The sequence below is a fragment of the Pelodiscus sinensis genome, chromosome 5, assembly GCF_052426305.1.
Source record: "Pelodiscus sinensis isolate ZL-2025 chromosome 5, ASM5242630v1, whole genome shotgun sequence".
NCBI classification, from domain to species: Eukaryota; Metazoa; Chordata; order Testudines; family Trionychidae; genus Pelodiscus; species Pelodiscus sinensis.
The window spans coordinates 134,200,370-134,331,847 of NC_143056.1; the positions used below are offsets into that span (position 1 = coordinate 134,200,370).

Genomic DNA, 131,478 nt, shown 5'->3' on the forward strand with positions numbered 1-131,478 from the left:
ATCTCTAATATATTTCCAATATATCTCTAGGTCTGAGTATATATTTATACGTAAAGATAAATGTACACATCTATAGGATAGTTAATATCAATGTGTATAGTTGTATATATAAATAAACATAAAGACACATCTACAGCATAATTATTATTTATGTGAGTAACAGATCGTATATTTCTTATATTTCTCTATGGCTACGTCTACACTGCAGGGGTACCGGAGTATCCCAAAATAGCTATCCGGCATCTTCACAGCAAGCCCGTTATTTCGAAATAGAACGGGCTCACTGTTCCGACGTCCCTGTAAATCTCGTTCCACGAGAAGTAAGGGACGTTTTGGAAGAGCGCTCTATTTCGAAATAAGTCCTGTGTAGACAGCGCCAAATTTCAAAATAAGCTATTTTGAAATGGACTGGGAATAACCTATGCAATTTGTGTAGCTCAAATTGCTTAGCTTATTTTGAGTTGGGGTGCAGTGTAGATGCATCCTACGTGTGCAGATATGTAGTACATGTACAGGATGTATCTAAACTATGCAGGTAGCTCTGTCTCATGTATAATATAGAGCTATACGTAGATATAAGCGCCAGAGAGGCAGCTGTGTTAGTCGGTTTCAGCAAAAACAACAAGGAGTTGGATGGTTTAAAAACTAACACATTTATGAGGGTATTGGGGCATATGCTTTTGGGAGCTTTCAGCGTCACTTCCTCAGATGCTGAAGAGAAAAAGAAACAAGGGAAGAGGGGGAAAAGATACAGGGAAGGCAGAGTGACCCCAGAGCTAACCAAACATGCCTTGCAGTGGCTCATCTCCAGCAGGGGGAGAAGGTGCGAGGACGTGAGTGGGAAATTCCCTAGTGCATTGCAAGAACCGCTCCCTGGGTGTGTTTAGACCTTGGCTCGGGGTGTCCAATTTGCATATGCTATATGTGTCGCTATTTAGATATATATAGAGACACATGTACATATGTGTAGAGCCCGGCACGGAGACACATATTTGTATCGGCAGCCGCAAAACTGAGCTGCAGATATAAAGCAGATATCTGCACAAGTGCGGAGTTCTAGACTCAACATTTGTATCCGCAGCCGTACCTGCAAAAATGAGCCGCGGATATCCGCATCCACATCTGCGCATGCAGCTACTCGCAGATATAAAGCGGATATCCACGGATGTGCAGGGCTCTACATAAGTTTAGGAAATATACCAGCCATGTCTTTATCTTTATATATAAACATATGCATAATATGTGTATTATATATATATGTATTGTATATAAATACATACACTCATACATATATAGCAAATTTGCTATAGGTGTTTTTTAATATATATATATATATCCTCTGTGTTTATCTTTATATATGTACATAGCTACACTCTCTCTTATATATAGTAGCTATACTATATATGTTTTATGTATGTATACTCGCACATCACAAATATACTATATAGCTATGTATTCATACAAACAGCATGTCAAAATATACTCAATACACACATGCACACACACACACACACACACACACATATGCACACACAGCCAGGTTCCCAGCTGGTACAAATGATAGTGCCATTGATTTAACACCACTCACAACTTCTGTCAGCTGCGGATTGACCCAGGATCCGGCTGTTGTCTATGTTTTTGTGGCCTGTGTGTGCGCTTTCAGTCGTGTACCTACCTACGCAATCTCCATGCCATTCCCAGCCCTGCCTTCCGAAAAAGAAAAAAAAAAGAACAAACCAAACTTAGATTTTTTGATCTTTTTTAAACAAAACAAAAAAAAACGAAACAAAACAAAAGCAAACAAAAAAGCCGTTAAAAAGGACTAAAACAAAAAACGGGGGAGAAAAATTCCTACCAAGTTGTCGATGTCCCTCGACTTCCATTTTGGGTATTGAGCTGTGTATTGTTTCAGTGTGGGCGTTTTCCTGTATTCTGTGGTGTGTTTGCTAAGAAACAAACAAATAACATCTCCATTTTTCTTTCCTTCCTCCCTTTCCTGTTTCCACTTCCGTTCTCTTCCTCTGCCCCTTTTCAGTCTGTGTGGCATTCAAACATTTTTTAAAAGGATGAACTTAAAAACCAACCACACTAACATTTCTCCCTTGTCGCTGCTTGAAGACATGTAAAAAACCAGCCAAAATAAATTAGTTTTCCACTCACTGCATGACCTGGGATCCTGTCTGGATTTATGGCTCCTCTGTTCTCCTGTTCCCCCTCTCTGAGTTGCTCCGTTTGGGATCTATCTTGTTCTCCTCTCCCTCTCTGGACCTGAGAGGAACCAATTTTTTGTTCTGGATCCGTGTTGTGAGTTGGCTTTGGTTGGATAAGTAGCAACACATCACACACATACAGTGAGCTGGGTGTATACAATAGTGAGCCCATGGGGAACCGATTCTGTGGGTGCCACATGGATTTGCACGCTCACACACAGGACCTGATTTCCTCCAGCAGGGGGCACCACACACACACACACACACACACACACACACACACACACACCTGTTCGTGCTCAGAAAGATACAACCCCCAACAAATGAAATCACCACCCACTCCTGTGAAGCCGGGGAATCTGCTATTATTCCTAATGAACCTGCTCCATACCATTGTGTGTGGGCGTCCGCATGCTCTTCAGTTCCCTGCTGGATTAAGAACATATCATCCGTCTTCTCTGTCCCCCCAGCTCTGCCAGGCCCCCAATAGTCCCCCCAAAACCAGCATCCGTGTCTCTGAGGATCCACAAACTGTACAAGCTCCCATCCTCGGTCAGGTTTTCTAGGCCTTGTCTCATTTTCGTTGCTCTCCTCCGGACTCTCCGATTCGTTCCGTCTGTCCGCAAGTGTGGCCCCCAGAACTGGACACAGGACTACAGCTAAGGCCAGTGCGGAACGGGACTGTCACCTCCTATGTCTTCCCTATGGCACCCCTGTTCCTACACCCCAGAATGAGCTTGGGAGTTCACCTTCTTTGCAACCGCATCACGGCACGGACGCATAGCCAGTCTGTCTCGCCCGGATCCTTTCCAGCCGTCCGGTCCCCACGTGCGAGCCGTGCATTCGACTTTTCCTTCCGAAGGGGAGAACTTGGCACGGGTCTTTAGCCCGTTTCCCGCTGTCGGCCTCAGGCCCGTTCTCCAATTCGCCAAGGGTGTTTTGAGTTCAAATCCTGTACCCCAAAGGGCCTGCGATTCCTCCCAGCTCAGGCCAGCTGCAAACGGAACCGCAGGCCTTCTGTGTCATTGGCCGAGGCATTCACAAAAGGGTTAGATGGACCACAACCGGACCAGGACTCACCCCTGCCGGAGACGCCCTCCCCTGAACACCAGCGGATCTATGTGCGGCCCTGGATTTAACAAAGCAGCCAGCCTCGCTTCCCAGCTCCCTTGACGTCCTTGGAAATGGGATAAAACACAGCAGAAGGGCTTAACGCTCTCCTCGTGGCATTAACCCACAACCGGCTTGGCTTGTGTGCATGCAGGTGCCGACCCAGCCCACTAGCCACTCAGGGCGGGAACGGGACGATACACTGGTCCTGTGCCCCCGAATCCATCCCTGCACCCTTTGAGAGGCCAACCTGCCGACTCGCATGCGCCCTGGGCTGAAAACAATGGCTGCTTTGTGTACGTCTGAGCTGGCGTCGGTCCGTCGGGGTCCACGGGATGGAGTCCTGTTGCAAACGAGAACAAGCAGCACCACTAAGTGACTTCCGATGGAAGCGCGGGCGTAACGTTAAGGGCATTCGTTGCCCCTTCAGCGACCAGGGGTAAGTCAGTTTCAGCCGGTGCGTCAATTTCAGCAGGATCCCAAGCCCCCTTCATTATAGGCACACCTTTCCCCCCGCCCCTCCCCCCTCACCTCCTCTGGGTTTATTCTGCCATTAGCTCTTTCCATCCCTTCTACTGTGTGTAAATATCAGCCGGGTCATTTCCTTCTGCCTGCTGAATTGCTTTTCTCCCTCTGAATGCGCTGTTCCCCCCACCTGGTTCGCTTCTGATCAGTTTTAATGTGTTTGTTTGAAGCCTTTTCCCCCCCCACTTTCATTTGAAAGCAAATTAATTGTCCGATTCTTCTGGTTTTCAATGTCTGTCCTATTGTGCTTCGTTAAAGCCAGCGGCTAATTGCTAAACCTTCCCCTACGTAAGCAGGCTATCTGCTCTGTCAGCTTCCAAAGCACAGGAAAGAAAACTTTGCCCGGATACCCCCAGTAAAGCACAATGGTGATGTTTCATTTCATTAGATGCTAAAGGTTCAACGGGAGTTATCCCGTCTGTCACAACCCAAAGAATCCCTCCCTCCCCCGGTGATTCCCGCATTACCTTGAGACTGAGCAAGAGGTTAGCTCATGGAGACATATCCAATGTCAAGCTAAGTGGTGCCAAACTGTGCATCTTTGATAATACTGCCTCTGAGCCTTGAAAGCCCATGAGATCGGCTTTAAAACACACCAAATGTTAAGCGAGCCACCCTCCATTTTTTTAACATTGTATTTTAGAGCTTTTCTTTCCGTTCCCCATCCGCTAAGCCCGTGGGTTTTTTAAAACCCCGTTTGACAGCTGAAATTCCTCCATCACACCACACCGGGGCTGCAGAGCAAGGGCCGGCTCCCGTGGGAGTTGCAATGAAAATCGCCCGAGTTGACCATGAAAACGTCGTCTTTGGGGTTTGGTCTGAAGTTGTCTAGTTTCACTTCTCAGCCACTGGGACTCCTGCCTCCGGGCTAGAGCTTCGGAGATCGTGTACAATGCAATGGAGCCCGCTCTGTGGCTTAAAAATATCAAGTTAAACGTCTCTCTCCCTGTACAAGGGTGAAAATTCACCACCGGCGAGGTTTAGACTTCAGAATTGACCATACTGGGGAGAGATTACAGCTACCCCTTCTTAAAAGGTGGGGGGCTGGAGTTGATGACCCTTCAAGGTCCCTTCCAGTTCTATGAGATAGGCATATCTCTTCAGGGGAGAGAGATATCTCAGTGGTTTGAGCATTGGCCTGCTAAACCCAGGTTGTGAGTTCAATCCTTGCGGAGGCCATTTAGGGATTTGGGGCAAAAAATTGTCAGGGATGGTACTTGGTCCTGCTGTGAAGGCAGGGGGCTGGACTCGATGACCTTTCAAGGTCCCTTCTAGTTCTAGGAGATAGCCCATCAGCAAAATTGAATCTTGGTCATCCAGTCCCCTGCCCTCCTGGCAGGAGCAAGTACCACTAGATCATCCCTGATAGATGTCTGTCTAGATCAGGAGTTAGGACCAAAGGACTAAACAATTTGTCTCAGTAAGAATAAATATTTGGAGGCTGAAACATTGGTGTGAAATTACACTAAAAAGAAAAAAAAGTCATTGTTCCTATCAAAGAAATGATTACTGCCTAGGATTTGATAAGAGCACACGGTTTGTCTCCGCAAGAATGAATATTTATCAGGTGAAATCTATGCTAAAAAAACCCAAAGCAGGAAAGATCAAAGATATTTTCTTCTCCTGAAGAAGGTTTAGGACTTAATCCCTGGCTTGATCAGAATTGTAATATTTTTCCTCTGCAAAACTTTTGTCTTATGGGTTTGAAAAAAATGCTTGCATGTTTTACTGGAAAAAAAAATACAACTAAAACATAAAAAAATGACAAAAAAAAAGAACAAAAAACCCACCAACCCTGGTTTGAAATTGTGGTGTGTAACCTTTATTCTCTGCCTTGTGTTCTGCTCTCATCTGGAACAAGAAAAACACAACAAAAACAAAGCAAAAACCATGAATGAATGAAACAAAAAGAAATTTAACGTCTGTGTGGGTTGAAAAAAAAAAGAGACTGAAAAAGCACCTGCTGTCTCGGCCTGTTTTTTCTTCGGTTCCCGTAGTTTCTGTGACTTTTGGGTTTTGTTCTCAGCTCCCTTCAGCTTCCTCTCTGCGGCGTTGTCGGACGGGCTGCCTCTCTGAACAACTTCCTCTTGGGCTCTCGACAGCTGGCCGGCGCTCCTCAACTCTGCCGCCGACTCTCTCCAGCCCTGGCTGGCTCTCCACGGCGCTCAATGGCTCTCGGGCCTTTCTCTTCCTCCACGTGGCCCGGTCCTCTCCCCTCTTCCTCTCCCATTCGGGCCAGGTGTGCGGACCCCGCCACGCCGATTCCAGCCTTCCTGGGCCGGGCACCTGGGAGGGCGGAACCAGATGGGATCAGGGACGTGCCTTTGCACTCGCTAGGCATTGGGGAGCAGGGGAGGGAGGTGGGGTTATCTCAGATGGCTCCCGAAAGCAACCCTCAGACCCCTCTGGCAGTGGCTCCAGGCAAGGTGGCTGGGGGTCTCCATGTGCCACTGCCCACAGGCACCGCCCCTGCAGCTCCCATTGGTTGCAGTTCCCAGCCAATGGGAGCTGCAGCATTGGTGCGTGCGGCAGGGGCAGCGCAAAGAGACACTCCCCCCCAGGGGCCGCAGGCTGTGCCGAGTGGGCCGAGTGGGCCGAGCAGGAGGCAGCTGCAGCCCCACTGTGCCGCTGGCGGTGGCCTGTGTCAATCGGCCGGGGCGGCAGGTGGGGCAAGGACACTGTGCAGGGCAGGCGAGCGGGGGAGGAACCCAGCCCTGAACATTAGTGTAGCTGGGCCCTGAATTCCTGGAGCTCAGGCCCATATAACTCGCCAGCCCGGCCAAGGAACGGCTCCCCTCCAGCAACATCTGCAGCGCGACCAGCGGCCCCGCAGCGCCCGTCTCTGCCCCTGCTCCCCTCTCCGCTGCCGCCCTCAGCTCGCCTGCGCCTCTCGTACACGGGGTGGTCCTCAGGGGTGCACCGGGCGGTGGATCGGGACACCTGGGTTCTCCAAGAAGGGAGGGGGGGTCGGGTGATTTCGAGGGGGGGCTGGGAACCCAGACTCCTCTCCCCAGCTGTGGGAGAGGTAAGTCCTGTGTGGCGGGTGCTTGGAGCTCTTCCAGGGACTGGCCTCCGCCTCCCCCGCGCATCATTCCCACCCTCCACTTGTGCTGTCGCTGCACTGCCTGTCGGGCCCCCTGGGGCAAGGCCAGACCTCTCGGCTGCAGCCACCTCCCTGCTCCATCGCGCGGCGGAAAGGGGGAACTGGGACCAGACAGAGCAACGCGCCTTGAGAGGGAGAGAGCCCAGACACGCAGGCCCTGAGCCCCCCCAGAAGGGGGCAGCACGGCTCAGACACAGCAGGACACGCACTCTCCCTGCCAACCGAACTGGGCGGCGCTAGGGGGCGCTGTGGGGCAGGGAGCAGGGCAGGGGGCGCTGTGCAGCAGGGGGCGCTCTCCCCTGGCAGGCAGGACTGGCTCTGGCACTAGGGGGCACTGTGGGGCAGGGAGCAGGGGGGCAGGGGGCCCAGCAGGGGGCGCTCTCCCCTGGCAGGCAGGGCTGGCTCTGGCACTAGGGGGCGCTTTGGGGCAGGGAGCGGGGCAGGGCCCAGCAGGGGGCGCTCTCCCCTGGCAGGCAGGGCTGGCTCTGGCACTAGGGGGCGCTTTGGGGCAGGGAGCGGGGCAGGGCCCAGCAGGGGGAAGCACGGCCCAGCACTGGGCATTCACGGTTTGCATCCTGCTGATACCCAGGGCCCAGGCAGAGGAGACGGTTTGCAGCCCAGCAGCGGAGTGGCCTGTGTCTAAGCCGATTGGTGGCTAATCACACAGGGCTGGATAAACCCCGCTCGTTACAGACTAATCTCGTTAGAACAATCCCCTTGGGGTCAGGGTGACATATGCTCAGCCAGCCACGCCTGGGCGCACATCTGGCAGGGGTTGCATTAGCCTGTTTCTGCCTGGGAAGCTCTCTCGTCACCCGCAGCAGCCTGCTCCCCCACGCGCCCCCCAGCCACAGCCTGAGCCCCTAACAGTCACCCCACCTTGCTCCCCTGCTGGCATCACTTGCAGCTGCCTCTGGGGTGGAGCAACTAGAACAGCCCTGCCTGGCCAGGAGAGTGCCCCCTGCTGCGCCCTGCCCCACAGCGCCCCCTAGTGCTGTACTGTGGCACTGGGCCAGCCCTGCCTGCTGGGGAGAGCGCCCCCTGCTGGGCCCTGCCCCTCTCTCTGCCCCCATAGTGCCCCCTAGTGCTGTACTGTGGCACTGGGCCAGCCCTGCCTGCTGGGGAGAGTGCCCCCTGCTGGGCCCTGCCCCCTCTCTGCCCCCATAGTGCCCCCTAGTGCTGTACTGTGGCACTGGGCCAGCCCTGCCTGCTGGGGAGAGTGCCCCCTGCTGGGCCCTGCCCCCTCTCTGCCCCCATAGTGCCCCCTAGTGCTGTACTGTGGCACTGGGCCAGCCCTGCCTGCTGGGGAGAGTGCCCCCTGCTGGGCCCTGCCCCTCTCTCTGCCCCCATAGTGCCCCCTAGTGCTGTACTGTGGCACTGGGCCAGCCCTGCCTGCCGGGGAGAGCGCCCCCTGCTGGGCCCTTGCAGCACAGACCAAAGCCCAGGTCTCTACCACCCTGTCCGCCAAAGCTCTGCCAGTGCTTCTCAGTTCTGACCCTCAGCCCTCTGCTCTCCCAGCCCTGGGCTCCCCGCACCCCCGCCCCAGCCGGGGCAGGCCTCCCCCTCCCCCGAACAGCTGCTCCTAGCTCATGTAAACCAGGCCGAGCAGTGACGTTCCCGCCCCGTCCCTCCGGGGTAGGCCGAGCCCGCAGCCTCACTATTTCCTCCGTGAGCCAGCGTCCAGCTCCTCTGCCAAAGCCAACAGCCTGGCGCAGACACTCACAGGCTGCTCCCAGCTGGGAGCTTGCCCAAAGTGCACGGTGAGGGGCGCTAGCCAGGGCAGGGTGGACCCAGGCCTCAGTCTGCACCCCCTCCCCACCCCCAGGCACCGGCCCCTGCCCTGTCGCACGCAAGCCCGGCAGGGCTGCAGTGAGGCGAACATCTGGCATGGGGCGACGGGCGCCAGTAGGGGGTGACGGTGCCCCATGGCCGAGCCAGGCTGGCAGAGACCCAGAGGATGCTGAGTCGCCCGCCCCCCCTCGCTTCCTTTGGGTGACTGGTGCACAGGCCACACAGGGCCCAGATGAGTCAGCATGCTGCAGCGGCAGGAAAGGCAGCGCGTGCTGGGCTGCTGGCCACGGGTGGCGTGCGGCAGCCACGGGAGGACACGCGCCGGCTCACGGGGCCCGGCCTGGCCAGAGGCCACAGGAGGGTGCCGGCCGGGAACGAGCAAAGCTGCGGGACCTGCCCCGGGAGGGAAACTGAAGCCCCAGGGCGGGGTGAGGCCGGAGAGGAGACGCGAGGCGGGACCGGAGAGCCGGCGCCCACCAGGGCCAAGCAGGCACCGGGCGATGCCACGCAGGCCAGCCACCACGGGCTCGCTCGGCAGCCGGGGCGCCCTCGCCGCGCGCTGCAGGGGCAGGGCCCAGCCCACCCGCTGTCCCTCCCGGAATCGCCCCCTCGGCCTAACCCGGCCCTCCCCTGCTGGCACCCGCGCCGCTCCCGGGAGCAGCCGCCAGCCCCGAGCGCCGACTGCAGCTCCCCTGGGCCAGGAACTGCAGCCTATGGGAGCTTGGGGGCGGGGCCTGTGAGCAGCGGCACATGGGGCTACCCTGCCCCCTCCCATTTCCAACCCCCTGCCCCAGCCTAGGCCCTGCACCCCACACCCAAACCCCCTCCCCCTCTGCACCCAAATCCCCTCCCCCTCCACACCCTCAAACTCCCTCCCCCTCTGCACCCAAACCCCCTCCCCCCACACCCTCAAACTCCCTCCCCCTCTGCACCCAAATCCCCTCCCCCTCCACACCCTCAAACTCCCTCCCCCTCTGCACCCAAACCCCCTCCCCCACACACACCCAAACTGCTTCCCCCCACGCAACTCCCCCTCCCCCCACACTCCTCAAACTCCCTACCCCTCTTCCCCCTGCACCTGAACTCCTTCCCCCTCACGCACCCAAACTGCCTCCCCCCACACACACCCAACCCCTCCCCCTCTGCCTCCCCCCACACCCAAACTCCCTCCCCCCCACCCTCATCCCCAAAACTCCCTCCCCCTCTGCACCCAAATCCCCTCCCCCCCCACACGCACCCAAACCCCTCCACCCCCACATCCCCAAACTCCCTCCCCCCCACACTCCCCCCTCCCCAAACTCCCTCCCCCCCACACACCCAAACTCCCTCCCCCTCCACATCCAAACTCCTTCCCACTCCACACCCAAACTCCCCCCGCCCTTCACACCCGCATGGGCACACGCGGGCAGGGCTCGACACCGTTGCAGGAACGTGGGCAACACAGGAGGGGAACAAAACCCTCGTCGCCCGGCCCTGCCCCATGGACACTGCCCTGGATCTGGGGCCAGGAACCGTCTGGGCCCTCGCAGCCTGTTCCCCACCGGGGCGGGGTTAGACATGAGGGGCCCGCGATGCCCTGGGGGGTGGGAGCCAGGACTCCTGGGGTGTCTCCCCGGCTCCGGCAGGGCAGTGGGGCGAGGGGTAGGAGGTCAGGGGGTCTGTGCTGCACCTGGCCCAAGGGGGCGCCCGAGCTGGGCAGTTTTTTCTAGTGCAAGGACCCGGCGGGGTGGGGGGGTCATGCTGGCTTCCCTTCCCGGCTCCCAGGGTGCCTCCCAAATCCAGCTGTTCCTGCAAGAGGCTGCCAGATGTTCTCCCTTCCGGTCCCACCTCGGCTCTGTCACTCAGAGCGCTTCTGTAACTACGGAACCCGCCCCCGGCCGAGGGGTTTCGCCGCGCCCGTCCCGCGCCAGCCCAGCCCTCCTGCTCTAACCACTAGGCCCCTCTCTCTGCCCAGAGCCAGGCCTGAGTCCAGCCCTCCTGCTCTAACCACTAGGCCCCTCTCTCTGCCCAGAGCCAGGCCTGAGTCCAGCCCTCCTGCTCTAACCACTAGGCCCCTCTCTCTGCCCAGAGCCAGGCCAGAGCCCAGCCCTCCTGCTCTAACCTCTAGGCCCCTCTCTCTGCCCAGAGCCAGGCATGAGTCCAGCTCCTGCTCTAACCACTGGGCCCCTCTCTCTGCCCAGAGCCAGGCCTGAGTCCAGCCCTCCGGCTCTAACCACTAGGCCCCTCTCTCTGCCCAGAGCCAGGCCTGAGTCCAGCCCTCCTGCTCTAACCACTAGGCCCCCTCTCTGCCCAGAGCCAGGCCTGAGTCCAGCCCTCCTGCTCTAACCACTAGACCCCACTCCCCACCCAGTCTTAGGGTCAGATCCCAGCCCCCCTGGCTCCCAGCAGCCCCTGCTCTGACTGCGAGACCCCAGACACCTCCCGTGTTGGGGAGAGGACCCAGGAGTCCTGCCCCCACCCATTATTGCTGGCGTGCGTATGGAAACGCCCGGCGCTACAGCGCCCGTTGCTGCCCCGGCACAGTCACGCTGGGCAAAGCAGCTGAACGGTTGCCACACCGTGGAGTGTGCGCCGGCTTCCCCATCGCGCCCGAGACACCAGACACAGCAAGTCAGGGCCACAGACACCTCCTCCACTGCCCTGGGCATGGAACCCAGGCGTCCCGGCTCCCAGCCCCCTGCTCTAACCACTAGGCTCCACTCCCCTCCCAGAGCAGGGACAGGACCCAGGAATCCTGGCTCCCAGCCCTCCTGCTCTAACCACTAGCCTCCACTCCCCTCTCAAAGCCAGGGACGGGTCCCAGGAATCCTGGCTCCCAGCCCCCTGCTCTAACCACTAGCCTCCACTCCCCTCTCAAAGCCAGGGACGGGTCCCAGGAATCCTGGCTCCCAGCCCCTGCTCTAACCACTAGCCTCCACTCCCCTCCCAAAGCAGGGACAGGACCCAGGAATCCTGGCTCCCAGCCCCCTGCTCTAACCACTAGCCTCCACTCCCCTCTCAAAGCAGGGACAGGACCCAGGAATCCTGGCTCCCAGCCCTCCTGCTCTAACCACTAGGCTCCACTCCCCTCTCAAAGCAGGGACAGGACCCAGGAGTCCTGGCTCCCAGCCCCCTGCTCTAACCACTAGGCTCCACTCCCCTCTCAAAGCAGGGACAGGACCCAGGAGTCCTGGCTCCCAGCCCCCTGCTCTAACCATTAGGCTCCACTCCCCTCTCAAAGCAGGGACAGGACCCAGGAGGACAGAGGGTCCCAGGGAAGCTGGCTGAAGTGACTCACTTCTGGGTGCAGTGCAGGAAATGGGACGGCCAATCCCTGAACCAGGGCTTACTCCACTATTTATATTCCCCAAGCCAGCACAAAGCAGCTTCCGTGTTACGTTACGGGTCAAGCCGCAGTCAAACCACACCGGGCCACCGCCCCCCACCCCCGCCAAACACAGCGCCCATCCTGGAGCACCGGGCGCGGCTCCTGCCAGCTCCCCCCGAGCCGACCCGCGCAGGCGGGCAGCCAGCCCGGCCACTGACCACAGAGGGGCTTGGAGAGCCAAGGGAGCGCAGGCTAGTGGGAAGATCAGACACCGCCAGACCTGGGGGCCAGGCTTAAGGCAGAGATGCTGGCCTGGCGCAGCCCAAAAGGCTTTTGGAGAACTGTCTGCCTCCCAAGCACGCTGGCAACTGGCCGGTGTCGGCAGCAATGGGCCCTGAATCGGGGCTCCGGGAGCAGCCAGGCGCACAGGCCCCGAGCAACCGCCTGCCTCTCCAGCCAGACCCGCGGGCGTTTCAATCGACCGCAGGGAGCCGCCCGCCGGCCTTTCTTAGGGGCCGCCCTTCCAGCTGGGGAGCCCTTTCCGGCCACATGGTAATCAGATACCTAAGAGTGCAATGAGAACATCTCACCCCGCCCGTGCTTTTAACCACTAGACTCTACTCCCCAGAGCGTTGGCTCACAGCCCTAAGCACTAGGCCACACCCCCTTCCCCAAGCTGGGGGAGAGAAACTAGGACTCCAACCCATCATGGCCCCCTCCCCGAACTGGGGCGAGAACCCAGGAGTCCTGGCGCCCAGCCTCTCTGCTCTAACCACTAGCCCCCACTGCCCTCCCAGAACTGGGGGTAGAACTCAGGAGTCCTGGCGCCCAGCCTCTCTGCTCTAACCACTAGCCCCTACTGCCCTCCCAGAACTGGGGGTAGAACTCAGGAGTCCTGGCTCCCAGCCCCTGTTTCTCTAACCGCTATTTTACCTACCAGCTCTGTGCTCGTGGGGAGCCAGGGAGTGACAATCATGGACCCCCATCCCCCCTTCCCCAGGCCTCTGCTAGCATGGATGACAAAGCAAGGAAAAGGCCGGGGAAGACCCACCTAAACTCCACCAGACAAGGGTGATAGAATTAAGGAAACACCCCAGCCTCAGCTGCATGGAAGATGGAGCAGAGAGACCTCTCCATTAGCACGCAGAATAGAGACCAGCTCTTCCAAAGCAGGAACCGCACCGAACTCTGGGAGCAGAGCAGTGCCTGATGGGAAATCTGCTCCAACAAACCCAGGCCTGCTCACCCCCAAATTAGTCACTCTCAGACCAATTCTAGTAACGATCCTACTGCCGTCCAAAATACCGACACTGCCCCGTGGCATCGTGAGCGCGGCACGTCCCCCATAGCCGGGTGTGATCCGTCTCTACTGCCTCGCCTCTGCTTGCCCAGAAACAAATCCAGCGTCTCCTCGAACCATTGTCCTGTCCCTACAAAAACTCCGCCCCTTGCTCCAGAAAAACTGCCCTGACATCTGGATGCAAACCCTGCCTCAGTTTCCTTCATCTCCTGTCTGATCGTGCTGGGGGCTCTGCTCTGCTTGTCTCCTCCCTTGTCTCCTGCCCCCGCTCCCATCACCATCTGGGAACCCCGCTCAGTGCAAGCTCCACGCAGTGATGAGGTCTCTCTCTCTCTCTCTCCTTCCCCCCAACTCCTCTCTAAGCCTAGCCTCCTGACCCTGCCCTAGGTAAACTGGTCTATGCTTGGCTAGCCCTAACATCTGTAACCGGTTTCAGTTTAGATTTACTATTCGATTCAATATTGTCACTGGTTTGTGTGTTTGGCTCCCTAGCTATGGCTATTCACCAGCCAGAAATAAATCACTTTCATTATTAAGCTGGTCGCGTCTCTCTCTTTCGCTCGTTCTTCCTCAGGGGGTGTTTTGGCTTCCCCATTCGCTCTGCAACAAGGCTTCTTGTCCCCAAGCGAAAGATCCCTGGAGGGCCCAAAGTCCTGTGGGGTTTGCTCATCGTGTGGTATCCCAGGGAATGATTGTGGTGTGGGAGTGGGGATGGGGGTGTTGAACCTGGGGGTGTATGAGGAGGCAGCTTCACTTGCTGTTAAACAGCCCACGGAGTCCAAAGGCCCACGAGGGAGCAGTGTGGCGTTGCTGTGAACCCAGCCTGCTGAGTCCAGGGACATGGGAGGGGTCAGCGTGTGGGTGCCGAGTCCCCAGTCCTCCCAGACGGGCTGTTAGTGGGGTGAGCGTCCGGGTGTTGCTAAGGTGGGAAGACCCCGTCCTGAGGACCCTACTTCCTACAGGGGCGCTCCAGTGGGAGGGGAATTGGAGCAGGGAGAATTCAGCTCCATAGGAGAGCACAAGCAGCACACGGATAGAATTGTGAACCCCCCCCCCAGCCCCCTAAGAGTAACCCTAAGAAATGAGCATTCCCCAGAGTATTGGGTAAATCGGGTAACAGCTAGCCCACTGCCCTCGTAGAGCCGGGGGTAGAACCCAGGAGTCCTGGCTCCCTCCCCACCACCCAGCTCTGAGTGCAAGTCCGGCAGCACCCTTGGGTGCCCAGTCCCCAGGGAGCTGCGTAGCCCAGGGCGGACATGGCTGGGGGTGGGACAGCGCTCGGGGAAAGCAGCAGCGTGGGGCGCATGTTCGTACAGCACCGTACACACGCCCCCAAACCCAACCCTGCGGGAGCACGTGGACGGCTGCCGGGCGCTGGCCGGCCCCAAGCCAAGTCTGGAGCAGCCTCTGCTCACGAAGGTGCGAGGAAGCCGCAGGCTGGGCTCCGCACGAAAGGCCCGAAGTCAGCGGTGGGCAACCCAGGCGAGCGAGCGGCCCTGCAGCGTCTCCGGAGCCACACGATGGAAATCCGGGGGCGGGCATGGCCCGCAGGCCACGGCCGGCCCATTGGGGATCCACTGGTGGGTGGTCCACACGTCCCGCTCTGCCCCGTCCCCCCGCACCTCTCACGCACTTCCCCCCCTTGACTCAGCTGCTTGGTGGCATTCACACTCTGGGCGCAGGGGGAGGGTGGCAGGAAACGCCTGCGCTAGGCCTGGAAGGGTCTCACGCCCTGCCGGCCACCCTCCCGGAGCAGGAACCACTAGGCAGAGCTGCCTGGAGCTGTACCTGCTGCCAAGGCAGAAACAGACCCGCAGGGCCACCACGCTGCTTTCGGCTGGTGGCAAGCGCCGTGGGCGAAGTACAAGGTGGGAATGTGGTTCCCCTTGAGAGCGCACCGTGATGTCCTGTACCAAAGAAAGCGGCCCTGCGCTGGGTGTGTTGAGAGAGGGGGTGGCCAGCGCCGGGCCAGCTGTGCTAGGGAGCAACCGGGGACGGACGTAAAGGCAGCGCGAGATTCCTGCCCACCCCCCTCGCGACATGGCTGACGGGTCGATGGGCGGCTCCAAAAGACAAGCGGACGCCCATCCGTTGGGACAAGAGAGGAACAAGGTGCGGAGACAAGCCCTCGCCAACCGGTGTCGCGTGAAGCAGGATGGTGTGAAATTCCCAGATTCCAACGCGGGAAAACTGTTCTCACGAGGGACCACTCTGCCGTGGGTTTGTGGGTGTGTGTGTCTACGTAAGCACAAGCGAGCTGCGTTCCTACGGTATTCGAGGCGGGGAATTGATGACTCCCGCTGTCAGTCCGAGGTACGTTCCAAAACACTTGGACTGAGAGTGAAACAACTTAAAAGTGCAGCTGACTCCCACTTGCGCAAAGGGGGGTGCGCGACTTAAGAGCAGGGAATGGGGGGACTTAGAACGCAGCCGTTCCTACGAGCATCAACGCCATTAGCATGGAACCAACGCATGCCGGGGCGACGTAGCGCGGGAACTCCCTGTATACCGATCCCGTGTGCTTCTTACCAGCATAACAGGAGCAGCGGGGTCCGAGCGCTATCAGGCTGCGGCAGCCCAGTGCGCGAGAGGCGTAGGGAGGGGCAGAGATGGGGTGCACGGCAGCAGAGGGACCTCCGTGGGTTTTTAAAGGCAGTTCCAGCTCAGAAAACCGGAATGGCCCTATTCAGGAGACGGCTTTTAGCAAATCTTTAAAAATAGATCTGCGGGGGGAAGTGGTAGGGTTCAACTTGCGTTTTCAAGAGAGGCACCAAAAATACCCTGCCCGGCAAGAAATAGCAGTGAAAACAGCTGGCCCAGCAACTCGCCTTGAAACTCAACTTCTCTGTTTTTTGGTGGTGGTTGTTCTACGAGCCTGTCGTTTCCATAGGGCTTGCAAGGGACGGCATGTTTTGCAGTAAACAGAGACGCGGTGCTCACAGCTTTGGAAACTGGACAAAACGCCCTAGGAACCAAACATCCAGGGAGACCAAATCGACAGGAGCAGTCACCGCTTGGCAGAGCGTCAAGCAGCTGAAAAGAGCATCCTAGGTCTGCCTGACTGTGACTTATCTAAGTGCCAGCTCCGTCTACACTACGCTCTCCGATCCACCCACTGGTGGCCTATTTAGTGGACTCCCGGGGCCGTACCCCTGCTTGGCCGGCTCTCCGAAAGACGTTCTTTGCAGGCAAAGTTGTCTCTGCCCCTCCATGGCTGGGGGTTACTGTTTCCTCCTCCCCAAGTGACACTTTCGCCCCTGTGGTTTCCGGAGGTGACCCTCACACGCTGGTGACCGCACAGGCGGACTCTCCAGCCCAACCACAAAACAGGTGACGGATGCGGGTCTCGGGCTAGAATAACAGACACGGGAGTTCAAGCTAATCAGGCCACAAGAAAAGTCCACGAAGCCAGGAGTGAAAGGAAGCAATTTCCCCTTGCGACGGGGGGAGCGGTGTCGGAGCGAACGCCGGGGAGCTGTCGGGGGCCTCGGAGATCAGGGAAGATCCTCCTCTGAATCTTTCTTCTTCACCTTTCCTCTCCTTGCCCCTGTTCATATCTTCCTGCCCACTCCTTTTAAAAACTTAAGAACGGCCAGACTGGGTCAGCCCCTCCCCTTAGTCTCCTCTTTTCTAAGCTGAAACGTCCCAGTCTTTTTAATCTCTCTTCATTTCTGTGTCCTTATAGAATCACAGGACATTAGGACTGGCAGGGACCTCGAGAGTCATCAAGTCCAGTCCCCTGTCCTGACGGCAGGACCCAGCACCGTCTAGACCATCCCTGGCAGGTGTCTGGCCAGCCTGCTCTTACATATCTCCAGGGATGGGGATTCCACAACCCCCCTAGGCAATTTATTCCAGTGTTTAGCCACCCTGACAGGCAGGAAGTTTTTCCTAATGTCCAACCTGAACGGCCTTTGCTGCAGTTTAAGCCCATTGCTGCTTGTCCTGTCCTCAGAGGCCAAGGAAAACAATTTTTCCCCTCCCCCTTGGACCAGCCTGGCGTGTGCCGGCTGGAGGGCATCCCAGGTCCAGGAATTGTTCACCGTGGCCTGTTCCGGTGAGGAGCCGGCAGGCCAGGCAGCAGGCCCGGCGCTTGGCCTTCCGTAGAGATTCCCTTTCCTCTGGCCGAGGCAGAGCTCGCGTGGGGGTGGGGGACGGGCCGGCTTTCTTCCCGGCAGCCCCTGAGTTCGGAGCAGGACGCGACGGGGCAGCTCGTGGCTGGCTGCAGCGGGGGGACGCGGTAACCGGCTTGCTGGCCAGGGCCCGAAAGCGACAATCACAGCTAAACATGAACCTGCCCGTTGAGGCGAAAGGGGCTCGCTCTCTGTTGCGTAGCAGGCTGGCGGGCTTACCCCCGGGGCTCCTGGCTCGGCCCTTCAGGGCAGGGGCCTGGGGATGTGGGGGAAGGGGCTGGGAGTGGGGGGGGATGCCGGAGGGGCACATGGGGCGCCGTTTCAGACGCTCCGGCGGGGGCTCAGCAGGTCTGAGAAACAGCAGGCACGTCTGACGCTGCTGCTTCCCGGCGTGCAAACCCGGAGCAGACGTGCTGGCTGGGAGCGAGGGTCACTGCACGTTCGCCCCCGTGGGGACGCCGAGGGATTTCGCCAGCACATGACGGGGAGGTGCCAGGCCGAGTGGCTCATTAAGCATCACTTACGCTCACGGTGGATCCCGGAACAGGCCTTAACGAACTTTTTCTTAGTCGAACTAGACTCTGGGTGGGAGCGATGGACGTGCGACTTGCCCGGGTGACTCCAAACACCAGCGTTCACGGCGAGAACTGATTTCCCTTCTCTTGGAAGAAGCTAAGAGACCCTGGACACCTCTGGACTGCCTTACTATGTATTTGAGACGTGCACCTGTCTGCCCCTCTGCCTGCAAGTCCATTTGTTCAAGAACGCCTGAACGGGGAGAGCTAGGACCACCCAATTTGGCAGGCAGCTTCCTCTTCTCCTGACTTCAAGCAAGGGCAGAGTGTGGTTGTGCCAGGACAAAGGGATGTGCCTAGAATGTGGTCGTTTCTCATAAAGTGGAAAGGGAGGGGTGTGGCAGGAGGGAAAGTGATACTGTAGAATGACCACTGGGGGGCAGCGAGGGGCCAGAGAAGGGGAGGGGCCAGCTGTCTCTCCATTGGGCTGGCAGAGGTGGAGAAAGGGACAGCGTTTTTCAGAAAGTTTGCTTGTGTCTGTCTGTCCCGCCACCGGTAGACGTGCTCCTCTCCCCTGGTTGCACCTGCTGCAGCAGCCACGGAGAGGCGCTTCTCACCTACCCCCTAGCAATGGCTTACAGGAAGACAAACAAACCTTATTTCCGGACCCGCGTGACGCCGGGTAAATCGTCGCACGGACTCACACGAATGGGAGTGCTCTAACGGAGCCAAGGGCCTTCTCCTGACCTGGAAGCAACCAGAGACGGGACTCAAGCCAGCCCGAGCTGAGAACGCTTCCAGGACTTGGTGTTGAATTCCTTCAACCAGAACAGCCCTTAGGGCTGGCTGACTCCGTCCCGCCGGCTACGTTCACAGTCCCTGCCGCTGGATCCAAGTTCTGCCTTTCCACTCGGTAGTGCTGGGGCACTCTCCACCCCCCTACCTCAACGTCAGCCGTACGCCGCTGGTGCGCGGCCGACCCATCTGGGCAGGGCATGGAAGTGCACTCTTCGGCTAACGAGCTGGGTTTTTGAGAAGTGCTCGTTAGGCTAATCCGGGTGGGCCACAAAGGCAGAGCAACCAATGTTAGTACAAATCCTAGAATCATAGGACTGGAAGGGACCTCGAGAGGTCATCGAGTCCAGCCCCCCGCCCTCAAGGCAGGACCAAGCTCCGTCTACACCATCCCTGACAGATGTCTATCTAACCTGTTCTTAAATATCTCCAGAGAGGGAGATTCCACCACCTCCCTTGGCAATTTATTCCAATATTTGACCACCCTGACAGTTAGGAATTTTTTCCTAATGTCCAATCTAAACCTCCCCTGCTGCATGGCGGAGTCACCCTACCCATGACAAGCACATTCCTGCTGTCTGTGCAAAGGAAAACCCGACAGGCAGGGTGTCGATGTGTTTGGATGTATTTGTAGTTGAAAGCTTTTCTTGGTGGAGCCATCATCCATTGGGAAACAGGCAAACCCAGTTCACGTCACTTTGGAAAAAATGAACCAACACAAAAATGCAGCTGCTCAAAACTTGTAGCAGCTGCTAAGACAGGCAGCTTGGTGAACTTCCACGCCAACGGGGAAGAAGCAGCCTTTGCAACCGCCGCATGTGTGCTCAGGACAGTTCCCAGCACCGTGGAAGTGAACCAGCCAGATACCGACCACAGAAACCTGTTAAGAAATGGACGAGGTTGAGATAGGGCAACTGCCTCCCAGCAGAACTGTCTGCGGCCATATTACCGCGCAGGATTTCGCAAACGTTTTCAGCTGCAGAGTCCTGACCATTGGGGCGCTCTTAAAATAGCAAGAGTTTTAATTCACTAGGTACCCAAAGAAAGAGAGGACATTTTGGAATCCTATTCTGATTTCTTGTACATTTCTTAGAGTTTCTTTTCTTCCCCCAAGAAAACGATCCAAAAACGAGTCACAAACTAACAGGGTCACACAACTGTCCTTAATATTTTCTCACAGAATCTCTAAACCCATCACCAGCCTGCGTTAGATGACACATCGGTGGAGAACGTGACGCGAGACGTAATCGAAGGTTTGCTGCTCTCTGAATTCACCATGGAATGACTGCCCGAGGTCTCTGTCAGTTTTCGCCGCGATGGGGCAAATGTCACATTAGGAATCAAAGCAGGGGTGGGCAAAGTCCAACAGAAAGACGCCCCCGGGGCATTAGGGGGCTGTTTATACTCACTTTACGGCCCATCGTCACCCCGCGAGCTCAGGGCACGTGCGAGGGAGCTGCGTGTCGGACTTTACTAGTTTTGCGTGTCGCTTCAGCAGGGCGAGCCGGGGACGCAGCCAGGCAGCTGTACCTGGCGTTCGCTGCACATTTCGAGGAAGCCTCGGGCGACCAATCAAGGGGAATTCCAGGGTCTGCATTCGGAACGCCAGGGTTCGCCCCAGTTTGTGCAAAATCGATTGTTACAGTCCCGGCTGAGCTTAAGAATTTGTCTGATCTCTTACGAGAGCAGGCTGGGCCCTAGGAAAGGAGGGGGGGACTGGCTCTGGGCCCTTCTGGGACTGGCTCTAGGCCTCCTCCCCCCAATTCCCAGGCCTCCCCCCGCCCCAATTCCCAAGGCAGACAACCTGATGCAAATGCGTTTGCAGAGAATCAAGAGCTGACCCAGAATCCTCGGATTGCACATTCAGCAGGCCAAGCAAGTCAAAGAGATGCTGACGTTTAAGGGCACTAGCAAAGGGCAACCCAAATGAGGAGGGGTTTGGAACCGCTCTAGGAAGAGAGATGAAAAAGACTTGGACTTTTCAGCTCGGAAAAGAGGAGACTAAGGGGGGATAAGACAGAGGTCTATGCAATCACGAGTGGTGTGGAGAAAGCGTATAAGGAAAAGTGATGTACTGGTTCCCATAACACAAGAACTAGGAGTCACCAAAAAAAAAAAAAATAGGTAGCAGGTTTAAAATAAACAAAAGGAAGTTTTTCTTCACGCAGCGCTGAGTCAACCTGTGGAACTCCTCGCCAGAGGATGTGGTGAAGGCCAGGACTTTAACAGGGTTGAAAAAAAGAGCTAGATAGATTCATGGAGGTGAGGCCCTCTCCCCTCCCCGCACCGCTAACAGGGCTGATCAAAGCCCAGCAGGAAGCAGGAACCGGCCAACCCCAGCTGGACCGACCCCTGGGAAGGGGGGCGCAGAAACACTGGAGCCCCGGGACGTCAGTCACAGCCCGGGGCCGGCGGGCCAGACGGGCCTGGGGCAAGGGAAGAAAGCACGGTGCATTGTAGGCGCCCTTGCAGCTCGCAGGCCGACGGCGAACGCGGCTCGGCAGGGCTGAGACTGGCTGAGCGCTCGCTGCTTTTCATTCCACTCCTCCGATCTCCCGCAGCCCTGTCCCGAAGGGCCCGGGACACCCCCATCCTCCTGCCCCACCCCGCCTCTGCCTGCCCCTGCTCCACTCTGTCCCTGCCCTGGCTCCCAGCCCCTCCCTGCTCTAACCAATAGCCCCCACCGCCCTCCCAGAGCCAGGGAGAGACCCCAGGAGCCCTGGCTCCCAGCACCTCCCTGCTCTAACCACTAGCCCCCACCGCCCTCCCAGAGCCAGGGAGAGACCCCAGGAGCCCTGGCTCCCAGCACCTCCCTGCTCTAACCACTAGCCCCCACCGCCCTCCCCCGCCCCCCCAGAGCCAGGGAGAGACCCCAGGAGCCCTGGCTCCCAGCCCCTCCCTGGCTCTAACCACTAGCCCCCACTGCCCTCCCAGAGCCAGGGAGAGACCCCAGGAGCCCTGGCTCCCAGCCCCCTGCTCTCTCAGCGAGGGGGGGATGACAGATGGCGGAGGGGAACGGAGGCGGTGTTCAGGGCCGCAGGCGCCTGTTTATTTTGGGAGCAGTAGCCCAGCAGGGCGCAGAGACGGGAACACATTTGGAGCAAAGGCCAAGCCGTGCAAACAAACACCGAGATCCGGCTCTGGGGAGGGCGGAGGTTCACAGTGCAGGGGCCGGCAGCCGGCTGGCATGGTGCAAGGCTGCGGTTGGCAACCGTCGGAGCTTGGCTCCGGAAGATGCCCCGTGGGCCAGGGCGGGATTGGCCATGGCCCAGTCACTGCTCCCCTGCCAGGACCACAGCCCGGCGCTGCAAGGGACAGGCCTGTCCCCGTGCCAGCCAGTCCAGTCCCGGGGCCAAATCAAAGCCAGCGCCCCTAGAGGGGACAGGCCCCCGGCCCCCTCCAGAAATAACCTTTTCTCCAGTTCCAAGGGACCTTTTAGTGCTTTAATTAACACAGACGTTACCAGACGCTGCTGGGTGCATCCGTGTTCAATATGCAGTTGGCTTTAGGCCCTTTATCATAATTAGCATAATAATAAAATAATAATAATAATAATAATTAATAATACACGATTGGAGAAATTAATGCTGGAATCGCTATTAATGCACGAAGAAAGCCCAGGGCTGGACCTGTCCGGGCAGGCTGGGATCTGGAGTCAGCCCCTCCAGGCTGGTGCAGGGCAGGGTAAAACCCAGGTCCGGATCCTGCTGGATTGCACAGTCAGCCAGACACCGGGCTGGGATCAAAACCTGGATCTGGATCCAGGTCAGACGTTCACCTGGGCTAGCTGCAAAACCCGGATCTGAAGAGGACCCGGCTCTAGACAATCCAGATCTCAGCGTGTGGTGGGAGGATAGACATAAAACCCGGATCTGGATTCCTCGAGTGGGAGCTTGACACTGAGCATCTGTGGTAACACTGGGGGTTGGAAGTAAAATCCGGCTCTGGATCCTTAGCTGTAATGCATTTGGGTGGAGGCAAAAGCCAGATCCAGATTCTCTGAGCAGGCTAATGCTGTTGTGTTGGTGTCTGGGGTATGCGCGACTGATGCCGAACCTGCATCCGGATTTCTATTGACCCGGATCCACTGCACTAATGCACCTAGGTGGGTGCAAAACCTGGATCCGGATTTCTATTGACCCGGATCCACTGCACTAATGCATCTGGGTGGGTGCAAAACCTGGGTCCGGATTTCTATTGACCCGGATCCACTGCACTAATGCATCTGGGTGGGTGCAAAACCTGGATCCGGATTTCTATTGACCCGGATCCACTGCACTAATGCACCTGGGTGGGTGCAAAACCTGCATCTGGATTTCTATTGACCCGGATCCACTGCACTAATGCATCTGGGTGGGTGCAAAACCTGGATCCGGATTTCTATTGACCCGGATCCACTGCACTAATGCACTTGAGGGGATGCAAAACCTGCATCCGGATTATTCACATATGACAGGGATCTGGAGTCTGATCCACTGAGCGATACAGGGGAGGATTGAACCTGGAGCTGGATCCTATAGGAGCAAGCTGGCTCTGGGTGGGTCTGGCTCCGGGGTGGATGGAAAATCCGGGACCCAGATTTCTTGAATAGGATCTGGGTCCCGCTGTCTGACTCTCCTCTGAGATGACATAGGGCTGGAGAGGAACTCTGGGTCCCCATTCCTTAACCACAGAGCTGGTTCCTCCCCAGGTGTGCACGGGGAGCATTAGATGGTAGCAGAGAGTCCAATGCACAAGGATGGTAACAAAATCCGGATCTGGATCCATTTGCAAGTGGAGAGGGATTGTCTGCTGGAATGCACGTGGGGTGGAAGCAAAACCTGGACTCCAGGAGCGAAACGCGGATACGGATCCCAACCTAACTAAATCCACCACGTGCTGGAATGAGCCAAGACCTGGACTGGCACATTCCCCTGAACTGAGGGACACAACTTGGAAGCAAGACCCAGATCCGGATTCCAACTCCACGGAGCCTGATTCCCTGGAAGGGTGCAGGTAAGATCCAAGCAAAGGAGGGAGGACCCGGAGTCCCACATCCCTTGCTCTGTCCCTCCTGGGCTGGAGCCAAAACCCGGATCTGGATTCAGTGCTCCACCACACCCAGCTCTGGATCCCTCTGTCCGGAACTGGATTTATTGCAGGGCTGGAACCAAAACCCGGCTGCCCAGACCGCCGCTCGGATCCGGCTCCAGCTCTGGCTCCTGCCCGCCCTACTTCCCTGCCTCTCTCTGGGCGTCCACCTCCTGGATCCAGGCCACGGTGCGGGCGCGGCACTCCTCCCAGGTGTAGAGGGGCTGGTAGCCGAAGTGGCGCTGGGCCTTGTCCGTCTGCACCGTGAAGGTGGTGCTGGCCACGGCCAGGGTGTAGGGGTTGAGCAGGGGGGCGTAGGAGCAGAAGGGCTGGAGGAGGCGGCGGAGGAGAACGTTCACCAGGGCCAGGCAGCGCAGGAGCCAGTAGGGCACGACGGGCCGGGAGCCCAGGAGCCGGAAGCCGCAGGAGCCCAGGATCTCCATGTTAAAGTCCTCGTAGCTCTTGTAGGGGGAGGCGTCGTAGCAGAAGTAGATCTGGCCCCCGATGGCCGCCGGGGCCGCCTGCATCCGCCGCGCCACCAGCACGTGCATCCAGGCCACGTTGCCTGCGGGGAGACGGGGATCGAACTCCTGGCCCTGGTCTCGCCACCCACCCCCCGGGGACAAGCCTCCCGGCCAGGACGCAGATCCTGCCTGTGAGTGCAGCCGCTCCATGGTGACATCGCTCACACACACGCACGCACACAGACAGCCCCGATCCCCTCCAGTAGGGGGCAGTGCCACGCGCACACACACACACACACACACACACAGACAGCCCCGATCCCCTCCAGTAGGGGGCAGTGCCACGCACACACACACACACACACACACACACACACACACACAGACAGCCCCGATCCCCTCCAGTAGGGGGCAGCGCCACGCGCGCGCACACACGCACACACACACACACACACACACACACACACACACACACACACACACACACACACACACACACACTCCAGCCTACAGACCAAGCTCCATTTTTTCACTCTCCCTAGAGAGAGACACACAAACTACACTGTGCCTGATGGGGAGAGGGGACTATTCACAGAGCTGTGTCTGGCGGGGAGAGGGGTTCTGGGTTGGCAGGGGCTGTAGTGTGGGAATGAGGGGCACCGGCAGGGCTGTGGGGGGCAGGGCTGAGCTGGCAGAGCTGGGGGCAGGAGAGGGGGTGGCAGTGAGGGGCAGGGCTGGGGGCGGGAGCGAGGGGCGGTGGCAGGGCTGGGAGTGGGAGCCAGGAGCGAGGGGCAGGGCTGGGGGCAGGAGCGAGGGGCAGTGGCAGGGCTGGGGGCAGGAGCGAGGGGCTGGGGGCAGGAGCGAGGGGCAGTGGCAGGGCTGGGGGCAGGAGCGAGGGGCTGGGGGCGGGAGCGAGGGGCTGGGGGTGGGAGCGAGGGGCGGGAGCCAGGGGCTGGGGGCAGGAGCGAGGGGCTGGGGGCAGGAGCGAGGGGCTGGGGGCAGGGCTGGGGGCAGGAGCGAGGGGCTGGGGGCAGGAGCGAGGGGCTGGGGGCGGGAGCGAGGGGCGGGAGCCAGGGGCGGGGGGCGGGAGCCAGGGGCGGGGGGCGGGAGCCAGGGGCGGGGGCGGGACCGAGGGGCAGTGGCAGGGCTGGGGGCAGGAGCGAGGGGCGCCGTGCTGTCACTCACCCACGTAGACCCGGCCGTGCTCGGTGCTGACAGGGATGGCCCGGAGCAGCCTGCGTCCCGTCTGCAGCCCTTTCTCGTAGAATTCCTTCATCAGCGGATGCTTCTCCCCATAGATGCCCGTGGGGCGCAGGGCGCAGGTCACCAGGCACCGGCCGCCCCCCAGCTGTGGGCAGACACGGGGGTGAGCTCCCGGGTGCCTGGGTCCCAACCCCTCGCGCCCTGGAACCTGGGTGTTGTGCGTGATGCCGGCCCGGGCGCCTGGGTCCCGTTTCCTCCCTCCTGCGGGGTTGTGGGGAAGGGGCTGCAGAGCTCCCTCGAATGCCCATGTCCCATTGTCCACCCCAGGGGCAGGCCCGGGGCTGGGAGCTACTTACAGGCGTCCCATTGGCCTCGATCACCATGTGCTCAGCCCGCGCCTTGCTCAGGGGGTACGGCTGCTCGTGCAGGGCGTCATAGGCCGAGTCCTCGTTCCCCCTGCAACGGGTGAGAGGTGGGCGCTAAGGGGCAGGGCCACTTTTTCCCTTCCCATCTCCTCACCAGGATCCCACCGCCTCCACCATCTCTCTGCGCTGAGCGCCCAGGATCCCACCGCCTCCACCATCTCTCTGCGCTGAGCGCCCAGGATCCCACCGCCTCCACCATCTCTCTGCGCTGAGCGCCCAGGATCCCACCGCCTCCACCATCTCTCTGCGCTGAGCGCCCAGGATCCCACCGCCTCCACCATCTCTCTGCGCTGAGCGCCCAGGATCCCACCGCCTCCACCATCTCTCTGCGCTGAGCGCCCAGGATCCCACCGCCTCCACCATCTCTCTGCGCTGATCGCCCAGGATCCCACCGCCTCCACCATCTCTCTGCGTTGAGCGCCCAGGATCCCACCGCCTCTCTGCGCTGAGCGCCCTGGATCCCACCGCCTCCACCATCTCTCTGCGCTGAGCGCCCTGGCAATGCCTGCCTTCCACTGAGTGCCTCCCTCTCTGCTGAGAATCCCACCTCTCCCCCATCCCTCTGCTCTGAACTCTGGCAATCCCTGCCTTCCACTAAGCCCCTCCCTTTCTGTGGTGATCCCACCGCCCCCACCATCGCTCTGCTCTGAGCTTGGGCAATCTCCACTCCTTCCCCTGAAACCCTTCTCCCTCTGCAAGGATCCCACCACCTCATTGTCAGCTTCCCAGCCTCTCCCTGTCACCCAGCCGGCCCCAAGCAATGGAGGGATATTGAAGGAACCCCCAACCAGCGCTGAATCAAACCTCCCCCCCCCCACACACAATCTGGAGGGGGCCATGCTCACACAAGGAAGGAAAACCATACCAAATCCCCGCTGCTTGTCCTGTCGAAAGTGGCAGGAAACGAAAAGGGGACCCAGGCACTGGGGATGGCAGGCAGATGTCGTGCGGGGAGGGGGGGGCGGGGGGGGTTGGGGACAGGAACCCAGACGTCCAAGCCAGCCACAAAGGATGTCACGGCTGGAAAAGCGGCCACTGCCAGCAGAGTGTTTGTTTTGTGCGGTGGTTGCTGTGGGGACAGGGTGGGAAACCTGAGGGAACCCCTGGGTGGGGCGGCCGACAGCTGAGGTTGGGTGGCAGCCAGAGACCGCAGGCAGGGAGGGGTGAGGAATGAGGGAGGTTAACTCCTAGGAGGCCTGGGTTCTCTCCCCAGCTCTGGCAGGGCAGGGGAGCCTAGTGGTTAGGAGCCCGGTACCTGTAGAAGGGATCCCCCTTGGTGTTGGGCCCCACAACCTCCATGCTGCTGGTGTAGATGAGATACTGGACCCGGTGCTCAATGCAGGCGTCAATCACATTCCTGGTCCCTAGAGGCAGGGTCGGGGGGAGCGGGAAACATGGGGTCAGTCTCCTAGCCGGGCGCCCCCACCCCTGCTGGGGTGAGAGCCTTCTCCTCCGCACCCCCACCCCGCCCCAGGGTCCGGAGCGGCCGGGAGCCGGAGCTCCAGGTTCTACCCCAGCTCCGTGCCTCAGTTTCCCCTCTGTCACTAAACGATCCAGCTGGGGAATCGTTCTCTGTTCCTGCGGCGCAGCAGATGCTGGGGCCGGGAGCCAGGCCGAGGCTGCCAGGACCCCGGGTTCACTAGCCTCCCCCACCCCCCGGTGCCATGACTTAGGCCTGGTACCCAGCTGCCAGAGCCGTCACCTGCCGCCGCTTCCCTCTCAGCGGCGAAGGGTTTTTCCGAAGCTCGGGGCTTTCCCAGCAGAAACCTGGGAGCCAGCCAGGCGACCCGAGCCGAGAGCGGAGACGCCCGCTCGGGGGGGGAGGGACACAAATCCTGCAGCCCCAGGCGGAGCCCCCAGGGGGTGCTCGCCTTCAGGATGCTTCCTGCACCGCAGCGCCCCCTAGTGCAGCGCTGTGCCCCACACCCAGCCACTTTCCCTACCGTGCACGTTCACCTCCGTGATCTTCTCGGGCGGGACCCTGCCCCACACATCCACCAAGCTGGCTGTGTGGATCACCACGTCGGCCCCCTCCACTGCGGCCCCCACGTCCGTGGGGCTGCTGACGTCCCCTTGGATCAACGTCACTGCCACCTTCTCTGAAACAGAGACACAGGGCTGGAACCGTGGGGGCTGGGAGCCAGGACTCCTGGGCTCTCTCCCGGCCCTGGGAGGGGAGTGCGGGCTAGTGGTTAGAGCAGGGGGCTGGGAGCCAGGACTCCTGGGCTCTCTCCCGGCCCTGGGAGGGGAGTGCGGGCTAGTGGTTAGAGCAGGGGGCTGGGAGCCAGGACTCCTGGGCTCTCTCCCGGCCCTGGGAGGGGAGTGCGGGCTAGTGGTTAGAGCAGAAGAGGGCTGGGAGGCAGGACTCCCGGGTTCTTTCCCTGGCCCTGGGAGGGGAGTGGGGGCTAGTGGTTAGAGCAGGGGGGTGGGAGCCAGGACTCCTGGGTTCTCTCCCTGGCACTGGGGGGGCCGTGGGCCCAGATCTTTTACTGCTTTTTTGTCTCCTGCCTCCCCCCCCCCGTCCTTTTCCTGCCAGATGCGCCAGGATTCCCAGCCCCCCCCCCTTCCTACCACCTGACCCCTCTTCCCTCCCTGTGTCTGAGTCCCTGCTGCCTTCCAGCTATTTCCTGGCCCTGGGCAGGAGGAAACTTTTCCTCGGGCCCTGAACCACATTTTCCGACACAAGCCAGCAGCTGGGGGTGCGGGAATTGGCCCCGGGGTGTGTCCCCTCCAGCCCCAGGGCCGGGCCGGCTCGGGGGGGGGGGGGGGGGAGGAGATAGGAGCCAAGGCCCAGCTGAAAGGTGATTTGTCAACTATCGCTATTTGGAAAACACTCGATTCCCCGTTTGCTTGGCTCTGCTCAGGAATCCGATGGAAACTCTCCAGGCAGCTAAACCAGAGCCCTGAGTTATGGACCCCGGGCGCCAGCAAGGAACGTTCGTTCACAGCCCTGCCGGTGCCCCCCACTCCTGCCCCCAGGCCGGCCCCCAGCCCTGCCCCCAGGCCTGCCGGTGCCCCCCACTCCTGCCCCCAGGCCTGCTGGTGCCCCTCACTCCTGCCCCCAGCCCTGCCCCCAGCCCTGCCGGTGCCCCCCACTCCTGCCCCCAGGCCTGCCGGTGCCCCTCACTCCTGCCCCCAGCCCTGCCGGTGCCCCCCACTCCCGCCCCCAGCCCCATCTGCACAGCAGGCTTTGCTGGTGTGGTTCAGGCTGCCTGTCTGGCCGGGAGGGAGGAGCAGATTCCAGCGCCAGGTCACTGCTGGGTTAGGCGGCGGGGGGCAGTGCCCAAGGGGAACAAGCCCAGAGCCTGGCCCGAGACCACAAGGATCAGGGCCCAGCAGGCACAAGGGCCAATTACTGCTGCTCCTGCCTCCAGCTCACTGACGAGGCTCGGGAGCCGTTTCTGCTCAGCCAGGCCAGGCACGAGCCAAGAACTCGCCACACAGCATGAGTGCAGCTGGAAAACAGACACTGTAACCACTACACCCCACTGCCCTCCCAGAGCCCCGGAGTCCTGGCTCCCGGCCCCCCTGTGCTAACCACTACACCCCACTGCCCTCCCAGAGCCCCAGAGAGCCCCGGAGTCCTGGCTCCCAGCCCCCCTGTGCTAACCACTACACCCCACTGCCCTCCCAGAGCCCCAGAGAGCCCCGGAGTCCTGGCTCCCAGCCCCCCTGCTCTAACCACTACACCCCACTGCCCTCCCAGAGCCCCAGAGAGAACCCAGGCCAGGCCTCCCAGGGTCGAGCGGCGTGAGCACTGGCACTGAGAGGCAGGGCACCTGGTTCATTCCCTCCCTGGTGACTAAGAGGCGCCTCCCCACCCACGCGTCCCTCACGCGCACACAGCACACACAGCACCACAATTGGTTTGTCTTCACCCCCCGCGCCGGCAGCTAGAGTTACAGCCCCCCCCAGCCCTCTGATCTCTCTGGGAGGGATGCCTCCCCCATCGCCAGCTGCAACCCCAGCCCTCCACAGGAGCCCTGCTGGGATGAGAAAGCATGTGATTTCCTTCAGCTCGTGTGTCTGCGTGCGTGCGTGTGTGCATCCGCGTGTGTGCGTACGTGTGTGTGTCCACGTGTGTGCGGGGGGTGCCTGTGTGCGTGCATCCACGTATGTGCATGCGTGTGTATGTCCACGTGTGTGTGTGGGTGTGTGTCTGCATGCGTGCGTGTGTGCATCCGCGTGTGTGTGTACGTGTGTGTGTCCACGTGTGTGCGGGGGGTGCCTGTGTGCGTGCATCCACGTATGTGCGTGCGTGTGTATGTCCACGTGTGTGGGTGTGTGTCTGCATGCGTGCATGTGTGCATCCGCGTGTGTGTGCGTATGTGTGTGTGTCCACGTGTGTGCGGGGGTGCCTGTGTGCATGCGTCCACGTATGTGCGTGCGTGTGTATGTCCACGTGTGTGTGTGGGTGTGTGCCTGCATGCGTGCGTGTGTGCATCCGCGTGTGTGTACGTGTGTGTCCACGTGTGTGCGGGGGGTGCCTGTGTGCGTGCATCCACGTATGCGCGTGCGTATGTCCACATGTGTGCGTGGGTGTGTGTCTGCATGCGTGCGTGCGTGCATCCGCGTGTGTCCATGTGTGTGGGGGGGTGTCTGCGTACGTGCGTGTGTGTGTCCATGTGTGTGGGGGTCTGCGTGCGTGTGTGCGTCCAAGTCTGTGTGTGTGTGTCCACATGTGTGTGGGGTCTGCGTGGGTGAGTGCATCCACGTGTGTGAGTCCACGAGTGTGGGGAAGGGGAGGCTGAGCCTGGCCCTGCCTGGAGAACGAAGGCCTGAGCGAGGAGCAGCAGAGGTTGAAGTCGGGGGACTCGCCAGGGCGCGGGAGCAAGACCCACATGATGCCTTAAAGCTGGTAGCTCTGGGCAAAGTCGGGGCCAGGGGTGCAATAAACCCAGCATTGTGGGGGAAAGGCAGGCCAGGGTCCCTGCCGGCGCTGCCCGGGTGCACTGGGACTGCAGCATGGACAAGTCTCAGACAAGTCTGAGTTGGATTCGCTGGGTAGAGCTTATGGGGCAAAGCAGGGGGGTCGGAGCCCAGACACTTTGTCTCAGAGGCAGGGAGGCTGCAGGGACCCCCCGAAGGAAGAGTGGTTCCCCTTTGGGGTCTGGCCCACTTACAAGGTCCCGCCAAGCGGCTATTTAAAAACTGGGGTATAGCTCTGGGACAGATGGTGGCAGTAGTGGGATCCTCAATGCCTCCGGAGCATTGGCAAGAAGTGACGTGCAGCAGTAAAAACAGCAGCAGGAGAAAGGTGTCTAAGTCCTGCTCTCCCCCTGCAGAACGGGGGGCGGGCTGGGGGCGCAGGGAGTTGGAAAAGCAAGGAGGGAGGTGGGAGAGGTCCCAGCTGATTGTTCCAGTTTAAGGGGAGGGTGAAGAGGGCACAGATGCCAGAGAGAAGTCCTGTGCTGGGACTCTGCTCAGCCCAGCTCTGCGCTCTCACACCCTCCTTGGTCCCCGCGTGATAACGACAGACGACCGGATGGCCGCTGTTGATACAGGCGACGTTCCACATGGCCTGGCTGCGTCCGTCTGGATTGGCGTGGTACAAGGGGCTCCCCCGGCAGCAGAATATCTCCAGGCGCAGGAGTTGGCGGGAGGATTCGTGTAGCCCGGCCGGGTGGGAGCGACTCTCCCAGCCCCATCCCACGGGCGTAAACCGCAGCTGGGCAGGAAGCCGTGGGAGATGATGGGGTAGCAGGCCGGGTCAGGCACCCAAAAACAGGATTTGAGTCATTCCAAACTGGGTATGGTCCAAGATCCCTTGGACGGGGGCTGCCTGCGTCAGCCACCATCCCTGGTGCAGCCGTCGTAGGAAAACAGGACACAGGTGGGCAAAATGCTGGATGAAATGGCTCGCCCGGAACAGAGGGGATCGCTCATCGGCTGCCCAAAGGGGGAGGGCACAAGGAGCAAACTCTGCGGTAGAACGTTGGGAGGAAAGCCGTCGCCCGGCCAGTGCCTAGGGGCGGATCCCACCGCTGACACTGCGGATCCCACCGCTGACACCACCGCTCAGCTCCTCCTGGGCGCAGGCTCCCCTGTGCCCCAGTGGGGTCAGAGAGCAAAGGGGAGAGAGCGGTTCCGGGATGGAGGCAGCGGCAAGGAGCTGGGACAAAGGCCCAGGTGTGGAGCTATTTGCCACACCGGCGGCTCAGATCCTTAGGCACTCACAGGACGGCTTGGGAGGGAGCAGCGTTCCCAACTTGGATGCCCTCCTTGGCGAGGACAGCGTCCCGCTGAGCCGGCCGGGAGCTGGAGCCACGGCTCAGAGGGGTAGCACGAACAGCTGGGCTATAGGGAACAGAGGCCACAGGGCCTCCCGGAACGCGGACACGTCAGCCAGGGCACTGTCCAGCCAGCTTCGCACGGGAGACGTGACTCACTCCGGCCTGGCCTGGCTGGATCTGGGCGTGGGGAAGGCAGGTTTGCCGCAGCTGAGGGGGAAGCCCCAGGGGAGGGGAGAGCGGCAGAAAGGTCACAGCAGGCCCCAGAGTGTCCTGCACAGAGGGTGGAATACACAGCCCTGCACACACACAACCCTGCAGGGCACCTGCTAGCCAGGGATAGGGCTGAGTTAAGGCCAACTTTGCAACCTCTCCCCCGCCCCAATACTCAAGAGTCGCGCCCTCCCCCTCCCAGTCTAGAGGGGCAGAGAAAGGACGGAGCAGGGAGCTGCTGCAGTATCTTCCGGAAGCCCATGCCTGCCTCAGTTTCCCTCGTGTCCGTGGGGGCCTGCAGCCCTGCGGGAGGGGCCCCTGCACCTCACCTGTCCCCAGCTGTCCCAAGGCTGGATCCAGCTGCAGATCGAAGACGCGCACTTGGGCCACGTTGGGCGACCGTTCCACCAGCATCCGCACCAGGTGGGAACCCAGGAACCCGCAGCCGCCCGTCACCAGATAGACCTGCCGGGCCTGGCCCAGCTCCATGGGGTCCTGTGGGAGAAGGGAGACAGAGCAGGGTCAGGCGGGGGGTGGAGCTCGCAGGGCGGGGACAGCACGCCGGGCCGGATTGTGCTTCGTTACTTTCACAGCGAGGACACGGGACCTGCCGCCACAACGGTTTTGTATTGGCAGCTGTACAAAGGCAACGTGGCCAAAGCAGAAAAATCCGCCAGCCAGGACCCCGTGGGACTAAAAAAACTCCCCACAAAATTATTTCTACCACCAGGACTCTCATCCGGGATGTAGCTTGAGAAAGGCCCTGGGGGTTTAAAACTCCGTTAGCGGCACAATTGTATGTGGGTTGCACTTGTTCAAGGAATTGCTTTGCTTTGTTTTTATGAGCGGTTATGCTGAATAAACTATATAATAAATACATTGCATTGTATCTGCTCGAATATTTTACAGAGTTTGTCGGTGTGTTCAAGGACTCCTGCTAAGCAGTGCGAGCTAGGAACACCCAACTCGGTAGGCAGCTTCCTGTTAGCACAATTTACAGCAACGTACGAGTTTGGCTGTGCCAAGGAAAGAGGGATGTGCCTGCAACGGGATAGCTTCTCGTCAAACCGAACGGAAAAGAGATCGCATCCCCAGAGCAAGTACAGTCATCACAAGTGACACGGAACTGAGCACTGGTTCAAAGAGCGTGGACCCAGATGAACCAGAAAAATAAGCGACAACAATTCTGTGCTGTTTTAGAGACCAACAGAAATGCACAGTGTCATGAGCTTTTGTGGGCAAACCCCACTTCCTCAGAGGATCTGGTTGTTTTTAAAGTTACAGACTAACAACGCTACCCCTCTGACACCAGAAAAACAGGCTGAATCTGGAAAAGAATTGCTGTTCAATAAACCACAAAGAAAATAGATAAAACAGACATGTTTGGAGCGGCGCTCTGTTTCGGCCTAGCGCCATCAGCGCTTAAGGTTTGAAAAGGAGAAGACAATGTCACTGGAAACTAAATTGATTCTATTAAAACACAACGAAAGATAAAGAGTTTATAGGGATGAAGAAAAAAATACAACAGAATTCCCATTTTTTTTAAAAAAATCACTAACAACTAAATGGACAAAGCTTAACAATCCTTTTTTTTAAATCTGAAATAAAAATGATCATAAAAATGACACTGTGTTTTGGGGAAATACAGTAATTTCTATAAAGCGTGTACACTTCCCTTTGATTTAAAATATAATTTGAGTTAAAGACCCGAACAATGCAGGGTACCTCTGCTAGTAATTTTATAGATTGAAATAAAAATACCAGTGTTATTTCACCATGCTGAAAACCTGTGTTATTTTACCAGGATATCTCTGTGAAAGTACTGTTCTACGTTCTCACAAGGGAGACTATGACATGATTTTACACCATAAACAAGGGAAATTATCCTTCTTTGCACATGGAGGAATGAAAAACATTTGTTTACTGTTGTTAGGGAATACAATGTTTATCCAGCCAATAAATAACATCTATTTACAAGTGTTTATTCCATTTTCAGTTTTGCTCGGAAGCAATGAGTTCCTGTATAGTATTGCCGGTCTATAAAACTACAAGCAGGTTCCTGAAACTGATGGAGGGAAGCTAAAACAAATGTATCCTTCTCAAAACACACTTGACCCAAGATCACCGGTAAAGTCGAATCACATGACGCACGCGGCGTGCACAAAGCACAAACTAGTACGTGCATGAACACACACCATTGTCTAGCGTGCACAGCTCAAAAGAAGAATGAAAACTGGCCAGCAAGACAAATGAAATCGGGAGCAAAGGCCGAGCGTGCCGGACTGTAGAGCACAGATCGTCGCTACTCCCAGCCAATGCTGGACGCGCGCCAGGCCACCCTAGGGCGAGTCCCTTATAAGCTGGGCAGGGTGGCTTGACGGCATTGCCAGCCATGGCCTCATTGTTTCCTGATGTTATCGGCAGAGAGACGATTTCGTTCCTTGAATAAGCTCTCAAAGCAGCAGCCGAATTTTCCCAGGCGCAGCCGGTCAACCAAGCGCTGCCTTGGGACCTGAGAACAGACGTCCTTGTCGAAATGCTCAAGTGCAATTATTGGGTTTTATCTCAGCCCTGGCCGCTCGTCAATAACGAGCCAATCAGAGCCAGGGAAGCGCGTCTGCGGAGCCAGAGGGGTATAGATCGGTCAGACCTCCACCCGGGCGACTATTTGGAGAGAATCTTCTGTTTTCCCCGCGGTCCCTTTCTTGAGGACATTGGAATGGAGCTGGGTTTTGCATTTCAGAGGCCCCATAAGCCAAGGCGGCGCTCGCTTACGCCACGCTCTGGCCCCGTCAGCAGCACCGCTTGCAAATCAATCAGCCCCTCGCTCCCTGGGAGATGCAGGGCTCCCTCGAGACGGACCCACGCACTGAGATCCCAGACGGCCGCTCTCCCCGCCCCCCAGTGGCCTGGCCCACAAGGCCGCACCTACGCCCAGTCTGAATGACCCCGCTCTGGTAAATGCGGACTCCCAGGTGGTCATTAACGGCTTGGCTACGGATGCCTGGTCCCACCCCAGCATTGTGGCTTCTGGGAGAGCGGAGAGCAATTTCCCCTCTGAAATAAAGCAAGACAAAAGGAAGTCTGTGTCCTTGGGCGGCTTTTTTAGCCACCAGGAAGAAACGCTGCCTTAGAATGGACAGCGGCTCAACCCAGGCCTCCCGTCACAATGAACAATAGGCGAGAGCAAATCGCACAGCCTGCTGCCGCGGGACGACTCGCCCTCGCGCAGGGCCGGACGGAGGCAGGGGCGAGCCGGGCAGTGCCCAGGGCGCCAACCGATGGGGGCACCTGATGGCAGCTGTAAGGGGTGCACAGCGTCCCCGACCCGCCCGCATCCCCGCAGCACCAGCCAGCAACGCCCTTCCCCCCACGGCCGCGGGACCCTACACGGCCCAGCGCACGCGCCAGGAGCGACAGCCGGGCCGGACTGGGCCGCGCTTGCGCCATGCGCCCTAGGGGCGGGCCCCAGGCTACGCGCCAGCGGCTGTAGCTGGGCCGTGCATGCGCCGTGCGCCTGGGGGCAGCCCGGGGTGCCAGAATACCTCAGGCCAGCGCTGCCAGCAGTGCGGAGACCGAGTCACAGACACTGGAACGGGGAGGGACCTCGAGGGTCATCAAGTCCAGTCCCCTGCCCTCACGGCAGGACCCAGCACCGTCTAGACCACCCTGGCAGGCCTGTGTCCAGCCTGCTCTGAAATATCTCCAGGGATGGGGATTCCACAACCTCCTTCGGTGACTTATCCCAGTGTTTGACCACCCTGACAGGCGGGAAGTTTTTCCTAATGTCCAACCTAAACCTCCCTTGCTGCACTTTAAGCCTCTTGCTTCTCGTCCTGTCCTCAGAGGCCAAGGGGAACAATTTTTCTCCCTCCTCCTTGTGACTCCCTTTTAAATACTTAAAAACAGCTCTCATGTCCCACCTCAGTCTTCTCCTTTCCAAACTAAACAAGCCCAGTTCCTTCAGCCTCCCTTCATAGCTCACGTTTTCTAGAACTTTCACCATTCTTGTCGCTCTTCTCTGGACCCTCTCCAATTTCTCCACATCTTCCTTGAAATGTGGTGCTCAAAACTGGACACAAAACTCCAACTAAGGCCTTATCAGTGCGGCCACCTCTGGGGTGGGGCAGCTGGGGAACAGCTGCACATAACGCTGCCCAGGATGGCTCAGCTAGCACTGGGGCGCAGCTACGCAGGGGAACGGCCCACATGGCTCCTTTCTCAGCCTCCCCATGGGTAAGAGGGAGCATTTCCTGCCTTAAGTAGCTGGGCTATTTTAAAGGGCAGGTGGGGGCTGATGTTGGCATGTCCCTTTGCTTTTCTGTGAGCTTCCCTTTCTGGGTTTCTGGTTCACTTTTGTTGGGGGCGCTGTGCTGCAAAGACAGGTATCCAGCAGGGGGCGCTCTCCCCTGGCAGGAGGGCTAGCCCGGTGCCCCAGGGCAGCACTAGGGGGCGCTGTGGGGCAGAGAGCAGGGCAGGCCCAGTAGGGGGCGCTCTCCCCTAGCAGGCAGGGCTGGCCCGGTGCCCTAGGGCGATACTAGGGGGCGCTGTGGAGCAGGGAGCAGAGCAGGGCCCAGCAGGGGGCGCTCTCCCGTAGCAGGCAGGGCTGGCCCGGTGCACCAGGGCGATACTAGGGGGCGCTGTGGGGCAGGGAGCAGAGCAGGGCCCAGCAGGGGGCGCTCTCCCCTAGCAGGCAGGGCTGGCCCGGTGCCCTAGGGCGATACTAGGGGGCGCTGTGGGGCAGGGAGCAGGGCAGGCCCAGTAGGGGGCGCTCTCCCCTAGCAGGCAGGGCTGGCCCGGTGCCCTAGGGCGATACTAGGGGGCGCTGTGGAGCAGGGAGCAGAGCAGGGCCCAGCAGGGGGCGCTCTCCCCTAGCAGGCAGGGCTGGCCTTGCTGTGGCATCTCTCAGAGACACATTAGTGCTGTATTAGCACCTTAACTCTCGGGGGTTCCGTGGTACCAAGCACTGCCCAGCCCCACGATAGGAACCAGTCCCCATCCAGAAAGGCTCGCAGCCCAACCAAAGCCAGGAACATTCTCCCCCTTTTACCAGTGGGGAAACTGAGGCTCATGGCTCACCCAGGACTTGGGCAAAGTCTCAGGAATTCTGTGGCAGAGCCCTGGAGTCCTGACCTGCGCTGTCAGGCCAGCTTGGTTCCCATCTAACTTTCCCAGGCCTTATCGAGGGATCGCCTCCTGCTTCCCTGACACAGGATAAATGATACAACCCCTCTTCCCGTCTCTTTCCAAGCAGCCCAACTAGCCAAGGTCTGTGCTCAGGAAATGACTGAATGCTTCATGACAGTCAACTTTCCCTCCAGGGCAGGGGAGAGATCCCAGGAGTCCTGGCTCCCAATTTCCCCTGCTGTAACCACTAGGCCCCACTGCCCTCTCCTACCCAGGACCGGGGTAGAACCTAGCTGTCCTGGCTCCCAGCTCCCTCTCCTCCCCAACCCGCTAACCTAACATGGTGTGGGAAGGCATGTCACAACTACTGTGACAATGCGTTCCCTGTGTGTCAATAATTGCTGAGGTGTGGGGTGCGGGTTGGCAGATCACCAGACTGGCACAGAGTTCAGGCCACTGACCAGGCGAGAGCCACCCCCTCCGGCATTTCAAACCTCACAGCATGCCCCTGGGGCTGCGAGTCGAGACAGAACGGCACCAGCAGGGCTGAGAATGGACGGGTGGAATCTGGCCCTGATAGGCCCATCGGCCCGGTATCCCGTCTAGAGGTGGCTCATGCGTCCCCCTCCCCCCGTACAGCCCAGATCAGCGGCGACACCAAACCAGCAGCTGCACCGCGCCAGGCCCATGCCCCCGAAACAAGGCGGGCGCCCGTCAGGTGTGGGTGCTTGTCAGGTGACCCTGAGACAGGGAGCACGATGCTCCCCAGCCCTGCTTCGGAGGCCGCCCGCACGCAGGGCAGGTCGGCTGGGCGTGGGAACAGGCAGAACACACGGGTCTGGTCCTGCGAGGCCTCTGTTGTCGGGAAAATCACAGCTCAGCTCCCAGGCCAAGCAGCTCCCTGCAGCACAGCGCCCCCCTAGGGGACTGGGCCAGCCCTGCCTGCCAGGGGAGAGCGCCCCCTGCTGGGCTCTGCCCCACTTCCTGCCCCACAGCGCCCCCTAGCACCGCCCTGGGGAACTGGGCCAGCCCTGCCTGCCAGGGGAGAGCGCCCCCTGCTGGGCTCTGCCCCACTTCCTGCCCCACAGCGCCCCTAGCGTCACCCTAGGGGACTGGGCCAGCCCTGCCTGCCAGGGGAGAGCACCCCCTGCTGGGCTCTGCCCCACTTCCTGCCCCACAGCGCCCCCTAGCACCACCCTGGGGAACTGGGCCAGCCCTGCCTGCCAGGGGAGAGCGCCCCCTGCTGGGCTCTGCCCCACTTCCTGCCCCACAGCGCCCCCTAGCGCCACCCTGGGGAACTGGGCCAGCCCTGCCTGCCAGGGGAGAGCGCCCCCTGCTGAGCCCTGCCCTGCTCCCTGCCCCACAGCGCCCCCTAGTGCTGCCCTGGGGCATTGGGCCAGCCCTGCCTGCCAGGGGAGAGCGCCCCCTGCTGGGGCCTGCCCTGCTCCCTGCCCCACAGCGCCCTCTAGCGCCTCCCTGGGGCACTGGGCCAGCCCTGCCTGCCAGGGGAGAGCACCCCCTGCTGGGGCCTGCCCTGCTCCCTGCCCCACAGCGCCCCCTAGTGCCACCCTGGGGCATTGGGCCAGCCATGACCACGATGCACTTATTGCCCCTGGTTAGCTCCCCACCCACAGTAGCTGATTTCCTAGGCTGGTGCCTCCTCGTGCTCCCTCCCCCTTCAGAGGCGAGTGTCCAAGGTGAAGCAGAGATAAGATGCGTGGGTCAGGCCTGGCCGTGAGATTAGAACCGGCTCTGCCCTTGACCCAAGGCCACCGCCCACTGCCATGTATGGCTGTCAGTCCTCCGGGAGAGAGAGAAAAACACCTCTGGCTTTGGGCACCCCTGCTCTAACCACTAGATCCCACGCCCCTTGCAGAGCTGGGACAGAACCCAGGAGTCCTGGCTCCCTACCCCGTCAGCCCCCCCCCCCCCCCCCCCCCCCCACCAACCCACTGGACCTCACTCCACTCCCAGCACTGGGGAGAGAACCCAGGAGTCCTGGCTCCCACCCTCCTTCATTCAGACCCATGGGCCCAGCGGGTGCCCCACACCCATGTGCTGCCTGATCCCGGCAGAGGGATGCCCTGAAGCATGGGTGTGACCCCTCCCAGACCCAAGCCCAGCCTGGCTGGCAGGCGATGCTACCTCCGACTGTGCCGGTCCCTCCAGGGCGAGACGCTGCCCAATTCTGGGGGTCCCAGCCCCAGCGCAGGGGCCGGCCCAGGGCAAGATGGGTCTGGTGGGGGTGGCTGGGAGGGGGCAGGCTGCGGTGGAAGGGCAGGAAGGGGTTAACAGCAGGGATGGGAATGGAAAAACTTCTCCCGTGCTGAATCCGCTCCAGCTCCTGCACCCCAGAACCACGGGGGCCCAGCTGGGACCAGCCCCCGGGTCCTGGCCCCCTGCTCCCCCCAGCCCCCCCTCCCCTCCTGGAGCTCAGACCTCCTGAGTCCTGGCTCAGCCACCCCACCCGCCCCCCTCTCCCCCTGGAGCCCAGGCCGGACCCAGGAGTCCTGCTCCCGCCGCAGCTCCAACCCACCTGCCCCCCTCCCCTCTCGGAGCTCAGGCCGGACCCAGGAGTCCTGGAAGCGCCTGGCCGGGTGCCCCGCTGCAAGCCCAGGGGTCCCGCCGTGGCGCGGGAGGGGCCCGGGGATCCGCGTTACCTGCTCGGCCCGGGGCGGCTGCCCTCCGCTGTGTCCTGCCTCCTGCGCCATCCTCCGGGTCTGAGCCGCTCCATGCCCTCGCAGCGCCTGACAGCCCCGGCCCCGCCCCGGCCCCGCCCCCCGGGGTCCTAGTGCCCCGGCAGACCATGGGGTCCCGGGTTCTCGCCCGGCTGGGGGGGCCGGGGGGGGACTGAGCGCCAGGACTCCTGGGCCCTCCCCCCAGCTCCGGGAAGGGAGATGGGGCGGGGACGCCTCAGTTGGCTTGGCCCGTCTCCCTGGCCTCTGACGGCCCTGGAGCTGAGCCAGCCTTCCCCGGCTGGGACAGGTGGGGGCAAAGGGACCTCAGGCTGGGGGGGACCTGCTTCCCCCCTCCCCCGCGCACCCCTCCCCACCGCCTGGGGCTGGAGTCGAACCCACCCCCTCCAGCAGGGCAGGTCCCCAGTGCCCCATTCCCCCCCCCCCCCCCGCAGAAAGGCCCCTTGCACCTTGTCTGCTCCCTGACCCAAGCCATGTGGGGCGCGCAGGCTGGGGGGGGGGCGCCACCTAGGAGCCTGGGATCGCCCCCCCCCCCCTCCACCTGCTTCAGCTACGTAACAGGCCGGGTCTTTTCCGCTAGGCAGACCCACTTCCCTGTTCCCAGCACCTCGCCGGCCCGGGGGGGGGGGGCTGCTCCCCCCTCCTGCCCGCGACAGCCTGTGGGAATGCACCGAGCGCCCCCTGGCGGCCACGGGGAAGCAGCCCAGCCCCACGGGCTTGGAAAGCATTGGGGGGGGGGGGGCGGGGGGAAGCAAGAGCCCGCTGCCCTGCAAGAACTGGGACAAGAACCAGAGTCCTGGCTCTCTCTCCCCCCCCCCCCGCTGTAACAGACTCACAGCCCCCCCCCCCCAACTCCCCATCCCAGCCAGGGCTTCGTGAGGCCGGGACTGAAACACCCCTAGGGATGGAGACACCCCCCCCCAGGGAACCCAGCCCAGCGCTTCCCCACCCCCTAGGGAAAGTTGGTCCTAATCTCCCCCCCACACCTCCCCCACTGCGACGTTGCTCCTCCTGCCCCCCTGAGAACAGCCTCTCTGGACCCCCTGCAGGGAGCTGGAGGCTGCTCTCGGATCCCCCCTCGCTCTGCTCTGCCGCAGCCTGAACAAGCCCCAATCCCGCAGCCTCACCTCGTAGGTCAAGTGCTCCAGCCCCTGCATCACTTCGGGCGCCCGCCGCAGGCCCCTCTCCAAGGCGCCCACGTCCTTTGTGCAGCGGGGGGCCCGGACCCGGACCCAACACCCCAGCTGTGGTCGCGCCGGAGCCGAAGAAAGGGGAATCATCACTTCTCTAGCTCTGCTTCCCACTCCCCCCCCTCCCCTCCCCGTGCAGGGAAAAGGAGGCTCTTCAGCGCTGGGTGCACTCATTTCAGGGGGGTTCACCCCCCCAATGCCCCCCAGCGCCACCGACACAGGGGTCTCTGAGCAGCTGCGGGTGGAGTCTTACCTCACCCGCCGGCACTGCTCCCCCACCGGAGGTGACGCAAGGAGAGTGTGACCAGACCCCCGGGTTCCTCTTTCACACCGACACTTTCACTTGCAAACAGCCCAGCTCCCCCACCCGCCCCAGCTCTGAGCCAGAGGCCCCTGTCCTGCTCCCCCCCCCAGGCAGCCAGCCCCCCATTCTTGGATCACCCCCCTAAAGGGGAAAGGCCCTGCGGCCCTGCTCAGAGCCAGTGCTGCCCTGCGCAGAAAGGACCCATAGCCCATTCCCCACTTCCAAGTCAGCCGGTTCCCCACCCAGTTGCCACTCACCTCTAGAAAGGCCCCAGCCCCATTCCGGCCCCCGAGCCAGCCAGGCCCCTGCTGCAGGGCTGGATCAGAGCTGGCACTCCGCAGAGCAGGTGTGGCCAGTCATTTTTGACCAGAGGTCCCTTCAGAAAAGGATGAAGTGGCCCCCGGCTGCCCTGGAAAGGGTGGGGCCTCGGCCAAGACACTTCTCCACACAAAGACCCCGACTGGGCTGGGGGTGGGGGAGCATGCAAAGTCTCTGCCTCCCCCACCCCAGGAAAAACAACCAGCTGTTCAGAATAGCTGGCAGTTCCCTCTAGGTGCCCCTGGCAGCAGGAGGCGGCTTTGCGTACTCCCGCCTGCTGCCCCCAGGTCAACACATGAGGTCTCATTCTCTGCCCCTGCCCTGCAAGGGAGCACCAGCTTAGAGTCACCCGCCCGCTGAGCAGCAGCCAAGGGCTGAGCCCCTTGCAGGGCGGGAGACTTTGCGTCCCTCCCCCCCAGGCCAATTAGGGCTTGGGGAGCACGACAAGTCTCCTCCACCATGCCAGGAGCAGCACCCATTGCAGGGCGGGGGGGGGGGGGGAGACGGAGGAGACTTTGCACTCCTCCCACAGGACCTGACTGGCCTGGGGCCCAGGGGAGCAGCCGGATCAACTTGCCTGGAACACTGGATCAGGTCCACCCTGCCCTAGCGGGAAAACGCCCCAGTCCCCACCTGAGCCAGCCAGACCGGAGTTGAGATTGGAAACCAGCCAAGCCCACAGGCTGCGTCTGTGTCTCTCGCAGATGGCAGTGGGAGAGAGAAACGTGAAAACGTAAGTCACACAACCACGGTAAGACCAAATATAAATAACCCGGTTGGGTGTCTGTATTTTTTTTTTTTTTTTACAATAAAAGTTTAATGACATTTATAAAAATGTGCTATCTGGCACCAAGTATTGAATCCACAACGTATTAACATATGTACAGTAGGAAACCAAGGAGAGCAAATTAAAGAGAGGGGCAGGTGGGCATCTCTTGGTGAAGATGGGGACAGGGAAACGTGTCTGTTTTCTTTTCCCTCTGCGCCAAACACGCCAACCTCGGAACCAGCTGCTGGACAAGAAAGGTAGCTCGGCTCCCCCAGCTGGAGAGATCTTTGACAACATGCACAAAGAGGGAGAACTGGAGGGTGTTTTTTGACCTCCCCTTGAGTTCCAGGAGTCGGTTCTGAGGGGAGCTGGCCAACATGGATTCGTGGGGTGATCTTTTCTCCCACTGGCGTTTCTGACCTGGTTTCTCTCGGCTCAGAAACACGTTTGACAGATTGTTGGAATTTGCTTTGCACCCAGGTCTGGTTTTGGCTATTCTCTGTGCCCCACTTCTGGGGTTACTTTCATGAAAGCAACGGTTCGGTGAGATGGGAGAAGAGAGATTCTGAACCGTCCCCCAACCAAGAAATCCAAACACCCAAAGAAGGGACAGAAATCTTAGAGGAAAGCTGCCCGGTGAAGAGACCTACTTAATGTGAATGCAAGGCTGCCCAGTTCAAACAAGCAGACGTCTGTCTGGTGCATTAGGATGTGGACAAGACACAGGTCTGGATGACTCCTAAATCAAAGTCCATCAGAGGAGCTAGAATTGCTTTCCATTCAAGGGAGCGTCTGGGGGCTTTGGGGAAGTTTGTGGCTTTGGAATTAGTTCAAGAAGAGGCGCTGACTAAACAAACCAATCAGATGGGCCTGGTGATTCATGCCTGGCGAAAGTCGGAATGGGAGCTACAAGGACAGATATTCCCCATAGCAAGTGGGTTTGAAATGGATTTTCTCCCTCCTGGAGCAAAAGGCAAAGCTGTGATGTTTCACACACCTAATCCTCATCAGTGTGACGACCCAACCAGGGGAACGTGAAAACCGGACTCCTATTTACCACTGAAGCTCCGTCTCCTAGTCTGCTTTGGAAAGATGCAGGGAATGAGGAGATCCAACAAGAAACAGGAGCTGTGGCCACACCCACCAAAGTCAATGGAGTTAGGGAGCTGACAGGCTCTGAGCCGGTCTCTTTAAATCCCACTGAGTCTAAGGGACCATGCGATCTTTGGAAAGTTGGAGAGACTAGCTTAAAAGCCCTGAGGAGTATGCGTATTCCAGAGGGTGGGGCTGAAATCTTGCTTCCTGAGCTGATAGGAGGGGCTCTTCCACCCCCCCGCACGTGTGGAGCTGAAATGGCAAACACATTGCACCGACACGAAAAGCCAGAAGTGAGCCCAGCGATCCAAATCAACGCTGAGAAAATGAGGCAAGTCACCAACAAATCGCAGAAAGAAGTGATTAAAAAAAACAAGGAACTGGATGGTGTGAAATCAGTAAACCAGCTTCAACTTGGGGGAATTCAAAGCTGTATGGCAGGTGCCAGAGAGATTGCTTTCTGGCTTAGAGTCCCATCAGAAGAGACAGGATTTCATTGCAGCTCGAGTGCAATTTTTAAAAACAGGCCTAGTCTCCTATGCGCCTAACCCCAAGGGAAAGACATCTTCAAGACAATCTTGGGGGAGGAGGTGGAGTTAAGCGCTGTATTAAAGCTGAATTAAAAAATACACACTGGAAACTGCACTGCTTCTGCTGAGTGGGTTAAGAGGGTTGAGTCTATAGCCCGTGGCTGGTGTGTTCTATATAGCGAGCACAGGCGGAATGGCAGGTTTTGGGGTCTTTGTGTGCTTAGGGTGGATTTGGACAAGAAACACAGAGTCACGATTCAGCGAGAAATAAAGGGGTCACAATGTGTACGGGAAGGGGCAGATTCTGCTCCAGTGCTAAATCCAAAGTGAGCCTGTTGATGCCAGTGTGAATCTGCAATCAGTTCCACCGACCCCAGCAGTGTGCAAGCGTGGAGTGACTAACGGCATCTCTCCAGGCTCCGACCGGTGTAAGGGGAGCAGGATTTGGCCAGCGCCTGCAGAATTCAGCGGAGCCACTTTGGATTTTCCCCAAGATTCTCCCAATACTCATCTCAGATGAGCCCTTCCCCTAAAGAAGGCACAGGGGCAGCCCTGCCAAACTGAGCACTGTGATTTTGCAGCACAGCGATGGACGGGTAGAGGCAAAGCAGTTTCCAATCCGAGCCAGGAAGGTTTCCAACTGCCTCTCTCACAAGATGCTGAGGCCTGCTGATGTCATCGGGAGAAAGGTTTGAGCTAAAGACAAAGCTTTGTAAGCAGTCTGGAGGGAAGAGGAGCCTCGATTCTTCAGTCACTGCTATTTCTGGGATGCCCACTCTGACACTTTCGGGAAACACTCACCATCTGCCCCTTGGGCACCAGCTAGTCGTGTGCGACCAAGCCAGCCACCCCGGAAGTCACTAGCCACTTTGGAAAAGCAGATACTTCACTGGCAAAGGAGAACAGCGCAAAGGGTTACAATTTGGCTGAGCTCTGGCTTTACACCTTGCAGTCCCGGATAGGAGGGGCAATGCACTGACATCTCGCTCGGCCCTGTGGATGACAGAAGAGAATTTGCGGATACATGGATAACCTGAACCTTGAAAGGGTGAATGCAAAACTAAAATGAGAAGAGAGTTTGGGGGTGGAACTGTAGGGGCGGATAATCCAAACCTCGGAAAGGCAGATGCAACAATTTACACTTTGAGACAAAAGGGCCCAAAGCTCACCAACATGAACAGAAATGTAACTGCGATGGGAACACAGTCTCAATCACAGCACAGAGTTGAAGGCAAAACAGCTCATAGACAGTCCCGCCACTGACAAACTCCACCAGCGAAAGCAGTCACCTTTCGAAAACAAAGCCACAAGCCCAACTAGCGGCAGTTGGGACTTGCAAATGACACCACAAAAGCTGGGGCAAGATTGGCTCCCTATCCACAAGCCAGATTTCTGTTTTCCCATCTTTCAGAACCGACTCCCATATGAAAAAAGCAACTCAACAAACTGTATTTTCTCCAGTGCCCATCCATACAGGGCTTTCTGTTTTCATCCCAGGGATAATAAAGCAAACTTTGCATTGAAGGAAATTATAAACTGGGGCGAGGCGGAAAAGAGAACTGGTATTTACAACCCTTTTTTTTTCTTTGAAGTAGGAAGGGGAAAATAATAAAAAGAATATTTACATACCAATAACTTTTGTGTGTTTCTACAAGAAACAGCCAGTCCATCTGGAATATATACACAACTTTCTTCTCCTAAAGAAAAATTAACAGGGGTTTTGATTCTGGTCTCGGCTTACACTAGAGATACGCTCTGCCCGAGCGACACCGGGGTGAGCGAGAGGAGAATCCAGCCCCTTTATTATTATCGGTGTTTTTATTTTTTAATATGGAGGGGTGGGGGGCACACACTGATTGGCAGCAGGATACGGAGATGAAGTGCTCTGATTGCTTTTGTTAGATTGATGAGGGGGCTGGGTATTGTTTTGTTCTGTCCACAAGAAAAGATTTCTCTCCCCCAAGAGGGGACAGAAATACCAGGGCTTTAATGCTAAAGGGGTGTGGGAATTTGCCAGGCACTGCAATCAAAGGGTGGAGGCTGTGTTCACAGTGGAGTGAATCAGGTGTGACACCTGTTGCGGGAGAACAGAGCAGTAAAAACCCAACCATGCTAAACAGATGCTCCTCCTGCGTAGAGGGCGCTCGGGAGCTATCTAGGGCAGGTGTGTGGGGAGGGATGGGGAGAGCAGCAAGAACAGATGCAGGGCATGAGGCTGCTTCAGGCCGGAAGCCTTGGACTCTGCCGCCTTAGGGTGATCAGATACATTGCTGGCCCTTTCAGCTGTCTGCCTACTATGGTCACACCAAAGGCGAGACGCGGCACTTCCCTTCCCGACACTGAGTGCTGACAGGCGGCCATCAAGCCGGAGAGGCCCTGGAGGCAGGGACCTGAATTGCTCTTCAGAGGCAGGGAACAAACGCAAAGAGGAACTCCCCACTGCTGGACAGAGGGCCGCTCTGTTCCCAGCATGCACTCTGCTCTGCTGCACCCAATGCATCCTGGGGATTTGGGTCACGTGGCCTGGTCCTAAGCAGGGAGTCGTGGATGGGGCAGGAGCGAGTCTTGCCTGGGCAAAGCTGCTTCAAACTCAGCTCATGGCAAAGTGCCACTAACACTGGCTCTAGAGGGGGCTCACTAAAGGCACCCTGAATCCGGACCTGGCTTCCCCCGGGGGGGCGGATCCCGGCGGAGCCCGACTGGCCGCAGGCCCCATGGAGCTGGGCAGGGAAGACAAGAAACACGGCGCTCAGTTCAGGGTGCCGCGGCAGCTCTCCGTGCCGCATAGGCAGGGAATCTTGTTCTCCTCGATGGGGAACTTGTAGTCGTAGGTGATCTCCTCGTTGACGCCGATGGGCTGCTTGGAATAGATGACAATCTTCTTCTGCGCCTCGATGGTGATCACTTTGGCGTAACAGTTGGGCTGTGGGGCACAGGGAGCGGGGTGAGCGACAGCCAGGTTCCCCAAGCTCCACCCCCAGGGCCCTCGAGCTCTGCCATAGGTGCACAGGGGATGGCAGGGAGGGACCCAGGAGACTGGGGACCAATCCCAGCTCTGCCACTGGCTCCCTGCGTGAACAGTCGCTGCATCTCGCCGGGCCTGGGCTTCCCCAGCCGTAAAGTGGGGCCAAGCCGAGGCCCCTCCTTGTGCCCACAGGTCCCCTGAAGGGAGAAGCCAGCAGCCCCGCCCCCTGTGAGCCCCTGCGGGGAGAAGCCAGCAGCCCCATCCCCTGAAAGCCCCTGGGTGCCCCTGTGGAGAGACACCTGCTGCCCCGCCCCCTCCGAGCCCCTGTGGGGAGATGCCAGCAGCCCCGCCCCCTCACCGTGCAGCAGTGGTTGATGAAGCGGGCCAGGTTGCCGCATTTGGTGGCGTCGATGATGGTGTCGTGGTCGACGCGGAACAGGTAGCTGCTGCCGATGCCCTCCTGCACATAGCGCTTCTCCCGCATGTCAGCTACCACCTGCAGGCAGGGGAGAGGCGTGAGGCCACCAAGGAGCAGGCCACGCACTGCCTTGCAACCTGCCACTGCGCCCATAGGAATGGGGGAACAGCGCACACCAACGGGCTCCTCTGGCGGAGAACAGCCTCGTAACACTGCACACGGGTGGCCGACCGAGTGCTGAGTAAGGATGTTGACTAACGAGTAATTTACTAGTCAAGCAGTCAGTGGAATTTCCATCTAGTCGATAGGCACTTCCGCATTCCGGCTTTGAAATGTACACGAGCCGCCGCTGGGCCCCCGCTGGGCCTCTTGTACATTGCAAAGCAGGAATGCAGAACTCCATGTGCGCCTGGGCCCAGCGGGAAGTCCACCTGACTCCAGGCTCCGCTAGGGTGCTTACCCTTTGAAATGCATTTCAAAACAGAAGCACCCGCATGGAGCCCGGGGTGAGCCGGGGATTCAGAGTCCCCTGCTGACCCCAGGCTCCACGCTGCGCGGCCTCTTTGAAATGCCACAGGGAGCCTGGGGTCAGCTAAGGAGTCCCCAGCTGACCCCAGGCTCCACGCTGCGCTGCAGCTTTGAAATGCCACAGGAAGCCTGGGGTCAGCTAAGGAGTCCCCAGCTGACCCCAGGCTCCACGCTGCGCTGCAGCTTTGAAATGCCACAGGGAGCCTGGGGTCAGCTAAGGAGTCCCCAGCTGACCCCAGGCTCCACGCTGCGCTGCAGCTTTGAAATGCCACAGGAAGCCTGGGGTCAGCTAAGGAGTCCCCAGCTGACCCCAGGCTCCACGCTGCGCTGCAGCTTTGAAATGCCACAGGGAGCCTGGGGTCAGCTAAGGAGTCCCCAGCTGACCCCAGGCTCCACGCTGCGCTGCCGCTTTGAAATGCCACAGGGAGCCCAGGGTCAGCTAAGCAGTCCCCAGCTGATCCCGGGCTCTGTATGGCGGCACCGCGGTGTTTCAAAAGGGCAGTGCCACGCAGAGCCCGGGATCAGCTGTGCAGCGCTGCCACTTTGAAGTACCCTCTCTTCTCACCCCTTTGCTGCCTCTATCTGATAGAGACAGCAAAGGGGCGAGGGGGAGAGGAAATCGACTATTCGACTCGACTACCCGATAAACATTTCCTTATCGAATAGTCAACTAGTTCCGTAACATTCTTAGCGCTGAGATGCAGCCTGCCCTAGGGAGTGTCGGGGAACAGACACTCGTCGCGCACGCACGCACACGCTCCCAGCCAGGCACTCAAGGGGCAGTGCCCCCGCTGTGCCCCAGACTCACCTGCCGGATGTTCTGCCCCACATACTCAATCACCATCTCATCAGCGGCAATGGGCTCCATGGCAAACAGGCCCCACTCGTGGATACGGCTCCGGCCAAAGCGCAGCTTCTTCTTACGGAACTGGAGCCAGGGGAACGGAGGTTACAGCACTGCGGGGACTGGACCACCCTGGTCTCAGCAAGGAGCCGTGTCCCTGCACTGAGCCCCCGCCCCGCCCCCTGCAGCACAGCGCCCCCTGCTGGGCCCCCGCCCCGCCCCCTGCAGCGCAGCGCCCCCTGCTGGGCCCCCCCCGCCCCGCCAGCGCGCCCCGCCCCCCCCCTGCAGCACAGCGCCCCCTGCTGGGCCCTCGCCCCGCTCCCTGCAGCACAGCGCCCCCTGCTGGGCCCTCGCCCCGCCCCCTGCAGCACAGCGCCCCCTGCTGAGCCCCCGCCCGCTCCCTGCAGCACAGCGCCCCCTGCTGGGCCCTCGCCCCGCTCCCTGCAGCACAGCGCCCCCTGCTGGGCCCCCGCCCCGCTCCCTGCAGCACAGCGCCCCCTGCCGGGCCCCCGCCCCGCTCCCTGCAGCACAGCGCCCCCTGCCGGGCCCCCGCCCTGCTCCCTGCAGCACAGCGCCCCCTGCCGGGCCCCCGCCCTGCTCCCTGCAGCACAGCGCCCCCTGCCGGGCCCCCGCCCCGCTCCCTGCAGCACAGCGCCCCCTGCCGGGCCCCCGCCCCGCTCCCTGCAGCGCTGCACCCCCCTGCCGGGCCCCCGCCCCGCTCCCTGCAGCACAGCGCCCCCTGCTGGGCCCCCGCCCCGCCCCCTGCAGCACAGCGCCCCCTGCTGGGCCCCCGCCCCGCCCCCTGCAGCACAGCGCCCCCTGCTGGGCCCCCGCCCCGCCCCCTGCAGCACAGCGCCCCCTGCTGGGCCCCCGCCCCGCCCCCTGCAGCACAGCGCCCCCTGCTGGGCCCCCGCCCCGCCCCCTGCAGCACAGCGCCCCCTGCTGGGCCCCCGCCCCGCTCCCTGCAGCACAGCGCCCCCTGCTGGGCCCCCGCCCCGCTCCCTGCAGCACAGCGCCCCCTGCTGAGCCCCCGCCCTGCTCCCTGCAGCACAGCGCCCCCTGCTGAGCCCCCGCCCCGCTCCCTGCAGCACAGCGCCCCCTGCTGGGCCCCCGCCCCGCCCCTTGCAGCACAGCGCCCCCTGGTGCACTGAGGCCAGTGCCCTGCAGGATCTTCTCTGCCCTGATCCTACCCCACAGGCCCCAGCAAGGATCCACGGAACTGGGCACCTACCTTCAGCTGATTGAGCTTCAGCAGGTCGCTGTCCAGGATAGCAGAGGAGCCAATGGCACTGAGCAAGCGCCGCTGCTCCGATCTCCGCTCGGAGAGGATGCGGTTGGTGCCCTGGGAAATGGAGGGAGAGGGGCTTTTAGAGCATCTGTACCTCAGAAAGGATCACATCTCCTACCACTGTAATGCTCCCACCCACATCTCCACTCCCTCCATGGGACTAAGCCATCAGGAACGATTCTGCCCTGGGTGGGGATGGGCGACATGGGCCCGGCTGGGGTGTCTCCAGCTCTGGCAGGGACAATCCTGCGCCCGTGGGCCCAGCGAGCACGGCCCGGCTGGGGTGTCTCCAGCTCTGGCAGGGACAATCCTGCGCCCGTGGGCCCAGCGAGCAGGGCCCGGCTGGGGTGTCTCCAGCTCTGGCAGGGACAATCCTGCGCCCGTGGGCCCAGCGAGCAGGGCCCGGCTGGGGTGTCTCCAGCTCTGGCAGGGACAATCCTGCGCCCCTGGGCCCAGCGAGCAGGGCCCGGCTGGAGTGTCTCCAGCTCTGCCAGGGACAATCCTGCGCCCCTGGACCCAGTGAGCATGGCCCGGCTGGGGTGTCTCCAGCTCTGCCAGGGACAATCCTGCGCCCGTGGGCCCAGCGAGCAGGGCCCGGCTGGGGTGTCTCCAGCTCTGCCAGGGACAATCCTGCGCCCGTGGGCCCAGCGAGCAGGGCCTGGCTGGGGTGTCTCCAGCTCTGCCATGGACAATCCTGCGCCCGTGGGCCCAGCGAGCAGGGCCCGGCTGGGGTGTCTCCAGCTCTGGTAGGGACAATCCTGCGCCCGTGGGCCCAGCGAGCATGGCCCGGCTGGGGTGTCTCCAGCTCTGGCAGGGACAATCCTGCACCCCTGGACCCAGCGAGCACGGCCCGGCTGGGGTGTCTCCAGCTCTGGCAGGAACAATCCTGCGCCCGTGGGCCCAGCGAGCAGGGCCCGGCTGGGGTGTCTCCAGCTCTGCTAAGGGCTCAGGCCTCCGGGGCCGCTGTGCTACCTGCGTGTCCACCACCTCCAGCGCCTGTGCCGTCACAGGGCACACGTCGAGGTATTTGTCCTTCTCCTTCTTGCTGATGGGGTAGTAGCCTTCGCTGCGGGCACAGCCAGTCTGGTGCTCCCGCAGGTCTGACGACTTCCGCTTCCGCTTGGGGTTGGCAATGTTGGTGAGTGGGGGCAGGGGTTAAGGAAAGACAGCTAGAAGAGACCCACACGTCCAGACCCCTCATCCCCTCCAGGGGACAGGAGCCAGGGGCCTTTCAACATCTCCAGAGCTGGCAGCCAGGGGGCACACTTGCACTGGGTGCCAACAGGTGCAAACGGGTACTCACCCCTCAGGTCGTGGGGCAGAAACCAGGCTCACGATCTGTAGTACACCAGCCATTCAGCTGATCATTAACACTGTGGGGCCCTATGGGAGCCAGCGCCCCACAGAGGGGAAGGCCCCGTGTCCCCCTTCCTTAGCCAGGAACCAGCCAGCACTGCCCTGGGCAGGACAGGAGCTGGCACCCCCTCCAAGACGAAGGCCCCGTGTCCCCCTTCCTTAGCCAGGAACCAGCCAGCACTGCCCTGGGCAGGACAGGAGCTGGCACCCCCTCCAAGACGAAGGCCCCGTGTCCCCACTCCCACCCTGGGTGGGACAGGAGCTCCCAGAAAGGATATTGGTGTGGTGCACCCAGTGGGTGTCGTTGAGCCAGTCGGTGCTGTTGTCCTCCTGCAGCAGGCGCTCGTAGGTGAGTTTCAGGTAGTGCATGTCCTCCACGTCCAGGCCCGAGTTCCAGATGTCGTAGAGGATGGTCATCTGCTCGAACTCGCTGCGTGTCTCGAAAGAGGGGAGGGGCTGGGGCCAGGGCTTGTGCGAGTGGGAGCGCAGCGTCCGCCGGCGCGTCTCCCCAGCGTCAGCGTCCTCGCTCTCCTCCTCCTCGCTCTCCGAGAGGCAGGGCTCCGAAGCTGGCGAGTCCGATGCCTCCTCTTGGTCCCGGTGGTGCTTCCTCCTGGCCCGGTCCTCCCCAGCCAGGGCCAGCAGCACGCCCACCTCTGCCTCGGCCTTGGCCTCGCTGGCCTCCGCCACCACTTCCTCCGGTGCCTCCAGCACCTCCCCGACCTGCTCGCCGAAGAGATCCAACCGCAGCAGCTCGGCTGGGCCCAGGGCCTCGTCCTCCGCCTTGGCTGCCCGGCGGGGAGCAGGCGGCACCGCTCTCACAGCCATGGCATAGTTGTGCTCCAGGAGAATGCTGCTGTCCCGGGGCGCCGGCAGCGCGCGGGGGGGCGACTGCTCCTCCGCCTCGTCCGAGGTCTCCGTGCCCTCCGAGTCCTCGGCATCCTCTTTGGTGCGGCCAATGGGCATCTTCAGGGCGATGTCAGCCAGCACGGCCAGGTCCACGCCGCCGGCCTCCGGCTGGTTGGCCAGCTCCAGAAGGGAGGAGGCGCCCAGCTGCTCCCGCAGCCTCAGCCGCTCGGCCTCCCCGGTGGTGAGCAGGCGCGAGGGCTCGGAGGAGCGGGAACGGGAACGCCGGCGGCTGCTGCCGGCAGGGGGCTCCTCTGTCCAGCACTTTACCAGCGAGGCGTGGTCGGCCGGCAGGTTGCTGATGGTTCTTTGGCTGGCTTTGGGGGCCTCCCGCTTGCGGCCCCCACTGCTGGGAGGCTTGGGGGCAGGGGGCGGCGTGGCAGGGCGGGGGGTGTCCTGCACTAAGGGCACTTGGGGCACCAACGAGGCGGGTGCCAGAGGCACTACTGCAGGAGGCGCTAGCTCCTCAGTGGGGGGTGGCGGCAGGGTAGGAAGGGGAACGGGGGGTGGGGCTGGTTCAGCCACCTTCTCCACCTCCACCTTAGCCACCTCCTCCTCGCCGGGCGCTGAGAAGGAGACTGTTTTCCGGCGCTTCTTGGGGGGCGGCAGGAGGGGGATGGGAGAGGAGGGGCGGGGCGCTGGCTCAGCCTCACGTTCCTCCGGGGGGCCGGCTTTCTGCTCCATGGCGGGCTCTGTGGGGAGGGAGATCATGGGAGGGGAGTTAGAGACCCGCAGCCACGCGCCAAGATGGAACCCAGGGCCCCTCGCTGGCTCCTGGCCTGGCCCCTTCTGCCCCCCACTTCAGAGCCTCCCAGCAGGGGGCTGAAGCTCAGGGACATCCCTGCTCAGGTGGGATGGCCGGGACAACCCTGCCCGTTCCGAGGGGATGGATGTAATTAGACACATACCTAGCGTGGCCTCTTTCACCTTCTCCAGTTCCGTGCCCACCGAGGACTCCGTTTTGCTCCCCTTCCCTGCTGGCGCCGTGGGGCAGCTGTCCATGGTGGACTCGTCCATGCTGTCCTCTGCCGACCCCTCCACGCTCTCGGCTTCGTCGGAGGACGAGGACGAGGAGGACGACGAGCTGCTCTCAGAGTCGGAAGCGCTGTCGCTGTCATCATCCGACTCCTCGTACAGGGAGTACTTAGAAGAGTCCTCACTCTCTGCTGCTTCGAGGCAAAGCAAAGGGCAGCTCAGTCGCCAAGGAATGGCAATCGAGTGCTGCGATGCAGCCAGCTCTGGGGTGGAGCAGCTCGCCCAGCGCCGAGGGACAGCTGGATAACAGCCCCACTTGTACATCGATTTTTTTTTGGAGGGAGAAGTGATGCCGAGTTCTGCGCCGGGCAGCACAGTGGGCCCGAGGGAGCCGGAGCACAGTGAGGCGACGTGGAGCCGGCCAGGACACAGGGGCTCGTGCTCTGACACTTGCTGGAGGGGATTCGGGATTGTGACAACCACTGAACATCAGCGGCCTGGTTTCTGCCTCACCTGAAAGGCAGCTCTTTCTGCAGGGTTCATGCTGGGCACTGCAGCCAGCCCCGCCCCCCTGCAGCACAGCGCCCCCCGCTGGAGCCCCGCCCCGCCCCGCCCCCCTGCAGCACAGCGCCCCCCGCTGGAGCCCCGCCCCGCCCCCTGCAGCACAGCGCCCCCTGCTGGGCCCCGCCCCGCCCCCTGCAGCACAGCGCCCACTAGAGCCGCCCTAGAGCATTGGACCAGCCCTGACTGCCAGGGAAAAGCACTCCCCGCTGAGCCTGCCCCACTACCTGCAGCATAGCGCCCCCTAGTGCCAAAAATGGGAAACATCCAGTTCTTTTACCTTCTGAATCCTCTTTGTCACTGTGTGCTGCATCCCCCTCCTGCCGCTGCTCTTCCTCCTCCTCGTCCTCTTCCTGTTCATCCTCTTCCTCCTCCTTGAAAGGATAAAATCAGGGCACATGAGAGAGCTGTTGGGGTTCTGGGAAGGCTGGAAGAATTTTTACCTGTTGGGCTCCCTGATCCCCCAGGCAACCAACTTTCAACCTACCTGGGAAATGGAGTCTTCAACTGGGGAGGGGAAACTGAGGCAGGCAGCTGGAAAGGGATGACATGCACAGGAGATGGGCCCTGGCGGGATGTCTCCACCTGTGGCGATGGGCTAGAAGTGGGAGCTGCACTCACCTTCTCTGAGGACGACTCTTCGGAGGTCTCCTCCCCTTCACTGTCCAAGCAGAAGAGCTTCCGGCGCTTGCCTGGCCCCCTGATCCACTCTTCGTCCCGCTTGGCTCCTTTTGGTCCTTGAGCAGCCTCCTTGTCTGGGATCAGCAAGGGCAGGGAGTTGAAGAGAACACTTGCGGGGAGATGAACCCAAGCGTACAGGCTACGAGCTCCGCCCCACCACAACTCTAGCTCATGAGACCAACTCTCCTCCCAGAGCTGGACACAGGACCCAGGAGCCCTGGCTTCCAATAACCACTAATCTACCCCACTCCCAGAGAGGGAATCAGAACCAGAGGTCCCAGCGCCCAGGCCCCCACTCTAGCCCACTAACCCGCCACTCACCTCCCAGGGCCAGGGCCAGAACTCCCAACCCGGCTGACACCACTCACAAGCAACCACTCACCATCCTCCTCCGCGGGAGTGGAAGGGCGGGGCCGCGTCTCTTCACTGCTCTCGGAGATCTCAGACGGCTCTTTCCTTTTCACCTGCAAAGAGCACAGCGGTTGCCAGGGCCTGGAGGTGCCATCCCCTGAGGGGAAGAGCCCCATTTCCATTCCCACTCCCCGGAGCCAGCCAGTCCCCGGCATGAGACCAGATGAGAACCAGCTTCCCCAAAAGACGAGAGGCTCCTGAGCCACTGCCAGGCTGCATTTACCTTGAAGGACGGGAGCCTGAGTGCCCCCCGGAGGCCGGTGCCGAAGCTGAAGCCCTCAAGGCTGACGGTGCCGCCACTCTTGGCCCAGTCGACCAAGGACAGCAGGGCTGGATCTTTGAGTTTGGTTTTCTCCTTCTCCTCCTCCTTGGCCTGTTGCTTGGCTGCGTTCTGGAAGGGCTGGAGGTGGGACAGCCTGTAAGTGACCCTGCCAAGAGCTACCGGGCCAAGGCCACATGCTGGGGGCTGAGCTCTGCCTTGGGGACAGCATGGGCTGGGGGAAGCACACCTAGAACCCAGGAGTCCTGGCTCCCAGCCCCCCAGCTCTAACTCAACAGATCCCACTCACCCCACAGCACCAGGGATAGGACCCAGGAGTCCTGACTCTCAGGCTCCCCTCCTCTCGCCTATTAGCTCTGCGGTGAGACTCCATGAATCCCCCTCTCCCCAGTGTAGGACCCAGGCGAGGTGGGACATGAACCCACGACCTTGTCCTCCCCAGGCAAGCGCCCTATCCCCATGGCCACGCGGGAACCTGCCCCACCTTGGCAATAAACGGTGATGTGTGCCTAAAAGCAAACCCAATCCTGACTCAAGTCTGGTGCACATAAGCACGCAGACAAGGCCCGAGGGGAAGGAATGTTTTGCATAAGTGACAAGGGTTCCTGTGGCACCTTATAGACTAACAGATGGATTGGAGCATAAGCTCTCGTGGACAAAGACCCACTTCGTCAGATGCATGAGACCAAGTGGACATGCACCTGGTAGTCTATAAGGTGCTACAGGACTCCCCTTCGCTACTTGCATAACAGCGCAGATTAAGCCTGGTACACAAGCCCAGGTCAAGAACACACGACAGCTGCAGCCATGGAACTGTCGACTACGCGCACAGTTTTAGGTAATATCCTGAGTAGGATGTACCCCAAATAGGGCACTGAGCTCTGTAGGTATCCTACCCGATATGTCATCAACTGGCAAATATTATTAGAACGACCAAGTCTCTCTCTGCTATAAATTGGACTTAGTAAGAGCAATCGACGGGAGGGAATGGGCAAGATTGACCACAGGTCCTGCTTGTTGTAACGAGAAGTAATTAGGCCCTTCACACCGGTGACCCAGCGCCTGGCGTTCCATGGTGTGGGGAGAAATGGAAGCACGCCCTCCTGCCTGGCACTGTAGGTAGCATACGGGTGAAGTGTAAGTGAACTAGGCTTTATTACTGTATTATAGTAGATCTCCTAGTAATTGCTTTTGCATTGCTTTGCGCTGTATTAACTGCTTTAGAATGGACAGTATTTAAGGCTGAAATTGTAGAGCCATTGTTTTTAAGGCTTGTGAAACATAAAAGACTGAATGAACTGCGTAAAGCTGGCAATAAATCAGAAAGTGGTTAAGTAGCCCTGGAGTGTCCTGGTTTCCCTTGGATCTAAAATAAAGTGAACCACACGACCCCCACCCACCCACCCGACTCCACAGCCCCGACAAGGGTGGGCCAGAATCCAGGCACGTCCCGACTCCCACTCCCCCTCTGACGAGGCCCAAGGCAGACACCGTTCCAAACAATGGGAGGGGCATATTCCTCAGATTCCTCCTAGAGTGTTGGCAGGGGGAGGAGTGCCCACAGCTCTGACAGCGGGGGGCTCCCGGGCACTCACCTTGGCCTTCTGCTCCTTGCGCTCCCACCACTTGTCGAAGGTGCTGAAGGCCACGTTCTCCACCATCTTGCGGTTGAGATCACGCTGCATGATGCTCTTCATCTCCTGTGTTAGGGTGGCCAGGACGCTGTCCACGGTGGAGGCGTGTGGGTCGCAGGGCGCCTCCTCCTGGTAGCCCCACCCTGCTGCCCGGAATTCCAGCAGCCGCTGGGGCTGCGAGGGGGGCGGCGGGGGCTGCTCCGAGCCAGGCGGGGGCTCCTCAGCATTGGCCGGTGGCTGCATGAAGAGCTGATCTCTCGGGTAGTGGCGGCTGTCCTGGTCCAGCAGGTAGTGCCCGTAGACTGGGTGGCTGGCAAACGCCGCTGCCTCCTGGTGGTAGGGGAAGGGCTCTTCGAACTGCCCCTTGCCCTGGCGCAGCTGGTGCAGCCGGCTCAGCATCTGGGTCTGCATCTGGAAGGACATGGGCATCCCGCCCCACTGGTTGCCCAGCCGATTCATCAGCTCCAGGGAGTTGACAAAGTCATAGATGTGGGGGGGAGCAGCTGTCCCGGGCCCTGTGCCTGCTGTGCCAGCCTGCACCCCGTAGTCTGGGAGGCCTGGCGCCTGCAGATGGTGGGGCGGTGGGGCCTGCGAGTAGTCAGCCTCGCCCGTCAGGTGGGGCAGGGAGACTGACATGAGGGGCTGCAGTGGGTAGGCAGGGGGTGGCTCCGGCGGGCGAGCGAAGGCCGAGACACCCAGCGGGAGGTGGCCAAGGCCCGCAGGCAGCACCGGGAAGTGTGGATCCGCCGTCGCCGACCCCGCAGGCTCATCCTCTGCCTCCTCCTCCGAGATCTCCATGTCCTCGCCGGATGACTGCTGGGAGGCCTGGGGAAAGGGGTGTGGTTAGGACATGCTCCCACTGCTCCAGCAACAGGCCCTGTCCTCCCCCTCCCCAAACACTCCAACCCTTCCCCTCCCTTTCTAAGCCCCAAGTCCTGGCTCCCAGCCCCCTGCTGTAACCCACTAGATCCCCCTCCCCCCTACAACAGGGGAGGGAACCCAGGAGTACCGATTCCTAGACCCCCCAAGCCCACTCTCTACCGCACTAGGCCCCACCCCTCCCAGACCCCAGAAGTGGCATCTCACCCTGTCCTGCCCATTGGCCTTGGGTGATTCTCCCCCAGCGTCGGAAGCTGGCACCACATCCTCAAAGCTGACGGGCAAGGGTGGGGGTGGAGTGCAGGGCCCATGTGGCTCTGCCCCCTTGGTCCCTGCCCTGCCCCCTTCCTCCTCCTCCTCTTCGGTGTCGGAATTGAGGAAGGAGAACTTGGACCTTTGCTCCTTCAACAGCATCTCAATGCGCGAGTCCAGGCTGCTGTGCTGGGCAAACGGGACGCTTTCGTTGGTGGTCTCCGGCGCCGGGGAGCCCAAACGAGCTGGCGAGGCCTGGGGGGCTGGCGACTGGGCCTGATCTTCAGCGCCAACCACTGTGGGGCTGGGCTCTTCCTTGCTCTCCTGAGCCAGGAATTCCGTGGGGGGCAGGGAGTTGGCAGCGAAGGTCTCGGCTGTGGGCAGCAGGCGGTAATCCTGATCACAGGGGTGTGGCTCCGGGGGCAGCGGGAAGGGCTCCGGGGGGGCTGGGAAGGGAGGGAAGACGGCACCAGGAGCTGCAAAGGGCTCCCCTTGCTGCCCGAAGCTGTGGCTGTTCTGGAAGAGGGTCCCGTCTGGCGTGGCTGGCGCCACAGGGTAAGAAGCTGCCGTGGTGGAAGAGGAGGAAGATGAGGACGACGAGGAGGAAGAAGAGGACGAGGAGGAGGAGGAAGCAGGGGTGGGTTCGTCCCGCTGGGGGCGCTCCCGGTGCCGAGAGTGGTAACTGGGGTCCTCTCTTTGGTGGGAGCGGTGGGTGGAGGAAGAGGAGGAGTGGTGGGAGGAAGAGCGTCCCTCGGAGGAATGGCGGCGCTGGTAGCGACTGCCTGCCCCCTCGTACTGCTGGTTGTAGGGGGAGTAGTGGGGGTCGCTGGAGCGGTAATGCGAGGAAGAGGAGGAGGTGGCGGCGGCGGCGGAGGAAGAGGACGAGGAGGAGGAAGAGTAGTGCCGGCGGGAGTAGGACTCGGTGTAGCTGTTCTCATGCCTGCGGGACTTGTAGGAGGTTGGCTCGGGATGGTAGCTGGAGTAGCTGGGCGTGCCTTGCCTAGGAGACGGGGAGGATAGTGAAATCCAGGTACACTGCCACCGAGCTGCAGCCACTGCTGGGGCGGGATGGCTGGATCACAGCCCCACACAACGCCACACAGGGCTGGCTCAGCCAACTCGGAGATGCTGAGGCCAGCCCTGACTACTAGGGGGAAGCACCCACTCCCGAGCCCCTGCCCAGCACCCTGCAGCACAGCGCCCCCTAGTGCCACCCTGGGGCAATGTCTGCCAGGGAAAGCACCCACTCCGGAGCCCCTGCCTCACTCCTTCCAGCACCCTCTTGGTCCCCCATCCAGGCTCAGTTCCTGCCCAGCTGCCTGGCACGCGCCAATGGTGCAGGGGAGCCGTGCATCGGGTCAAGCAGAGAGTGCAGAGCACGTACCTGCTGGAGTAGGCCGAGTCTTGGGAATACGGTGTTCCTCCTCGGGGGGTGTGCGGGGTCCCCTGGGACGACTGGGGGGTAAACTGACCATAGAACGAGGGGGTGTCCTGGCGCCCGCTGGAGTACGGGGTGTCCTGAGAGCAAGGGGTCCCATTGCCAGGCGTCGAACCCACAGTGCTGGCCGAGTAGGAGGAGTCAGTGGACTGGCGCCGTCGGGACTCAGACTACAGGAGGAAGGAACAGAAGTTCAGAGACATCTGGTTCCTCGGGGCAGGGCAGCTGGGGAACAGCTGCACGGTGACATCGGAAGGGGATGGCTTGCCCAGCACTCTGATGCAGCCACCTCTGGAGTGGAGCACCTGAGGCCCAGCTGCACAGCAGTGTCACACGGCAATGGCTCACCCGGCAGTGAGATGCAGCACAGCTGCACAAGGATGCCGTGCCTGACACTGCGATGCAGCCGCCTCTGGGCAGCTACTTATTCCCATTCCATTAAACATGGAAGTCGGTGCCTGAATTTGAGACCGTGGGGTCAGAGCCTGGCTCCCAGCCCACCCGACCAGCCTCCTGTACCGTCTCAGCCTGGGTCACGGGCGCTGGGAATTTCTCGCTCAGGGATTTGCCCCCGGTGGGAACAGTCTGAGGGGTGTAGGAGCCGTTGACGATCAGCTCGTAGTACTTCATCCGCTGCTGTCCTGTAGGGACAGGAAGAGAGCACATTTGAGAGAAAAAGATCAAGCTAGGGCGTCCTAGTCGGCGATTCATGATGCAGCCACTTCTGGGGCAGGGCTGCTGCAGAACATCCACATACAACACTGCACAAGGATGGCTCGACGGGCGCTGAGATGCAGCTGCCTCTGGAATAGAGCAACAGCTGCACAGCAGTGCCAAATACAACTGAATGGTGCCCACCCCAATTTTGCCAGTCTGTTGCCGGCGGTGGTGACAGAACTGCTCAGCTAAGCGGTGACTGCGTGACCTGGCGGTGGAAAGACAGAGCAGGGCTCTTGGGAGACCAGGAAGCAGGACAGATTCAGAGCAAGGACGAGTGAAAGGGGAGCACCCAGCCAGTCAGGGTCCCAGCGCCGTGGCAGTTTAGCTTCCTGAAGACCGAGCTGCTTGGTCTAAAGTCCCTGGGCTCTGGAAGGGGGACTGGCCGCAGGGAAAGGAATGCCGAGCACTGGGAAGCAGGGGCCTGAGGAGGGATCCCAGGTGGGCTTGGTACCTTTGATGTCCAGCTGAGCGTGGATGATGTTGCCCATGACCGAGGTGTTATGCAGGTTCTTGACAGTCTCCTTGGCTCCCCGGGTGCTGGTGAAAAGCACTTTGGCCAGGCCCAGATGCTTGCGGTTCTTGGGGTTGTAGAGGATCTCGATCTCCTCGATTTCCCCGTACTTCTTGCACATCTCGGCCAGGAAGGGCTCCTTGATGTTGTCGTTCAGCCGGGCGAAGGTCACCTCCTTCAGTGGGATCTGCCCGATGTAGAACTCGTCCAGCTGCCACCAGGGAGGAGAGAGATCAGCAGCCACACACTGACCCCCACCGACCTCCAGGCAATGGGCCCCTTCCTTCTTCTCTAGGGAGCATCAGCTGTGATCCAGCACTAGGGTGGCGGGGGGAGGACAGATCACCAGGCCTTTCCCCTCTAGAGGGCCTGGTTCCCATCAGAACTCAGAACCGGAGACCAGCTGGTTTAGGGAAGCAGGAACAGGACACGGGGCCTTTCCCCTGTAGGGGGTTCTGGCTCCCATGTGGTCCCAGCGTTGGGGACTGGCCGGATCACGGGACAGGGAATGGGACCGGGGCCTTGCCCCAAGATGAGGAGAGTGCCATCCCCCCCCTTTGGTGTACCGCAGCCCCAGTGGCCGAAAGGCCCAGACATTGGCTGGCTCCCAGCACACATTCAGATGGGAACTCCCCAGCTGAAAGATTAGCAGCTCATTGGGAGCTGCTGCGGCAATAGCCCTGGGGTTGGGACAGCAGCAGAGGGGACGCTGGGCGGCTCCAGGGAGAGCTGAGACCAGGCAGACGCAGCCCTGCTTACCTTGAACTTGGGAACAGGAAGCGACAGGTCTCTGTGCTTGGACCAGATCCTGCGTGGCCTGGGGTCTCGCACGTCACCCACAGGGGGATACCCTGAATCCTGGGGGACAAGGAAGACACGTTAGCAGGAGGCTGCCTTTCAAAGGACCTCAGCGGGTGGCTGGCCCAGAAAGAGGTGTGCACGAGGACACCTGAGCTCTATCCCTAGCCCTGGGAGCAGGGGGGGACTAGTGGTTAGAGCAGGGGGCTGGGAGCCAGGGCTCCAGGGTTCTGTTCCCATTCTCTGGCTTGCCAAGGACATAAAACAGCATTCCTGTTTGAACAAGAGCGTACAATAATTACCCCAGCTCTTAAATGCCACTCTCTCCCCAACCTCAGAGCGTGGTACAAAGCAAGGCAGGCTCAGCAGCCCCACTACAGAAGAAAAAACTAAAGCACAGTGGGAGACCGTGACTAGTGGCACAGCCAGGCCCAACACTCAGGTATCCTGAATCCCAGCCCAGTGCTCTACCCACTAGGTCATACTATCAAAACACCCAATTTTCCTTTTAAAATGCCAGGGATGGAGACTCTACCACAGCCCTTGGTAAGTGATTCCAACGGTGAAATCCCCTCACTTAATACCTTCTTTCCAGTCTGGGTCTAGCTTCAACTCCCAGAACGTGGATTGTGTTAGACTTCGGGCCCATTAGCCAACGTCTGTTCCCACCGGAGGTTCTTACACCAAGGCTTGTGGCGACTGGGTTTTTATCCGCAAGGTGAGCACACACTGTACGCACACAAACCGACAAAACGCGTTTCCTTTGATACTAATCCAAATTTAACATCTAGGCAAGGCAAGAAAAATGAGGCCTGAGAGCTCTTTGCACATGTGCTGCTGACAATCTGTGCCTGAAGGGTTATAAAGCTTGGACTTTCGGAATCTCACCATCTGCTGTCATTAAATGATTGCTTATCCCGCCCCATAACTTTACTTGTCCTCGAGAAAATCTAAATTGAGAAAAATGGAAAGAGCTGCTTTCAATACATTGTTACCATCGTAGCTATACACACAGAAACAAAATATTGCTAAATGGACTTCTGATTTTCTCTGCATCCCTTTTAACAAGGGGGCCTGGTTTTACTCCCATACTAGAAGACTTACCCAGCTTTGCCCAGGCCCAGGCCCAACCCAGGCTAGTAGGCCCAGGCAACCCAGCCTGGGACAAGGGGGCAGGGGAAGCGACATGGGCCGCTCGTTGGCTTCTGCCCAGGGCAGCCGAGGGAGTAGGGGGGTCATGCAGCCCGTTCACTGGCTGCTCCCCCCTGCCAGCTTTTCCCCAGGGCTGACCTGGTGTAGCAGGGTGCCATGAAGGCCACTGGCCAGCTTCTGCCTGGGGCGGCAAAGGCTGCGTGGCCTGCCTACTGGCTGCTCCCCAGGGCTGGCCCAGAGCTGTGGGGGGCATGTGACATGCTGTGTAGCTGCTCCCCAGGGCTAGCCTAGAGTGGCAGGGGCCCCACTGCACAGTGGGCACTGCTCCCTGGAGCTGACCCGGGCCAGTGGGGACCTTGCTGCTGGCCCGCGACTACCTCCTGAGGCTGAGGCGCTTGCCACCTGCCTGTAATCATTTGTGAGTATAACTGTCCCCGCTATCACACCCCTCTCTTTTTGTCTGATGCAAAACCATCCCATTCCACGCACATCCCTTTGTGCTGGCACAATGAAACCCCGACCTGGCTTTACGTTAGAAGAGGCGAAAGCTGCCTACCAAATTTGGTGAGCCTCACTCTTACCGCGTAGGAGGAGTTCTTGGACCCATAGACGGACGGCTGGTCACACAATTACATAGCAGATCGTACTCCTCATACGCAGCAGAAGGGTGATTATGTTTCCAATGAGCACCCTGCGCATCTCTAGGGGCTAAGGCTTGTTTTGAAGACAAAAACCAGAGCCCTAATCTAGAGCAGTTGGGGTCTCTTCCCAGCACCCAGGCTCATTCTCTTATTAAGAGCTCTGGGGAAGGCGGTGGGTCAGGTTAATCAAGGGGTTTATCTGCGGTTGCTATGCTTATTGTTGCTCCAACTGGCTGTCGGGAGCAACCTGAGACCTGGCCAGTTTCAAGCAGGGACTCGGGATCAGTTTGCCAGGCTACGCGGGTTCTAGACAGGGCCGCTGTGACTATCTAGTCTGAGCTCTTGGTAACACTGGTCAGAGACCTTCTCCAACACAATTCCTAGCGCAGCGCTTGCAGAAAAGCATCCACCCTTGATTTCAAAGTGGTCAATGAGGGGAGCCCACCGGGAGCCCTGTGGAATTGTTTCGATGGCTAATGACTGTCATTGTTAAAAATGCATACCTTATAAATGGGCTTCTCCCCCTCCCTGTTGCTGTGGGAAAGACCCTGACAGAAAAACGGGCAGGGGAAAGGGAGCATCAAGAAAGGCGGGTGGGGCAAAACAGACCAGACAAAGCCATCAAAGGAAAGCTGGGAAGGGCCCTGATTGCCCTACAGGAGGCCCTCAGGATTGCTGGAATTGCGATTTGTGGGTCCCTGTATTTGCAGGTATCCTGGCCTGGCCTTTGGGGAGGGGGCTGCGAACCACGGGGAACTCACCACAGCTGCCAGAAGCCATGGCGAGTTTCCTGCAGCTCCCGGTATTCATGCATTTTGCCATTCACAGTGGATGCTAGAATGCGGCGTCTATTGTGAATGGCCAGGGTTTCCTGTAATCTATAGGGGAGGTACTTTTATTTACATAAGGGATCTCAGCCAGCAGATACAGGGCGCCCTGCTATAAGTCGCCCCAGTATACATCCATTCCGCTCTAAAGTTATTGACATTTGTAGGAACTGATGCATTCTAAGTCCTCGCATTCCCCGCTCTTAAGTCACAAAAAAAAAAAAAAAAACTCAACCCAACCTGTGCAAATGGAAGTCAGCTGCAGGAAAAAAATTCCCCGCTGTAAGTTGTTTTGCTATAAGTCCAAGTTTTTTAGTACATATCTTGGGCTTATAGTGAGGACGGCCTGTACCACATGTATAAAAAAAAATCTGTCCACTACCCCAATATGCTATATAATGCAAACAGACTCTGTCCCCAATTGTGTGTTATCTACATACAGGCTCTCTGATTGCTCAGATTATACATTATGCAATCTGCCGCTATCCCACAATTGTACATATAATCATACCCCCTTTCCATTATACGTGCAGCGGGGCGATTTGGCTAAGGGTGCTGTATACACAGTGTTTCTTTAGGCAGACCCTGAGGCAATGCACAGTAAGCCTGTGGAACTCCCTGCTTTGAGGCCGAGTTTAGCAAAATTCTAAGAAGCCCAGGACTTTGCTCTGATGGGGGCTAGGAAGAAATGTGTCAAGAGGGCCGGTTACTCCAGAACTGTCCGCCCCCTCTGCAGAAGCAGGTGTTGGCTACTGCTGGAGAAGGGATAATCTGTTTGATTGGGGGTAGCAGGGCATCAGCCTAGATGGGCTCACAGCTTTGATCTGGGGCACAAGAGTGGGGACAGACAATCTAGATGGGCCCAGCGGTTGGACTCAGGGCAGCAGGGAGGGGGTGGGACACTAAGCTAGACCAGCCCGTGGGTCTGATCCTGGGTGAATGAGGGGAAGTGTGATATTAGACTATATGGCCATGGGCCTAATCCAGGGGGGTATGGAGAGGGCAGGATACCAGGCTAGATGGGCCCATGGGTCTGTTCTGTGGTGGCAATTATGTTTCTAACTAAACATTTGGTTTGAAACCTGTAACAAAGTCTCATCTGTCTAGACATGGGTAGCCACTCTGAGATAAAGGGCTGCCATCGCAAAAAAAGCCTAAAGCATAAATTGCACAAGAATGCAGAGTGTCAACCATGGGGGGACAGGCATATTGGAGCAGACAGACTGGATCAGTCCGACAGGCCCATCTACCCTGGTATCCTGCCCTCTCCCTGCCACCCTGGGGCAGACCCCCAGGCCTGTCTGGCTCAGCATCCTGCTCTCGCCATCTCTCTGCATGAGATCCATCTAAGCTGGGATCCCGTCTCCCACAGAACCAACATCAAATACTTCAGGGGAAAGGATCTGGGAGACTGGTGGTGAGTTCCCCTCAATTCTGCTGCTGCACAGAGATCTGTGTGATGGGGTTTTAAGTCACGCCACTTGTGCCTGCTAGGGATGTTAAATATCGGTTAACTGAATAGTCGATTAACCTCGTGAATTCTTATCAGTTACTCGACTATTCTGTAGTCCCCAGGGCTGGGGTTGGCAGCCAGTGCGCTCCGGCCCCACTCCCAAGGAGCCCCTGCTACTCCACGTTGCTGCCTCTATCAGATGCACCAGCGTGAGGTTCCAGGTGGGAGCTAGTCCACAAGGGAAGCCAGTTTAAAAAAAAAGCTCCCTTCGCAGACTGACTGGAGCCCTGCACTGCTGCCCCTGTCCGGGGGGAAGGGGGCTGAGCTCCAGGACCCAGGCTGAGCCAGAAGCGAGCTGAGCTGCCTGCCTGCCTGGCTCCTAATACACTTTAAATGCAGAGCTGCAGTGGTGGTAGGTCCCAGACCCAGCCCAAGCCAGGGCCTAGCTGGGCTGCTGGCCAGCCTCCTAAAAACTTACTGGTGGGGGGGAGGGAGGGGGGAGAATGCATGTAGTCTATCGCATTAACCTATAAGGTTTTGCTTATCAGTTAAGCAACTTCACTATTACAACCCTAGTGCCTGTAACCCTTTTAGCATTTATACAAATATGGATCAAAAGCCCTGTGAAATGCATTTACGGTGTAACGTGCCCACAAGTCTATGTTGTGGTAGGGCCCTGTACAAACACAGAGAGCTTCTGATTTGAGAGAGAGACAAGAGACAACAGGTGAAGACAGACAGAAAGGTGGGGGGACCGAGTCAGGATGGCGAGCATGCTTGGCGATGCGCCTTTTTGGCAGCATCACGACAGAGGAGGGTTTGAGGAGGGATTTTAAGGGACAACCGGGCAGCTTTGCCTCTGTTTATGGGCCGCATGGGAGAAAACACAAAAGTGCTTGTTTAAAACCATAAGTGAGCAGTGATGGCTAGGGATGTTAAAAAGCATTTAATACAGTAACTGTGCAGCCACTACAAATCTCAGAGGTTATACGCAGGAGTGGCCCTAGATGAGCTGCCGGCAACTGGCGCCCCAGGTGAAATGCGCGATCGGCGCCCCCGCCTCCAAAGCCCTCAGCGGCTGTTTATCTTGGTGCCCTAGGCGACCGCCTAGTTTGCCTGAATTGATGGGCCGCCACTGGTTCGCACTGCAGGCTTCACAGTATGAAGCTTAGTTTTATACTGCACAGCCCACACCAAAGCCTTCCCGGGAAGTGGGGCTACCAACCCACCCAGGTCCTGGGGAGCAGGCTTTGCTAGCCTGCTGCAGTGAAGCCACCTCCCTGGAGCCAACTGAGTTTAACTGAGCATCAGCTTATTGGTTAAACTGTTAGCCAGTTAAACCTTGACATCCCTAGTGGCAGCTGGGACTTTTGGCCAACCAGCAGCAGGAGCAGACGTCTCAAAAGCAAATGAACCAGGAGAGATTGGGTGAGGAGCAGCCAGCGAAGGAAAGGCAAGTAGCTTATATCCGAGGCGAGGGACCCTGCCGGGGTGGGGGCGGTGGTGCACAGAGAGGGATGACAGGCAAAGCGGTGGGCTTGGAGAACTCTCCTTGCAGCAGCATTCTGAAGGGGTATGAGCGAGGCAAGACCGCATTTGTCAAGGCCAGAGGACACCTCATTGACCCAGATGACTCAGAATCCTAGAACGAGGAGGGACCTCGAGAGATCATCAAGTCCAGTCCCCTGCCCTCAAGGCAGGACCAAGCACCACCTAGATTGGTGTTTCTCAACCTTTTTTTATATAAAGTAAAGTACCCCCAGTACCTACAGTTCTCAGACAATTTTTTTTTCTACCATTGAAACATTTGTTTAAACAACTTAATCATGGGCTGGCGGGCAATGAAATGTTTGAGTGTAAAAAGTACAAAAACAATGAAGCGCTGTAGAACTTAAAACAAAAATTCAGTTTTCTCGGTGTACCACCCAGACGTCTCTCAAGTACTTCCAAGGGCACCTGTACCACTGGTTGAGAAACACTGCTCTAGATCATCCCTGACAGGTGTGTGTCTAACCTGCTCTTAAATATCTCCAGGGATGGAGATTCTACAACTCCCCAAGGCAAATTATTCCAGTGCTTCATCACCCTGACAGTTAGGAACCTTTTCCTAATGTACAACTTAAACCACCCTTGCTGCAGTTTAAGCCCATTGCTTGTCCTACCATAGAGGCCAGGAGAACAATTTCCCCTCCCTTCCTTGTAACACTTCTTTAAATACTTAAAAACAGCTATCATATTCCCTCTGTCTTCTCTTTTCCAAACTAAACAAGCCCAGTTCCTTCAGTCCTCCCTCACAGCTCATGTTCTCTAGACCTTTCATCATTTTTGTTGCTCTTCTCTGGACCTTCTCCAATTTCTCCACATCTTTCTTGAAATGCAATGCCCAGAACTGGACACAATACTTCACCTGAGGCCTAATCAGCACAGAGTAGAGCGGAAGAATGACTTCTTGTGTCTGGCTCACAACACTCCTGTTAATGCATCCCAGAATCACGTTTTGGTTTTTTTGCAACACTGCTGACTTATGACCCCTAGATCCCTTTCTGCAGGACTCCTTCCTAGACAGTCACTTCCCATTTTGTGTGTGTGAAACAGATTGTTCCTTCCTAAGCGGAGCACTTTGCATTTGTTCTTATTAAACTTCATCCTATTGACCGCTGACCATTTCTCCAGTTTGTTCAGATCATTTTGAATTATGACCCTGTCCCCCAGAGCACTTGCAACCCCTCCCAGCTTGGTGGTATCTGCAAACTTAATAAGCGTACCCTCTATGCCATCATTTAAATTACTGAAGATATTGAACAGAACTGGACCCAAAACAGATCCCTGCAGAACCCCACTTATGATGCCCTTCCAACATGACAGTGAACCATTAATAATTACTCTCTGAGAATGGTTATCCAGACAGTTATGCATCCTCCTTAGAGTAGCCCCATCTAGGTTGTATTTGCCCAGTTTATTGATAAGAACATCATGCAAGACTATCAAATGCCTTACTTAAGTCTAGGTATACCACATCCACCGCTTCTTTAGCCACAAGACTTGTTACCCTATCATGAGAGCCTAGGGCAGGGGTTCCCAACCTTTTTGGGTCCCCGTGCCCCCTTGGCTTTTAGTAAACCTTCTCGTACCCCCTTGACAAGCTTCTCATACCCCCTGGGGGTACGCGTACCCCAGGTTAGGAACCCCTGGCCAAGGGGCTGTGTTTCTTCCTCATCCAAGGCAAGCAGAAATTGGCATCTGCCTGATACACCAGGGTTTATATCTGCTCTGTACATCACAGATCCACATAGTCTATGCCCCAGCCTGGGGCCAGTACCTTGGGAGTGCCCCTTTTACTGGGCCAAACCCCACAGATTCACGAAGTCCCTCTGTGATAGGCCCATAGCCTCCAGCTTTGGCACCAGCAATCCCAGTTTTTGTTCATGGTGCCCTACAGCAAATCCAGCCTGTGGGAGGTGGATACTGCAAGGGACACCCGTGAGTATTTGCAGGAACACAGCCTTTAGTCACCTGGCTATGACATCTGACAGCCCTGGGGTTATCAAAGGGAGGCAAAAGTTAAGCCCAAATCCAGTCTACACAAGCCAGCCCAGCAGTAAGAGATTCACATTCTGTTGCCATGAGAGAGCAGTTGGGACAGGAACACAGGGCATCTGCGCCTCTCGGAGCCTGCCTGCAGAAAGGCAGGCCTGGTGAGATGCCTGCCAGTGATGGACATAGGGTGGCATGAGCTCACACAAGGCAAAGGCATCGGACGTCCTTGGGACTCTAAGAAGCCCAGGTGGGATGGAAGAGTTTATTTTGGACTTTGGGTAACCGCGGCCTAGCCAGAGGACTAGCCCATCACAACCTGGAAGGCATCTGGCTGAGCGTATCAGCTGGAGACCAGGAGAGAAACCAAGAGAGGTCCAGTGCCATGCCAAACCAGAAAGGGTGTTAGGTTGGATAGTCTGAGGCAGGTTTGCCTGCAAAGTGAGCGAGAGGACAGTGCAGCACCTAGTGCTGGGGGAAGGGGAATGATTAGAGCTAGTGCCAGACAAAACGCTTATTGAGCCAACGTTTTCTTCAGCTGCCGTCTGTCTGGAGCGACCTGTTGTACACGGAGCATGTCAGATGTAAGGGGCAGAGAGAGTTGTGTCTGAGCTACGCCTAGCAGGAGGGTGGTCTTGGGCCAGGACTGCACAGGGTGGCACCACTGTAATACATCTACTACAGAACATACAGTGCCAGCACAATGGCCACCAGGCCTATGGCTGGGCTCCTAGAGGTGACGGTGACAGTGACACAAATAACTAAAGCAGGGCTCCTCAACACGCAGCCTGTGGGCTGCATGCGGCCCGCGGCCCGTTTGTTTGCAGCCTGCGGTGCAGTTTGGGTTTACACAGGGCTCAACACACGGCCCACAGGTGGGATCCTTTGAACATGGCCTCCACTGGGAACACGTTCCATAATGGCGAGTCAATAGAATGGTCTTCTGTTGAGATGTGCTTTAGTAATTAAAATTCCCGGACTGTCATTGCTCATTAAAAGCACTGTCATATGAGTGGAAAGGGGGAAATATTGCATTGTATTAATACCAGCAGAACTGATCTAAATGGGGCCAGCGTGTTGTGTAGTCTTGCCTTAATCTTTGTATTCAGGCCCGTCAGTGTGAAAGAAGCTATTTGTATTTATTTGCCTGTACATGCAACCACACTAAAGTTGCAGCCCTCGGCATGTGCTGTGAGTATCCGTGTGGCCCCCTGGGCTTCCAAAGTTGAGTAGCTTTGAACTAGAGCATCACACACTTTGCAGCTTCAGGCAGCCAAGCTCAATGCCCACCTCAGGGGCTCCTGGCATCCCTACATCCCGCCCCAACAAGATGCCTGGGTAGCCCCTTCTCATTCCCCATCTTTCAGGGACTCCCTGAACCCCCCTCCCCCATCCTCTGATACTAGGGGCTAGGGATGTCCCCCACATACAAGGGGTTCTTTGCATCACCTGTCCCCATATTTTGCCTATGCCAGGGGTTCTGGGTCCCACTTTCCCCTACCACAGCTGCCTCTCCCATCCCCACAGACAGAAAGGCTCTGTGCCCCCTATACCTCTTGGACCACACACCAAGTGTTGTGTGTGTCCCTCCATGTCCCAAAGGGCTGGTGACGAGGAGCAGGCCCACAGGGAAATCCCCCATGGCCTGCAGCTCAGAAAGGGCATGCAAACCAGAGTAGGAGGCCGGGAAGAGGAGAGCCGGGGCAACACTTCCTAAAGAGCAGAGGGCTGGATGCACAGGAGGTGGCCTGGGAAACGGGATAGTCTGGATAGGTGAGCAGATAGCCCAGTTGTTCAGGGCCCCAGGGCTGGTGGGGGTGCCCCCTAGCAAGAGGGCACAGCATTCACTGCTAATGGGAGAGAGAAGAGGCCTGGGAGCCAGCTGACTGGCGAATGAAGACAGAGCCTCAGAGGCAGGGCAGGACTGGGTTTGAGTGTGCTTGGCTTATAAGCAAAATGCAGTAGACTTTAGGGAGCGCTGAGAGTCGGAGAATGACAAACTGAAGGAGAAACCAAAGCAGGACAGGGGTTACCACATGGAATTTAACGGACGTCATGGGAACACTTCTGCTGAGGTTTTTACAACTCCAGACCCACCCTCAGAGCCTTATCGGATTTAGCGGGTGTCCCTGGGGCAGGACAGCAAGGTCCATCAGAAACACACCCGTGTGCGAGATGCGGAAGTGGGGCGATAGGATTTGACAGGCAGAGAACCACCCAGCGCCCTGCAGTTTACAGCTTTGCCACAGTGCTGCGCTAGCAAGTGATAATGCTGTGTGATTCAGCAGCCCTTTTCACCGGCGACCCAGGCTACTTTATCCAGAACAATCAGTGACCCTCACAAACCCACCCAAGGGGTTTTACCTCCATCTCACACTTGAAGAAACTGAGGCACAGAGCATGGGGAGATGTGCCCTAAGTTACTCAACAACACAGAAGCAGGGGAATAGAACCCCCGAGTCCTGGCTCCAAATCCCCACTTGCTCTAATGCTCTAGACCCCACGCCCCTCCCAGGGCTGGGGATACAACCAGGAGTTCTGGGTCCCAGGCCCACCATTCCCAACCCAATAGACTCCACTTCTCTCCCAGAGCTGGGGACAGAACTCTAGCTCTCAGCCTCCCACACTCTCCTGTACTAACCCACAGTCCAAGATGAGCAAGAGCTGACCAGGGCGTGCCTATGTAGCAGGTTACTCTCGCATACTGCCCCAGGCAGAAAGGGAAGGAAGGTGGCTACCCTTTCTTTCTTGGTAAGCCACCAACTCCCCCCCTCCTCCTCCCCCACAAAAAAAAATAGGCAGTGAAACCCCACTGCCACCCATGCCTGGACTCACAGGGGCGCTGAAGTGGACTCCATCATAGCGGTAGATTTTCTGCGGGGCCCGCCGCAGCGCTGGGTCAATGACGAGCTTGTAGCTTCTCCACTGGAAGTTGGGGGCTTTCTGTGTGTCACCCCCACTTTCCTGATCCATTATGACTCATTTAAACTGAGAGGAAGACAGAGAGAAGAAAAATTACTGGCAGCCACGTATTACAAACACTCACACGGTATCCTCTACTGGTTGCCTCTGGGGACTGCTACGTTGCTCGCATCTCCCTCTATCCCAGCAGGCTCCAAGTTCAGAGAGGAAGCACCTCTCTAGCCTTCCCTCCAGCCCCTGCGCCCCTCCACCCCACCGAAAGACCCCTTGATCCCAACAAGCTGGAGACAAAGTAGGCCAGAGACACAAGATTCATCAGGGTTACTGGGGAGCCTGGGAGAATTCAGAGAGCCCCAAGTCAGAAAAGCCCATCAGCAGTTCCCAACTTTTGCCAGCTGGGGACCCATTTTGACAATTCAGGAAGACTTGGTGACCCAAGGCAATTCAAAAAGAGGGGAAGAGGGAGGGCAGAGCCATGTGGGGAGACACTTGGCGACCCTTTTGAAATGTAATGGCGACTCATATTTGAGTCCCGACCCATAGGCTGGGAAACCCTAGTCTAACTTCTCGTATAGCATGGGCCAAGCAGTTTCACCCAGTTCCTCCTGTGCTGACCCCATTGACTAGAGGAGGCTCAACTAGATCTCTGCTACTCAACTGCAAGTGTTGGGCCGGGATCAGGTGGGAAAACTACTGGCCCCTGTAGGGCTAAGCTTAGGCTAGCTCTCCTGCCCACAGCGTTCCTGCTGGCCACCTGCAACTTCGCTTCACTGTGTATGCTACAGTCAGTGTGCCAAGGAGTCCCAATGGCAGGAGTGGGGCTTGCCGGTTCAGCAGGAAGGGTCAGCTTAGGCAGAAAAACAACTCAATCCTCATGGGACTGAGCCCGGTTTGAATCAGGCTCACAAATTAGGTCTGAGCAGATTCTAGACTGTTGTTGTGAGAACAGAGGAGACTGAGGGGCAACAATGCTAGGGCAGGTAGGCCCATGGGTATGAGCTGGGAAAGCCAGAAGGGGGCAGAATACCAGGTTAGTGAGGTCTGATCTGGGATGGGGAGATAGGGAATTGATTCAGTGACTCGTGTGTGGATGATCTCATGAGGTGATCCACATGTCTAGCTGCAGACGGAGGCACCCCACATATCCAAGGTCCCTGATGGTCAGTCCCGGGGGAAATTCCTTACAGACCAAGAACATGGTGACCCAGAGCTAAGCAGGGGGCTACTGTCAATCAGTGTTCAAGCACAAAAGCATCAAAGCCAAGGATGGGAAGAAATTCTTTAGGGTGGGAAGAGAGAACTAGAGGCATCAAGGAAACTCCCACGAGAGAGAAGTCCAATACCCGATGTTCTCATCTCTCACAGCAAAGGGCAGGAGCCTTTTCCCTTTGGAGACCAAAAAATAAGAGCTGTGGGCAATAATCTCTGGGGGACAACCCCACCCTGGGTTAAGTGGGTCCATCTCTGCTGTGGGAACAGTCAGTCGGGGATAATCCTGCCCCAGAAGAGGATGAGAGAGATGGGCCAGCTCTCCTCAGGCTAGGTTCCTCCTAGTCTCTGGCTTCAAGGCTAGCATGGGATACCAAACAGTCTCTAACTTCCCTTGCCTGCCCCAGGTGACATCAGTTCACTTGCAGGAGCTAGGGGAGTCCAATCCTTTCCCTCTACTGTAAAGTGGGGCCCCTCTGAATAGATCCAATTACAGCAACTGCCCAACTTAGAACTGGTGAGGGGGTTATAAACATTCCTCCTAGGGCCTTACATTTCACCACAAAGTGTTTGCCTAAACAGGCACTGCATGGCAATGAGATGCAGCTGCCTCTGGGGAAAGGTAACCAGGAAACAGCTGCACAGTGATGCCTCCCCTGTTGTTGAAACGCAGCCACCTCTGAGGCAGGGCATCTGGGGAACAGCCACACAGCAAATGCCTCATGGAGATCTCTAGCCCAGCATTGAGAAACTCAGCCCAGAGGTGGCAGTACAGCAGGAATGGTTCGACTGACACGGACATGCAGCTGCCTCTGGAACAGAGCAACTGAACAACAGCCACATCACATACAAATCACTTGTCTGGTGCTGAATTGCAGCCATCTCTGGGGGACGGCAGCAGGGTAACTGCATCACTTAGGACAGGATTGATGTTCTACCTCTCAGGAAGTTTGCTCTGAAGCAGTTCTGCTGTTCTTAAGGACACTCCCCTGCCCACGTTACATATATTAAATATGCCCGGCACATATAACACTACAGCTGTGAGAGCCACCAACTGAGGATTTCCCCTGAAAGGCTGGAGTCCCCCAGCGGAATTTCCCAGCATTCCAAGGAGCCGTCAATACAACCAGAAAATTCCACATGTCTTTCATCAAGCCATGCAACCTGGTGTAGCAGCTCTGAGATTCACTACTAGAAGCTTAATCATTTACACTGAGGTGGCATGTGGAGGGCCCCATTCAGGATGGGGGGTGTCTCTGCCACTCTGCTGGCTGCTGCACAGACCCCGGCCCCAAATGAAAATCAGGGACCCCCACTGCACCAGGCAGCATGCAGGCACACAAGGAGAGAGGGTCCCTGCCTCCGAGAGCTCTCAGCCTACACAGACAAGGCCAGAACAGTGATGAGAAGCTACGGTTGTGCTGGGGACCTCATGGATTCCATCTTGATCAAGATCAAGGTCCCCCATCATGCTGGGTGCCACACAGATAGTCTCATCCAATCCCATGAGGCACTGCTACATAAATGCAGATGTCCAAGCTAACCTGGCACTGCAAGCTGCCTTCGCAGAGAGCACCTTGTTTGAGCGCCACCCTACAGAGGAAGTGCTAGACATGATCCAAGAGGGCAACACACACTCCTGCCCCTTAGGAACAAAGGTGTCCATTTATTCCTAGAGCAGGCATTGAAAGGGAGAGCACAGGTACAGAACCCAGACTCCTACCAGCAGGAGGCAACACTACCCACACATGCACAATCCTGATTCCCTCCGCCAGCCAGCTGAGCCACATACCCATAAGCCTCCAATTCCTCCAGCAGGGGCTATACCACCCAGCCACATTGATTCCCTCAAGCAGGAAGCACAAAAATTCCCCCCCACCTCACAGGACCCCACCAACGTGCCTCAACCTATCCCAGAAAATCAAAATCAGATCAGTAAGAGACAGGTATGAAATCGTACCTGTGATGGATGATGTGTTTTGCACTCTTGACAGCGATAAAAGACGACGTGTATCTGTAAATGCAGTATGCTTCTTTTTGACGCAACAGAGCAGATGCTTAGTCCATAACGCAGAGTGGGACCTCAAAGAACTGGGAAGCAAACAAAGAAAATAGGGGTTAAGTGTCACAGGAATAAAGGGTTAAAGGGGAGGGGGTTATGGTGTGTATTACACAGAATGCATCCAGAACATACAAAGGGTGGTACCCTACCCTGTAAGAGGACAAACATGTTGGGTCCTATCCCCAGGTCTGGAAGGGGAGTGGGGTATAGTGGATTAGAGCAGGAAGGGATGGGAGACAGGGATCCCTAGCTCCTGTATGATATTAGAGTTTCCAACCAACTTGTCTACCAGCAAAAATAAATTAAAAAATTAAGGACTCAAAAGACAAAGTAAACTCAAATTACTAATTATTTCACAATCTGGCACCGGAGACCTATTCTAAGCCTCCTAAGACAAATATTGAGATGGGAAGGTTCAGAAATAAGACAAGATAGCAGAGAGCAAAGGAGCTGTTCAGAGGTGCGCAGCTACTAGGGTGATGGGCTGCAGCACGAAACCCTAGAACAAGCCTCCAAGAGAAAGCTCAGGTGCTGCTCTGAATTTTGGAAAGCAGCCATTCCCTGACAGAAGGGAGTTATGATCTAAGACTGGAAGCTGGAATGCAGAGCAATATGGGCCCTGGTACAGCCAAAGGATGTTTATAATAGCTCCTCCCCACACTTCTGAACCCCTCCCCTCAGAACCCCCAAAGACCTCCTCGAGCTGCCTTCCCCACCCACCCAGGGGGCCCTTTGATGAGACAGTTCACTCTCCTATGGCCCCTTTAACCCAAAAATCTAACCTAGCCAGCTCCATTATCATCCCCACTTCAGATGCAAGGAAATGGAGGCCTAGAACAGCAAAAAGGCAAAGCTATGTAGCTGATCAGTGGCAGAGTCGGAAAAAGAACCCACAAGTCCTGGCTCCCAAGCCGCAGGTTTAACGGACCACACCCCATTCACCTCCCAGAACCAGGGCAGATCTCAGGAGCTGTGACTCCAAGCCCCCCACACCTACCACCTCACTAGGGCCTGCAGCTCTCCCTACAGGACACCACATCCCATGTCTTTGGTGACGCTGTCCCACCCTGAGCACCGAAAAGCTTCCTTCTGCTGGTGCAAGCCCTTCCCCAACTCAGCACCCCAGGCCGCTTGAAGCCCTCCATCCAAATCTTATGCCCCCCATCCCAATTCTCCCATCTTAGTGTCCCCCACACACCTCTCTGGTCCTCTCCCAACAACCCCCATTGTGGGCTTCAGCACCCCACCCCCTGCCAATACTCTCCTCAGCTCCCTCAGATTTTCACCACTCAGGACCCCTCTCTGGACCCTCACCCACTTCACCTCCTACACATTCCCCATCGCAGACTCCCAACTCCCCATCCCCTCAGGTCCCTATACCCCACTTCAAGGCCTCAGCTCCTCCCCACACTTCTGAAACCCTCCCCTCAGAACCTCCCCCCGGGGGCCTTTCCCCCAACTCCCCTGCTCCCACCTCAGAGCCTGCGCTCTCTAGAAGATATCCAGTCCTCTCAGAGACCTCAGCCCCACACCCGCAGAGCCCCTCTTCTGAGCCCCCCCATAACCAGAGCCCCCCAAGACCTCAGCCCCCCCAGAGCTCACTCCCAGAGCCCCTATGCTGAGCCCCCACAAAACCAGAGCCCCCCGAGACCTCAGCCCCCCCAGAGCTCACTCCCAGAGCCCCTATGCTCAGCCCCCACAAAACCAGAGCCCCCTGAGACCTCAGCCCCCCCAGAGCTCACTCCCAGAGCCCCTATGCTGAGCCCCCACATCAACCAGAGCCCCCTCAGAGACCTCAGCCCCCACCCACAGAGCCCCCTCCACGCCCAGAACCCCCCGAGACCTCAGTCTCCCCACTCCCAGAGCCCCCCGTGACCTCAGCCCCCCACCTGCAGAGCCCCTCTTCTGAACCCCTACCCCCCAGGGCCCCCCCAGACCTCAGCCCCCCACCTCTGTATTCCCAGGGCCCCCTGAGACCTCAGCCCCCCACCCTTAGAGCCCCCCAGAGACCTCAGCCCCCCACCCCCCTACCCCCAGGGCCCCCCCCAGAGACCTCAGCCCCCCACCCCCCTACTCCCAGGGCCCCCCCCAGAGACCTCAGCCCCCCACCCCCTACCCCCCAGGGCCCCCCCCAGAGACCTCAGCCCCCCACCCCCCTACCCCCAGGGCCCCCCCCAGAGACCTCAGCCCCCCACCCCCCTACCCCCAGGGCCCCCCCCAGAGACCTCAGCCCCCCACCCCCCTACCCCCAGGGCCCCCCCCAGAGACCTCAGCCCCCCACGCCCCTACTCCCAGGGCCCCCCCCAGAGACCTCAGCCCCCCACGCCCCTACCCCCAGGGCCCCCCCCAGAGACCTCAGCCCCCCACCCCCCGGGCCCCCCCCAGGGCCCCCCCCCCCCCGCCCCCAGAGATCTGAGCCCCCCACCCCCCCCCCCCAGGGCCCCCCCGCCCCCACCCCCCAGGGCCCCCCCAGAGATCTGAGCCCCCCACCCCCCAGGGCCCCCCCAGCATCCTCCCCCGCCCCCCTCGTAACCGTCCCCGCGCGCGCCGCTGCCCCTCACCCGCGGCCCCGCCCCCTCCGCCTCGCGCCCCCTCCCCGCGCGCGCCGCCGCCGCCGCTCTCACCTCCCTGCTCCCGGCCCCTCCCCCCCCCGCGCGCGCGGCCTCTTCGCTCGGCGACCAGGGGGGGCCCGCTACTGCCGCCGCCGCAGACAGGGAGAGGGGGCGGGGCCAACGGCCGACGTCCCGCCGGCTCGCGCGAGACTTCCCGCCGGCTGGCCCGCTCCACCCCCGCCTTCGCCGGCTCTGTGCGTTCGCGGCCGCAGTTTCGACGCGGGAGATAATACCGATTTCCCTCCGCGGCAGGCGGGACCGCGCCGCCGCCGCCCTCCTCCCCCCCGCGCCCTCCTCCCGCGGCGCAGCCATTTCTTCTCTCTCGTCCCTCCAAGCGCGGGGGACGTGTGACGAATCCGCCGAGCCCAAACCCCAGCTACCTGCGCCGCAGGGAGAGCCAGCCGCGCACTTTCGCCACAAACTGGCCTCAGGGGAAACCTGCTTCCCTCGCCTCTCGCCGCGGCGCGCAGAGCCACTGGGGGGAGCGTGACTCATCCTCACGCGCCCGGCTATTTTTGAAGGGCCCACTTGGAGATGGCGGGAGCGAATCTGCTCTTCTGAACTCGCAGCTAGTTCCTAGGGGGCAAGGCACAACCTCGGCACTTTCGCCATGCATTTAAATACATTTAAATAATTAACAGCAATACTGCGTGACGCTGAAAGGAAGACAGCGATGGATCGTAACGAGGGGGGGGGGGGATTAGATGTCCGAGGAACGAATCGGATTTGGCGAAATGGCAGCTAAGGGAGGGAGTGTTATTCGCCTCCAGCACTTTCGCCACGGGCATGCATTGCATTCCAGTCCCTCTCAATACTTCAGTACAGCGCTATAGAAAAGCCAACAGGAGACAGGTGGCCCCTGAGCTGCCCTCACCGCTCACCGGCTCATACGACTTTTATGGAGCGGAGAATGAGAGAGGCAGGAATGGAATCTACTTTGGTGAATGTGTAGCTTGCTGCTAGAAAGGGAATAAGCTTTTATTCGAGTCCGGCACTTTCGCCAGGGGTGGGGCTACATTTCAATATATTTTAATAATGTATTTCACAACTGTAGCAAAGCCAAGAAGAATCGTGAGACCAACTCTATAGTCTGTTGTTTTATAGTGCGGAAATAGATGGCTGAGAGATAATATCTACTTTGCTGAAATTTTATCTAGGACTTAAGGGTTAAATGTAATAGTGTATATGTGCACCCATCACTTTCGTTATGAGTGGGTAAATAAAAGAGCCAGTAAGCTGACTAATGACCCTGTCCTCAAAAAAAACTAGCCTATTATCTGTGTAGATGGAAAGGTTCAAGTATTGAATCTGCTCTTGCGAAATCCCAGGTAATACCATAGCTATTGGAGAACGAGAAAAGGGTGTCAATTATTCATACCTTGCACTTTCACCATGAACTAGAAGAAAGTCAATTATATAATAACGACCTACAATGCAACGGAAGAATCAGTGGGAGACAAATGAACCCATGATTGTATATATTACTTAAAGGAAGTAATTCCCATTTACTGCATTGAATCTGCTTTGTCGAAAACTAGTTTCAGTGTCTAAGGGGAATCCTAGGAGATTGGTTTACCTACCGCACTTTTGCCATAAGGTGTAATAAATGACAATACATTAAAATAACTTCCTCCCTTTAGAGAGTCACGAGTAGGAGAGAAATCAGCCCTTTCATTAACATAATGTAATTAGTTTATTTTAAGTGTTATGGCGAATATGCTAGAGCCAAGTAGATATGGGGGATAAAGAAAAAACTGCTGTCTTATCCCCAGCAAGCACTTTCGTCAGAGATTAGAAAAAAATCATTATCTAAGTTAAATAACATCAGAGAGCAGAAAATCAATCATTACTTCACCAATTTTTAAGGCCACGTGCAAATTGTGTGGAATCTACGAAATAATCACCTGACTTTTTTCATAAGGAAGGCAATAAAAAGCGAGTGACTCATCTTCTGCACTTTCATTGTGGAAATGTCAATAAATGGAAATATATCTAGGGAAGTAATAAACCATCCAGATGTGGTGGGATATATCCAAAATCTCATGAAAAGCCAAATTAAATGCTAATTCATCAAGCCTGGTTTTTTTTCATTTACTTGACAGAAGAGAGGGATGTATATGTCGAATCTGCTACTGCCATTCCATAGGCCCAATTACAACCTCCTGAAGGCTGTGTCTACACTGGGCCACTTATTCCGGAAAATCAGCCGCTTTTCCGGAATAAGCTGCGAGCTGTCTACACTGGCCCTTGAATTTCCGGAAAAGCAACGACGCTCTACTGTACAAAATCAGCCACTATTCCGGAAAAACTATTCTGCTCCCGCTCGGGCATAAGTCCTTATTCCGGAACACTGTTCCGGAAAAGGGCCAGTGTAGACAGCCCAGTAGTCTTTTCTGGAAAAAAGCCCTGATCGCGAAAATGGCGATCGGGGCGCTTTTCCGGAAAAGCGCGTCTACATTGGCCACAGACGCTTTTCTGGAAAAAGGGCTTTTCCGGAAAAGCAGCCTGCCAATGTAGACGCTCCTTTTCCGGAAATGCTTAAAACAGAATAGTATTCCGTTTTAAGCATTTCCGGAAATTCATGCCAGTGTAGACACAGCCCTTGGGTATATATAGTGCCATCTGGGACCAATTTGCATCCTGTGACCTATTTTTTGATAGCTTTCACAAGTGTTGAATCTATTGATTTCACTTCACAGACAGAAGGGCTGTGTCTAGACTGGCATGAATTTGCGGAAATACTTTTAACAGAAAAGTTTTTCCCTTAAAAGTATTTCCGCAAAAGTGTGTCTAGATTGGCACGGATGCTTTGGCCAGTCTAGACGTGATTTTGCGCAAGAAAGCCCCGATCACCATTTTAGCCATCGGGGCTTTTTTGCGCAAAACGGTTCTTCCCTGTCTACACTGGCCCTCTCGAGCAAGTATTCTTGCGCAAGAGGGCTTTTTCCCGAGTGGGAGCGTGAAAGTATTTGGGCAAGAAGCACTGATTTTGTACATTACAAAGTCAGTGTTCTTGCGCAAATTCAAGCGGCCAGTGTAGACAGCTGGCAAGTTTTTGCGCAAAATCTTGCCAGTCTAGATGCCCCCAAGGAGTCAACACAGAGTTGAGTGCAAGCAGATACGAGGTGCCCCCAAGTCTTTCTTGATGCCCACTAGCCCTGAAAACCAGCAAGCCACAGTTTGGGTCCTGCCCATTGTTGGGGTCACTGGGCATGATCCTAGGTAACTCGGGGGAGTGGAAGATCACAAGGATCGATGAAGCCCCCCCGCTCTAGGCCCAAGCACCCCTCTTCCCCCACCTTCCGCCCCTTCCCGCCCCAGGCATAACTTTTCTTTGGCTCGCTAATAGCTGGGAACAGCAAGACAGACAGACCTTGAGGTTGCCTAGTTACTATCAGTGGTACAGAAGAAGAATTCAGATGTGTCTCTGTAGAGGGGAAGAGAAGCAACATGTCCCAGCGTGGGAACCTTGCTACAATTCACTATTTTCCTGCAAGTAAACAACCTGGGAGTATAAGGAGGGGAAACTGCTTACGTTGGTGTGCTTGATCTGAGATGTCTAGTCTCCTGGCACCTATTTGAGTGTTCAAATAAACTTTTTTTGCTTCTCCACACCGGTGTGTTTATTGGAGCGCGCACACCGGGCACTGAACCCAGCTGTTGCCCCCCTCGGGCACTGTGTGCTGGCAACACCATCTTTATTGAGAGGATGGGGTATTACACCCATTGTACCCAAGATCTACCACCAACAGGCACATTAACATTGCATGGGGGACATTAACACTGCGGGGGAGGCACTGGTTCTGTGGGGACAATATGCAGATCGCATCTGCAGATGTCTCCTCTCTCCAGCAGATTCAAGTAGATGCTTGCAGTGGGATATGGATGAGTCTCATTGTCACATAAAAGCGTGTGGAGCATAGATGAAGAATTAACAAGAGCAACCTTCCTAACCCCTCTGACCCAGCCACTGACCCACGTGTACCTATAAAGGCCACTTCATAGTCCCTTACTAACCTCCCTATTTAACTCTTCTCCCCAGTAGTCGGCAGGTGTTAAAGTTCATTATGTGAAATATCCAACATGGTTTCAACTGAAGGCTGGGACAGGCCTGATTCACATCTCAGGGGACTCCTAAGAGGCAGGCAAAGGATGGTTTATTCCAAGGCTAAAATGACATGAATTACAAAATACACTAGGGGCTTGTGTACGCAAAGTAAAGAAGAAAAAACGTGGCACAAACACATTGGGGTGTTCATATGGTTAAGACAGGGCACAGAATTAGGATAGTTGGTTTCTATGCCCAGCTTAGCCACAGCCTCCCTCTGGGACTTTGGGCCAATCGCTGAATCTCTCTGGGCCTCGGTTTCCTCTTCTGAAGCAGGAAGAATGATCCTGTCTTTGTCTGCGTAGGACACGAGCGGTCTGGGAGAGGGATCGTCTCTGCCGTACAACAGGGATCCCGCTCTCCGTCCAGGCCGGCAGGAAACAAGGAGCGACCATAAAGAAGAGATGAAGTAGGAGTCACTGAGCAACGCTGATTCTATTTTGCTTGGTGTAGGTCACCTCTTTGCTCACCTGGTGTAATTAACTCAATTCCCCACCAGAGGGCAGCGGTTACCCCGCTATTTCAGACCTAACTTCAAACTCTGCCTACAAACTTCTCTGCCTTTTGGGGTTACCTCTGCCCCTGAGCCAGCTAGTTCCCAGCCAGAGGGCAGGCCAGGAGCCGGCGCTCCGCGGGATGGGCAGGTGAGGGGAGGCCCCATGCCCGTTCCTCACTCCCTACAGCCAGAAGGGAGCTGGGGGCCCTACAAGGGGAGGGGCCCATGTTCCGGGCCCCAGCTAAGGTTTCACACGCAGGAGCTCTTACTTCATTTTCTCCACCCTGACTAGTCCAGACCTGAGCGCAGCCCTGGGGGTTTCGGTTCATGGCGTCCCTAAAACCGGTCCACACCCTACACCTGCCCCTCCCTGAATAACACCCAACACCCCCCTCCCTCCCCCAGGACAGGCCAGGGCTGGTGTAGCTGGCAGCTCCCCCCACCACTGCAGCTAGCACGCCTGCCCTGCTCCCCACAGCGCCCCCTGCTGGGAGAGGTGGGGGGTGGCCACATCCGCTCCCCCGCTGCCCCTTCCAACCCAGACTCCAGCCCTGCGGGAGAGGCAGTCTGGCCCTTGGGCCCTGTTTCCCAGGCTCCCCTCTCATCCTGGCCCTGGGCCCAGTTCCCCCTCCTTCTCCGGCCAGCAGCATCTATTTCCAGGCAGGGTAAATGTTTATTCTGGATCGGGGACAGGGGGTATCAACAGAGACTGTTCCAAGGCTCAGCCTGCGGTGGGGTGAGGCGAAGATTCAGGCCCCCCTGCTCTAAGCCACTAACTTCCAGACCCCACCCAGAACCAGGGAGGTAACCCAGGAGTCCTGCTTCCCAGCCCCCTGGTGGAGGGAGCCAGGGTGGTGCCTGTGGATCCAGCTGTCAGAGACCGTTTCGCCCCCCGAGAACCCCCCGTGTCACCAGCCCCCCCCCAAGAGCCGCCCCTGCAGATCAGTCCCAGCCAGGCCCTTTGCCAAAGAATCGTTTATTTACAACATGAAAAAAAAGGCACAAAAAATACCAGAAAATCCAGCAGCCTGGAGCCAGGCCACCCTCCCCAACGCGGGATCCGAGTCGCATGGCCAGGGGCCGCTCCCTTCCCACATCTGGGGGCAGAAGCCAGGAGTTCCAACTCCCAGCCCCCCTCCCCACGAGCACCAGACCCCACCCCCCGCCCTTGCTGGTTCTAAGGCACCGCAGCATGGCTATGAATTGTGCAGCCTCTCTCGCACGCGGGACTGGCCGTCCGGCAAAGCCCGGATCTGTCGCGCCTCCCCGCGGGGCGGGCGTGCACTGTACTCTAAGCCCTGCGCAAAGCACTGGCACTTTGTTTCCACTTAGCTGCTTGCCTGCATCTCGACTGAATCTGCGCCAACATATTATAGGCCCTACAAAAAAAACACTGTCCGGCTGTTTCAGTTAAGCAGCTGGCAGGACCTGCGCCAACACATTACTACAGGCCCTACCAAAACCAGTGGTTCAGCAAAGCGACATGTGCTTCCCCTCCCACCCGCAGCCAACACCACAGTGTAGGTCCTACAAAAATATAATCTGTTGTGCTCTGCTTAAGCACCTGTGCCCTCTGCTCCTGCTTGACATGAGCCAAGCACAAGACACTTTGGGGTGGATTTTGGTTTGGTTTGACGCTGGCTCCTGCAGGAAGAGGGTATGAACCGTATTCTTAGAGGCCCTACATTAAGGCTAGCTACTGTTTTGTTCTCGGCGGAGGAGCATCAACAGTAGCTGGAACAAAGGGTGCTCTGTCAGCTAGTCGGTCGTTTCGTTTAACGGAGAGTGGGGAGCAGGACACGTGGCCCCAGAAGAGGGGATGGGCCTTTCCGCTCCAGGACAGGGCTGGGGTTGATATGACATGAATTTGTTGCTTCTCAGCCCAGGTACCTCCAGGACAACTACCCCAAGCCCACCGCTGCTGGAGAGGCCAGTGAAGTGGCGATCTGGGCCCCCGTTAGGGGGCAGGGATGAAGCAGTGTGGCATCCACCCCAGCTCCCGGCCCACGGGGGCGAGCCCCACTCCGGCCCCAGCATGGGCGCGCCTGTGGCTGTACTTGTACCCCGATAGGTACGCCCCGGCTGGGCGGCATTACAGAGGAAGCGGGGCCGGGAGCAGTAGCAGGTGGGAAGTGAGGGGACAGGGAGCCATTCCCCAGCTGGCATTGCTCAGTCAGGCCAGAAGAACCAGCCCCCCGTGTCTGGGGTATGGGAGACCCAGCCTGAAAGCAGCAGAGGCAGGAGATAGCCGGGAGCGGCCCCAGAAAGGCCACATCCGCCAGCCAGCAGCCCTCTCCCAGGCTGGCTAGCCACGCGGCACAGGACACCGCCTACCCCCACCGGTTCAAGGCCACGGATGCAGCCAGAGTTGAGTTTGCAGGCCGGGAGTTCCCGTCTGGCTCACCGAGCAGCCGCACAGGGGATCAGCCAGGAAAGAACCCCCTGCGGGCGGGCGTCCCTGCGCCTCCTTCGGAGCTGGGGGGGGGGGGGGGGGGGCGGACCCGGCCTTACACCGTCTGCACGGCCCTCGCCTCCCCGTCCAGCTCGTGTTTGATCTTGCTGAGCTCCTCCAGCTCCTGCTGGTGCCGGTCGGTCTTGTGGCTCACCAGGGAGCGGTAGAAATGCAGGGCGAAGACGATGAACACCACGCCCACGGGCACCATGATGACGGTGGAGGTGACGGCGGCATCCCAGCCGGCCCCGCGCGCATGGGTGCTGGAGTTCGTCGGGCGGCCCACGGGCATGAACTTGACCCAGCAGATGAGCACCACCTCGGCGAGGAAGAGGAAGATGCCCAGGGCGGTGGAGAAGCCCCAGGCCAGCTCGATGTAGTGGTGCATGCGCTCGTGGGGCGACTCGTTGACCGAGTTGAGGTTGTGGATGTTGCTGACGGCCTCGATGTTGGGCAGGATGCAGGTGCTGACCATGAGGGCGAAGAGGTGCACGGCCACCAGCACCGTGGTGCAGGCGCTGAACGCCATCAGCAGCTCCCGCGAGTAGTCGTACTTGTCATCCAGCTGCACTTCCACCATCGCCACCTGCAGGGGGCGCCGCACACACTGTCAGCCCCGCCCCCTGGCTGCCTGGGCAGGGTCTCCATGCGCTGCCCCTGTCCCGAGTGCCGGCCCTGCAGTTCCCAGTGGCCAGGAACCGCAGCCAATGGGAGCTGCGGGCAGCGCGTGGAGCCCTCCTGGCCCCCCGTGTGCCACGGGGCTGCTGGGGCCTGGGGCTCACTTCCCGGAAGCTGTGGGAAGCGATGCTGGGACCCCGAATCCCTTCCTGCACCCTGACCCTCTGCCCCAGCCCAAAGCCCCATCAGGCAACCAGGGGCGCCAACAGCCTCCACAGGCCCCTGGGTCAGGAGGGATGGGGGCTGGTGCCCGGCTCCCTGCTCCCAGAAGGGGCGTGGCCTCAGGTGGAAGGGGTGGGGCCAGAGTGCAGTGCACACCCCCCACCCCCCACCCGAGCTGCAGGGAGCCGGCGCCCACTGGAGGGGAACGGCCCTATGTCCCTTCCCCCACTCGTTCCCAGCGCTCAGCCGCAGCCCGAGTCAGCAGCGGGAGCACAGGGCGGGCTCAGCAAACACGAAATACGTCCCCAGGCTCCGGCCGCTGGGTCATTGCGTTTCACGCAGTCTGGGGAAGGAGGGACAGAGGCAGGCGAGCGGTATTATGCAGCCTGGGGTTTCCACTAGCATGGCAGGGCGGGGGTGGGGGACAAGGTGCAGTGGGGGACGCCGGCAGCTGCCCCCGGGGACAGGGCTCCAGGAGAGCCGGGACGGGTCACGGTCATGGGGCAGCACCAGCTGCCCCCGGAGGGGGAGACAGGAATTCAGCCCACGAGGCCAGGAGGGTGGACAGGTCTTGGAGGAAGGTACCTGGCTACCCTGGGCCCTCCAACCCAGCCCCAGAAGGGAAGGGGTCACAGACTGACCCACCCACCCGCCCGCATCCCCGTGCTAGAGGGGAGTAAATAGGAAACTAGAGCAAGGCCTGGAGTAAGGACTCCTGGGTTCTCTGCCCAGCTCTGGCAGGGGAGTGGGGTCTAGTGGGTAGAGCAGGGTGGCGGGAGCTAGGACAGGTACAGTGCACCATACCCAGGGGCAGGTTTCCACCCCAGTGTCTCCAATCCCAACTGGCTGATTTCATCTTGGGACGCGGCTGGATGGGAGGAAAACTAACCTCACAGACGCATGAGGGCCTTGAAGGGGAAAGCAGGGAGCAGGGCTGCGGGTCAGGAGTGAGGGGCACCGGCAGGGCTGGGCTGGCAGGGACTGTGGGGGGGAGGGCGCACCGGCAGGGACTGGGGGGGGGGGGGAGTGAGGGGCACCAGCAGGGACTGTGGGGAGGAGGGCGCACCAGCAGGGACTGGGGGGGGGGAGTGAGGGGCAGCGGCAGGGCTGAGCTGGCAAGGGCTGTGGGTGGGGGGGAGTGAGGGGCAGCGGCAGGGCTATGGGGGGGGAGAGCTCCTCAGCTCGTCACCAGGGCTGTGTCACATCCGTTGGCACAGGCCCCCGCCCTGCCAATTAACCACAATCCGGCCGGAACGCAGGCTGCAAGAGGAAAGGGAAGAGGTTACTGGCCCAGCAGGAAGGGGAAGGGCAGCTCTGGGTCTCTGAGACAGTCCTGGCTCCCAGACCCCTGCTCTAACCGCTGGGCCCTGCTCCCCCCCCCCCCTGTCATCCCGGCTCCCAGAGCTCAGGGGCCAGCCAGCAGGCAGGGTGCGGGCCCTACAGCGATGCTGGAGAGTCCAGGGCCCAGCAGAGACAGCCCCACCCCTCGCTAAGTGCCCTGACCCCAGCGCAGTCACACCTAGGCCACACTCCTGCTCCTCACAGGGGCTGGGCGCCCGGACGCCTGGGCTCTCCCCCAGGTGCCGAATGGGGCAGGGAGCTACTGCGGGGAGGGCTGGGCGCCCAGAGGCCTGGGTCCTCTCCCTGGTGCCGGCAGGGGCACGGGGCAGAGGGTTAGTGCGCGGGGCTGGGCGCCCAGGTTGGAGCGGGGCAGAGGGCTAGTGCGGGGCGCGGGGCAGAGGGTTGGAACGGGGCAGAGGACTAGCGCGGGGCAGGGAGCAGAGGGCTAGCGCGGGGGCCGGGCGCGTGCTGGGGGTTGGCGCGCGGGGGGCCGGGCGCCCGGGTTGGCGCGGGGCAGAGGGCTAGCGGGGCCGGGCTGGCGCGGGGGGAGGGCTAGCGGGGCCGGGCTGGCGCGGGGGGGAGGGCTAGCGGGGCCGGGCTGGCGCGGGGCGGAGGGCTAGCGGGGCCGGGCTGGCGCGGGGCGGAGGGCTAGCGGGGCCGGGCTGGCGCGGGGCGGAGGGCTAGCGGGGCCGGGCTGGCGCGGGGGGAGGGCTAGCGGGGCCGGGCTGGCGCGGGGGGAGGGCTAGCGGGGCCGGGCTGGCGCGGGGGGGAGGGCTAGCGGGGCCGGGCTGGCGCGGGGGGGAGGGCTAGCGGGGCCGGGCTGGCGCGGGGGGGAGGGCTAGCGGGGCCGGGCTGGCGCGGGGCGGAGGGCTAGCGGGGCCGGGCTGGCGCGGGGCGGAGGGCTAGCGGGGCCGGGCTGGCGCGGGGGGGAGGGCTAGCGGGGCCGGGCTGGCGCGGGGGAGAGGGCTAGCGGGGCCGGGCTGGCGCGGGGGAGAGGGCTAGCGGGGCCGGGCTGGCGCGGGGGAGAGGGCTAGCGGGGCCGGGCTGGCGCGGGGCGGAGGGCTAGCGGGGCCGGGCTGGCGCGGGGCGGAGGGCTAGCGGGGCCGGGCTGGCGCGGGGCGGAGGGCTAGCGGGGGCCGGGCTGGCGCGGGGCGGAGGGCTAGCGGGGGCCGGGCTGGCGCGGGGCGGAGGGCTAGCGGGGCCGGGCTGGCGCGGGGGGAGGGCTAGCGGGGCCGGGCTGGCGCGGGGGGAGGGCTAGCGGGGCCGGGCTGGCGCGGGGGGGAGGGCTAGCGGGGCCGGGCTGGCGCGGGGCGGAGGGCTAGCGGGGGCCGGGCGCCCGGGGCGGAGGGCTAGCGGGGGCCGGGCGCCCGGGGCGGAGGGCTAGCGGGGCCGGGCTGGCGCGGGGCGGAGGGCTAGCGGGGCCGGGCTGGCGCGGGGGGGAGGGCTAGCGGGGCCGGGCTGGCGCGGGGCGGAGGGCTAGCGGGGGCCGGGCTGGCGCGGGGGGGAGGGCTAGCGGGGGCCGGGCTGGCGCGGGGGGGAGGGCTGGGCGGGGCCGGGCTGGCGCGGGGGGAGGGCTAGCGGGGCCGGGCTGGCGCGGGGGGGAGGGGCTAGCGGGGGCCGGGCTGGCGCGGGGGGAGGGCTAGCGGGGCCGGGCTGGCGCGGGGCGGAGGGCTAGCGGGGCCGGGCTGGCGCGGGGGGGAGGGCTAGCGGGGCCGGGCTGGCGCGGGGCGGAGGGCTAGCGGGGCCGGGCTGGCGCGGGGCGGAGGGCTAGCGGGGGCCGGGCTGGCGCGGGGGAGAGGGCTAGCGGGGGCCGGGCTGGCGCGGGGCGGAGGGCTAGCGGGGCCGGGCTGGCGCGGGGGGAGGGCTAGCGGGGCCGGGCTGGCGCGGGGCGGAGGGCTAGCGGGGCCGGGCTGGCGCGGGGCGGAGGGCTAGCGGGGCCGGGCTGGCGCGGGGGGAGGGCTAGCGGGGCCGGGCTGGCGCGGGGCGGAGGGCTAGCGGGGCCGGGCTGGCGCGGGGGGGAGGGCTAGCGGGGCCGGGCTGGCGCGGGGCGGAGGGCTAGCGGGGCCGGGCTGGCGCGGGGCGGAGGGCTAGCGGGGGCCGGGCTGGCGCGGGGCGGAGGGCTAGCGGGGCCGGGCTGGCGCGGGGGGAGGGCTAGCGGGGCCGGGCTGGCGCGGGGCGGAGGGCTAGCGGGGCCGGGCTGGCGCGGGGGAGACGGCTAGCGGGGCCGGGCTGGCGCGGGGGAGAGGGCTAGCGGGGCCGGGCTGGCGCGGGGGGAGGGCTAGCGGGGCCGGGCTGGCGCGGGGCGGAGGGCTAGCGGGGCCGGGCTGGCGCGGGGCGGAGGGCTAGCGGGGCCGGGCTGGCGCGGGGGGGAGGGCTAGCGGGGCCGGGCTGGCGCGGGGCGGAGGGCTAGCGGGGCCGGGCTGGCGCGGGGCGGAGGGCTAGCGGGGGCCGGGCTGGCGCGGGGGGGAGGGCTAGCGGGGCCGGGCTGGCGCGGGGCGGAGGGCTAGCGGGGCCGGGCTGGCGCGGGGCGGAGGGCTAGCGGGGCCGGGCTGGCGCGGGGCGGAGGGCTAGCGGGGCCGGGCTGGCGCGGGGCGGAGGGCTAGCGGGGCCGGGCTGGCGCGGGGCGGAGGGCTAGCGGGGCCGGGCTGGCGCGGGGGAGAGGGCTAGCGGGGGCCGGGCTGGCGCGGGGGAGAGGGCTAGCGGGGGCCGGGCTGGCGCGGGGCGGAGGGCTAGCGGGGCCGGGCTGGCGCGGGGCGGAGGGCTAGCGGGGCCGGGCTGGCGCGGGGGGAGGGCTAGCGGGGCCGGGCTGGCGCGGGGGGGAGGGGCTAGCGGGGCCGGGTTGGCGCGGGGCGGAGGGCTAGCGGGGCCGGGCTGGCGCGGGGCGGAGGGCTAGCGGGGCCGGGCTGGCGCGGGGCGGAGGGCTAGCGGGGCCGGGCTGGCGCGGGGCGGAGGGCTAGCGGGGCCGGGCTGGCGCGGGGCGGAGGGCTAGCGGGGCCGGGCTGGCGCGGGGCGGAGGGCTAGCGGGGCCGGGCTGGCGCGGGGCGGAGGGCTGGCGGGGCCGGGCTGGCGCGGGGCGGAGGGCTGGCGGGGCCGGGCTGGCGCGGGGGGGAGGGCTAGCGGGGGCCGGGCTGGCGCGGGGCGGAGGGCTAGCGGGGCCGGGCTGGCGCGGGGGGAGGGCTAGCGGGGCCGGGCTGGCGCGGGGCGGAGGGCTAGCGGGGCCGGGCTGGCGCGGGGCGGAGGGCTAGCGGGGGCCGGGCTGGCGCGGGGCGGAGGGCTAGCGGGGGCCGGGCTGGCGCGGGGCGGAGGGCTAGCGGGGCCGGGCTGGCGCGGGGCGGAGGGCTAGCGGGGCCGGGTTGGCGCGGGGCGGAGGGCTAGCGGGGCCGGGCTGGCGCGGGGCGGAGGGCTAGCGGGGGCCGGGCTGGCGCGGGGCGGAGGGCTAGCGGGGGCCGGGCTGGCGCGGGGCGGAGGGCTAGCGGGGCCGGGCTGGCGCGGGGCGGAGGGCTAGCGGGGCCGGGTTGGCGCGGGGCGGAGGGCTAGCGGGGCCGGGCTGGCGCGGGGCGGAGGGCTAGCGGGGCCGGGCTGGCGCGGGGCGGAGGGCTAGCGGGGCCGGGCTGGCGCGGGGCGGAGGGCTAGCGGGGCCGGGCTGGCGCGGGGCGGAGGGCTAGCGGGGGCCGGGCTGGCGCGGGGCGGAGGGCTAGCGGGGGCCGGGCTGGCGCGGGGGGGAGGGCTAGCGGGGGCCGGGCTGGCGCGGGGCGGAGGGCTAGCGGGGCCGGGCTGGCGCGGGGGAGAGGGCTAGCGGGGCCGGGCGCCCGGGGCGGAGGGCTAGCGGGGCCGGGCTGGCGCGGGGCGGAGGGCTAGCGGGGCCGGGCGCCCGGGGCGGAGGGCTAGCGGGGCCGGGCTGGCGCGGGGGGGAGGGCTAGCGGGGCCGGGCTGGCGCGGGGGGGAGGGGCTAGCGGGGCCGGGCTGGCGCGGGGCGGAGGGCTAGCGGGGCCGGGCTGGCGCGGGGGAGAGGGCTAGCGGGGCCGGGCTGGCGCGGGGGAGAGGGCTAGCGGGGCCGGGCTGGCGCGGGGGAGAGGGCTAGCGGGGCCGGGCTGGCGCGGGGGAGAGGGCTAGCGGGGCCGGGCTGGCGCGGGGGAGAGGGCTAGCGGGGCCGGGCTGGCGCGGGGGAGAGGGCTAGCGGGGCCGGGCTGGCGCGGGGGAGAGGGCTAGCGGGGCCGGGCTGGCGCGGGGGGAGGGCTAGCGGGGCCGGGCTGGCGCGGGGGAGAGGGCTAGCGGGGCCGGGCTGGCGCGGGGCGGAGGGCTAGCGGGGCCGGGCGCCCGGGGCGGAGGGCTAGCGGGGCCGGGCTGGCGCGGGGGAGAGGGCTAGCGGGGCCGGGTTCCTCACCATGGCGAAGCCGGAGAGCAGGGCCGAGGTGCGGCTGGAGGCCTTGAGCTTGGCGCGGCTGAGGTAGAGGCGGCGCCAGTTCAGGGCATGCAGCGAGTGCTGGTTGGCGCCCATCAGCTCCAGGTAGCTGTGCCGCACGAACTCCCGGTAGGTGGGGGAGACCCCCAGCGTGTCGGCCGCCTCCGGGTTCAGGGGCTCCCGCTCCCCCTCGCCCCCCAGCTCCCCCTCGCCCTCAGCGCCCCCACCAGCCTTCATGAGGGCTGGGCAGGACGCGGGTGCGGGGCCACCTCCGAGCCCCCAAGCCGGGGGAGGGGATGCGGGGGTAACGGGGCAGGAAGAGCAGCAAGGGGGGGGCAGGGAGCCGGAGGGAAGCACCCAGGGGAGCTGGGAAGGGGGGAGCTGGGTCTCCTAGCCAAGCAGAGTGGAACCCGCAGGGGGAGGGGGGCTCTGGGGGTGCAGTTCACGCGGGGGAGGCAGTGGGGGGGCAGAAGCCGGTGGGGCAAGAGCAGAGCGGGGGAGCTGTTCGGGGGGGGGGGCTCTGGCGCTCCCGGAGCCAGGAGCCGGGGGGGTGGCTGTCCCGTAACAAGGAGCGGGGGGGGGGGGGGGGGGGCGGGCGCTGTCCCGGGGGGGGGCTCTGGCGGTCCCGGAGCGCGGGGCTAGAACCGGGGCCGCTGGCAGCTGATGCCGAGTGCGCGGCTCCGGCGGCCGCCGCAGGGAAGGGCCGGGCGGGGGCGGGCTCGCGTGTCCCGGGACTTTTTAAAGGGGACGCGGCCTCCGGAGAAGTGAGAGGCCGGCAAGACCCCGCCCCTCCCCCCGTCCCAAGACGCGGGGGTCCGGGTTCGGGTCCGGCTGGGCCCCGCCGAGTTCCCAGCTGAACTTTCGGCCCGGCGCTGCGGGGAGACTCTGCCGGCGGCGTGTGCGGGGAAACCAGGCTCTGGCGACCCGCACTGAAGGGGGCTGGGCTCTGGGCACCGGCCTTGCGGGCGAGGGCCCCCCGGAGGGCTTAGGGGACGTGCCCCCCCCCCCCGGGCCTGCCCCCACAGCGCAGCGCCGAGTCTTCTCCGGGCGGGGCTGATTTCTGCCCAGGGTGGACAGACAGCAGGCTGGGGGGGGGTGTCGCTATGGGGAGGTGTGGACGGACGGACACAGGAATGGGACAGACACCAGGCTGGGGGGGGGGGTGTCGCTATGGGGAGGTGTGGACGGACGGACACAGGGATGGGACAGACACCAGGCTGGGGGTAGCTATGGGGCGTGTGGACGGACGAACACAGGGATAGCACAGATACCAGGCTGGGGGGAGGTGTGGACGGACAGACAGACACCAGGCTGGGGGTAGCTATGGGGTGTGTGGATGGACGGACACAGGAATGGGACAGACACCAGGCTGGGGGCAGCTATGGGGGGTGTGGACGGACAGACGGACACAGGAATGGGACAGACAGCAGGCTGGGGGGGTAGCTATGGGGAGGTGTGGACGGACAGACAGACACCAGGCTGGGGGTAGCTATGGGGTGTGTGGACGGATGGACACAGGAATGGGACAGACAGCAGGCTGGGGGCAGCTATGGGGTGTGTGTGGACAGACGGACACAGGAATGGGACAGACAGCAGGCTGGGGGGGGTAGCTATGGGGAGGTGTGGACGGACAGACAGACACCAGGCTGGGGGTAGCTATGGGGTGTGTGGACGGACGGACACAGGAATGGGACAGACACCAGGCTGGGGGCAGCTATGGGGGGTGTGGACGGACAGACGGACACAGGAATGGGACAGACAGCAGGCTGGGGGGGTAGCTATGGGGAGGTGTGGACGGACAGACAGACACCAGGCTGGGGGTAGCTATGGGGTGTGTGGACGGACGGACACAGGAATGGGACAGACAGCAGGCTGGGGGGGTAGCAATGGGGTGTGTGTGGACAGACGGACACAGGAATGGGACAGACAGCAGGCTGGGGGGGTAGCAATGGGGAGGTGTGGACGGATGGACACAGGAATGGGACAGACAGCAGGCTGGGGGGGTAGCTATGGTTGTGTGTGGATGGATGGACGCCAGGCTGGGGGTAGCTATGGGGAGGTGTGGACGGACAGACACAGGAATGGGACAGACAGCAGGCTGGGGGGGTAGCTATGGGGGGGGTGGACGGATGGACACAGGGATGGGTGGGTCTCTAAGGCAATGTCTATTAGATTCATGAGACTATGTACCCAGGGCCTGGCAGAAGACAGCCTCATCCCAGACCAGACGGTGCAGCGCCCCGCTATGGGTCCCGCCCCACCCGAGCCCCACTGTGGCCTGCGAGCACTCAGCCAGCCCCCCGCCACACGGGACGAAGAGCTCCGAACCCCAGGAGACCAAAAAAGCCGAAAACAACCCCCCGCCAGGTTGCTCTACAACCCAACAACGTAAAGGAAAATAAACATAAAAAATTAAAATAAAATAATAAAAAAAACCCAACCATTTTATTTTGCATTTTTGGAAAAAACTGGAGGGGGAGGGAGAAATAGAAACAGGCTTAAGACCAAAACCACAATTTCTTTTTTTTTTTTTTTTTTGATTTTTGTTGGTTTTTTTATATCGCAAATAGTATAGTACAATGCGGCACCCCGGGGTCAGGGAGGGAGGTCGCCTGGCGCCCTGGCTCTGAGCGGGGAGGGGGTGAGAGGCGAGACGGGGATCTCTGAAGCCCAAGGAGGGGTGAGGGAAGCTTTGGTCCTTGGCTGGGGCGGGAAAAGGGGGCGGGCCGCCGAGGGGTCGGAGGAAACGTGTGAACCCTGTCGCCATCTAGTGGCTGCGACGCCCAGCACAGCGAGGGGAGACGCTGGGCCTCCCCCGCCAGGGTGAGCTGTGTTTAGCCCCCAGGGAGATGGGTGGGGCGGGGGCAGCCGGGGGCGTGGTCATGGCTGCGCAGGGGGGCGCGTGGAGCGGGGTGAGGGACTGCGCACGCTCGGGGCAATCCGGCTCGGTCTGTAGGATCCGGCGGTCTGTGCCCGGAGGATCTGCCTGACGGATCCGTGCAGGATCGCCCCCGTCGCTCTGGGTCATCGCTAGGCGGGACGGCCGGGTCTGTCTGGGGTTGCCACGTCTGTCTGTGGGATTGTCTCATCTGTCTGGGGGAACTGGCCACGGAATCGCCGCATCCGTCTGTCTGGGGGATCGCAGTGTCCTTCTGTCTGAGCCCCGGCTGCCACTTGGCCCTGTCTGTCCGTCCCCCTGTAGCAGCAGCTGGCAGCTCAATGCACCTGGTGGGATTTGCACTCTACTGTTCAACCCTGAGGTATTGCCCAGAAAAGCCCCCCCGCTGGAAACTGGCCATGGCAGAGCTGGGCTAGAACGGGGGGGCCCCGCCCCAGATCCTGGAGGGAGGGTTAGCCGATCCCTGGCCCTGCCAGGAGAGGAGACTGAGGAGCGGCCCAGGCACCTGTGTCCGCATGGCGTGTGTGACACTCAAAGGAATGGGTGGTGGGGGGCTATGCAACATCGCCCCGGATTCCTCTTCTCCCTTTGCAGCCAGGGCTCCACCTGGTGCAGGGGGCCCCAAAACAGACACAGAATTGAGATCCTCCGTCAAGCCCCGCAGACACCCCCAACCTGGAATCTAAGCTGCCCTACACTGGCCCGGCTGCCCCACGGGGAGGGCAGCGAGGAAGACCCAGTTGGGGGAGCGATGCCCGAGGGGCTGGGGGGGGGGACACCCTGACTTTTCCTTGGCCTTTCAACACTGAACAGAAACAAAATGGGGAGCGGGGGAGGGAAATACCTTTTCCTTGTGTCTTTCGCCTCCAACGGCAGAACCTAGAGCTACGATTCAAGTAACATGTTAGCCAGGGGAGGAAGGTTTCAAGTATCAAACGAAAGCCCCCCTGCCGATGCACAGAGGGATGCCTGCCCCACAGCAGCTGCCCCATGGAGAGAGGACGCCATGGCCCCCTTCCACATCTGCCCAAATCTGGGACTAGCTGGGTGGGGGGGTCTCTGCTGCCAGCCAGTCCTACCACCCACTGCAACCGAAGTGGAGCTGATCGTGCGCACCCCATCCAGGGGGGTGACTGGCCACACCCCCCCTCTTTGGGGCACAGAGGAAACTGACCAGGGAGTACCCCACCCCTGCCTCAATCCACAGGTAGAACCACTGCCCTGCCACACGGGTGTGGGAGGAGCCGAGCAAAGCCACACCCCCTTCCCCGAGTGGGAGGAGCCAGGGGAAGCGTAACCGTTTTGAAAATAGGAGATTCAAGTTTCGGGGCGGGGGGCGATCCAAGTCCCCCCGGCCGAAGGGGGAAGGGCATTAGGGAGCCCCCCCCCCCGAACTAGGAAGAAGTTTGGGTGCCACTTATCCCACTCCCCCCTTGCAAGTGGTTATTTAAAGCTGACGGATCTGGGGGGGGCTCCCCCACTCCAGGGAGTGTGAGTGCGGGGGGAGGTGGGGATAAGCCATCAGTGCTAGAGCCCCCACGGATGGGATGTGTGGGGCATGGAGGCAGCAGCCAATTCCAAGGCAGCCGGCTGAGGCGCCGAGCCCGGGGGGGAAGTGGGGGGTGGTTAAGACAGGGTTTCTTTATGGGCGCTCATGTACCCACCAGTACCAACCCCCCCCCCATCCTGGCTCCCATCACCCCCTGGGGGCAGTACCAGCTCCAGCCGCCCCCGACCTTACCCAGCACGGAGAGGCCCAAACAGCCCCCACATCCCTTCCCGGCACAGAGACGGGGGGAGCGGGGTCCCCCCAGCCCCCCTTGCTCCCCCCAGCCGTGGAAGGCCCCCAGCCCCCGTGATTCAGTGCATGGCTTTAGTAAAAGGTCTCTTCAAGTCTCTGGCCCCGCCCGGCCATTAGCTGTCTTTGATCAGCAATTTCTCCTCGGGGCAGCGGAAGGGCGGCCCGGCAGGCGGGGGTGCCGGGGGCCCCGAGTCCTCGCAGAAGCGGGCACAGCCCTCGGGGGTGATGTGGCGGCAGGAGCGCAGGTCGATGCGGGAGAGGCGCAGGCAGCGTCGGAAGAGAGGCAGACACTGGTCCGTCAGGCGGTTACACCCTGCGGGCGGGGGGGACGGTCAGACAAGGGGCGCAGGCGAACGGCCCCTGTACACCCGCGGGACACGGGGCCCCAGCCCTCATGGGAGCGCCAGAGCTAAGGAAGCCTGGAGTAACACGTGTGTCTGTCAGCTGGCCCACAGCCGGGCTGCGGGGACGGAGTGAGGGGCACCGGCAGGGCTGGGGGGGGGGGCTAGCAGGGGCTGTGGGGCAGGGGGTGGGGCTGCAGGTTGGGCGCAAGGGTTTGCCGGCAGGGCTGGGGGGCGGAGCAGAACTGGGGGGCACTGCGGGGTTGGGCGGTGGGCTGCGGGTTGGGCACGAGGGGCGGTGGCAGGGCTGGGGGGCTGCGGGGCGAGTGCAAGGGGCACTGGCGGGAATCGGGGGGAGGAGGCGGCCTGGCAGGGCAGGGCTGGGGGGCTGCGGGGCGAGTGCGAGGGGCACTGGCGGGACTCGGGGGGAGGAGGCGGCCTGGCAGGGCAGGGCTGGGGGGCTGCGGGGCGAGTGCAAGGGGCATTGGCGGGACTCAGGGGGAGGAGGCGGCCTGGCAGGGCAGGGCTGGGGGGCTGCGGGGCGGGTGCGAGGGGCACTGGCGGGACTCGGGGCAGGAGGCGGCCTGGCAGGACTGGAGAGTGGGCGCGAGGGGCGGTGGCGGGGCAGGACTGCGGGGGGGCGGGCGCGGGGGGCGGTGGCGGGGCAGGGCTGGGGAGCGGGGCGGCGGGGCGGTGGCGGGGCAGGGCCGCGGGGGGGCGGGCGCGAGGGGCGGGGGCGGGGCAGGGCAGCGGGGGGGCGGGCGCGAGGGGCGGGGGCGGGGCAGGGCAGCGGGGGGGCGGGCGCGAGGGGCGGTGGAGGGGCAGGGCTGCGGGGGGGCGGGCGCTCACCGGAGAGGTTGATCTCGGCCAGGCTGTCGCGGAGGGGGGAGTTAGCAGCGGTCAGCAGGTGCACGGACGGGTCACCCACGTGGTTGCAGTGGCTCAGGTCCAGCTTGGCGAGCTGGGGCGTGTGGCGCACGACGAGGCGCAGGGAGGAGTCGGTGATGTCCAGCCCCGACAGACGCAGCTCGGACACGTTCTGCAGCCGGCCCCGGCTCTCCGTCTGACCTGGGGGAGGGGAGAGGTCAGCGCCCCCGGCACAGCGCCCCCTGCTGCCGCTCCGGGGCACTGCCTCCCCCGCCCACCTGCATCACAGCGCCCCCTGCTGCCGCTGCGGGGCACTGCCTCCCCCGCCCACCTGCATCACAGCGCCCCCTGCTGCCGCTGCGGGGCACTGCCTCCCCCGCCCACCTGCATCACAGCGCCCCCTGCTGCCGCTGCGGGGCACTGCCTCCCCCGCCCCCCCCGCATCACAGCGCCCCCTGCTGCCGCTCCGGGGCACTGCCTCCCCCGCCCCCCCCGCATCACAGCACCCCCTGCTGCCACTCCGGGGCACTGCCTCCCCCGGCCCCCCCCCCCGCATCACAGCGCCCCCTGCTGCCGCTCCGGGGCACTGCCTCCCCCGGCCCCCCCCGCATCACAGCGCCCCCTGCTGCCGCTCCGGGGCACTGCCTCCCCCGCCCCCCCGCATCACAGCGCCCCCTGCTGCCGCTCCGGGGCACTGCCTCCCCCGGCCCCCCCCGCATCACAGCACCCCCTGCTGCCGCTCCGGGGCACTGCCTCCCCCGCCCCCCCCGCATCACAGCACCCCCTGCTGCCGCTCCGGGGCACTGCCTCCCCCGCCCCCCCGCATCACAGCGCCCCCTGCTGCCGCTGCGGGGCACTGCCTCCCCCGCCCCCCCCGCATCACAGCGCCCCCTGCTGCCGCTGCGGGGCACTGCCTCCCCCGCCCCCCCCGCATCACAGCGCCCCCTGCTGCCGCTCCGGGGCACTGCCTTCCCCCGCCCCCCCCGCATCACAGCGCCCCCTGCTGCCGCTCCGGGGCACTGCCTTCCCCCACCCCCCCCGCATCACAGCGCCCCCTGCTGCCGCTCCGGGGCACTGCCTCCCCCGCCCCCCCCGCATCACAGCGCCCCCTGCTGCCGCTCCGGGGCACTGCCTCCCCCGGACCCCCCCCCGCATCACAGCGCCCCCTGCTGCCGCTGCGGGGCACTGCCTTCCCCCGCCCCCCCCGCATCACAGCGCCCCCTGCTGCCGCTCCGGGGCACTGCCTCCCCCGCCCCCCCCGCATCACAGCGCCCCCTGCTGCCGCTCCGGGGCACTGCCTTCCCCCCCCCCCGCATCACAGCGCCCCCTGCTGCCGCTCCGGGGCACTGCCTCCCCCGCCCCCCCCGCATCACAGCGCCCCCTGCTGCCGCTCCGGGGCACTGCCTTCCCCCGCCCCCCCCGCATCACAGCGCCCCCTGCTGCCGCTGCGGGGCACTGCCTCCCCCGGCCCCCCCGCATCACAGCGCCCCCTGCTGCCGCTCCAGGGCACTGCCTCCCCCCGCATCACAGCACCCCCTGCTGCTGCTCCGGGGCACTGCCTCCCCCCGCCCCCCCACATCAGAGCGCCCCCTGCTGCCACTCCGGGGCACTGCCTTCCCCGCCCCCACCCTGCATCACAGCGCCCCCTGCTGCCACTCCGGGGCACTGCCTTCCCCGCCCCCACCCTGCATCACAGCGCCCCCTGCTGCCGCTCCAGGGCACTGCCTCCCCCCGCCCCCACCCTGCATCACAGCGCCCCCTGCTGCCGCTCCGGGGCACTGCCTCCCCCCGCCCTCCCCGCATCACAGCGCCCCCTGCTGCCACTCCGGGGCACTGCCTTCCCCCGACCCCGCATCACAGCACCCCCTGTTGCCGCTCTGGGGCACTGCCTTCCCCCGTCCTCCCCGCATCACAGCGCCCCCTGCTGCCACTCCGGGGCACTGTCTTCCCCCAACCCTGCATCACAGCGCCCCCTGTTGCCGCTCCGGGGCACTGTCTTCCCCCAACCCTGCATCACAGTGCCCCCTGCTGCCTTTCCCCGATCCTGCATCACAGCGCCCCCTGCTGCCGCTCCGGGGCACGGCCTTTCCCCAACCCTGCATCACAGCGCCCCCTGCTGCCTTCCCCCGATCCTGCATTACAGCGCCTCCTGCTGCCTTTCCCCGATCCTGCATTACAGCGCCCCCTGCTGCCTTCCCCCGATCCTGCATCACAGCGCCCCCTGCTGCCGCTCCAGGGCACTGCCTTCCCTCGCTCCGCCTGCATCACAGCGCCCCCTGCTGCCGCTCCGGGGCACTGCCTCCCCCCCCCCCCGCATTACAGCGCCCCCTGCTGCCATTCCAGGGCACTGCCTTCCCCTGCCCTCACCCCTGCATCACAGCACCCCCTGCTGCCGCTCCAGGGCACTGTCTTCCCCCACCCCTGCATCACAGCGCCCCCTGCTGCCGCTCCAGGGCACTGCCTCCCCGCTGAGTCTGCCCCCGCATCACAGCGCCCCCTGTTGCCGCTCCGGGGCACTGCCTTCCCCGACCCCGCATCACAGCGCCCCCTGCTGCTGCTCCGGGGCACTGCCTTCTCCCGACCCCGCATTACAGCGCCCCCTGCTGCCGCTCCAGGGCACTGCCTTCCCTCGCCCACCCCCCCCCCGCATCACAGCGCCCCCTGCTGCCACTCCGGGGCACTGCCTTCCCCCGCCCCCCCGCCGCATTACAGCGCCCCCTGCTGCCATTCCAGGGCACTGCCTTCCCCTGCCCCCACCCCCGCATCACAGCACTCCCCGCTGCCGCTCCAGGGCACTGTCTTCCCCCACCCCCACATCACAGCGCCCCCTGCTGCCGCTCCAGGGCACTGCCTCCCCGCTGAGTCTGCCCCCACATCACAGCACCCCCTCATCCCCACCTGGCTTGCTGTCTGTGGGGGGCAGCAGCAGCTCCCGGAGGTGCGAGTCCTTCACGTCCTCGATCCAGCGCAGGTCAAGCAGCCGCAGTGCAGGGAAGCTGGCGGTGCTGAGCGCCGAGACGGAGCACCACGAGCAGCCCGTCAGGACCAGCTCCCGCAGGCCTGCAGGAGGCAGCAGAGATGCAGAGTCAGGGGGAGAAGCCAGGCTCTCATCTCCTGCCCCCCCAACCTTCGGGGCCCACTGCCTCCCGGAGCTGGGGAAAGATCCCAGGAGCCTGGCTCCAGCCCCCCTACCCTGCAGCCTGTTGATGAGCCACATGAGCTGCTTCTTGGAGATGTTGGTCCAGCTGAGGTCCAGGCTGGCCGGCTGCCGGCGGATGATGCCGCTCAGCATAGACGGGGTGATTGATTTTCGGCGGCTCAGGTCAATGCGGGTCCACAGGCGCTTATCACAGCACCTGGAGGAGGCGGGCATGGAGACAATTAGAGAGCACCTCTACTACAGTCAGTACGGTACCAATACCCCATCCCACTTATGCACGGATACAATCAATACGGTAAAAAGATCGGCTATCTTCCCATCTAACCCAGCTCCCAGAGCACTAATACAATCAATACGGTAAAAAGATCGGCTATCTTCCCATCTAACACAGCCTCCAGAGCACTAATACAATCAATACGGTAAAAAGATCGGCTATCTTCCCATCTAACCCAGCTCCCAGAGCACTAATACAATCAATACGGTAAAAAGATCAGCTATCTTCCCATCTAACACAGCCTCCAGAGCACTAATACAATCAATACGGTAAAAAGATCGGCTATCTTCCCATCTAACCCAGCTCCCAGAGCACTAATACAATCAATACGGTAAAAAGATCGGCTATCTTCCCATCTAACACAGCCCCCAGAGCACTAATACAATCAATACGGTAAAAAGATCGGCTATCTTCCCATCTAACCCAGCTCCCAGGCAGAGCACTAATACAATCAATACGGTAAAAAGATCGGCTATCTTCCCATCTAACACAGCCTCCAGAGCACTAATACAATCAATACGGTAAAAAGATCGGCTATCTTTCCATCTAACACTGCCCCCAGAGCACTAATACGATCAATACGGTAAAAAGATCGGCTATCTTCCCATCTAACACTGCCCCCAGAGCACTAATACGATCAATACGGTAAAAAGATCGGCTATCTTCCCATCTAACCCAGCTCCCAGGCAGAGCACTAATACAATCAATACGGTAAAAAGATCGGCTATCTTCCCATCTAACACTGCCCCCAGAGCACTAATACAATCAATACAGTAAAAAGATCGGCTATCTTCCCATCTAACACAACCCCTTGCCCAGCACTAATACAATCAATACGGTAAAAAGATCGGCTATCTTCCCATCTAACACAACCCCTTGCCCAGCACTAATACAATCAATACGGTAACGGTACCAGCCACTGCCTCCAATAGGGCAATGGGACCAGCCCTCGGACAGCTGGTCCGCATGGGCCCTGCAGCCCTCCCCCGATGCCTGCGTGGCCCTGCCCCGTCTGTCCCCCCTCCTAGCCCTCGGGAGCTGGCGCCTGACCCCCCAGCCCCGTATGGGGCCAGGCCCCGCAGGCGCGGAGGAGAAGGCTGTGCAGACGCTCTCCTCCCAGCGGCTACTTCCCGCTGGGGCCCCTGCGCCCTCCGGTGGGCAGACGGCAGAACTGCAGCAACAGTCCCCGGGCAGAAATGGTAACTTGCGCTCGGCTCCTTGGCTACGCGCCCGGGCAGCGGCGCGGCATTTCCCCAAGAGCACAAGCTGGTAACGGCGCCATTCGCCGCCTCGGCCAATGGCAGCACCGGGCGCTGGTCAGCACCTATAGCCCTCCCGCGCATCACTGACACTCCAGCTCCCCGGAAAACGATTTCTCCCCCTCCCCCCGGGCCTTGGGAGACAGGCCAATCCTCTACACCCAGCCCCCCAAGCCTGCAGCCACACACCACACCTCAGACACCCCCCCAGGGGCCTGCCCCTGCCACAAACCCCGGTGCCCGCTCCCTGCGCACATCTAGACAAGCGACACCGACACAGGAGCTAACCACAGCACCTCCGGCATCAAGTGCCAGCCAGGTCCCCGGCCCTGGGCATTGGCCCCACTGGACGGTCTCTGTCCGACGTCAGGGCAGGGAACACGCAGGGGACGTCTGAACCCGCCAGGCAATTCAGGCCTGGATTTCGAAGTCGCCAGCCTGCTCCAAAAGACTGTTAACCAGCACTTACCCGGCCAGTCTGGCTCCCTGGGTAACACGACGAAGGCAACTTCCCCGCTCTGGCTATTCGCCTCCCACCCCACACGCTGAGGGGGAGCCACTGCCGCCCCGACTTGCTTCGCCTCATTCACACACACAGCTTCTGCAGACCCCTGCTTCTGGCCTCGCTCCCACCCTCTGGTGAACTGGGCTTCGCCCACGAAAGCTTAAGCCCGAACAGATCGGCCCGTCTCTAAGGTGCCAAGCGACCCCGCGGTGTTTTTACAAGCAATATGGTAAAGGCTCCGGTTTCCAGACAATACGGTACAGGCCTGCCCCTCCTAACTCCTGCAGCAAGTCTCCACCCCACAGCTCCCCCTTGTGGCCCCAGAGATCACTGCACCTTCTGCAGTGCCCCATGGGACCCACAGCCCTCCTGCCCCACATCTCACCCATGGGACCCACAGCCTTCCTGCACCTCCTGCCCCACATCTCACCCATGGGACCCCCTCTCTCCCACCCCATGGGACCCACAACCCCCAGCACCTTCTACCCCACATCTTGTGCATGGGACCCCCTCCTCCTGCGCCATGGTAGACACACAGGCCACGAACCCAGCCCTTGTTTGAGTCCCTGACAGCCCCACTGCAGTCAAGGCTCAGGAAACCCACCCATAGAGTCAGTCGCAGCGCCCCCTAGTGGCACTCAGGGGCATTGGGCCAGCCCTGCTGGGCCCTGGCCCGCTCCCTGCCCCACAGTGCCTCCTCGCACCGCCCTGGGGCACTGGGCCAGCCCTACCTGCCAGGGGAGAGCACCCCCTGCTGAGCTCTGCCCCGCTCCCTGCCCCACAGCGCCCCCTAGCTCCACCCTGGGGCATTGGGCCAGCCCTGCCTGCCAGGGGAGAGCACCCCCTGCTGAGCTCTGCCCCGCTCCCTGCCCCACAGCGCCCCCTAGCGCCACTCAGGGGCATTGGGCCAGCCCTGCTTGCCAGGGGAGAGCAGCAATGCTGGGCCCTGCCCCGCAGCGTACCCTAGCGCCGCCCTGGGGCACTGGGCCAGTCCTGCCTACTAGGGGAGTGCCCCCTGATGGGCCCTGCCCCACAGCGCCCCCATGCGCTACCCTGGGGCAGTGGGCCAGCCCTGCCTACTAGGAGAGTGTCCCCTGATGGGCCCTGCCCTGCTCTCTGCAGCACAGCGCCCCCTAGTGGTGCACCTGGGACCTGCATATTGCCCACCACCCCCTAGTGGTGCATGAGGCTCCTACTGCATGGCAGCCTCCACCCTGCAACCCCAGGACCCTCTAGTGGCCCCTGGTGGGACTGCAACGCAGCGCCCCCTGGCCCCGTGGAGCAGTACTGCAACCTCACATCCGCACAGCGCCCCCAGCGATGCCCGTGGTTACTGCAGCTGGGCGGCGCCCCCCCCTTACCATCGGCTCCAGGTCCGGCACACGCGCATGCAGACGCAGAGCTCGCGGTAGCTGAGGTGCTGGAAGACAGCCAGCCAGACGTCGCGCTGCATGACGTGGTCCGAGCCGCTGTCCAGGGGCAGCGAGTCCGGCTCGGGGCTGTCGGGGGGCGGGCGCACCACGTGCCGCTCCAGCTGCAGCAGGGGCTTGGGGGGCGAGGGCACCAGGGGCCACTGGAGGAACTGAGTCCGGGCCACCATGTGCAGGCCTGTCTGCCCGGCCGGCCGCCCCCCCTTGCGGCCTCCGGCCTGCTGCTTGGCTCGCTCGCTGCCCCGGCTGGCGGCCCGGTGGTGGTTCTCCTTCTCCTGACAGTTCGCCCGCGGCCCCTTGGGCTGCTTGCCGTTGCGGGCCGCCTCCGAGCCGCCATTGCGGCCTTCCTCCTCCTCCTCCTCCTCCTCGTCCTCCTCCTCGCTGGCGCTGAAGCCGAGGGCGGCCAGGCGCTGGGCCCGGGAGGTGGGCGAGGCGGCCCGGCTGGAGCCACCGCCGGAGCCCTCCGAGCCCCGCGAGTCTGTGTCCGAGTCCGAGTCGGAGCTGGAGCTGGAGCTGCTGCTGTTCTTGACTCGTTCCAGCATCTGGCACATCTGCTTGAAGCGCTCCAGCTTCTCCCGCTGGTGAGACTTGTCCGACTGGGCCGAGCCCTCCAGCAGCCCCGCTGGAGCCTTCGCTTTCTGTGGGGCAGAGCAGGGACTATGGGACGGGGGCCCTGCGCCTCTAAGGCGCGCCTGCTCCCAGCCCGCCTCAGGGTGGGGCGCAGGCTGGGGGCGGGATCGGGACAAGGGGCCTGTCTCTGGGGTGGGGGGACGCTGGCTGGGGGGGAGGGCGGGATCGGGACGAGGGGCCTGTCCCCGGGGGGGGGGGGGCGGAATGGGGACGAGGGGCCTGTCCCCTGGGGGGGCGGGATCGGGACAAGGGGCCTGTCTCCGGGGTGGGGGGCGCTGGCTGGGGGGCGGGATCGGGACAAGGGGCCTGTCTCCGGGGTGGGGGGCGCTGGCTGGGGGGCGGGATCGGGACAAGGGGCCTGTCTCCGGGGGGGGGGGCGCTGGCTGGGGGGGCGGGATCAGGACAAGGGGCCTGTCCCCGGGGGGGGGGGCGGAATGGGGACGAGGGGCCTGTCCCCGGGGGGGGCGGGATCGGGACAAGGGGCCTGTCCCCGGGGGGGGGGGGGCGGAATGGGGACGAGGGGCCTGTCCCCGGGGGGGGGCGGGATCGGGACAAGGGGCCTGTCTCCGGAGTGGGGGAGTGCTGGCTGGGGGGGGCGGGATCGGGACAAGGGGCCTGTCTCCGGAGTGGGGGGGGCGCTGGCTGGGGGGCGGGATGGGGACGAGGGGCCTGTCTCCGGGGTGGGGGGGCGCTGGCTGGGGGGCGGGATGGGGACGAGGGGCCTGTCTCCGGAGTGGGGGGGGCGCTGGCTGGGGGGGGGGGCGGGATGGGGACGAGGGGCCTGTCTCCGGAGTGGGGGGGGCGCTGGCTGGGGGGCGGGATCGGGACAAGGGGCCTGTCTCTGGGGTGGGGGGGCGCTGGCTGGGGGGCGGGATCGGGACAAGGAGCCTGTCTCCAGGGTGGGGGGGCGCTGGCTGGGGGGGGGCGGGATCGGGACAAGGGGCCTGTCTCCGGAGTGGGGGGGGGGGCGCTGGCAGGGGGGACGGGATGGGGACGAGGGGCCTGTCTCCGGAGTGGGGGGGGCGCTGGCTGGGGGGCGGGATCGGGACAAGGGGCCTGTCTCTGGGGTGGGGGGGCGGGATGGGGACGAGGGGCCTGTCTCCGGAGTGGGGGGGGCGCTGGCTGGGGGGCGGGATCGGGACAAGGGGCCTGTCTCTGGGGTGGGGGGGGCGGGATCGGGACAAGGGGCCTGTCTCCGGGGTGGGGGGCGGGATGGGGACGAGGGGCCTGTCTCCGGAGTGGGGGGGCGCTGGCTGGGGGGGCGGGATGGGGACAAGGGGCCTGTCTCCGGAGTGGGGGGGGCGCTGGCTGGGGGGACGGGATCGGGACAAGGGGCCTGTCTCCGGAGTGGGGGGGGCGCTGGCTGGGGGGCGGGATGGGGACAAGGGGCCTGTCTCCGGAGTGGGGGGGGCGCTGGCTGGGGGGCGGGATGGGGACGAGGGGCCTGTCTCCGGAGTGGGGGGGGCGCTGGCTGGGGGGCGGGATGGGGACGAGGGGCCTGTCTGTGGGGTGGGGGGGCGGGATCGGGACAAGGGGCCTGTCTCCGGGGTGGGGGGCGCTGGCTGGGGGGGGCGGGATCGGGACAAGGGGCCTGTCTCCGGAGTGGGGGGGCGCTGGCTGGGGGGCGGGATCGGGACAAGGGGCCTGTCTCCGGGGTGGGGGGCGCTGGCTGGGGGGGGGCGGGATCGGGACAAGGGGCCTGTCTCTGGGGTGGGGGGGCGGGATCGGGACAAGGGGCCTGTCTCCGGAGTGGGGGGGGCGCTGGCTGGGGGGGCGGGATGGGGACAAGGGGCCTGTCTCCGGAGTGGGGGGGGCGCTGGCTGGGGGGCGGGATGGGGACAAGGGGCCTGTCTCCGGGGTGGGGGGGCGCTGGCTGGGGGGCGGGATGGGGACGAGGGGCCTGTCTCCGGGGGGGGGGGGGCGCTGGCTGGGAGGGCGGGATGGGGACGAGGGGCCTGTCTCCGGAGTGGGGGGGGCGCTGGCTGGGGGGCGGGATGGGGACGAGGGGCCTGTCTCCGGGGTGGGGGGGCGCGGGATGGGGACGAGGGGCCTGTCTCCGGGGTGGGGGGCGCTGGCTGGGGGGCGGGATGGGGACGAGGGGCCTGTCCCCGGGGGGGGGACGGGATCGGGACGAGGGGCCTGTCTCCGGGGTGGGGGGCGCTGGCTGGGGGGCGGGATGGGGACGAGGGGCCTGTCTCCGGAGTGGGGGGGCGCTGGCTGGGGGGGCGGGATGGGGACGAGGGGCCTGTCTCCGGGGTGGGGGGGCGCGGGATGGGGACGAGGGGCCTGTCTCCGGGGTGGGGGGCGCTGGCTGGGGGGCGGGATGGGGACGAGGGGCCTGTCCCTGGGGGGGGGACGGGATCGGGACGAGGGGCCTGTCTCCGGGGTGGGGGGGCGCGGGATGGGGACGAGGGGCCTGTCTCCGGGGTGGGGGGCGCTGGCTGGGGGGCGGGATGGGGACGAGGGGCCTGTCCCCGGGGGGGGGGGGACGGGATCGGGACGAGGGGCCTGTCTCCGGGGTGGGGGGGCGCTGGCTGGGGGACGGGATGGGGACGAGGGGCCTGTCCCCGGGGGGGGGGCGGGATGGGGACGAGGGGCCTGTCCCCGGGGGGGGGACGGGATCGGGACGAGGGGCCTGTCTCCGGGGTGGGGGGGCGCGGGATGGGGACGAGGGGCCTGTCTCCGGGGTGGGGGGCGCTGGCTGGGGGGCGGGATGGGGACGAGGGGCCTGTCCCCGGGGGGGGGACGGGATCGGGACGAGGGGCCTGTCTCCGGGGTGGGGGGGCGCTGGCTGGGGGACGGGATGGGGACGAGGGGCCTGTCCCCGGGGGGGGGGGCGGGATGGGGACGAGGGGCCTGTCTCCGGGGTGGGGGGCGCTGGCTGGGGGACGGGATCGGGACGAGGGGCCTGTCCCCGGGGCGGGGGGCGCTGGCTGGGGGGCGGGATGGGGACGAGGGGCCTGTCCCCGGGGTGGGGGGGGCGCTGGCTGGGGGGCGGGATGGGGACGAGGGGCCTGTCCCCGGGGTGGGGGGGGGCTGGCTGGGGGGCGGGATGGGGACGAGGGGCCTGTCCCCGGGGTGGGGGGGCGCTGGCTGGGGGGCGGGATGGGGACGAGGGGCCTGTCTCCGGGGTGGGGGGCGCTGGCTGGGGGGCGGGATGGGGACGAGGGGCCTGTCCCGGGGGGCCGGCCTGGTCTCACCTCCAGGTCGCCGGGCCCGATCTGGCCCAGGTGGAGGGCCGCGTGGGAGATGGACCCTTTCACCTCCAGGTCGCCGCTCCCCACGCGGCCCCAGCCTGGCAGCGGCTGCAGCTTGTTCCCGTCCGACGGCTGCTCGGAGGCCTGGGGGCACCAAGCAGGCTGGTCTCAGCGGGCGGCGGCTCCTGGCCCCAGGAATGTGCCCTTGGGGGGGCCTGGGCAGCCCCCGACCCCAATGGGGCCCCGTGAGCGAGCCCCCCCCTCTCCAGGCAAAGGCGCAATGCTCGGGGAGGACAGGGAGGGTGGGGCAGGCGATGAAGGGGACTGGCAGCTCTGAGGGAGGGGCTGAGAAGCGGGGCGCGGGCCCTCCCCCTCCACCGGAGCCGGGGCCCCCTCACTCCCCCACAGAAATGGCTGGAAGGTCAGAGCCACTCACCTTCTTCAAGTGTTTGTCCCGCCCGCCTTTCAACTGCGCAAGAGGAAACATCGGTTAGAGCCAGGACCCCTGGGCTGGGGCAGTAGGGTTGGGGGGGGAGCCAGGACCCCTGGGCTGGGGCAGTAGGGTTTGGGGGGGGAGGCAGGACCCCTGGGCTGGGGCAGTAGGGTTTGGGGGGGGAGGCAGGATCCCTGGGCTGGGGCAGTAGGGTTTGGGGGGGGAGGCAGGACCCCTGGGCTGGGGCAGTAGGGTTTGGGGGGGAGGCAGGACCCCTGGGCTGGGGCAGTAGGGTTTGGGGGGGGAGGCAGGACCCCTGGGCTGGGGCAGTAGGGTTGGGGGGGGAGGCAGGACCCCTGGGCTGGGGCAGTAGGGTTTGGGGGGGGAGGCAGGACCCCTGGGCTGGGGCAGTAGGGTTTGGGGGGGAGGCAGGACCCCTGGGCTGGGGCAGTAGGGTTGGGGGGGGAGCCAGGACCCCTGGGCTGGGGCAGTAGGGTTTGGGGGGGAGGCAGGACCCCTGGGCTGGGGCAGTAGGGTTTGGGGGGGGAGGCAGGACCCCTGGGCTGGGGCAGTAGGGTTTGGGGGGGGAGCCAGGACCCCTGGGCTGGGGCAGTAGGGTTTGGGGGGGGAGCCAGGACCCCTGGGCTGGGGCAGTAGGGTTTGGGGGGGAGGCAGGACCCCTGGGCTGGGGCAGTAGGGTTTGGGGGGGAGGCAGGACCCCTGGGCTGGGGCAGTAGGGTTTGGGGGGGAGGCAGGACCCCTGGGCTGGGGCAGTAGGGTTTGGGGGGGGAGGCAGGACCCCTGGGCTGGGGCAGTAGGGTTTGGGGGGGAGGCAGGATCCCTGGGCTGGGGCAGTAGGGTTTGGGGGGGGAGGCAGGATCCCTGGGCTGGGGCAGTAGGGTTTGGGGGGGAGGCAGGATCCCTGGGCTGGGGCAGTAGGGTTTGGGGGGGGGAGGCAGGACCCCTGGGCTGGGGCAGTAGGGTTTGGGGGGGAGGCAGGACCCCTGGGCTGGGGCAGTAGGGTTTGGGGGGGAGGCAGGACCCCTGGGCTGGGGCAGTAGGGTTTGGGGGGGAGGCAGGACCCCTGGGCTGGGGCAGTAGGGTTGGGGGGGGAGGCAGGACCCCTGGGCTGGGGCAGTAGGGTTGGGGGGGGAGGCAGGACCCCTGGGCTGGGGCAGTAGGGTTGGGGGGGGAGGCAGGACCCCTGGGCTGGGGCAGTAGGGTTTGGGGGGGGAGGCAGGACCCCTGGGCTGGGGCAGTAGGGTTTGGGGGGGGAGGCAGGACCCCTGGGCTGGGGCAGTAGGGTTGGGGGGGGAGCCAGGATCCCTGGGCTGGGGCAGTAGGGTTTGGGGGGGGAGCCAGGACCCCTGGGCTGGGGCAGTAGGGTTTGGGGGGGGAGGCAGGACCCCTGGGCTGGGGCAGTAGGGTTTGGGGGGGGAGGCAGGACCCCTGGGCTGGGGCAGTAGGGTTTGGGGGGGAGGCAGGACCCCTGGGCTGGGACAGTAGGGTTTGGGGGGGAGGCAGGACCCCTGGGCTGGGGCAGTAGGGTTTGGGGGGGGAGCCAGGACCCCTGGGCTGGGGCAATAGGGTTTGGGGGGGAGGCAGGACCCCTGGGCTGGGGCAGTAGGGTTTGGGGGGAGGCAGGACCCCTGGGCTGGGGCAGTAGGGTTTGGGGGGGGAGGCAGGACCCCTGGGCTGGGCCAGTAGGGTTTGGGGGGGGCAGGACCCCTGGGCTGGGGCAGTAGGGTTTGGGGGGGGGCAGGACCCCTGGGCTGGGGCAGTAGGGTTTGGGGGGGGCAGGACCCCTGGGCTGGGGCAGTAGGGTTTGGGGGGGGAGGCAGGACCCCTGGGCTGGGGCAGTAGGGTTTGGGGGGGAGGCAGGACCCCTGGGCTGGGGCAGTATGGTTTGGGGGGGGCAGGACCCCTGGGCTGGGGCAGTAGGGTTTGGGGGGGGAGGCAGGACCCCTGGGCTGGGGCAGTAGGGTTTGGGGGGAGGCAGGACTCCTGGGCTGGGGCAGTAGGGTTTGGGGGGGAGGCAGGACCCCTGGGCTGGGGCAGTAGGGTTTGGGGGGGGAGCCAGGACCCCTGGGCTGGGGCAGTAGGGTTTGGGGGGGGCAGGACCCCTGGGCTGGGGCAGTAGGGTTTGGGGGGGAGGCAGGACCCCTGGGCTGGGGCAGTAGGGTTTGGGGGGAGGCAGGACTCCTGGGCTGGGGCAGTAGGGTTTGGGGGGGGAGGCAGGACCCCTGGGCTGGGGCAGTAGGGTTTGGGGGGGAGGCAGGACCCCTGGGCTGGGGCAGTAGGGTTTGGGGGGGGCAGGACCCCTGGGCTGGGGCAGTAGGGTTTGGGGGGGGAGGCAGGACCCCTGGGCTGGGGCAGTAGGGTTTGGGGGGGAGGCAGGACCCCTGGGCTGGGGCAGTAGGGTTTGGGGGGGGAGGCAGGACCCCTGGGCTGGGGCAGTAGGGTTTGGGGGGGAGGCAGGACCCCTGGGCTGGGGCAGTAGGGTTGGGGGGGGGCAGGACCCCTGGGCTGGGGCAGTAGGGTTTGGGGGGGGCAGGACCCCTGGGCTGGGGCAGTAGGGTTTGGGGGGGAGGCAGGACCCCTGGGCTGGGGCAGTAGGGTTTGGGGGGGGCAGGACCCCTGGGCTGGGGCAGTAGGGTTTGGGGGGGGCAGGACCCCTGGGCTGGGGCAGTAGGGTTTGGGGGGGGAGGCAGGACCCCTGGGCTGGGGCAGTAGGGTTTGGGGGGGAGGCAGGACCCCTGGGCTGGGGCAGTAGGGTTTGGGGGGGGCAGGACCCCTGGGCTGGGGCAGTAGGGTTTGGGGGGGGAGGCAGGACCCCTGGGCTGGGGCAGTAGGGTTTGGGGGGGAGCCAGGACCCCTGGGCTGGGGCAGTAGGGTTTGGGGGGGAGGCAGGACCCCTGGGCTGGGGCAGTAGGGTTTGGGGGGAGGCAGGACTCCTGGGCTGGGGCAGTAGGGTTTGGGGGGGAGGCAGGACCCCTGGGCTGGGGCAGTAGGGTTGGGGGGGGGAGGCAGGACCCCTGGGCTGGGGGGGGGAGGCAGGACCCCTGGGCTGGGGCAGTAGGGTTGGGGGGGGAGGCAGGACCCCTGGGCTGGGGCAGTAGGGTTTGGGGGGGAGCCAGGACCCCTGGGCTGGGGCAGTAGGGTTTGGGGGGGGGCAGGACCCCTGGGCTGGGGCAGTAGGGTTTGGGGGGGAGCCAGGACCCCTGGGCTGGGGCAGTAGGGTTTGGGGGGGAGCCAGGACCCCTGGGCTGGGGCAGTAGGGTTTGGGGGGGGCAGGACCCCTGGGCTGGGGCAGTAGGGTTTGGGGGGGAGCCAGGACCCCTGGGCTGGGGCAGTAGGGTTTGGGGGGGAGGCAGGACCCCTGGGCTGGGGCAGTAGGGTTTGGGGGGGAGGCAGGACCCCTGGGCTGGGGCAGTAGGGTTTGGGGGGGAGGCAGGACCCCTGGGCTGGGGCAGTAGGGTTGGGGGGGGGAGGCAGGACCCCTGGGCTGGGGCAGTAGGGTTTGGGGGGGGAGGCAGGACCCCTGGGCTGGGGCAGTAGGGTTTGGGGGGGGAGGCAGGACCCCTGGGCTGGGGCAGTAGGGTGGGGGGAGCCAGGACCCCTGGGCTGGGGCAGTAGGGTTTGGGGGGGAGCCAGGATCCCTGGGCTGGGGCAGTAGGGTTGGGGGGGAAGGCAGGACCCCTGGGCTGGGGCAGTAGGGTTTGGGGGGGGAGCCAGGACCCCTGGGCTGGGGCAGTAGGGTTTGGGGGGGAGGCAGGACCCCTGGGCTGGGGCAGTAGGGTTTGGGGGGGAGGCAGGACCCCAGGGCTGGGGCAGTAGGGTTGGGGGGGGGAGGCAGGACCCCAGGGCTGGGGCAGTAGGGTTGGGGGGGGAGGCAGGACCCCTGGGCTGGGGCAGTAGGGTTGGGGGGGGAGGCAGGACCCCTGGGCTGGGGCAGTAGGGTTTGGGGGGGAGCCAGGACCCCTGGGCTGGGGGGAAGAGGGCTTTGGGGGAAGTGCAGGGACCAGGTCTCCCGGACTCTCTCCCTGGCTCTGACCTTTTTCTTGGGCCCCGTGTCGGGGGGCGGCAGCTCCTTCTCCTTCTTGCGTTTGTGGGCGCTGGTGGGGGACTCTTCTGTGGGGGGCGGGGCCGGCAGCAGCTTCTTCTTGTGCTGGGCCAGCTCGTCCGTCAGCTTCCACCGCACCCCGTCCTCCCCATTGTCCGCCCGGCGCTTCCCCGCCCCGTCGCCGCCCGAGTCCTGGGGGCGAGACCGAGTGGGTGGCCCTCCCCGGAAACCCTGCCCTCCGGCGCCCCCAAACACCCCCGGGGGCCCCCCCAAACACCCCCGTGGGCCCCCCCAAACACCCCCGTGGGCCCCCCCAAACACCGCCGTGGGCCCCCCCAAGCACCTCCCGGGGCCCCCCCATTCTCCCTCTTGCCTCCCAGCCCCTCCACCCCGGCACCCACTGCCCCCCCGCCCCGCAGGAAAGAGCCGCAGCGCCACCTGGTGGTCACACAGTGGCAGCAGACACCCCCCAGCTGGGAAAGGCGGGGGTCCCATTCCTCCTCCCCCCCCACCCCCAAGCCAGCCAATCTCCTGGGGTCAACGCAGCGGCCCGGGGCCCATTCCCAGCCCCCACACTGGAGGGGGGCACGTACCTTGGTGGATTTCCCTTCCCGTTTGCACTTGGGGCATTCCCAGCAGTTGGGAATCTCGTTGTTAATAACGGCTTCCGCCTTCCCCATCTGTGCGGACAGACAGACAGACACTGAGCCGCCCTTCCCGGCCTGCACCCAGCCCCGTTGCAGGGGGCATGACGGACGCCCCCGTCCCCCCAGGGCCTGCGAGAGTCTCCCCCAGCTCTGCAAAGCACCATGGGACGTGCCGAGCCAGGAAAGGGCTCGGGGCCGGCGCCGGGGGCTCTGATCGCGCACACGCGTCACGCGGGTTCAGACGCATCAGCCCAGGCGGCCTTGGGCACCAGCAGGGGGCGTTCTCCCCTCCCGACACATCGGGGAAACTGAGGCACAGAGCCAGGCAGCGGCGTGTCCAAGGTCGCTCAGCGAGTCTGGGGCACAGACCCCTGGAGTCCTGGCACCCAGCCCCCGGAGGCCCCAGGCTGGGGGTCGCCGGGCGTGGCGCTCACCTTGAGGCAGGCGGGATGGACGATCTCGTTGCAGATGGAGCACTCCATGAGCGACAGGTTGAATTTCTCCTCCTCCCCCTCCACCGTGTCCTCCTTCCCGGCCTCGCCGCACAGCAGGCACACGGCCGTGTGAGGCAGGACGGGCTGCGGGCGGCAGGGACGGGCCCGGGGGCCAGATGAGCAGCCAGCTCTGCCACCAGGGGCCCTGGGGAGCGCCCAGGGACCACCCCTAGCCAAGATGCGGCTGCCTCTGGGGACCGGAGGGGCAGGGGCCAGTTATGTAGGGACCCCTCTCCCAGCACTGCCAGGAGCCACCTCTGGGGTGGGGCACAGGGGAGCCATTATGTCGGGCTCCCCCCCAGCACTGAGAGGAGCCCCCCGGGGGAGGGGACAGGGCCTGGTCACACAGGGACCCGCCCCCCGGCACTGGGAGGAGCCCCCTGGGGGAGGGGACAGGGCCTGGTCACACAGGGACCCGCCCCCCGGCACTGGGAGGAGCCCCCCGGGGGAGGGGCCAGGGCCTGGTCACACAGGGACCCGCCCCCCGGCACTGGGAGGAGCCCCCCGGGGGAGGGGCCAGGGCCTGGTCACACAGGGACCCGCCCCCCGGCACTGGGAGGAGCCCCCTGGGGGAGGGGCCAGGGCCTGGTCACACAGGGACCCGCCCCCCCGTACTGAGAGGAGCCCCCCGGGGGAGGGGCCAGGGCTTGTTCACCCAGGGACCCGCCCCCCGGCACTGGGAGGAGCCCCCAGGGGAGGGGCCAGGGCCTGGTCACACAGGGACCCGCCCCCCGGCACTGGGAGGAGCCCCCCGGGGGAGGGGCCAGGGCCTGGTCACACAGGGACCCGCCCCCCCGGCACTGGGAGGAGCCCCCCAGGGAGGGGCCAGGGCCTGGTCACACAGGGACCCGCCCCCCCAGCACGGGGAGGAGCCCCCCGGGGGAGGGGCCAGGGCCTGGTCACACAGGGACCCGCCCCCCGGCACTGGGAGGAGCCCCCCGGGGGAGGGGCCAGGGCCTGGTCACACAGGGACCCGCCCCCCGGCACTGGGAGGAGCCCCCCAGGGGAGGGGCCAGGGCCTGGTCACACAGGGACCCGCCCCCCGGCACTGGGAGGAGCCCCCCAGGGGAGGGGCCAGGGCCTGGTCACACAGGGACCCGCCCCCCGGCACTGGGAGGAGCCCCCCGGGGGAGGGGCCAGGGCCTGGTCACACAGGGACCCGCCCCCCCAGCACTGGGAGGAGCCCCCCGGGGGAGGGGCCAGGGCCTGGTCACACAGGGACCCGCCCCCCGGCACTGGGAGGAGCCCCCCGGGGGAGGGGCCAGGGCCTGGTCACACAGGGACCCGCCCCCCGGCACTGGGAGGAGCCCCCTGGGGGAGGGGCCAGGGCCTGGTCACACAGGGACCCGCCCCCTGGCACTGGGAGGAGCCCCCCGGGGAGGGGCCAGGGCCTGTTCACACAGGGACCCGCCCCCCGGCACTGGGAGGAGCCCCCTGGGGGAGGGGCCAGGGCCTGGTCACACAGGGACCCGCCCCCCGCACTGGGAGGAGCCCCCTGGGGGAGGGGCTAGGGCCTGTTCACACAGGGACCCGTCCCCCGCACTGGGAGGAGCCCCCCGGGGGAGGGGCCAGGGCCTGTTCACACAGGGACCCGCCCCCCCGTACTGAGAGGAGCCCCCCGGGGGAGGGGCCAGGGCCTGATCACACAGGGACCCGCCCCCCGCACTGGGAGGAGCCCCCGGGGGAGGGGCCAGGGCCTGGTCACACAGGGACCCGCCCCCCACACTGGGAGGAGCCCCCCGGGGGAGGGGCCAGGGCCTGGTCACACAGGGACCCGCCCCCCGCCCAGAGATGAGTCCCCCCCCCCCCCGGGGCAGCTGGAGGGGCTGGCCCCGGGCACCCGCCTGCCGCGCCCCCCGCTCACCGCCGTGCACTGCCTCATGAGGCAGGACTGCTTCATGCGCCCCGGGCCCCCGAACTTCTTCATGTCCTTGCAGAAGTGGCACTCGCCGCACTCGTTCCGCTGGCAGGCGTGGCACTTTCGGCAGCGCGTCCGGCGCCGGCGCGATCCAGCCCCCGCCCCTTTGCTGGACGACATTGGCTACCTCCCGCTTCAGCTACTCTGCAGGCTGGGGCAGGGAGACGCCCGGCATTAGCGGGTCCCACGCCCCCAAATCAGGACCAGTCCCCCCCAGCTATACCCACTAGACCCCTCTCCCCTCCCAGAGCGGCCCAAGGTCAGAGCCCACACCAGGGGAACGAGGAGGTAGGACAGCAGCCACCCCAGGTGTCTGGGCTAGCAGGGACGGCTGGCAGCCCGCGAGTGCCATGCCCTGCAGAGCCCAAGCCAGGGACTGTGCAACACGGCCCAGGCTGGAGACACTAAGGTGGGACACGGGGCCCTCGCCAGCAGCTGGAATCAGATCCCAGGCCCTGTCACACGGGGGAGGTGCATGTGTGTTTGGGTTTATAGACTAAGGGCTCGTGTGTGGCATGGCAGCACCAGGCCTTTGCTTGGGGTACAGAGAGTTAGGATAGGGGGCTCTGGTTTGTCATGGTGACCTGTGGAACTCCCTGCTGCTGTGTTTGGTGTCAAACACACAGGCAGATAGAGCACGTGAGTGTCTGATCTAGTACTGGGGGATGGATGCCAGGATAGATGGTCTGAAAAAGGGGTCTGGGCTATTGCTGAACAGCTCTTCCCCAGCTGTCCCACCCCAGAGGTAGCTACATCGTAGAGGCATGAGCCAGAGCCATTAACTGTAGAGATGTTTGGCTAACAGAGATGCTGTGAACCCCCTTCACCTGCAAGGCTCCTTCTGCACCATGCCCTGACCAAGAGAAGTGCCCCCCAGGCCAGGTGCTGCCCCAAACCGGCCGAGATCTGGGCCCCCTTGGGCCAGGCGCTGCCCCGAGCCCGGCCGAGATCTGGGCCCCCTTGGGCCGGGCGCTGCCCCGAGCCCGGCCGAGATCTGGGCCCCTTGGGCCGGGCGCTGCCCCGAGCCCGGCCGAGATCTGGGCCCCCTTGGGCCGGGCGCTGCCCCAAGCCCGGCCGAGATCTGGGCCCCCTTGGGCCAGGCGCTGCCCCGAGCCCGGCCGAGATCTGGGCCCCCTTGGGCTGGGCGCTGCCCCGAGCCCGGCCGAGATCTGGGCCCCCTTGGGCTGGGCGCTGCCCCAAACCGGCCGAGATCTGGGCCCCCTTGGGCCGGACGCTGCCCCGAGCCCGGCCGAGATCTGGGCCCCCTTGGGCCGGGCGCTGCCCCGAGCCGGGCCGAGATCTGGGTCCCCTTGGGCCGGGCGCTGCCCCGAGCCCGGCCGAGATCTGGGCCCCCTTGGGCCGGGCGCTGCCCCGAGCCCGGCCGAGATCTGGGCCCCCTTGGGCCGGGCGCTGCCCCGAGCCCGGCCGAGATCTGGGCCCCCTTGGGCCGGGCGCTGCCCCGAGCCCGGCCGAGATCTGGGCCCCTTGGGCCGGGCGCTGCCCCGAGCCCGGCCGAGATCTGGGCCCCCTTGGGCCGGGCGCTGCCCCGAGCCCGGCCGAGATCTGGGCCCCCTTGGGCCGGGCGCTGCCCCGAGCCCGGCCGAGATCTGGGCCCCCTTGGGCCGGGCGCTGCCCCGAGCCCGGCCGAGATCTGGGCCCCTTGGGCCGGGCGCTGCCCCAAACCGGCCGAGATCTGGGCCCCCTTGGGCCGGGCGCTGCCCCAAACCGGCCGAGATCTGGGCCCCCTTGGGCCGGGCGCTGCCCCAAACCGGCCGAGATCTGGGCCCCTTGGGCCGGGCGCTGCCCCAAACCGGCCGAGATCTGGGCCCCCTTGGGCCAGGCGCTGCCCCGAGCCCGGCCGAGATCTGGGCCCCCTTGGGCCGGGCGCTGCCCCGAGCCCGGCCGAGATCTGGGCCCCTTGGGCCGGGCGCTGCCCCGAGCCCGGCCGAGATCTGGGCCCCCTTGGGCCGGGTGCTGCCCCGAGCCTGGCCGAGATCTGGGCCCCCTTGGGCCGGGCGCTGCCCCAAACCGGCCGAGATCTGGGCCCCCTTGGGCCGGGCGCTGCCCCGAGCCCGGCCGAGATCTGGGCCCCCTTGGGCCGGGCGCTGCCCCGAGCCCAACCAAGGTACCAGACAGAGGAACCAAGTGATCATGGCCAGACAGAGGGCTCCTGGGTTCTCTACCAAACTCCGGGAGGGAAGAGGGGTCTAGTGGTTAGCGCGTGGGGGGGCAGGGACTGGGAGCCAGGACTTCTGGGTTGTATCACCACCTCTGGGTGGGGAGTGGAGTCCAGCGCCTCTTCATCTAACCACTAGACCCCACTCCCAGCCCATAACATCCTAGTCACTGGCAACTGCGTTTCTAAAGACAACTGCACCAAGGCCTAGGGCCGGGAAAGGCAGACGGACATGAACAGGCCCCCTGTGCCACTCCAGCTCAGACCAACGGGCCTGTGTAATCCGGCCTCCAGCCCCCAGCACTGGATCGGACACCCACACGTGCTATCTGCCTGTGCATTTGACACCCAAGCACAGCAGCAGGGAGTTCCACAGGTCACCATGGCAAGCCAGGGTCCTTGCCCAAACCCTGTACACACCAAGCAAAGGTCTGGCCCTCCCATGTCACACACGCTCTTGGTCTATAAACTCAGGCATTTTAGTTTCTCCTCCTCTGCAGAGATATGGGCATTGCCTCTGAAACCTACTGATGGCAGAGGAGACAGCAGCATTATTAACTACTGCACTGCCGCCCCGATCAAAGAGGATTTCACTGCGGTTTTGTGAGGAGCACGTGGATGTTAGGTTTGTACTACAGGGAGATCAACATCAGGTCCCCGGCCCACCCTGCCCAGAGCCCAGCTGAGAGGCACTGCCCAGAGCATGGCCATGAACATGGGGGAAAGAACCCTGTCTTCATCACAGAGAAGGAAACTGAGGCCCACAGAAATTTCATAGCTTGCGTGGGGTCACAAAGGGGGTCTAGACAGAGCCAGGATAGAACCCAGGAGTCCTGGTTTCCAGCCCCACCATCTCTGCTCTAACCACTAGTCCCCAGCTGGAAGGCAGATACTGAAACAGAGCTTCTGCCTGGACAGGCCACAGCCAGACATCCCAGCCACCAGCAACTGGGCCCCTCCCTCCCATCAGCCTCCCCCCACACCCGCCCTTAGCCCACAGCCGCCAACAAAGAAAATATAACGAGGAAATTAATATCAACACAGCACTGATGGGGGGGCAGGGGCTGTGGGGCAGGAGTGAGGGGCACTGGCAGGGCTGGGCTGGCCTGGCAGGGGCTGCAGGGTGGGAGTGAGAAGCACTGGCAGGGCAGGGGGGCAAGAATGGGGGGCCAGGTTCAGGAATGGGGGGCCCCAGCAGGGCTTGGGGCAAGAATGGGGGGCCAGGTTCAGGAATGGGGGGCCCCAGCAGGGCTTGGGGCAAAAATGGGGGGCCAGGTTCAGGAATGGGGGGCCCCAGCAGAGCAGGAGGGCAAGAATGGGGGGCCAGGTTCAGGAATGGGGGACACCAGCAGGGCAGGAGGGCAAGAATGGGGGGCCAGGGTCAGGAATGGGGGGCACCAGCAGGGCAGGAGGGCAAGAATGGGGGGCCAGGTTCAGGAATGGGGGACACCAGCAGGGTAGGGGGGCAAGAATGGGGGGCCAGGTTCAGGAATCGGGGGGGCACCAGCAGCGCTTGGGGCAAGAATGGGGGGCCAGGGTCAGGAATAGGGGGCACCAGCAGGGCCCCCCAGCACACCCTCACCCTCTAGTCCTTTTCCTCCCCCTGGCCTGCAGCTCCCCTTCCCCATGCCCAGCCCCCCCACATACCTGGCCCCACATGCTGCGGCTGGCCCCCCTCCCCGGGGCTGCCTGTGACCCCAGCTGTGGGATCGGGGCTGCCCCGGGCCCTGCCAAGCCCCTGGCCGGGAGACACGAGCCAGCAAGAGCCCAGCACAACCCCGGGCTTCCCCACCGGCAACTGCTTCCCCGGGAAATGGAGCAGGGAAAGTTTGGTTCCTGGTGGCCCCTGCTGCCCCCAGGGCTCCCCAGCTGGCTGCCCCCCCCTTTTCTCTCTCCCACAGACCCCCCCCCCTTGCATGCAGCTCCCGGATCTGCCTCCCCCCCATGCAACCTGCAAGGGGGGGGAATGCAGAATAATGGTGCAACAACAAAGGGGGCCGGCAGCGGGGGGGGGGGGAGAGGTGGGAGGTGATTGCCCAGCCCCTGCGTGCTTGGGGACCTACGGGGGGATCCCCCCGATTTCCCCAGCCCGTCCCCCCCCCTTCGGCTGCAGTCTCGGGCACCCCGCTGCGTCTCTGCTCCCTGCCGTGGAAGCCGGGCCTGCGCTGGGGGCAGCTGGGAAAGCCACCCCCATTTCCCAAATCTCGGCTCCCCACATTCCCGGGCAGGAGCCCCCCGAAAGGCAGCCGGGCTGCGGGGGGCTGGGCGGGGGGGCGAGGGCTGGGGCGACGGCAGGATCTCAGCGGAGGCAAAGAAACTTACCAGGATCCCAGCGGCCTGGCAGGGAGAGCTGGCTGGCAGCACCTACCCACCCATCCCTAGGGTGGCTCTGCTGTTTCGGGGGTGGGGCCCCCCAGAGACCCGCCGGGGGGGGCGCTTACCTGCTGGGGAGCCATGGGGCTGCGTGGGATCCGGCGGGGGCCACAGTCTCTTCCATGGGGCGGAGGAGAGAGAAACTGCAACCAGCCCAGACTTTTGTTTCCTTCGTCCCTAGAGCGGGCGGGGTGGGGGGGGGTTGGGGGGGGCTGGGAGGCGGCTGCTGAGGTGCGATGTGGGGGACCCCCCCGGCCTACGCCTGACCCCCACCCCCCAATCCGGGCTGGGCCACCCCCCCTTTACCCTTCACCGCTCCCTTGTCCTTGGCAGAGGCAGGGGCTGGGGGAGGGCGCCGAGTTCACGTGCAGCCCCCTAACTGCACCCCCCCCGCCCAGTCCCCTGCCCCCCCGAGCGCTCAGCCCCTCCCGGGCTCTCCCAGGGGCGGGGGGGCTCCGAGCTCCCACCCCCACCAGGGACCGGCCCCTCCCCCAGCAGGGAGCAGCGCCCCCCCGGGTGCGGGGTGACCCCCCTTTGCGGGGGGCTCTGCCCCTTCCGAGCCCGCGGGGCCCCCCCGCTGCAGAGGGGGGAGCTCAGCCCCCCAACGTGGGGCTCTAGCCTGAGGGGGGTCCCGAGCTGCTCCCAGCCCCCCCGCACATAAGGGGGCGGGGCCTACGCGGCTGCCTCGTTTCCCCCTCCCCCCACTCGGGCTGGCTCGTGCGGGGGGGAGGGGCGGCCCCAGGCCCCCCCCCTGGAGAAGGCAGAGAGGGGGAGGGGTGCCGCTGCGGGGAGGGGGGGCCGGGCCCCCGAGGCTGCTGCCGCCGCCGCCGCCGCTGCTGCTACCGCCGCCGCCCCCTCCTCCTGCAGCCGGGCTCAGCCCCTGCCCCTCCCCCTCCCGGCCCCGCAAACACACAAAACCCATCATGGCGGCCCGCCGCCAGCCCCGGCCCGCGCGCGGCCTCCTGGGAGACGTAGTTCCCCGGCCGCCGGGCCGCCCTCCCGCCCAGGGGCGGGCGCCGAGCGAGCGGACTACAAAGGTCATGGCGGCCGGCCCCGCGCAACGCCTCTTGGGAGATGGAGTCCCCCCGCCCAGCCCCGTTCATGCCTATGGGGAAGAGGGGAATGTTTGGACTACAAACGCCATGGCGGCGCAGGGAGGCCGGGCTCTCGCGCTGCCTCATGGGAGATGTAGTTTGTGTTACACCCCCCCCCCCTCCCAGCTCCTGCGTTTTCCTGCGAGGGAAAGAAAGGGAGGGGGTGCCTGGGCCGTAAGCGCCATGGCAGCGCGAGGGGGAGGGGGGCTCGCGTTGCCTTATGGGAGATATAGTCCCCACCCCAGGGTGTCTGTTTATGTCCGTGTTTTGACTACGACTGTCATGGCGGCGCACAGCAAGGGCTCATGGGAAAGGTAGTTCCTCAGCTGCCCGAATCCCACGTCTCAAGGCGGGACAGGGGGCATGTGAGCACTACAAGTGTCATGGCGGCGCGGGGCGCTGGCGGCGCAACGCCCGATGGGGGATGTAGTTTCGAGAGCCGCCACCCAAGGGAACCCCCCCCCCTTTGTTCTCACAGGGCGGTGGGAGACGCGTACCGCACAAATGTGCAGCCAGGTTCATGTCTGGCAAGGCCTCATGGGAAATGCAGTCCTCGCGCCCTCCTGCACTACAACTAACATGGCGGAGCTGCCCGCGCACGGCCTCATGGGGGTTGGAGTCTTTTCGCTCCCCCGGTTACGACTGGAAAGCCACACTGGACTACAGCCCCCATGGAGACCCAGAGGCGGGGAGGGGGAAATCCCACCCAAGGCTTCCTGGGAGTTGTAGTAAGAAAGGGCCTCTTGGGAAATGTAGTCCAGTTCCCTTGCCCCAGCCCCCATTCATCTCCAGGAGCATCCCGACTCGCCTCCCTGGACTGGGGATAGAACCCAGAAATCCTGGGTCCTAGAGCACCCACCCTTCAGTAGAGTCGACTGCCCTTCCCAGGCACACAGGCAGCCCAGCCGACCGACGCCTCTTCTTGGGACTTAATCCTTTTTTCTCCAGACCCACGGACAACCCCCTTGCAGGGCAGGGTTAAAGCAGATGGGGCTACATGAGAGATGATAGGTCCACCCGAGCAGCTCTCAGTCTGATGCTTGCTTTCACGCAGCGCTTGCACGGGCAAACCTCCACCTGGCGTCCGCACCAAGCCAAAATCCTGCTGCCCTGATTCCATAGCTTGGGAGTAGCCAGGGACGACGCCAATTTCCATGGCGTTACCAGCCCCAAGTGTTCAGAAGTTATGCCTGATGCCTCCAAAAATCGCCAGCTTGCTGTGGCAAATCGTGAGATGTCATAACCAACTCAAGTAAATCCCCTGTGTTTTTTAATTGCCTTCTTGCTTTGGTACTGATGGGAATGGTGTCTTCAGGGTTTTCTCCAACAAGGACCAACCATTGATGATTGGGCACTTTTAAAGGCAAGCAGAGTTTTTCACATGACTCCTGAAGCTCGAGGCATTATGGGAAGTGGGGGGAGGCGAGAGGATGGGGAACAATGGGAGATTCCTGATAAAATGATTGCACACAGCTTAGGATCGTCTCCTGGGTCAAAATCATGCACCAGTGGCACTAATCCTGACCTGAAGCATCCCTCCCAAGCAGAATGTTACCATTTTGCCTTAGCCACTGACCCTGAGAATTCTTTCCAGCAGTTTTCAAAGGCAACAGAAAAACTTCCTTCTGATCCCGTCCGGAGTGACCCCCCGTCAGGGCCAGAGTCTGAGATCGGTGACCCTGGGATGGATCTGGAGTGAGCCCACTGACAGCAGTGGAGTCACAGCTGGGTTTCTGATCTCTGTGATGTGAAGCCAGCAGACTTACTCCGAATCTTCCTCAGATTAACTCCAGATGGGAACCTGGCCTTCCGGGTATGCTAACCCAGAACAGTTCAGATGACACTGGAACTCAGGTGAGTGTGGAGTTAAAACCAGCGGCAGAGATAACTCTGGGTGAGATCTCGCTGCACGAAGTCTTTATCCTAGAAGTAAAATTCACATTTTCAGCACAAGAGACAGCTTGGATTGGAAAAGGAGAGCGCCCTCTACTGAGCCCTGCCCCGCTCTCTGCCCCCCAGCCAAGGGGACCCATCCCAGAATCCCGCAGGAGCAGAGCTGTGCAGACCGTTCCCACGGCGACGCCAAGGGGACCCATCCCAGAATTCCGTGGGAGCGGACCGTTCCCATGGCGACGCCCAGGGGGACCCGTCCCAGAATCCCACGGGAGTGAAACGTTCCCATGGCGACACCAAGGGGACCCAAGGGGACCCGTCCCAGAATCCCATGGGAGCGGACCGTTCCCATGGCGACACCAAGGGGACCCAAGGGGACCCGTCCCAGAATCCCGCGGGAGTGGACCATTCCCACGGCGACGCCAAGGGGACCCGTCCCAGAATCCCACGGGAGCGGACCGTTCCCATGGCGACACCAAGGGGACCCAAGGGGACCCGTCCCAGAATCCTGCGGGAGCGGACCGTTCCCACGGCGACGCCCAGGGGACCCGTCCCAGAATCCCGCGGGAGCGGAGCTGATGGGCTGTTCTCAGGGCGCTCCAAAGAGGACGTACCCCAGAGTCCCGCTACCGGGGACCCACGCAGGCCACCCTCCACCCCGCCCGGGGCCCCCCGCTGGGGGGAGCGCCCCACCACCTGCAGCACTCAGATCTGGTGAAGCAGCTCTGCACCCACATGGGCAAGCGGCCCTACTCCTGCCCCCCAGTGCGGCAAGGCAGCTCCGTCCTCAGGCAGCACCGGCTGGCGCACTCCGGGGAGAAGCCGTTCAAACGTGGGCAGTGCCCGCGCGGCTTTATCCAGAGCGCCCACCTGGTGTCCCACTGCCGGCGGCATGCCGACCCGGCCGGCCTGCCCCACGGCAAGGAGGAGGGCCCCGGGGGCCAGGGCGTGGGTCAGCCTCCCCTCAGAGCCTGCTGCTTCCCCGCTCGCCGGCCCTGGCTCGGGGCGCCCGTGTGCTCATCCCGGCGTAAATTCGAGCCACTTCAGGTGCTCTGACCACGCCCCCTCCCAGGCCCCGCCCCCTGAGAGGTTCCCTCCTTCCCGGGTCCCACCACTGACTGTCTCCTCCGAGGCCCTGGCCCTGACAGACCCCCTGTTCTGCCTCTTCCCTCCCAATAGCCCCCTCTTCACCAGTTGCCACCCACTGACTCGCCCCTGGTTCTGCCTCTCCCTCTTAGTCCCGCTGCCTGACAGGCTCCTCCTCCCATTACCACCTGCCATGCCCATGGCTCCTCCCATACTTCTAGGCCCCACCCCATTACAATCCCTTCCTTCTCAGGCTCCGCCCCCAACACTGGAAAAAGTGACAGGGACCACTGAAGATGACGTAAGGGCGGGAACCCAGAAGCATCTACGTGGGGACCCAGACGTGAGAGCCAGCCCATCGGACAGCGATCCAGTGGCTGGATGGGAAGCCAGACAAATTCAGACTGGAAATAAGGTGTTGACTTTCTAACGGTGAGAAGCATTAGCCATCGGGACCAGTGTGGTGGATTTTCCATCGCTGGCAACGTTGAAAATCGTTGGGTTGGGTGTTTTGCTCGAAGCTCTGCTCCAGGAATGATTTGGGGACATCCTCTAGCTTGTGTGATGCGGGAGGCCGGGCCTGATGGCCTTCATGAATCCATGGATCCCCACCAAGGTAACTTAATTGCATGGTTAGTACGTATTAAACCAACCGCATTAAAGTCCATGTTGTTTCTCAGCTTGTTTAAACTCACCCAAATGTGTTACTCTACCGAGTCTAGACACAGTCAACCCTTAGGCTACATCTGGAGCAAGGATGGGTTTTTTTCATTACCATGCCAATTGTGAACAATTTTAGCACATTGTTTGGCACTGACCAAAACATTAATTTTCTCCCAAATTTTTGGAAAAGAGAATCCTCTGTTTTGTTGGAGCCTGAATGAACCATTTGGGGCACTATTTCATGTTTGTTTTTTTACTTGTTGTAAAAAAATAAAAAGAAAGATTTGGAAGTGAAGAGTCATTTTGAATCAAAAATCAAATATTTTGGGGTCATTTGTTTTAAACTCCCCTCCCCCCAAAAAAACCCCAAGTTGGTGACACTGATGCAAATCCCATTTTCATCCCAAAAAGTGTCAGTCAAAACATTTCACAAAACTCATTTCTGGCTACATCTACGCTGTGGAGTTATTTCAGGATACCAGAAGTAGCTCAAAATTGCTATTCTGCATCTTTTGAGAATGCCTGTCCTTTCGAAATAGGACGGGCTCGCTATTCTGATGTCCCTGTAAACCTCATTCCACAAGGGACGATTTGGAATAGCACTTTATTTCAAAATTTGTTGCTGTGTAGACTGTATCAGATTTCGAAATAAGCTAATTGCGTAGCTTATTTCAAGGTAAGGGTGCAGTGAAGACGCACTCTTAGACATGGACATAAATTCTGGTGTAGCATCCTACATAGGCTATGTCTAGACTATAGGTTTTTTTTCGAAAAAAGTGGCCTTTTTTCGAAAAACTTCACTTGCGTCTAGCACTAAGCTTGGGGAAATTACAGAACGGCTGAATCAAATAATTTCCTGTTTTTCTCCTTTTGATGGCGCTATAATTTTTCCAAAGAGGGAGGGAAATTTGGAAATGTTACAGAGCAAGGAAGAGGAAATGAAAAGGGGAAAAGACTTGGAAAAAGTACACGGAAAGAATGCACATAAAAAGTTTTGTAAAACAGTTTAAGGTTGGGGAAGAGAGAACAATTTTCATGGACCAACATTTTGGAAAGAAAAGGACATGTAATACAAAAAAAACGCACATAAATAATACAGCAAATATTTTGGTTTTGAAAGCAAAATTATGACATTTTGGAGTGGGAAAAAATGAAGAATTCCTTCCCCCATCAAATCTTTTCCCTGCCAAAAGATTTGCAAAATACTTTAAAGAAAAAAAAACAGTGTTGGAATTAGAAGAACTATGAAATTCTGAATAAAACCCCCAAATATTAAAAACAAATTAAAAAGTGTTGAGAAAATTGTAAAGAAAATACAATCGTTATGGATGGAGAACAATGGTGGATTTTGAAAAGAATGACCAGGAAGGAGGAAAGATACCTGGATATCATTAATTTGTTGCATATCAGAGGCAGAAAACCAGATACAGAATAACAGCCAAACTGAATTTTTTCTAACAAAACCAGTTTTGTCATATCTTTTAAAAAGAAAGAGACATTGTTGGCTTGAGAATGAAACTAATGTTGGGAACAATACTGAGAAAAAATGCCCCCAAATCAGAATTTTTCCCAAAAAATATTTTACAACATATGCTTTTCAAATGAAAAATGACTGGTTTTGGAAAGAAATTGACAGTGATCAAAAATGAGGAAGAACTTCCCAAATCAGAATTTCCCCCCAAAAATATTTTGAAAAATGATTGGTTTTGAATGAAAATTACATTGGCATATTGTGATAGAAAATGAGGGAAAACTCCTCAAATCGCAATCTCCCCACCCACTCCGATATTTTGCAGAACATGCTTTTGTGGTGCAAACTAGTCAGTTTGAGACTGCAAGCAGCGTTGACTTTTTGTCTTGAGCTTTCCTCGCCTTGCAACAGCTGGGTCATTCCTGGAAAGGCATCACCCTGGCTAGCGCTGGAACGGGCCCATAGACTTGGAGAGTCAGCGTCTCCAGTCTACACTGAAGATGTGGCGACGGTAAGAGGTGCTGTAACAATGCAGACCAGGGTTCCCTGCAAGCTGAGTGCACTCAGAGGCGATTCAAATGCCATCCCGCTGATTCGCAGAGCGCACAGTTAGGTTTGTTTGTTTCTATGGGTGGTGCACACTCACACATGCCTTGGTGGCACATAAAATGTATTCTGCACATGGATGGAAAAGATTAGAGGGGACGTTGATATGGGCCTGTGAGTTATAGCTGAACCAGAGGCAAATGGCTACCTCTGATACCCACAGTGCCTGGTGGAAATACTCCCCAGAGATGGCCAGTGGATATCAGGTAATTGGCTCAGATCCTTTTGCAGAAGAGACTTTCTTTAGCTCTGTGTTTACACAGCACCTGGCACGTTGGGGCCCCAGCCGTGCTTTGGGCACCAGGACACAGATAAGCTTCACTAGTTCCTCCAAGAACAGGGACAAGGAAATCCCCAGGTGAGACAGGACCAGTCCTGCTCCCTGAGCAAAATGCAAATGTGGGAGCTTTACAAACAGTAGGCCCCAGCTGCATCCTGCAATGTGGGTTAAAGTCCGGGGGGAAAGGCACCCAGCCTCCTCTGGTAACGGCCACGGCAGTGGAGCTCAGGGCCCAATCCCCAGCTCCTCCAAAGACTCCCTGGGGAACTTGAGGTAAGTCATTAGTTTCCTTTTTTGCCTCAGTTTCCCCAGGTGAACAAGGTTTAAAGGGGGAACTTTTCCGAGTGGGGCCGTGTGCGACAAAGCCTTCGGGCACAGTGCCAAGCTGGCACAGCACCAGCGCATCCACGCCGGCGAGCGGCCCATCCAGTGCGAGGAATGCGGCAAAGGCTTCTACGACGGCTCCTACCTAGTCAAGCACCAGCGGGTGCACACCGACAAGAAGCGCGACCACTGCCCAGTGTGTGACAAAACCTCTAACCTCATCACCCACCAGACCACCCACACGGGAGAAACGCCCTTCTGGTGCGGGGATTGTGGGCATAGCTTCATCCGCCAGGCCCACCAGGCTGCCCACGGGCGCGCCCACACGGGGGAGCAGCCGTACCAGTGTGCCCAGTGTAGAAGGTGCTTTTCCCAGCACTCCACCTATGCCCAGCACTGGCGCACCCACACCGGTGAGCGGCCTTACCGCTGCCCCGACTATGGCCAGCCGTTCAGCCAGAACTCCAACCTGGCAGCTCACCGGCACACCCACACCGGTGAACGGCCCTACCAGTGCGTCCGGTGCTTTGTTCAGAGCACTGCCTTCACCCAGCACCAGACGACCCACGAGAAGGGGCAGGACTAGAGGGGCAGCGGGAGGCAGCTTGCAGGAAGTACTCCCTCTGGGGCAGCTGTGGCTCCCAGGAAGCTGATCCCGTAGGCGGGTGTTGCTTGATGGAAGTCGCCCCACGAGGACACGGTCCGGCTTGAAGTCGATCGGTCTAGCGAGCCTCGCTCACAGGAAGTGGTGTCACAAGGCAGGTCTCACAGGAAGTTGTGCCATTGAGTAGGGTGGCACTAACTGGGAGTCAACCCCTCTAGCAGGGGTTTGGCCTGCGGGAAGTTGCACCCCTGAGGGTATTCACTTACAAGAAGTTATACCCCCCACCCCATGCAGGTCTCTCTGACAGGACGTTCCCCCTGTAGCATGGGTCTTGCTCACAAGAAGTCACCCCTCCCATTTGTATCTTGCCAACAGGAAGTCGCCCACTGTAGGGTGGGTCTTGTCCACAGGAAGTTGCATCCTCTATTCGGTGTAGATCACAGGAAGTTGCCCCCTGTAGGGCAGATTTCTCCCACAGGGAATTGCTATATGAGCCTTACTTACAAGGAGTTGCCCTTTCAAGGGTGTGACTTGCTTACAGGACATTGGCATGGTCAGGATCATGCTTTTATCACGGGAAGACCCAGTGTTCAAATGCCCCTAATGACCCAACAGAGGGTCGTTCTACAGTTATGCTATATTGATGTGCTTATTGACCATGAGAACTTCTTTCATTGGCACGGGGAAAGACCAAGACCTTGAACAAACCAAGATGCCATTGGTGGGGTCTTCTGTAGGTCACACTGCAACTCCAGGGTGAGCTTTCTTGAGGTCTTGTCTAGCCACTCTTCTCCTCTTTTACTCTATGGTTGGCTGGAAGACTGGGCCTTATAGTCTCACCAGCATTGTAAGAAATGGTTGGTTTCTAGATGCAGAGAAATTTAACTAAGAGGAGAAACTAAGGTCATGGTCAATGTTCCCTCTAATATTTTCTATCCATGTGCAGACTTTTTCCATCCTTGTGTGGAATAAATATTTTATGTGCACCAGGCCATGTGCAAATGTGCACCACCAATAGAAACACAAAAGCTAGCCATGGATGTGCTTTTAAATAGCTGGGTGCCATTTGAATTTCTCTTGAGCGGCTGCACAAGCTCACAGCTTACAGAGGACACTGATCATGGTTGATATTACAAAGGACTAATGAAAGATCAGTGTATGTTATAAACATGTTACTGACGTGGGCAGCACATGCTATATAGGTGGTTATAAGCCACCGTTATTGGCCTGTCAGGACTGTATCACAATCAATGAGCTCTTGATCTAAACAGAGATCTGATCGTTTATTAACAAATGGAACTTTTCATATAAAGGGAGAACAGAGTGATTTAGACTCCTTAAAACTGGTTTAGTCTGAAGTCTGAAGCCATATGTGCGTCAAAGACCTTGCACCCACCGATGGGAGAAAAGCTTTTATTGTAGCCATATGAATGGAACAAGTTGAAATATGGGGTTCAGGAGGAGGAAACGTGTTGATTTTTTTCCAGTAGAATTTGAATACGGAATAACGGCAGCTGAAAATTTTCTGTTGAAAATGGAAATATTTCAATTTGGAAATGCGGCCGCGGTGTCTCGTGGGAGATCTCACGTTGGTTTGCATGAGGGGTGGAGTCCTATGCCCCACTCCTTGCTCCAGGGCAACCACTTGTGTGGGGTATTGGGTGGGGCCTTTCATATGAGCCAGCTGCCCCATAACTGACCCCATTGGCCACTGGATTTTCTATAGGGGCTTTCCTGTCCTGTGTTGTAAACCCCACTTAGTGCCCAGTGTGGATGGGGTCTAATCCCTTCAGACACATGGCAGGGGCGTGGCCAAGGCCTACAGGGCGGGGCCTGCCCAACTGCCATAACTGACACTTTGGAAGGTTCCAATCTCACTGAGAAGGGACCTGGTCAACTGCCACTTTGGAAAGTTCCATTTTTCAGTGGGAGGAGGAATTGGCCAACTGCCCTGGCATATTGGAATGTTCCATTTTCACCGGAGGCAGGGGGAGTAGTGACCTCATGCAAATCCCCAGCACTGGCAATTTGAGTAAAAAAAAAAAAAAAAAATCCCCACTTTCACAAAAAAACCAAAACCAAAAGTCTCTGATTTTTCAGAGCTGGAGAAATGAACATTCAATGGGTCAAATTTGAACCTGTAATATTTTACCTCTGCCCATCCCTCAACAGTGAAAGTGTTCATCCCCCCCTGCTGGGAGTTTCGCTCTCATCTGGATGGAACCATTTCACTTATGGGGGGGGGGGTAACATTTCTGAGCAAGCCGGAATTGATTTATGGGGAGTGCAGGGTGGTGGGTTCATCTTCAGTGATCTCCTTCAACGTCCACCAGTATCAGGCAGTCCCATTTATAAGCAACCTGTTTCAATGAGGCCTGCGTTGCATCACTGGCGCTTCATTGGCTTTTGTGAATGTACTGAAAACAGGTGACAGCAAGGGGATGTAACATTTATCGAAATTTTTAATCTTCAAGAGGAAAAACTCACACGAGAACAACTAAATATTTTACTGCGTACATATGAGGAAAGCAAACAACAAGGGGACTTTTCACCCAGAAAAGCTTTGAGAATCATGCCAACTTGTAAAATGGTAGACAACCACAATAATCAAGTTTTGTCTGGTTTAGACAATACAAACCTCCAAATGTTCACAATCACAGTGCAAGATGCCCTCATTAAGCAGAGAAGATGAGTGCCTAACCTTGATCAAGCTATCCCAACAAAGATCAGTTGAACGGTAGGCATTCCAAAGAGAATTGGAATACATCTGGGCACTAAAGTTATGCTTCGGTACAATGTTGACCAAGCAAAAGGCTTGGTCAACGGCAAAATTGGCACCATCACCAATATCATATGGGCCTACTTCCGACGCAACAAAATTCACAAAACCAATATCCCTACAGTTGAAATTGAATTCGAAGGCAATGTCGCAAAGCACATAATCGAGCCAATCACATATCAATTTCAAGTGAATTTTGGATACGGCTTGGTGGAGCGGTGAATGTTTCCAATCATCCACGCTTACGCTGCCACCGTCCACAAACTACAAGGGACTACGCTGGATAGAGCGGTTG

The 131,478-nt window shown here is 61.7% G+C and overlaps 4 protein-coding genes across 11 annotated transcripts; all 4 read right to left on the reverse strand.

The window, feature by feature from the left end:
• Window positions 1-22,218: 22,218 nt before the first annotated feature.
• HSD3B7 (hydroxy-delta-5-steroid dehydrogenase, 3 beta- and steroid delta-isomerase 7) lies at window positions 22,219-41,491 on the reverse strand. 2 transcript variants are annotated; one of them, XM_075928710.2, is made up of 7 exons: window positions 41,345-41,491; window positions 32,724-32,889; window positions 27,895-28,050; window positions 27,207-27,315; window positions 25,883-25,982; window positions 25,509-25,671; window positions 22,219-24,424 (listed from the first exon to the last, which is right to left on the reverse strand). In XM_075928710.2, exons 1-7 carry the CDS (start codon window positions 41,372-41,374, stop codon window positions 24,000-24,002), a joined length of 1,149 nt encoding a protein of 382 aa, XP_075784825.2. In that variant the 5' UTR covers window positions 41,375-41,491; the 3' UTR covers window positions 22,219-23,999. The 2 variants fall into 2 exon arrangements, with proteins under 2 accessions (XP_075784825.2, XP_075784826.2); XM_075928711.2 differs by lacking the exon at window positions 41,345-41,491 and adding an exon at window positions 40,182-40,520.
• A 1,292-nt stretch (window positions 41,492-42,783) lies between these two features.
• On the reverse strand, window positions 42,784-78,678 carry SETD1A (SET domain containing 1A, histone lysine methyltransferase). Of its 7 annotated transcripts, XR_012903732.2 has the most exons (21): window positions 78,290-78,446; window positions 75,564-75,694; window positions 72,308-72,460; window positions 61,827-61,925; window positions 61,008-61,278; window positions 60,356-60,477; window positions 59,783-60,006; window positions 58,354-59,398; window positions 57,229-58,092; window positions 55,577-55,753; window positions 55,325-55,406; window positions 54,883-55,016; window positions 54,542-54,635; window positions 53,634-53,894; window positions 52,101-53,417; window positions 51,439-51,608; window positions 50,410-50,520; window positions 49,143-49,262; window positions 47,747-47,884; window positions 46,053-47,346; window positions 42,784-45,416 (listed from the first exon to the last, which is right to left on the reverse strand). XR_012903732.2 is itself a non-coding variant. In XM_075928705.2 (20 exons), the coding sequence occupies exons 3-20, from the start codon at window positions 72,443-72,445 to the stop codon at window positions 47,173-47,175; spliced, it is 5,541 nt and encodes a 1,846-aa protein (XP_075784820.2). In that variant the 5' UTR covers window positions 72,446-72,460; window positions 75,564-75,694; window positions 78,658-78,678; the 3' UTR covers window positions 42,784-47,172. The 7 variants fall into 7 exon arrangements, 6 of the variants coding, with proteins under 6 accessions (XP_075784820.2, XP_075784824.2, XP_075784823.2 ...); XM_075928705.2 differs by lacking the exon at window positions 78,290-78,446 and adding an exon at window positions 78,658-78,678 and having other exon boundaries at window positions 42,784-47,346; XM_075928709.2 differs by having other exon boundaries at window positions 42,784-47,346; window positions 53,634-53,891; window positions 54,542-54,602.
• A 5,205-nt stretch (window positions 78,679-83,883) lies between these two features.
• On the reverse strand, window positions 83,884-92,374 carry ORAI3 (ORAI calcium release-activated calcium modulator 3). Its single transcript, XM_075928713.2, has 2 exons — window positions 91,899-92,374; window positions 83,884-85,919 (listed from the first exon to the last, which is right to left on the reverse strand). The coding sequence occupies exons 1-2, from the start codon at window positions 92,151-92,153 to the stop codon at window positions 85,389-85,391; spliced, it is 786 nt and encodes a 261-aa protein (XP_075784828.2). The 5' UTR covers window positions 92,154-92,374; the 3' UTR covers window positions 83,884-85,388.
• A 1,967-nt stretch (window positions 92,375-94,341) lies between these two features.
• On the reverse strand, window positions 94,342-121,271 carry FBXL19 (F-box and leucine rich repeat protein 19). The gene is made up of 12 exons (XM_075928712.2): window positions 120,452-121,271; window positions 115,781-115,985; window positions 113,857-114,000; window positions 113,369-113,455; window positions 112,767-112,967; window positions 108,716-108,748; window positions 108,283-108,423; window positions 104,384-105,090; window positions 101,017-101,180; window positions 100,723-100,884; window positions 97,807-98,025; window positions 94,342-96,929 (listed from the first exon to the last, which is right to left on the reverse strand). The coding sequence occupies exons 2-12, from the start codon at window positions 115,952-115,954 to the stop codon at window positions 96,730-96,732; spliced, it is 2,232 nt and encodes a 743-aa protein (XP_075784827.2). The 5' UTR covers window positions 115,955-115,985; window positions 120,452-121,271; the 3' UTR covers window positions 94,342-96,729.
• Between the last annotated feature and the right edge of the window lie 10,207 nt (window positions 121,272-131,478).

Coding starts and splice junctions, on each gene's coding strand:
- HSD3B7 (XM_075928711.2), bottom strand. CDS start 40,232: ATGGCGCAGGAGGCAGGACACAGCGGAGGGCAGCCGCCCCGGGCCGAG. Junction 28,051..32,723: donor CTTGGGACAGCTGGGGACAG/GTGAGGTGCAGG, acceptor TCTCTGTTTCAG/AGAAGGTGGCAGTGACGTTG. Junction 25,672..25,882: donor TCGAGGCCAATGGGACGCCT/GTAAGTAGCTCC, acceptor GTCTGCCCACAG/CTGGGGGGCGGCCGGTGCCT.
- SETD1A (XM_075928705.2), bottom strand. CDS start 72,445: ATGGATCAGGAAAGTGGGGGTGACACACAGAAAGCCCCCAACTTCCAG. Junction 60,007..60,355: donor CCGTGACCCAGGCTGAGACG/GTACAGGAGGCT, acceptor TTCCTCCTGTAG/TCTGAGTCCCGACGGCGCCA. Junction 50,521..51,438: donor TGGAGGTGGTGGACACGCAG/GTAGCACAGCGG, acceptor TCCATTTCCCAG/GGCACCAACCGCATCCTCTC.
- ORAI3 (XM_075928713.2), bottom strand. CDS start 92,153: ATGAAGGCTGGTGGGGGCGCTGAGGGCGAGGGGGAGCTGGGGGGCGAG. Junction 85,920..91,898: donor TGCTCTCCGGCTTCGCCATG/GTGAGGAACCCG, acceptor CGCCCCCTGCAG/GTGGCGATGGTGGAAGTGCA.
- FBXL19 (XM_075928712.2), bottom strand. CDS start 115,954: ATGTCGTCCAGCAAAGGGGCGGGGGCTGGATCGCGCCGGCGCCGGACG. Junction 112,968..113,368: donor GGGAAGGGAAATCCACCAAG/GTACGTGCCCCC, acceptor TCTCGCCCCCAG/GACTCGGGCGGCGACGGGGC. Junction 108,424..108,715: donor GGGACAAACACTTGAAGAAG/GTGAGTGGCTCT, acceptor TGGTGCCCCCAG/GCCTCCGAGCAGCCGTCGGA.